This window comes from Ambystoma mexicanum, chromosome 1p (assembly GCF_040938575.1).
Source record: "Ambystoma mexicanum isolate Mex_15411 chromosome 1p, UKY_AmexF1_1, whole genome shotgun sequence".
NCBI lineage: Eukaryota > Metazoa > Chordata > Amphibia > Caudata > Ambystomatidae > Ambystoma > Ambystoma mexicanum.
Genome location: NC_090921.1, coordinates 1,484,569,055 through 1,484,713,233, shown reverse-complemented (window position 1 = coordinate 1,484,713,233; position 144,179 = coordinate 1,484,569,055).

The following is a 144,179-nucleotide window of genomic DNA, read 5'->3' as shown; positions in this document are numbered from 1 at the left end:
TGTCGATTTGTAATGTCGCACATATCTGCAGAATTACAGCAGCGACAAAATGTGGACCATTATCCGACCAGATGACTCTTGGTAGCCCAAACCTGGGATAATAGTCTTTTAACATAGTTTTTGCAGTAGTCATGGCTGTAGAGTCTTTAACAGGGAAAGCCTCAACCCATTTGCTGAAAGCACAGATGACAACTAACACATATTTCAAGTTATTACACTGTTCCATTTTGATAAAATCAAAGTGAATGACCTCAAAGGGGACAGAAGGTGGACCAAAACTTCCCCTGGGAGTTGATGTGCCCTTTCCCACATTGTGCTGTAAACAGATCATACAGTGCTGAACATATCACTCAGCTATTTTAGAAATCTTGTCATTTGCCCAAACTTTCTCCAAAATTTTTGTAAGCTTCCAGGCACATATGTGGGTAGGGCCATGAGCCATGACAACTATCATCATTATGTACGCGTCAGCAAGTATCCATTTACCTTCAACTATGTCCACCCAACACCCATCATCATCGAGTTTCCCCAAGCCGTCAGCCCATCTCTTGGATTCTTCTAGTGTGGCATCGGTTTGGATGTCCTTTACAGAGTCAACACCCTCATCCATTACATAGGCATTTATGGTCTCCCTTGAAATGTGCATATCTGCAGAGAGGTTGGTGGCAGTCTGTTTAGCTATCTGATCAGCGAAAGCATTCCCTTTTCCTATATCATCTACAATCTTTTGATGTGCTGCACATTTCACGTGGGAAGTGCAAGCGCTGAGAGAAGTTGTACTATTAGGGAGCCATGCTGGATCTTTGTACTATGCGAAGTTAAGAACCCTCTTTCTGACCAAAGTCTACCAAAGTTGTGGACCACCGCAAAGGCATACTGACTGTCAGTGTATATATTCACAGTAAGCCCTTCGGAAAGTTCACAAGCTCGGATCAATGCTATAATCTCTGCGGCCTACGCGGGGTTATGCGTGAATCTCCGTGCTTAATGTGGTGATTGCATAAGCAGCTGTGGATGTACCATCCGGAAGTTTGAAGCAGGAGCCATCGCAAAACAGCTCCCCTTGTGGATTATTCAAAGGAGTGTCTTTTAGGTCAATTCTACCCTTTATCTCTTGTTCGGTAGTGTACAGGCAATCATGTGACTCTTTGTCACTGCAAGCAGTACCTTGCGGGAAAGGTAAGAGTTCGGCTGGAATAAGAACACAACACCTCTTAATTTGTATGTGAGGAGCAAACAAGATCAATTCATATCTTGTCAACCATGCGGAATTGAGGTGTTGCGTTTGAGTTCTGTTCAATAGAACAACTACGGAGTGAGGCACCATCAGGTTTAGAGGATGGCCTAGGCCCATTCCCTCACTCTGGTTTACAGACGCAGCAGCAGCAGCGACAGCTCGCAAACATCTTGGCAAAGCGCATGCTACAGGATAAAGGGCGGAAGAAAAATAACCGCATGGCCTATTCTTCCCTCCATGTTCCTGCATTAATACAGCCAAAGCACATCCGTCACATTCATGCACAAACAACACAAAGGCCTTTTCATAGTTTGGTGTGCCCAATACCAGTGCGAGCACAATGCAGTCTTGAGCAGATCAAATGCTTGCTGGTGCTCCATGTTCCACGGCAATGGCGAAGAAATGCCATTCTTCGTTAAAGCCAACATCGACTCAATCACTAGTGAGAACACGGGAATCCACTCCCTACAGTAAGAAGCCATACCTATCAAGGCTCTAACTTCCCTCTGTGTATTTGGGACAGATATGCCAGAAATGAGTTTTATTCCTTCAGGTGTCAATCTTCTTCCCTCCTTTGAGAGGAGATAGCCTAGATAGGTGACCTCCTGACAACAATATTGAAACTTTTTAAGCAAAGCTTTGTTACCATGTTTTGCCAGGTGTATAAGTAATAACACAGTGCCCTCCTTACAAACGCTCTCTGAGTCGGCAGCCAAAAGCAAATCATCAACATACTGAAGCAGTGTACAAGTAGAGGGCAATTCAAGGGTATCAAGCTGTTCTTTCAAAGCCCTACTATAGATGCTAGGACTTTCCGTGTAACCTTGTGGTGCACAGGTAAAGGTAAACGAGCATCCCCCTAAGGTGAACGCGAACAAGTATCTACTGACCTTGTGTATAGGAATACTAAAGAAAGCATTCTTCAGATCCACAACACTAAAGTGAGTAGCTGAAGCCAGGATCATAGTCAATATTGTCGTTACATCAGACACAAATGGGAATTGTGGAGCGACGATCTTATTGATGGCACGTAAATCAATTATGAAACGAAATGGAATTGCATTATCGCCTTTTTGTACACGGGCAAAATTGGACAAGTGCACAAACTACCTGCAATTTCCTCAATCACCCCTTGATGCACAAAATCAGAGACGATGCATTTCAAAGCTTGCTCACTCTCAAATGAAATCTTATATTGTGGAATACGTGGCAGCTTTACTCTATGTTTCAAGACTATTTTAACAGGTTCGATCTGCAAAACACCGACATCATTGTTGTCAATTGCCCATAAACTCTCTGGTACATCACTGAATTCTGGCGGCAAAGGTCTAGTCAAGAATTGAGAGACAGAAAGTTGCTGTGGTGAAATCGTCAAACGCACATCATAAGAACAATGAATTACCGCATTTAATTCCTTCAACAGATTCAACCCCAGCAAATTCTCTCCACAATTTGAAGTCAAAAGGAATGAACAGTGGTCCGTAAAGGGACCCACAGAAATAGGTACCGGCGAAGAAACTGGGCAAACAACTGGTGTGCCAGAAAACCCTACAGAAACATTTTTTTGCCCTGACAGTGAAATGTTTGTAACCCGAGAATGATCAATGGATTACTTCTGTGCCCCTGTATCTATCAAGAATAGATGTTTCCTATTTCCCACTACCATTTCAACGTAGGGACCTTTCTGATTAATGGGAATAGGCGTTGGTTCCAAACCCTGCTTCGCGCAATCCTAACGAAAAAAAATACCATCAAAAGGAAGTTCTTCAGAGAGGTAAGCCGCAGAAGGATGGTCGAATATGTTTCTAGTATCCACACTTGGTACCTGATTATCCTGCGAAAAAGGTTGCTTTGGATCCTGTGCAAACTGACCTCTACCAGGACCCCCTACACCTGGGCGACCTCTGGATCATCTACCCATGTTTCCAAATGTGTTATTTGACCTTTATCGAAGGATCGGGCATTGTGCACACCAATGACCCTCTTGCCGACCATAGCACACTGGTTAATGCTCACAGGACCCAAGGGTACATTTCCTTGTGAAACGTATTGACCTCTAATCATGCGAACTACCCCCTCTAAGGCCTTTAACAATTTGTTGCAATAATACTTTAGTCTTCAAATCACCTTTTCTCTTTTCGACTCTTTCCTTTTCATTATTGACACGATTCTCAAAGTACTGAGCCATGTGCAGTACTTCTGATTGAGACTTCGCTTGCCAAGCACTCTCAGAAAACATAACATGCGACTGGATATCAGGCAACAATCTACACACAAATTTCTATATGAATAATCTTTTCCCAGACTCTGTGCCCAAGTCTTGTCCACTGAAATCCGAGAATAACTGTTCGAACCGATTAAAGAACTCGGTGGCACCTTCAGACTTCCCTTGGACACAGGCCGTAAGTTTGTCCCAAATAATTCTCTTTTCGGGAATTATGGTTTTCAATTTCGCAATGATTCTATCAGGTAAAGTTAGTATCACCTGAGGCGGTCTCTCGCCAGCTGGCCTTTCTCCATCGAGTCTAATTATGTTAGCCCATGTATATCCCAACCCTGGTACATCGTCTATAGTCCTAACCTGTTTCCACAAATCTACGGGCAGGAGTACAGGAAATAACAAGTCAATGGGCCTCATTCCGAGTACGGCGCTAACCAATGGCGCTATTAACGCCTTGGTTGACGCCGTACCCGGACCGGCAGCGCCTTGGTGGATGGCGGAATTACCGCCCCATTCCAAGGTTGGCGGGGCGGTAATTCCCCAATCCCCATTTACCCTTCCCCATTCCCATTCTTGCCCCATAGGGCATAATGGGAGTGGGGAAGGCGTCAATTACGCCACCGTAAATTACGGTGGCGTAATTTACATCAAGGTCCCTTAGCGCCATGGTTTTTAACACCTGCTAAAAGCAGGTGTTAAAACCACCATGGCGCAAAGGGAACTCGGAGTATGGCGGTAAGGGATTACCGCCACCGCTCTCATTAGCGGTGGCCGCTATCCCTTACCGCCATGCTCGGAATGAGGCCCAATATCACTTAAGGTGAATACTGAGGATTGCAAGACAAACTCCATTTCTTTATAGAATCCTGTCGGATTTTTCCTAATGTCGGGAATCGATTGTCTAAAAGTGTTCACTTCCTGTCTTGAGAACGGGACGTGAACAAACTGCGACACATAATGTGCAGGAATTTCCACAGCAGCTGTACCTGCTGCATCAGTAGCAGGGATCTCAACCTTTGGGACAAGTGTCGGAGGAACCTCTTTCATAGGCAACTGAGAAATAGGCAACTCCGAATGCTTACTAAGCAAGAGAGCCAAATCAAGCGCTAAAGCAGTAGAAGAAGTGTCAAGTGAAAAAGCTCTCCTATAAATACTCAATAACTCTGCGGGACAACAAATCTTCCTTCTTACACATTCATCCTGCAGGTACTCTAACTTTACCTGTATCACTTTCCTCTGCATTTCTGGCGTATACTGACTATACGTGTCATGTACTTTAACTGGAGTTATCAACATGTCTGAGACCCATCTAATCGCGTCTTTCGTGCAAATTCGTGTTTCCTCAGATATCGATTTACGACAAGGAAGGAACCGTTTCTGTACATACATACTATCCTCATCTTCATCCTCATTCTGTAACCTTTCCAACTCCTTTCTATACTCAAATATCCTCTCAACATGCTGTTGTACTTTCTCCACAGTGTCTCTAGAAAGCGCTAAGGTGTTCAGATCCCTCAACTCTTGTGGGAGATCTGTATTGTTTAGTCTGTCCCACATTACGCATAAGTGAATCCCTAATTCCTCAATAAAAACATTTTTCTCAGGAAAATTGTCCATATTAGAAAGTGTGGCAAAAACTTTAGCTCGATCATCCCTTTCTATACAATGCTTAGCCCATGCAATCAAGTCACGTTTCTTCTCTGGAGGTACAGTATGGCGAGTGACTACCCTTGATCCCGCTCCCTGATCGACTACAAGTGGTGCAAGACCACTTGGAAGAGGAAGAGCGGGCAAGTTCAGCAGAGGTACTATTACTTTTGCAACAGGAAGAGGCGGAGGAGCAGGTGGAGGAGCAGCAACAAAAGGAGGAACGACGACTGGAGGAAGAGGAACAACAGGAGGAGCAGGAACAGCAGGCGGAGCAGGAATAACAGAGGGAAAGCAGCAGGAAGAGGAACATACAGAGGTGGCGCAGTGGCACCAGGCCTTCGTACATTTAACAATTTATCAATAAATTTGTCGGAAACATGAAAGTCTTTAGAAGGATAGATTTTCTGAATGCCAAGTGAGAAAGCCCTATCCATATTCCTAGCTGACTCAGACTGTTTATCTTGGTCATATAACAACGCTTTTTCAGCATTCGTCTTATGACGGCGCGCGTGTTTTTCTCTACTCTTAAGCTGTGACAAGCTTCTTTCTTCCAATTCTGTAAAACATTGAATGCTGCAGGTCTAGCCTTTTTCTTTAATAGAATTGGCTCTAAATACTCAATACGAGGGATTTCAAAACTACTATTGATTGGCCACTGAAGTGCGGAAGCATGTCTGGTTTGTCTGTGCCAAATATCATTAAACACTATACTACCAATGCCATGCTTACAGTACATAGTACAAGCCAGCGACCCCTCCTGTGGTGCCGGACGGCTAAATTCCAAACATTGCCTATCACTGCGGAATAACGCCCTGAAGCAGGTAGACAATTTCCCAGGCATATCAAAATATTGGTGTTACCTGGTCAATAATTGTATTTGCAGATACAATGCGCCAAAACAAATTATCAGGATACTTAAGAATCAGGTCATGACTCACCTGATCAATCCTAAGGAGGTCCGATCGTATTTCAAAATACTTTTCTAACTAATTTTACCTCGTGTTTGGTATTTTGGCAAATCTGCCGGCCTCGATAAGTGGACCCTCGTCAAGATGCCGACTCGGACCACGTGATCATCGTCCAGGGATCGGGCCGTGCAGCGCTGTTGAGGTGTCGCGTTTCTTTCGAAAAGGGGTGCACCGTCCGATCCCGGTCCGATAGTGTGCGTCAACCTTCAACGAGCTGGCATCAATCTTGAGGGTTCCTATTCGGGCGCCATCTGTGAAAACAAAAAGAAGATATCGAGGCTGAGTACCCCAAAAGGAAATACACCAAAAGAGGGTTACAAAGGAAAATACAAAGATCTTTATTTTAAACTGAACAGTTTCAAAGGACAAAACAACAGATAGCTATCGGCCCTCAGTACAACACAGCGAACTCCAGCTTGGTTTGGTGTGCTCAGTGAGTGGGACTGTACATTAGAATAGTCGCACCTTTTATACTATCGAAAACATGATGTTCAACACACCTACAAGTTAATACATCACGGATCTAGGGTTCGTGCCGAGTTCATACATCGATGCATTTAGGGTTTACCTGTAATACATGCACTAACAAATCAAAATGGCAACAGTATGTCTTAGGATTTCTCGTTAAGCCTTCTCAAACAGTCTTGTACAATGCAGTCAAACAAGTGTTCACATCTCGGTATTTAGATACATTGGGCCTCATTACGACCCTGGCGGAGTGGGTTTACGCCAGCGGTATTCGCGGCGGACCCGTCCGCCCTACTACGAGTTCCCGTAGCGCCATGGAGCGTTTTCCGCCTGGTTTTTCCGGGCGGAGAAATCCATGGCGCTACGGGACCTTGTTGTTAATTACACCACCGTATTTTACGGTGGCGTAATTAACGCCTTCCCCACTCCCATTATACCCTATGGGGCAAAAATGGGAATGGGGAAGGGTAAAATGGGGAATGGGGATTTACCGCCCCGCCAAGGTCGGAATGGGGCGGAAAATCCGCCAACCCCCATGGCGCTATCGGCAGCTTTCCGCCGTGCTCCATGGTGCATTTGGCGCCATGATTTCCGCCAGGGTCGTAATGAGGCCCATTGTGTTTAACATATGCTCGCGGATTAGCTTAGTTGGCGCAGGTAATCTTCTATACACAGGTCAACGAAGGACAAGATCTCAGTTCATGACCCCAACATGTGGCCTGCAGGCAAGTTACATATTAGTTTGTACACAGAGGTCAAGACGGCCATGTTACATTCGGAATGACACTGTCCACCATCTTAGAACACAGGGTGACTTTAGAGGGAGAATCTAAAATGGCGGATAGACCTAAAATGGCGGCTTACACGGATCTAAGGTCAAGAACTTGCAACACGGATTTCTTCGTAAGCGGTCTGTTAACAGCTTGGCGTAGGCCAATATACATATATTCATACAATATAGGAGGCACAATATGATTTTCCGTTCGACAATGTGACCATGCCAGTGGGGTTTCGTGTCACGGGTCGTGACAGCACTCCCCCCCCATGGCCTCTCTTAAGGTGATTCTCCTGCCGGGTCCAGGTTTGTCGGGAAAGTTTCGATGAAATGTTCTAATCAAACGCGGTGCATGAATGTTCTCACTAGGTTCTCAAGATCTGTCTTGAGGGCCGTAACCCTTCCAATCAACTAGATAGTATAGTTTGGATCTGGTATATTTGGAATCTAGGATTTCTTTCGCTTCGAATTCAGGTTCTCCGTCGATCATTATGGGTTCAGGTGGTGGCTTAACTCGTGTACCGGGTTGTACTGATTTTAGCAGTGAGACGTGAAATACCGGGTGAATTTGCATGTTGGCTGGTAATGCTAGTTTAACAGCTGCTAGGTTGATGATGGCTTGAACAGAATAAGGTCCCAAATAGCGAGGGCGAAAAGTCTGGGTTCCTTTTAGCGGTATGTATTTTGTGGCTAACCAAACTCTGTCTCCTACCTGATAGTCAGGTGCCTTTTTCCGATGTTGGTCAGCGAACCTTTTTTGCTTGTTCTTAGCATGGATTAACTGTTCTGTTGCCTTTTTAAAGGCCCAAGTGATGTTTGCATGAAGAGTTTTTACAGCCGGCATTCCTAGACTGGGAGGGCTTTCTAGTTCGGAAGTACGTGGATGTCTGCCGTAGAGGGTGTAGAAAGGTGTTTGACCAGTACTGGAATGCAATGAATTGTTGTAGGCATATTCGGCTATCCATAATAGATCTCTCCAGGTTCCTTCGAATTGGTGCAGCATGCACCGTAGGTATTGTTCGAGAGTCTGGTTGGTCCTCTCTGTTTGACCATCCGTTTCGGGGTGATGGCTGGTGGATAGCGGGATGTCGTTTTAAGCCATAGCACAACACTTTTTTCAGAAGTTAGATACGAATTGGCTGCCTCGATCAGAGGCCAGGACTGAAGGGAATCCATGCAGTTTGATGACGTTCTCCAAAAACACCTTTGCTAGATGGGATGCATCCGGGAGGCCTTTGAAAGGCATAAAGTGTGCCGTTTTAGAAAATAACTCCACTACTACTAAAATGGTGTTGAACCCCTGGCTGAGAGGCAAATCGGTAATAAAGTCGAGAGAAAGTGTGTGCCATGGTGCCGGAGCAATCTCTAATGGTTGTGAGAGGCCAGCTGGTTTTTGTTTCAATTACTTGTTTTGTGCACATACCACACATGACTGAACGTATTGGATGACGTCTTGACGCCATGTGGCCCACCAATAATTGTATTTCACTTTGGCTAGGGTTTTGGCAATCCCGGGATGACCTTCCATCAAAGAATCGTTATAGTCCGAAATGATTTGTTGTTTAGCTCCGTTTTAGGCACGTGCATGCGTTCATCAAACTATAGCAGCTGATTTTTAACGGTGTATTGTATTCCTCTGGTAAGCCATTCCAATAATTCGCTTGGGGTTGTTTCACGTTGGATCACGTTTCTAAGCTCAGTTTGTGTTAAAGCTGTGGTGAGGCCTAAAAGCTTGTACTCAGGTATAATGGCTACTGGATCTGGGTTGCATATTCTTTTTCATCGATGCCCATGCAAGATAGTGCATCAGCTTTCCCGTTTCTTATGCCTGGTCGATAAGTGAATACGTAGTCATACTCGGCGAAGAAAAGGGCCCATTGTAATTGGCGCGAGGATTGTGCTTTGCTGTTTTTAAATATTGTAGGTTCCGATGATCTGTGGTTACAGTGACTGTATGCCTGGCCCCTAAAAGGTAATGTCGCCATGCCTTGAAGGCGGATTTTATAGCAAGCAGTGCCTTATCAGTGATGGCATAATTGAGTTCAGGGGGTGTGAATTTTCGCGACCAGAAGGCCACGGGGTGCAAATGGACAGTTTCAGGGTCTTTCTGAGAAATAACCGCCCCCATAGCCATGCTGGAAGCATCCGTTTCCACGATATAAGGAACATCCGGACGAGGATGTTGTAAAACCGGGGCTGAGGTGAACCTTTCCTTAAATTCTTGGAAGGCCTTTTCGGTGTCTTCTGCCACATGAATTTTTTATTGTTTTTTCGTAGAAGTAACGTGATCGGATGCGCAATCTGAGAAAAGTCTGGAACGAACCGACGGTAGAAATTTGCAAAGCCCAGCATGCTGTGGAACCCTTTTAACGAGGTTGGAGAGGGCCATTTAAGAATGGCATCCACCTTGTGTACATCCATTCGAATGCCCTTCGGAGTAAGAACGAAGCCAAGAAATTCTACTTCGGTTACGTGGAAAAAACATTTTTCAAGTTTTGCATATAATCGATGTTGGCGCAGTTTGGCAAGGACAGCGCGGACATGCTTGACATGGTCTTGTTTCGAGGTTGAACACACTAGGATGTCGTCTATGTAGACCAGGGCGCAAACATCGATCAATTCCCTTAGGACGTCGTTCATAAAGTATTAGAACGCCGCCGGGGCATTACAAAGCCCGAACGTCATTACCTGGGACTCAAACAACCCATATTTGGTATGAAAGGCCGTTTTCCATTCATCTCCTTTTTTAACTCGGACTAGGTGATACGCTCCTCTGAGGTCTAACTTAGTATAAATATGGGCATCTTTGACTTGATCCAGCATCTCCGGAATAAGTGGCAGGGGATAACGTTTTTTTACGGTGATCAGGTTCAAGGCGCGATAGTCAATACAGGTTCTCAAGACCCTTCCTTCTTTGGGACGAAGAATAGGGGACTGGCTGCCGGTGATTTAGATGGGAGAATGAACCCATTTGCCAAGTACTGGTCCAGATAGGATTTTAGATGCTGGTTTTCTGGTTCTGTGAGCGCATAGATTCTGCCACAAGGGATCTGTGCACCAGGTATGAGGTCAATCTGACAGTCATAGGACCTATGCGGCGGTAGTGTATTAGCTTGTTCCTTCTGGAACACATCCTGGAAATCTTGATATTCTTCAGGGAGAGTACTATTTGCGGCAAGTGTAGATATACCGATTATAGGACTCGTAGGAACCTTGAAACTGGATTTGTTTTCTTGAGAATAACAGGTGGAAGCGCAATCACGAGGAAAAGTCAATTGTCTTGCACGCCAATCTATTCGAGGGTTATGAGCAACTAACCATGGCATCCCTAGTATTAGCTGAAACTGAGATGCCTTGATGAGATCAAAGGAAATTGATTCCCGGTGTCCATCCTGGCACAGCACGTTTATTCCTGCTGTACATTGGGTTACTGGTCCGGAAGCAATTTCAGTCCCATCCACCGTGGTTACCTTTTCTGTGTTCGTCTTAAAACATAAGGGAAGCCCCATCTGTGCAGCCAGATCTAGATCAATATAATTCCCAATTGCTCCGCTGTCTATGTAAGCTTCAACGGTATGCATCCTTGATGGTTGTTGGTGATTTATTAGGATCACTGGTATTGCAAAATGTGAGGTCAGTGGCTCATTCTTCTCACTCGACAAACTGACCTCTACCTTTGTCGAGCTAGGTAGTTTTCCAACTCCTTACTCTCACCCTTTTCTGTAGCTCCCACAATTCGCTTGGGGTGTTTTATCGGACAGTCTTTTAGGAAGTGCCCTGATTGTCCGCAGTACAAACATAACTGCTGTTTCCTTCTCTTGTCTCTTTCAGCTTTTGTTAACGGTGGTCGTATGCCTCCGATTTGCATTGGATCTGTGGTATTCTCTGACCTGCGAGTAGTAGCGTCCTTGGTTCGTAGATACACAGCTCGTGTGTCCGATCTGGACTGATCTGCTTTCCGATCTTGTAGTCGTTGATCTAGTTGCACCACCAGGTTTATACATTCACTACAGTCTCTAGGTGGATCAACCACCTGAGCCAAGACATCCTTCAACTCCACTCGAAGGCCTCGGTGAAACAATGTGGTTCTCTTGTCTTCGGGCCACCTGGTTTCAGCCACTAACCTATTAAAGGTTGCTATGTATGCTAGTAAGTCCTGATTCCCCTGCCGGAGTGATAAGATTTTGTTGTCTACAGCTTGTTCATGGGTGTGTCGAGCAAAGAGCTTTTCCATTTCCCTATGGAAGTCCCCAAAGTCACGTAGTAATGGATCATCATAGCTTACAAGCGGCACTGACCAGTCTGCTGCACTACCACTCAGATATGACAAAATAAATGCTACTCATGCCTGATCGTTAGGGAATGCATCTGGTCTGCAGAGGAAGTGAAGACGACATTGATTCATAAATGCAGCATACTTCCTTGGGTCACCTGAAAACATTTCTGGCACTGCTAACGGTATTGCTCCAGGTAAAGTAATTTGTACTGGAGCGGCAGACGACGTGGTTGCCTGTGCCGGTGGATTAGTCCCGGGTAATGGAGCTTGTCCGGCCTGTGATTGCAGTAATTGCCTGCTGATTTCTTCAGTGCGATCCTTGGTAACGACAAGATCCCTTCGCAGGGTATTAGTCTCTTGCCTAGCCGAAAGCACTTTGGCGCATAATTGTCCTAATAACTGAGCCAGTTGGTCCATTTATGAAGTCTCCATGGCGCCCAGGTGGATAATGTTATGAAGCTTCACCTGGTATCCACGGGGACGCCCCTATGCCCTGGTTGCCGGATTCACCCCTGGACCCTTCCCGATTCCGGATGATACCTTCTATGGCGGTCGGGCCTGAAAACACAGGAGGACTGGATTTAGGAACAGAGTTAATTTCCTCCCACCAGCCCCCCCCTGGACACGATCGGATGGCCCACTCCTCACCTTGTTGTGACGTCTGGCGTGCTCTCTGTCCTGCCTTCTGTACAGGGACGCGTAGTTTTCTGCAGGTTGAAGCTACCCAGTTAACTTCACTGGTGCTAACCCATTCAAGTGTCTTTAAGGAGGTAAATCTGGTTACAGCAGTCTTAAAATGTCCTTGCTTCCTTTCTTGCTATTAATGTTTTTTCTTTATTTATTCCCCCTTAGGTGCACGGAGATTCGGTGGATGCGCTGCTTGGATCAGGCTCCTGCCAGGATGATGGACGCAGGAGCGTATGACGGGTGGTAGGTTAAGCGCGAAGTGCGGCGCGGTAATGTCTTTTCTTGCTAACCTGTATTCCTTATTCTTTTTCAGGTCGTGATGGTCTTTCTGGGCTTGTGAAGATTTCCGGAGCGGAACCGACCAAGAAATGCCCAGCCAGGTGAGGATTTCGTGATTACTGCCGTAAATACCAGGAGTAACCTGTTTTAACGTTGTCCTTCTTTCTCTCTCTCTCCAGGTGCTTTGTTCCGGTGTGTCCGTGATGTCCTGAAGATGCTGCCGACTGGATGGAAGACCGCGAGCAGCAGGACTCAACGGATGGAAAGTTGCAGGTAAGCAGAGACTACTAATGATGTTCTTTTGTCTCCTCTGCAGGTCCGCTGTTCAAGGATAGCCGGGTGCTGGTCTCTGGACACGATGAGCGTCATGCTGCTGGCTGCAGAATAACGCGAAGCACGTTCTGTAACTTGGGTGTGGTTTATATGGCCCTCTGTAAAGTAGTCCAGGTAAAGTAGTCTGGGCTACCACACCCGAAAACACTGCACCGCACAGTCTGGTTCTTAGGAACTAGATTGTGTGGGTGCCTCCATGTTGGCTGCAGGCCTTCACAGAAAAAGTAGTCCCTCAAGAAAATGGCCCTCATTACGAGGTTGGAGGCAGCCATGGAGCTATTAGCTCCATGGCTGCCTCCAAAACCCTTCTGACTCCGCCCTGGTGAATGGAGCAATTACCGGTCCATTCCGAGGTCAGAGGGACCGGTAATTCCCCATTCACCAGGGCCATTCTCCATTACCATTTGAGCCCCCATAGGGCTCAATGGGAATGGGGAAGGCACTAATAACGGTACCGCAAATTGCGGTACCGTTATTAGCTCAAGAGTCCCTCTGCGGGTCCCGTCCTTAACGCCTGCAAAAACCAGGCGTTAAGGGAGGACCCGTAAAGGGAACTCATAGTAGGGAGGTAAGGGATTACCGGCACTGGTGCCCTTACCGGTGCCTGTAATCCCTTACCTCCCACCTCGTAATGAGGCCCAATGTCCCATCCTGAACATGAGCCTGGCGCCAAAGGCGCAAGGACTGACTCCAGGAGAGTCCATGATGATAATGCAAGGACCTTGGGGGCCCAAGTGAACCCTGAGCCCTAACCCTTCCTGGCATGTGACTATGCCAGTGGGGTTTCGGGTCACGGGTCGTGACAGCCACTTAGTGTACAGCCAACAAGGGAATCTTCAATACATATGTTCCAATAAAATAAACATCACAGTGTTTCAAAAAACTTCCTTCTAGAGAGAAATTCAACAGAATGTATTGGCGTTGTATAGAACCAAACATTGTAGAACAACACACTTAAAGCAAAATAAACCCTAATGGGATACAGAAAATGTATACTCCTAATAGCATAGGCTTTCATACAAATCCAGAGGCGATGTCTGACTCCATTGACCCTGATGCAGGGGTGGGGAGCCAAGCTGGATGGTCTCCAGCTGGTAGCCCTGCGTCCCGCATCACCTTTATCTATATTTATCCCTCATTTGGGGATTGCTATGCCATATAATAGTGTTGTGTTGCATCGAGAAAGGCATCATGCCTCTCCCTCGCATACATCTAATATCTGGTCGGCCCCTCAAGGGACTATATACTTACCTGCAACTTTTTTGTTCCATGTATAGACTAAGACAGCACTAGATTGCTATATTTTCCAGAATTTAAGTGGAGGAAATGTCCCACACAAACATGGTGGACACTGAGACTATCATGCGATTGCACATGTGACTGGGTGTCATAACAATGGCTTATAAACAACCGACCTGGCCGTGCGCCTTACAGACGGCCAGCACAGTGACTGAAGTGGGCACAGGAGAGACAAGGACAGAGTGTGTTAGGAACTACAGTGGACACTCCTCTTGGTAAGAACTGTCAATATCCTCAGGGAACGAGGAGCTGTTCTCACGAACCTAGTTATATCCGCCTGTTGTACAGTTAGAATGTGGCTTATGAAACACCACCATTTGTGAGGACTCTAGATGCCCGTAAGGTGGGTTCAGTGAGGACGGTCCGTATGGAAGTCCCCCCGGAGTAACAATCCACAAAATTAGGAAGTAATGGGGCACAGTAGCCTTCAGTTATGGTCATTTTCCCTTGCCAGGGAGGGATGTCCCGCCCGCGTACATGTAATCTCTCATGGTGGCTCTCTGCTTTGTTTTCACAGAACGATAAAGAGCTGCAACTTTCAACTATCTAGCCAGCCGGTTGGCCTTCCCCATTGTCGGTTTATACCACTGGACGCAGGGTAAGCAGGTACCATGTTGAAATGGAGTTAGATACCTAGCTGGGGGCACAACATGTTCTAATTTTTGTCTGTCTGAGTTTGTTTTTACCATATGTGTTTCGCATTCTAATGAGTATCGTCACATGCATATGCAAGTTAGTGTAATTATGTATGTGTATAAAGATTATAAATCATATGTTGCTGATTACATGTGCAGAGTTAGTTTTCTGGTTGCATTATGGGTGCACAGATGAATATAATGATTTCCAAAAGGAATCTGTAATGATCCTAAAAAGTAAATGATATGAACATTGAGCTTCGAGCTCTGAAGATGGATTTATGAATCGGAAACGTGTTCGCAAATTTTGCATTTAAAACCGAAGCTTTATGGTTTATTGTATTGTAAATCTATCATTTGACTTGGAGTGTGTCAACCAGAATATCAAATGGGTTGTTGGTTCTTAAAGAATGCCACAGTACAAAAAATGTCACATGAAATATGTTTAAAGTAAAGAAGTACTGGTTGACATCTCCTCTGGATTTGTATGAAAGTCTATGCTATTAGGAGTATACATTTTCTGTATCCGATTAGGGTTTTTTTTGCTCTAAGGGTGATGTTCTACAATTTTTGGTTCTGGACAGCACTAATAAATTGTGTTGAATTTCTCTCTAGAAAGTAGTTTTTTGAAACAGTGGGCCTCATTACAAGTATGGAGGTAGCTATGCTGCTTTTAGCGGCATAGCTACCCCCATACCGGGTACCGGGTCCGGGTTCCTTGAATGGGGAAATACCGGGCCATTCCGACCTTGGAGGGCTCGGTATTTCTTCATTCAAGGCACCGGGACCCGGTACATCCTCATTCCCATTTGAGCCCCCATAGGGCTCAATGGGATTGGGGAGGATGCTAAGAACGGGCCCGTTAATGACGGGCCCGTTGTTAGCATCCTGCTCTGCTCGCGGGACCCGCTAGCAGACCTTGTAATGAGGCGGTATGTGGTTAACGGTGCCGGCAGCTCAACCGGTGCCATTAACCCCCTAACGCCTGGGTCGTAATGACGCCCAGTGTGTTGTTTATTTGATTTGAACGTATGTATTGAAGAATTACTGGTTGGTTGTACAATTGGTGACATCACCAACGGGGAGTAACAACATTGCATGTAAGACCTTGGGTCCACCAGGAGTGCAACAGGGTTACCTGTTGGCAACAACACGCTGGGTGTATTTTACATATTAGACTGAGTCTCCACAGCCCTGGAGACTACACCCTGCTGCACCAAAAGTTATTTTATCCACTTGAAGACATATTACGCAGTACCCTACCTGCTGAATGTATGTACATTTATTACACTTGTAGTACCACTCTCATTGCAATTTTCTAGGGTATGCATCATGTCAGATAGGTATGTTGGTATTTTTTTAACCTCAGGAGCCAGTATGGTATTGATATACTTCAAGAACGGCTCTGTGACTCAACCTATGGCACTGAGGATAGGTCTCCCTTCTGGTATTGTTTCAAAGTTCTTATGGACCTTTGGAAGAAAATATATTCTAGGCATCCTTGGATGATTAGGTTGTAGGTACTATTGTTCTTCATCTGTGATGAGCCCACGTTTGTGCCATTTTGTAAGTATCTCCTTTGCTTGTTTTACAATGCTGCAATGCTTACGATGCTGCACACAAACAGCACTGCCACTCCCACATTCATCATAATGGGATCTCACCTGACCTGCATCTATGCCAATTACCTTCTCATGTGATCACTTTTCACATGCCTAAGTGGGCTTTTTCATTATAAGGGTATTGCTAAACCCACTATTACATTTCAGCGTACGCAGCAAGCACTGCATGAACAATTTTGGGACAATTGCCCACCCGACTGCTGTGCACACCAGCTTTCTCCCATCCATCAAACACAACGTTATTGGATCCCTCCCACGTGCCCCACGGCTTTTACCTTTCAACTGTGTACATAGGCATATTCCCATGCCCTTGGGCTACTCCAACCCCAATGTATTCACCACACACATGAGCAGCCAACACAGCGTTAAATTACAGCAAGACCTCACCATCTCCCACATGCCGAACTGGCTTCCTCAAATTCTGATACACTCAGCATGACAAGGGCTTGCCGTTTCTACTTTCGTTTTGGGCTAATGTTGGAACGGCCAATTAGGGCACGCATCTCACCAGGGACCGTTAACCAATCCAAGAGATGCTATTATATCAATACACACCTCTGAGCAAATAGGATCTAACGATCGCTGTGAGCCGAGTGTGTACACCTAGTCTCTGCCCGGCACTTCAAGTAAGCAAGCCCGCTAGCTCGCTAGCAACTCACAAACTTTATTATGAGACTCCGCACCACGGGGACCCCAAAGTTAGGACTCCGACCCTCACTTTCTGGTCCATATCGTGGACAACCATTCCTTCACATGTGAACAGCCCTCACCCTTACCCATGTCCCCCAAACGGGTCCCTAACTCTCCTCTCATGCTTCCTTGGTATCAGCACCACAACACACCCTTGCGTGAGCCCGCACCACACCCCCATGGTGTTCCTACGTGCTCACCTGTAAGAGACTTTGCAGTCGTTATGTACCTTGTAGCCACCCTCCCAACTTTGCTCCTGACATGCTGGCAATAATCCACGCAGGATGAATTATCTCCACACCGGATTATTCACTGAAACCCTCCCGCCCCCTTAGATACTTTCTTTAATTAATTTGTATCATGCAGCAATGGACCTGGAGGCATGATGCCACTGACAAAACAAAGAAAACAGAACAAAAACACAATGGGTCGTAAGCCAGGGGGGGAGTCTCAGAGGAGTAAGAAGGCTAAGGTTAAGTAAATAGCCAGGTTTTTAGGTTTTTTTTGAGCGGCTCAAGTTTAGGTTCGAGCCTAAGGTCCAACGGGAGGCCGTTCCATGCAGATGGTGCTGCCACTGAAAAAGCTCCCTTTTCAGTCTTCTTAGATCTGCTTCTGGGGAATGACTAATAGTTTGGAATTATTGGATCTAAGAGTTCTGGTAGGGGCCTTGATCACTATCAATTCCCTCAGGTAACAGGGCAAAATGTCCTGTAAACACTTGAAGGTGATCATAAGGAGGCGAAAACGAATTCTCGCCTCCACTGGCAGCCAGTGCAGGGCTCTTCTTGCTATGGAGACGTGATCACGTCTCGAGAGGCCCATTACCACCCTCACAGCCCGTTCTGGATCACCTGAAAGTGGATGGTGTCGGCTTTGCTGATAGTGAAGAGGCTAAAGCAGTAGTCCATTTTTGCACCTACAATGGCTCTAGCTAAAATTTCTGCATTGCCCTGCACAATGAGGGGACGCAGATGGGCGAAGAGTCTCAGGTAATAGGCTGCTCCTGAGACCACACTGCCCACATGAGCCTTCAATGGGAGGGTGCTGATCAAGAGTGACCCCTAGGGATTTAACTTGCTTGAGCGTGGTGATATTCACGCCGCCAAGTTCAAAGCCCCCGTTGGCTGGGCCCAGCTTAGATAAGGTACTCAGTGACCACACAATCATAAGCTTGGTCTTAGACCTATTGAGTGCCAGGTCATTTGACGCCATCCAGTTATCAATACATGTGTAGGCTTTGTTCAACCAGGCTTCGTCTTGAGCGTGGGAGCCTGACAGCGGGATGATGCACTAGGTATCGTCGGCAAAGTTTGTGAACCATATCCCTTCCCGCTCCAGCATAGCAAAGAAGGGGGCAGTGAAAATGTTGTAGAAGCAGGGGGAGAGGGTGGCCCCTTGGGATACCCCATATTGGATAGGCATTTCAGCCGCCTCTGCTGTCTCAGAGCAGACACTGCTCACCCTGTTGTGAAGAAACAAAGTGACCCAGTGGGAAGCTCCTGCGGAAAAATGTGCCACTTCTTCGAGCCTGGAGACCAACAAGGTGTGGTCTACCAGGTCCAAAGCGGCAGAAAGATCCAGGAGCATGAGCATGGAGGCGAGACCTTTGTCAGTGCATGCAAGGAGCCTGGATTCTAGCTCCAACGGTGCTGTTTCGGTGCTGTGGCCAGCTCTAAATCCCGACTGTTGACAATTTAAGATGGGGGAATTGTTGAGGTGAAGGGCTACTTGTTTATATGCAACCCTATCCAGAATCTTCAGCAGGAAGGCATTGTTGATAATCGGCCTGTAATTCAGAGGGTCTCCCCTCTGAATATCATGTTTTTAATAAGGGGGTCAACCAAGACTGTTTCAAATCGTCAGGCACAATGCCCTGCCTAAGTGAAGCATTAACAAATATGTGTATTGCCACAAGGAGTGCGGGATTCCAGGTTTTGATAATGACAGCGGAATACAGGTCCCTCTTGCAGCTGGTGGTCTTAAAATGAGTCACTACCTCTGCCAACTCCTACAAGGAGGTCGGAGAAAAATAGAATTCGGAAACCGTGGAGCATCTTTTGAATCCGTCCGTGATCAACTTGGTGGCCTCATTTAAGGCCGCAACTTTTTTGCTGAGTATGTTGGACTTAATATCCTGCAATTCCCTGGCCATAGCATCCTGGATGCTCTGACAGCAGGCTGTGTCTTTCACCACTAGACCTTAGTCTAAGGCTGAGGTAGCCTCTTGCTCTTTTAGGATTTTGAAGAGTTCCTTAGTCCCCGACTTGGCATTAACGACGATCCTGTCATTAAGAAAATGTTTCTTTGCTTCCAATAAGGCGGATTCATAGGCTCTAACGGCCCCTTTGTATGCAATGAGAAGGCTGGGGATAGAATTGCCTTTCCAGCTATAGCACTGCTTAAGTATGGTAGATTTGACCTTTCGAAGGGCAGCCGAAAACCATGGTTTACTTTTTAGCAATGGTTTCCTTTTTCATATTTTCTCAGATGCCAGACGGTTAGTGATGTCTGCAAAGTTGGTGGTAAGAGCTTTAGACATTTTCATCACCGAACACGATGTTGAGAAGTTAATGTCAGTACTTAGCAATGGGCTGATTTTTGCCAGTGTAATAGGCCTAGGATTTTTGCCCCTGGAGATAGGCAGATCTTTGCTTCAGTTTTTGACAGGAAAGACTGATTCTATTGAAAGGTTTATAAAATGGTGGTCGGACCATGGGCAGGGGGTAACCAGGAGATCCTTGATTGACACGTTGGTGGCCGAGACCCAGTCCAAGGTGTGCCCGAGACAATGGGCCTCATTATAAGTTTGGAGGTAGCCATGGAGCTATTAGCTCCATGGTTGCCTCCAAACTGGGCTCCTTTACCGGGTTCCTGCAATGGGGACTTACCGGGTCATTCCGACATAGGAGGACCCGGTAAGTCCTCCTTGCAGGAACCATTCCCCATTCCCCTTTGAGCCCCCATAGGGCTCAATGGGAATGGGGATGGAGGTAACAACGGGCACGTTATAAGTGTCCCGTTGTTACCTCCCTCTTCCCCTCGCGGGACCCGGAAAAGACGTCTGGTTTTACCAGACGTCTGATCCGGGTTCTGCGAAGGGAACCTCGTAATACGCGCTCCCGGAATGAAGGGGGCCAGTCCCGTACCGGCCCCCTTCATTCCGGGAGCGCAAGGGTCGTAATGAGGCCCAATGTGTCATATGGTGATTTATTTGGTCCAGGCCGAGGTTGGCCAGGGCTGTCTCTCAAAATCTAGTGCCCTAGGACCGTCCTGGTGGTCTAACCAAAAATTTAAATCGCACATAACAATAAAACTCGAGCAAGGTTTTAAACAAAAAAACAATGTGATTTGATTGTGCTGTAATAAAGTCTTCAGTAAGAGAGGGGGGGCCTATATATCACCAAAAGGTTAAGCGTGGCCTCGGCGTTGAGTCCAATTTTGACCTGAATGGACTCGATGCCTTCCATAATTGTCCCGACTTTTTCCCAGACTGTGAGATGGGATTTGAAGATCAACGCCACTCCTCCACCTCTGCCCTCTATCCTGTCCGCCCACAGCATCCCAACAACACTTCCATGCACCAACTAGCAGGGTCCCCCTCGGCAATCCACTCATGCCAAACACACCGGAGCACATGCCCCCTGTAAACATGTCCACTGCATGTGCCGTGCCTCTGCCAGACAACTTGATTGCATGCGCTGCAGCTGACACTGCATCTTACACCCCACTGGGGTACTAACTACCCAAACCAGAACTACATGCCTGGGATCACTTCCTCCTAGCCCCCCTCCTATCCCCCCTACCCCCGCACCACCATCATACTGTGCCATCCACCACCACTCCAGCTACGTTCACTAGAACACCACTACCGTTCTGGCATTCATACAAATGTAGACACCTCCAGACCTTGGCTTCCTGGCACAAACTGGCCTACCATCCCCAAGACACACAACCAACTGCAAGTGAACAGGGGGCAGACCCATGAGATCTTCCCCACCAATTCCTTTTCTTCTTTAATTTACAGAAGCTATCCAGCTATTTATCCTAGAACCACCCAGTCCCATACTCTTCCGGTAAAAACCCTAATCCGCCCTAACCTATTCATTATTGCCCACCTTCATCTAACTCCTTCCTTTTCGCCTCTCATCCTTGGTGCAACTTCCTTCCTTGTCAATCATACTGCCTTACTATACTAAATGTGTAAAATTGAACATGTGTACTTGTGTCACCTCACAACCACCACACACCACCTTAATGTCAACTATGTGTATACTTATTAAATGTGAAATGTATACAACTATTAGGACACCTACTTGGGCTAGGAGGCAGGGGGACCTTTGTGGCGAGCCCGAGCCTGGCGGCTGTACCCCCAGTTTTCGGGTCTGGAGGAGATGCACCTTCCTAAGTTTCCCGTCTCACGGGGTGTCATCCCGTTCTGTGCGGGCTGGTGCACATGCGCCGATGGTGTGGGTTATTGGGGAGCGAGCTTGCGTCTCAAGTCTCGTCCCAGTGGCAGCTCAGCCTCCGTGGTTGCGCCGGCCCAGATTGCGTGTCAGGCCTCGTTTCCATGCTGAGTCCTTATTTAAGCAACCTGGTCTGGAAACTCGCTGTGTCTCAATGCGGTTCAGTTCCTGGCCTTCCGCTTCGCTCCTAGTCTTGAATTGTTCTTTCCAGCTTCCCTTGCTCCTTTTTACTGCCCTTGATTCTTTCTGGGATCTGGTTGTTCTAGTCCTTGTTCCTCTATCTACCGCCCTTCTCCTTGGTCTCTGCCTTCCTGGTCCTTGGTTCCCGGTCCCTGCCCTGGGGTTAGGCTCCTGTCCCGACCCTTCCTGGTTGCTTCCTCCTGCCCTTCCCCCCTTGCCAGCCCCTCCTGTTTGCTTAGTCTGGCTAATAGCTTTCTTTACCAGAGTTCCTCTTCTCTCAGTTTGGCCTCGCTGCCTCCTGCCTTGCTTGGTTGGCGTTGCTTTTGGACCTCTACACTTCCATTGCAGCAACTTTGGAACACTACGTATTCTGCCCAGCATACCCAGCAGCATTGGACCACTACGCACTCTATTCTGCAAATCTACAGCAACAGACCTTCCCTGCCAGTGCTTGCACTGTTCTGGCGTCACGTTAACAACAGGGAAGAGCTGGTCTCCTTTCAACTCTGTGTTATCAGGGCGGACCTGGGGCCGGTTATTTGCGCTGCCTTCCATCTTCCAGCCTACGACTCAAACGATCTGGCTACTCCAGTACGCAAGTCTCCTTCAAACTCAGGTACGCAGCGTCCAAGGGAGGCACAAATTTAACAACATAATGACTATCATATGTCTAAACCATACACTGGCAACTCATGGCAATTCACCTCACCACTACCACGCACATTTGCACTTACACCTTATCACACCCTTGATAAAGATCCCTGGTTGAAACACGTATTGGTCTTTTTTTCATCATGCAATTGTGCAAATACCTGCTTGCAAGACCGAGGCAACCTATTGCCCATTAAAAACCAATAAAAAGCAAAACACCATCAAAGCCTAAGTCTTTCTAGCAGTGATTCCGTTATCATACACTCAGGCATCACTACAACAGGTGACAAGTTAGATCTAGAGCCGTTATCACCAGTGATCCAACCACAGCTACTTTTTCTTTACAAACCTCAGGGCTTCAGGAGCTCTATCTTGCAGGAACCCCAGAACGGCTGCAGGAAGTACCTTACGCACACGACTTTCTAAACAGATCAGCTCAGGGATTTGATTTTTCCTGCAAGGTCCCACCTTCCCCGGACTCTATCGATTGTAGGTTACCCAAAAAAACAGTAAACCTTTCCAAACAGTCAATATTCACACGCAAACTGGATATACAAGCAATCTGCTCAAGTGGGTCCTTCCGAATCACCACTTGTCTCAGGTCTGTCCAGCGAGGGTCTCCTGCGGTCGCTTCTGTGCTCCGGCCAGGATCTCGCACAAGTCCAATCTCTATTGGAGGCATCAGGAGCAGTTCCTACAGAGTTCTGCAGTTCCTCATTCAGAATGCAAAGGACCCTTGACATTGCTTAAAGTGAAATAAATTGATGCTGTACTCCATCAAATTTAAACATAATTCTGAATGAGTAACTCATCAGTATTGAATCTCCTTACCCATTAACCATTGCATCAGTAGCCTTATCTTGGAAATTTCTCAATAGCACCCTGCGCTAGATCCTGAAAGATAGTGAGCGTGCTGCTTATGAATTCATTCGGACGCTGAGACCTGTTTTCTAGAAAATCAGTTTATTAATCTTAAAGAAATGCACCCGTATGAGGACGTTGGGAGCAGATTTTGATTTTGCTTGAAATTAGAGTAGACTCTATGGGCCTCATTACAAGCTGTGCGGAATGCGTTTAATGGCGGCGGTAATGGTGCTGGTGCCGTTAAACGCATTCCGCACTATTACGAGGTCCCCTCGCGGGACCCGCTCTGGATGTCTGGTTTATCCAGACATCCAGAGCGGGTTCCGCGAGGGGACCAGGGAGCTAACAACGGGCCCTCTTCTAATGGGCCCATTGTTAGCTCCCTCCCCATTCCCATTGAGCCCTATGGGGGCTTGAATGGGAATGGGGAAAGACCGGGTCTGGGTTCCCTGAATGGGGAAATACCGGGCCCTCCATACTCGGAATGGTCCGGTATTTCCCCATTCAGGGAACCCGGACACGGTTTTGGAGGCAGCCATGGCACCAATAGCGCCATGGCTACCTCCAAAGTCGTAATGAGGCCCTGGGCCTCATTACGACTTTGGAGGTAGCCATGCCCTTAATAAGGGCATGGCTGCCTCCAAAATCGTGTCCGAGTCCGGGTTCCCTGAATGGGGAAATACCGGGCCATTCCGAGTATGGAGGGCCCGGTATTTCCTCCTTCAGAGAACCCGGGACCGGTCCTTCCCCATTCCCATTCGAGCCCTCATAGGGCTCAATGGGAATGGGGACGGAGCTAACAACAGGCCCATTACGAACGGTCCCGTTGTTAGCTCCCTGATCCCCTCGCGGGACCCGCTATGGACGTCTGGAAAAACCAGACGTCCAGAGCGGGTCCCGCGAGGGGACCTCGTAACTGTGCGGAATGGGTTTAACGGCGCCGGCACCATTACCAGCGCTGTTAAACCCATTCCGCACAAGTTATAATGAGGCCCATTGCCTGTCCCCCGGCTGCTCGTCAATGCTATTTCAACCCTATCACTCAATCCGCTAGCTGCGCTCCATTTCCTGAGGCCATCCACGGAGGAGGGGATCACTATCCCCCCCACTAGCAGCTTTTGTTGAACGTTTGCGACCCTCGTCTCTGTGCGCTCCAGGCATTGGCTCACCTTCTCTGCAGTCCTGGGCTGAAGCGCCTAAGCTCCAAATCTCTGTGCTGGGACTCTGACGTGCCCAGCAGCACACACCCCTGGTGCCACACCATGCGCCGGGACTGGGCTCCAAGCCCTGATCATGAAGGACGTGTCAGCCTTGCTGCCATCTTGCACCAACTGAAAGTTGCACCCCGTGAGGCATGCCAGCCCATTCGCCAAAGCAACACTATCCCTGGCCCAAACGCTGAGAAACGCCACCCGGGATCTCTCCAGGCTGCACCAAAATGATACCAGTCATTTCAGGTCGTACAGCTCGTCTTAAGTTCCAACAAGGGCACATACTATTAAGCAGGGGTGCGTCGCGTTTGAGTCTCATGACTCCATTAGCCTCCTGTGGAGGGGGCAGGTAGCATGGGGAGCCCAGCAGAAACTCAGATAGCGGAAGCACTCTGTTGGCCTTAACCTCTCCTCTGGCTACAATAACTCGATCCTTCCAGTGTGAGTGTCTTTGTTATGTTATGACTGTTTTTGATGCACCCTTTCACACTGGACCTCCTGGCGACAATTTGTGTGCACTGAAGGAAGGTTGCAAGCTCCACAGAGTTAAAAAAAAAGCTTGGTGGGACATGGTCTTACATGGTTGATGTGGAGACACCCTGGTCCAATTGTTAATACAAACCAGCCATGTCATGAATGGAGCACTCTCGATGAAGCTGACAACAATATCACATCCAAATACTGTGGCTGTACAATTCTGTGATCCCAGTGGCCACTATGCCATAACCATGCTGACTTGAGTAAAAAATGATTACTTTTTTAATCAGATGTGCAGATGATTGAAAAACCACCTCTGCCTGTTGGAACTTATGTTCCAACAGCTGTAAGGAATGCAGGTGAGCTATGAATCTGCCCTACTGCAATTGAATGGTCGTTGCTGTGGATGTCAGGAGGCGTGACACCAGAGGCACATGAGTGTGCTATGATTATGGCATGGAGCAGAATGAAATGTGAACCTGGTTCGCAGGCACCCCTTTCAGAAACAGAATTGCAAGCATAATTGTTCTCTGAAATCTAAATTGCTAAGGCATTTGCACCCTGACAGATGGCATTCAGTCACAGTAACCCCCCGCCCCCGTTTGGCCCCAGACACCTCCCTGTGAACGCCTCACTGCTATGCCCCCTCATACATGCACACACCAACACCTACATGCTCCTGGCTCAACTATCCACCAGCAGCTGACTCCTCCAACCTTGCTAGCCTTCCCCATAGATGTTGCATCCACATCCTCTGTCTCCCCCGACCGCCAAATCCCCAGTCCATCGCCCAATTCCATGCTCCTGTGGTCACTGTCTATGGTCAATTCCCTGCCTGACCAGCATGCCTCCTTTCATGGCTCACATTGCTGGGCACAAACCAGGACCATGGACCATGCCACAGCAACGGTGCACAGGTTCACAGGCAAGGAGCTGAAGGTCCTGGTGCAGGGCCTTGTGAAGAAAGCTCATGAATCATGGAACCTGAGTGAATGAAGCTCTTGCAATGCCAGCGCAGTGTAAACGCTGCTGATACAACAACTCGCAGAGTGGCCCAAATCCAGAAACACCATGTTCGGAAGCCGGTCGCCAAAAACTGCGCAGTGTGCCTAACAACGGGAGTAGCAGGGGCTGACCTTCGCTGATGTCAGCGTCCTTGAGGGAGTTGGAGGAGTTGAGACTGGGGCTGCAGATGATTCCACTTCATGTATCAGGCATAGTCATGATAAAACTCTTGGGTAAAGTACATGAGTGACTAAGACCTTCAAATACTCCAGAAAATGGGCAAGGGCTCCCAAGGCAACTCCCACCTCACTGTGACTATCCATATTGACATTTGACAGTAACAACATATGCTCCCTTAAGCAGCTGCCAATGTGCACATGCCTTTATCCACATACTACTACATCCATGTACTCATGGGACGATGATGACAGGATGAGATGAAACAGGTGCATGTGCACACCTCACCACACTCATTAACCCAATACTTGTCAGTCTGACGCATTGAACATTAGTTGTCACATAATATGACAACAGTGGTAAGCAGCAAAGCAAGCACACAACAGTTGCATAAACACTCCGTTACAACCTCCCAAGTGACATGGGATAACCACTGAGCTGCACCCCCTGTAGACATATGCACGTGCGCATATATACATGTACACATGGTCCCAGCTATTCCTATGTGCTCGGAGGGTGAGCAGACACATAATGAAAGGGGTGTCAGCAGGGCCAATATACAGGTAGCATGTGTTGCACCACCAATATCAGCAGTGGCATGGGTGTCTGTTACCTCAGTGCTCAGTGTGTGTCCTGCTGCATCAGTCGCAGGTCAGGAGGTCAAGGTGTGAGTGACCTTGAACGGAAACACGAAGGTTACCCAAGACTCAAAATGCTGGATCATCATGCACACGAAGGGGACACAAGCATCAGATGCTCTCTGGAAGTCACGTGCATACGTGCGTTCAGGTCATGGGCCTGTCGTTGAGGATGGTGAAGAAGGCAATTTCTATTTTGTCAAATGACCCACATACATTGAACCCAGTACAAAACAAAAATGCCCAGGAGATGCACAACACTAGCTTAAGCCATTGACTACCCAAAGCCCATTGAGTACACATGCTACTTCAGTCAACGGATGAATAAATAAGGGCCCCTGTGACATTTAAATTGATGACATGCACAGTGCCATTGTCACACTACCCACAACTAATGCAATATGCTGTGCACGCACTGCAGGGTGTGATGTATATGTGAAATGACTGGCTGGACATATAACGAATACATGCCCCCACTTACCTTCACGCATTTCACATTTCTCTTCAGGGCTGAGGTGTCTGCTGCATGCACCACCTTGTTTGACTTGTCCTCTCAGGACCTGTGTAGACACACCCACAGTCCCCACGTATCACTATGACCTGAACCAACATAACTGTCCCCACTTATCACTATGACCTGAACCAACATAACTGTCTGGTTGATGATACAGGGTCGGGGTGTGGGGTGGGCAGGGTGAAGGTCAAGGTACTCATGTAGAAATGTTGAAGGCTTCAATTTAGCTATGGTGAAGGATGCAAGGTTGCTGCCTATTAGTTGTGTTTTAGCTGTGCAACCTTTGTTCTAATTATTGTGCGCTATAGCTGTAGCATAGCTGTCCAGGGGCTCTCCAAGGGCCGTAGTGAGGGCTGTAACTAGGCTGTCAAACACACACATTGTTTTTTATTCGAAGCCTATATTAAATCTAAAGGAACGTGATTCACACTCTAATCACATCCTTCATATGTAAAGGAGCCACAGCCTGGTGACAGCTTCAAACACATCCAATACCCAACCTACATCTACAGCTTTATGACAACTTCATTGACAGCCTCTATCACAGCTTACTGACAGCTTCTCACACAGCCAATGTTACATCTGCCCTACAACTTTAGGTCCACTTTATTGACAGCCTCTATCGCAGCCTAGTGATAGCTTACTCCACACCCGTACAGGCCGATTCATGGAATTAATGTGCGCTGAAATATTTGGCGCAAGCGTGCGAAAGCGTGCGAATCGCAGCGCAAGTGCGAAAATCGCAGCGAAACCCGCGCACAGCGATTCATGGAAGTCTGTGTGCGTGTAAATCCCAGGATGTGCGCCAAAATTCTGCGTGGCGCACCCTGGCGCACACGTCTCCAAACAGTGTGCGCTATGCGCACAGCGAAATCGCACATAGCACGGCGCACACAACAAAAGTAGGCGGAACAGGGGGCGTGACACACGGAATGGGGAACAATGCATGAAAATGTGGGCATCACAGGGGAAGTACAGGAGGCAAATGTGCAGAACGCCCACACGCACGTTCAAAACACGTATTCATGGAATCGAACAGGGCTAATGCGTGCGCCAAAAAGGATGCGCTAATCCGGAAACGCAGCATAAAAGTGCGCGCAAACAACAAACAAGCTCAGACGCCAGGATGAATATACCGTTCCTAGCAGCAGTGGTCGTGGGATACTGCAGGAGGAGGAGGAGGATAGTCAGGCCCAGAATTTTTACGCCCAGAACCAGCCTTTTTGGGGTGCCTGATGACCAGGTGTATGGGAGGTACATGTTTCCACTTCACATAATACTTGACCTGGTCAGTGAGTGGGAGGATGACCTTACATCACCCACCCTGTGCTCCCAAGCACTCAGCCCCCTGGAAAAGGTCCTCAATGTACTGCACTTCTTGGCCACTGGATCATTTCAGCAGACAACTGCTATAGTGGGGGGAGTGTCACAGGCCACGCAGTCACGCTGCCTACACCAGGTGTTGGCCATCATGACTGCACGCCCATCAGTCCGCAGGCACATATACCTGCCCAGAACACCTGCAGAAAGGCAGGCTGCCGTCCAGGATTTTTACTGGGTGGCACAATTCCCCAAAGTGCTAGGTGCCATTGATTGCACCCATGTGGCTCTACGTCCCCCCAGGGCATCTGAGCACATCTACAGAAACCGCAAGCACTGGCATTCCATCAACGTCCAGGTAGTATGTGATGCCAAGGGAATCATCACCTCAGTATATGCCAACTATCCAGGGTCCACCCACGACAGTTTCATTTACAGAATGTCACCCCTAAACCGGGACCTAGAAGCTGGGTGGCATGGCGATACATGGCTGCTTGGTGAGTATAAATGCCTCTGCACATGCATGCATGTCACATACTGAGTAATGTCACAACCCCACTAATGATACCGATCATCACCTCTCCAGGGGACAGTTCCTACCCTCTGAGCACCCACATGATGATGCCAATTTGGAACCCCACCACCACGCCACCCGAGGTAAGGTACAACACAGCCCATATTGCAACCCGGGGCGTAGTGGAGCACACATTCGGAGTGCTCAAGTCACGCTTTCGCTCCCTTGACCGTTCTGGTGGGCAGCTACTATACGCTCCCCCAGTAGTGTGCAGGATCATAGTGGCAGCATGTGCGCTGCACAACGTTGCAACACGCCGGGGCCTGCCGGTGGACATGGTGGTGCCCCCACATCCCCAACCACATGCACGCCTGCTGCGCATGGGAGGGGAAAGGGCATGTGGTGAAGCAGCCCGTACGAAGCTGGTGGCTAATTACTTCACCTAAAATCACACCCCTGTGGAGTGCACACAGCCGTGGCACATACCAGCTGACAATCAATGATGATGACATAAGAGACAGTCAACTGTCACTACCATACCAGCCTGAGATTGGTCACCTGGAAGTGCTACATTGTGTGCATCCCTACCTACCTAAAGACAACCAATGATATGTGATAAAAAGACACACATATTCATGCTGCATGAATGACTACCCCCTTGCAAAATACAACATGAAACTAGTGCCATGTCACCCAACCCCTCCCCATCTCAGCTACCCAACACACCATGGCATGTCATGCAATGTGAAAGCAACCAAATGAATGCACAACACATGACACAAGTGTCACAAAGTGCACTGTCCGAAATGGAAACAGGCCACAGACAATATGCTCCCAGTAATCAATAAGAAACAGCACACATGAACAAATACTTACCAGCAACACAATACAGAATCACAGGATGAAACAGTGGCAAAATATGACAGTACAAAATCAAAGTAGTGCAAGTCTTACAACCTGAATACGCCAGCACATCGAACCCCTTCCAACTGTACAGAGTTACTGCCACGCAAATGTCTCAGTGTACTGCATACAACATGAACTCCATCTGCAAAGTAGACGGCCTTGTGAAGACATGAGGATGGAACCTGCAAATTAGGAGGAAGACATGGATGCACAAGCACATATCAATACACCATGCACTGTACAAAACAACAACAATATCCACTAGGAATGTCTACACAGTATTGACTACAGACTGTCCACACAGCTCATGGGAGCCCAACGTCACTGTGTAATTCACTGTCACTTGGTTACACCCTTTGCAAGCCATGGAAACGGGAAGCAGGAGGGGTGTGTGTCTCACGAACCCAAGCATCTAACCCAAACTCAGGACAAGCCTGCATGTGTCCAGCCGGAATACAGTGGATGCCCACAGGAGCCACACAAGGCAACACACTGTTAAAAAAAATAATAATAAAAAAATAAATGGCCATGTGGAGGGCAGGGGGGTGGGGGAGGCCACCCAGGAGGTTCGAGGACAGGGTGCACACCAACGCCCACCTGCGTGGATGTTGCGAAAAAAAAAATACCTCCTTGGGCTCATGGCCTGCACGGCTATGCCATTGTGGGAGAACTGATGTCGCTCTCCTCACCCTCTGCCGCTGCATCAGGAGGTGGTGGCACTATGGGAGGCAGCCCACGCAAAGCCCTGGTATGGTCCTCCATGGCAGCAAGCATGCAGGTCTGGAAGGTCTCGTTCTGGAGGATTAATGTGCGGAGATCCCCATGCCGCACCTCACGGGTTGCCTGCATTTCTGCACGCATGGCCTCGCGTGATGCCCGGATCTCCTCACGTGTTGCCTGCATCTCAGCTGAGAGCGAACGTGTGAGCTGCTCCAGCTGCTGTTCTGCCCTAAAATTAGTGGAAGCCTCAAGGTCAACCAGAGTCTGCCTGAGGGTATGTAGTTCTTCCCTCAGGGCTTCCCTGTGGACCTGGGACTCTATTGATATCAATTGGCGCAGAGTCTCCAGTTCCACCCGTCGGTCCCTGTTGGACGCCAACATGTCTTCCCTGTGTGATTGGCAAATGGAGTCTGTTGCCTGCTGTTGTTGCTCCATCTGCCTTTCAGGGGGCAGAATGGAAGTGGCCACCCTATCCATTGCCTGAGCCATCATTTCTACTGATGCTGCCTGTTGGGTTGCAATACTGTGCATGGAGTTTTCCCATACAGTATTGCCTGGTGGCGCACGGCCACTGCGTCGACGGGCACCACACCTGTTTGGGGCAAGATGATCTGCACATTGCTGTGCTGGCACTGCCTGAGGCTGCAGGACTGCATTCCCCCTCTGATCTGCTGGCCCAGGAACAGGATCAGATGCTGTGGAGTGTGACCCTGCATCCGTAACCACCAAAGGCGGGCCTACCAACACTGACATCCCCATAGAGGGTTCTACCCCTGGTCCAGGTGGGTTGGACAGAACAGAATCCCTGCCAGAAGCACTTACCTGCGGCTGCACATAAGTCTCATCATCCGACTCAGCACCTGAATAGAGGTCTGGGTTTTCACCCACCACCACACCACGTCCCCCACTGGTGCCCGGTCGTGCCTGAGATTCTTCCTGGATCTGCACCATCTCCTCAACCTCAACAGCACCAAGTGCATCATCATCTGCAAAAAGATGAAAGACAACAAATGGAAACAGGCATGAGCACCATAGCACACACATAGGCCGTGACAAGCCAGAGATCTAGTACATGAATTACACATTTCCCACATGACTATAACCCTGCCATGTATGCACTGTCAAAGAGTTTGAAGTGGAGTCAAAAAGGCAGACACTGGGGAGAGCAATATGGATATGCAACACATTTGCAGCATGTTGGGTAGCACTGGCATCACACATCAGGCTGTGAGTGGCATGTCCAATACACATACATGACACATACCACTGCACAGATGTCATGTAGCATAGCCACGGTAAATTACAAAACTACAGCAATTTGTCAGTGAATGAGTAATGTCACACATCCATGTCACATCGACATGATGCGAAGATTGATGCTGAATAGTGTTGCAAAATATGCATGTGCCACACACTGAAACACATCCAGTGTCCAATAACACAGTCATTGTGGGCCGATCAATGTTTGGTCCCTTTGACATCACAGGAAACACCTGTGATCTTCCACATGCAAACAGGCCCTTATGAAAATGTTCTGCAGGCCAAGACTCCATCGGCCTGAATGGTCTAATCATTAACATAACCATGTGAAAATAGTGCCCCAGTGTGGGCTGTGAACAACGACCGAAACATAGCACATATGTCGCAATAGTGCAGAAAAATGTCTAGCAAAAAGGGGAGAGTGGAAACAATCAGCCTGAATGAACACTTAAAAAATGTGAACTATGTAGTTGCAAGATGACAGTTCAAGGTAAAGTGCACTAATGTGTGCCTAATTGGCAACTGTGGGCAGAAGGGATACAGTCATACCCAAATCCAAGGCACGTGAATGTATGGGAGGAAGCAAATGGGTGACCCATAACACTCAGGAGTACAGACCCTCACCTGGCACTGAATCAGAACCCGTCACCCAAACAACATACGCGTGGATTACACACACACGCATGGCCACTCACCGGACAATGATTCGTAATCAGGTAGATCTCCCACACCTTGGATCTGTTCCTCTGTGACGAAGGTCCCAGCAACAGACTCATGTTCAGTGAGTTTGTTGTCCTCTTGTGGAGACCCACTGCCAGTCACCAGAGTAGCGGCATGATTTGAGGCCAGCTTGTTCTTTGCTCTGCATTTCAGGTCATTCCACTGCTTGTAGCAATCATCAGCTGTGCGCCTCACAAATCCAAGGGCACTTATGCGGTCCGCGATGGTCTGCCAGTGTGCCCTACGTTGACCAGGTGTGGTCTTGCACCCTGCAGTCACCAACATTTCGCGGCTATGTGCCGACACATAGGTCAAAAGTGCATCAAGTTCCTTGACGTGCCGGAGTGTGTAGCCGTGTCTGGGGTCTCAGCCTGTTGTGCCAGAGCACCCTTCTTCCTCTTCTTTAAAGGTGGAGCGGAGCCAGAGTGGCTTACACCGCTCTGGTCAGTAGGGGCCGAAGCACCGGTGGACTGGGTAGTAGGAGTGTGGGAATGCACAATGACCATAGGTCTTGGTGCAGGCATTGGTTGCAGGGTAATGTTGGCAGGGGGAACGTCAGTTTGATGGACCTGGACCGACACTGTCCTGGCTGGGAGAGTCAGAGCTGGGGCGGATGGAGCTGCATCTGCCCCTGCAGCCTCCCCACCCTGCATACTTGGGGCAGCAGATGACATAGCTGCCCCAGATCCACGTGGCTTGGTGACAACAACTTCACCGCCACACGTGGCCTAGACTTGCTGACCTGGAAGTCAGCCTGGGAGTCATCCTGTGCCAGGTCAGGTGCCACAATGGGCTGGTCCAACAGGGGCTGAACTGGGATGGTGTCAGCCACGTTTCCCTCAACCATGGGGGTGGGAGGGCAGGGGTGTCCGTGATTGGTCCTCCACACATTGGGGTATAGGGGCACCCTGCAAATCCCGGCCACGTCCCCTACAGTGCCCACCACGCCAACCTCTTGAAGGTCAGCCACCTTTGCCTCCCTTACCGCTTGGTCGCCTCCCAACCATGGCACTGATGTTGTGCTTATGGGAGTTGCAGTAAACTATTGTCCTGGGCAATTGGGGGTCAAAGGGATAGGGTACTAGATGGCATTCATACCCTAGTGCTCTAACAAGGCTGTCTGTGACCCATGGGGGAAGATGACGGGTCACGCAATGCACAGGCAGCCCAAAATCAAAAAATAACATGCACGCAACCCCTCGTAGACCACGTGCGTGAAATAATGAACCCACACTACGCTGTGGTACCCAGAAACACAAAAATAAGCATACGCGTAATACACGCAGCCTACAATGACCTCTGAAGGGGTACGCGACACACGGGGCAAGCACAGTTGTTAAATACGTGCGCAACTCACCGTCTGCCTGGAAAAATAACGTGAAAAATATGCGCGTGTGCGCGTTGGCAACAGCCCCGCCAAAAGAAGAATTGTACACTGTCTGAGGAGACAGGACAAAAGAAGAAGTGAACGCTGTTTGAGGAAATAGGCCCAACAAAAAATCAGAAAAGAGCTGTCAGAGGTAACAGGGAGTACAATCTAGAAACGGTGTGAAGTAATCGTGTGTGAACCGACAAGAAGTACAGATTTAACCCACTCGCTCTCCACGAAAAGCATGTACAAGGAAATGGCATCCTACATGTAGCTTTTAAACTGGCCCACACGTACACGTCACATACGCGTGTATGTGGCCCTTTCCTCCAATTACACGTGATGACACTCGGACGTGCAGTTTTTCCACGTGTGCTCTGTCATCACGTGCTAAGAGGGAAACGCCTGCACGTGTAATGTAACTTACCCGCTTACGCGCTAAGGCCCTTTCCTCCAAGTACACGAGCTGACACTCAGACATGCTTTTTTTGCACATGTACGATGAACATGCACTCGTGTTGAGGGAAACGCCCTTGCGCGTCATACGCGCTAAGGCCCTTTCCTCCAATGGCACAGTGATGTGCAGTTTTCTCACATGCTGAATCAGTATGCACCCGTGTTGTGGGAAACGCCCGTGCGCGTAATGTCACTTACGCGCTTACGCGCTAAGGGACTTTGGTCCAATGAAAACGCGTATGTATGCTGACGCGCTTACGCGCTAAGGGCCTTTCCTCCAATTACACGCTGACGTGCAATTTTTTCACGTGCCAAATCATTCCGTATCAAGCTGGCCACGCGAAAACAAACGGAAGACCACGCTCGTGCCCAAAAGGCTGATTTACTGCCCCCCAGAGCCCTGAGAACGCTCCCACCTGCCATCTGCTGCTGCCTGACTGCCTGCTGCCCACGTGCCCAGATATTTGCTGCCTGCACGTCAGCCAAGGGTGCAGTTGCTTTGACCACCCCTGCTGGAACCGAAGACTCCCAACTGGGATTCCATCGCTCCACAGCCCAGCCCCAGGACCCAGTTGCCCACCCACTCCTGCCTCTGGGGTTGCCATGTCGGGCACAACACCATCTGGCACCACTTGCAACCCCCAGCCAGAGAGGCAGAGGGCCACCAGCTTCAGTGCCAGGGAAGTTTGTGTCCTGGTGGAGCAAGTCATGGGGCAGTATGATGCCCTCTTTGGAAGTTTGCGCGCCGACTATGAAGGATGGACCAGGATCTGGATGGACATCGTGATTGCCATCAACGGGGAGGGGGTGGCAGTCCGCGACTTACATCATGTCAAGAAGCGCTGGGAGGACTTCAGGTCCAGGACCCTCCACAAGGCCTGGCGCCTCTCGAAGGCAGTGGATGCCAAGGGGCGCCGGGGCCAGCTGTCGGACCACCAAATGAGGGTCCTGGAATGCATATGCCCAGCGCTCTACATCCAGATCCTTGAGAGGCAGACCCGTCTGAAGTCGAGCGGTAAGTGTACATGCATGGTGATTGGACGCTGTGCGTGTCGTGGTGTGCCAGTAGTGTGCAGGTTGCACATGTGTTTTTGTCGGGCCATGTAGGGATGTGTATGAACATGGGCGTGAGGCTGCCACATGTGAGTCCTCTCAGGTGTGAGACACATTGATGGTGTATGTGCTGGTAAGCATGCTGGGCAAATGCAGGTGTGGGAGTACACATGTTTGAATTTCTATGTATGTACATTGGCATGGTTGTGGCATGGATGGTGGTTCATAATGCATGTATCTGCACTGTGTACATGTGCATGTGTGTGTATTTGACTAGTATGCAACTGTGATGCAACATGGATGCACGTGGCACTGATATGTAGAAGGCTGAATGTCAGATGTGACATATATGGCAATCTCATCACTGCGACAGTTGGAGGAGATGTAGACATGCATGTAAGTGTGGTGGCGTGTGTGCATGTCTTCTAGTGCACTCCTAGTGTTTCATGTGATGTCAGGCTCACCTTTGGCTGTACATGCTGTTGTATGTGTATGGATGGTGCTGCCTGGTGCAATATTGCTGTGGAAATGCTCATGTGTGTGAGTAAAAATGACATGTGTGTCGTGGAGTGTGATGCAGTGTCTGAAGTTTGACAATGCCACTCATGTACAACTGTCATGTGTGTATCAGTCCAATGTACAGTGCCCTGATGCCTGTGTTCTATCTCTCCCTGACTGCAGCGTCGACTGATGAAGAGGGCGGAGATGGTGCTGTGGAGCACAGCGGCAGGGATCACACCACCAGCCGGAGACGCAAGGCCCGGCTCCCCTCCCAGATTGTCATCTCGTCGGGGAGTGAGGAGTCTGGTGCCGCGTCCCAGACCGCAGCTGCCGAGGGTAGGTCCAAGAGGCGGAGGTTGGAGGTGGACTCCTCGGCAGCAGAAGGGGCAGCTGAGACCCCACAGGGTCCGACGGAGGAAGATGGCATGGAGTCATCCATGTTGGTGGGGGGTTTGGTGGAGGAGGAGGCCATGGAAGGGACACACACGGGGTCTGGAGGTGGGGATTCCACTGGTGCTAGTGGTGCAGTGCAGGACCAGGGACAGGAAGCAGCACAGGCCGCCGCGGAGGTGCCTGTGTGCAATCCTGTCCCTGATCCTGTCACTGCATCATCTGGCACCAGCAGGGATGCCTACGTCCAGACCCGTTTTCAGGGAGGGGATGAGCGCACAACAACTGGCCTTCCTCTCCTTGCGGACGTGGCTATCCGGGACTGTGTTGAACCTGTCCTGGCCGGGATAGCGTTGCGTCAACGGGGCATGTGAGTTGACGTGCGGTCTTTTCGCAAAGAGACTGCACGTCATCTCAGGTGCCTCTTTGACCGCTTTGACCTGCTGGGACGGGTCACCAGTGCTGGATTCTGCTGTGTGCTGGGCCTTCTTGTGACCCCCTCCTCACCTGAACCCCCTACGTGCCAGTCGTCCTCCATGCCATCTTCCCACCCATATTTCACCTGAGTACCCTGTGGAGCTGCCTCTGACCCTGCGGCCAGGCTGGTGAAGGACACATCCCTGCCACAGTCGGGAATCAGACGTCCAGCAGGGGAGGCCACCTCAACAACTGCACCCCAGCCGGAGGAGGATATGCAGGCAGCAAGAGCCAGGGCACAGCAGCAGCAGCAACAAGGTGGGAGCCATGATGGCTCGGGGCCTTCAACATCGGAGGGGCAGGCATTGGCCAGAGGGCAGGGAGGACCCAGGACTGGAAGTGTCTTCCGTGTGGCAGCGGTTAGGCCATGCTATAGATGCGGAGCGGCAGCGGGCAGAAGAGGCATGGCTCACAATGGTCAGGGCGGAGAATTCCATGCGTAGGGCTCTGAGGCGGGCCGAGTGCCTCGAGGCAATTCGCAGGGAGTTGGAGGAGAACATGTCGTCATCCCTGCGAACCCTCGGGGCCATGGAATAGGACCACCTCCAGGACATTGAGCAGGAGTTCGATGATGCCCTGGCCCGGGACATCCAAAAGTGAGCCGTCGGACTAGCTTGCTGCCTTTGTAAATAGTTTTTAGAGTTAGGTTTCCTTTTCCTTTTCCTTTTATTTGTGGTCAATGGACAATGCCACACACAATTGTATATAGTTTTATTTTTAGGTAGTTTCTTAGGTAGGTTTCATTTGTTTGGTTGGGCTCATGGGCCCTTTACATCATTGGACAATGGATTAATTTCTTTTTGGTAATTTTGCACATGGATTAATGGATTTTTATTTTGGACAATGGATTGTATATACTTAGATCATGGATTAATTTGGATTTTTTTTTTCATTATGGACATGGAATAATGTTTTTTTTTCAGGACAATGTATTGTAAATAGTTGGACTATGGATTGATTTCTCTTTTTTATTTTTCATTATGAACATGAAACAATGGATATCTTTTTTTACCTTTCCTTTGGATTTGCGTTGGTGGAGGGAGAGTTTGGACTGTTTTTCTTTCAAATTTTTTTGGATTGGTTATCATTTTCATTCACTCTTTTTTTCACAAGCTTTTCATTTCATGTTTGATATTTTGGTATGCTTTCATTTCATTTATTTATTTATGTACATAATACATTTTCATATTTTAGTTCCATGTGTGGGATTCGCTCATTGGGTTGATGCATGTGAAAATGTGGGTTTTCACAAGCAATGCCAACCAGAGTATGTGTGTGATGGACATGTGTTGATGTACATAGTTGAGTTTTGGTTTGTGTCTTGAGATAGGCATGTCAGTGTGGGGTGGATTGGGAAATCATTGCGTCTCAAGAATGGGGTGGGGTGATGTGGTTTTTTGGTGTAGAAGTGGCCCATGATTGTGCATCTTTATTTCGTGTAGGGGGGATATGAGTGGGACATGAGTGGAGGCCTGCTGGAAGGTGCCCCTGACTGCTGGGGGGTGGGGGTGCTGGGGGACATGAGTGGGGGCCTGCTGGCAGGTGCTCCTGACTGCTGGGGTGGGGGTGCAAGGGGACATGAGTGGGCGCCTGCTGGCAGGTGCCCCTGACTGCTGGCGGGTGGGGGTGCAAGGGGACATGAGTGGGACATGAGTGGGGGCCTGCTGGAAGGTGCCCCTGACTGCTGGGGGGTGGGGGTGCAAGGGGACATGAGTGGGGGCCTGCTGGAAGGTGCCCCTGACTGCTGGGGGGTGGGGGTGCTGGGGGACATGAGTGGGGGCCTGCTGGCAGGTGCCCCTGACTGCTGGGGGGTGGGGGTGCAAGGGGGCATGAGTGGGACTTGAGTGGGGGCCTGCTGCCAGGTGCCCCTGACTGCTGGCGGGTAGGGGTGCAAGGGGACATGAGTGGGGGCCTGCTGGAAGGTGCCCCTGACTGGTGGGGGTGTAAGGGGAAATGAGTGGGACATGACTGGAGGCCTGCTGCCAGGTGCCCCTGACTGCTGGGGGGTGGGGGTGCAAGGGGACATGAGTGGGGGCCTGCTGCAAGGTGCCCCTGACTTCTGGGGGGTGGGGGTGCAAGGGGACATGAGTGGGGGCCTGCTGGAAGGTGCCCCTGACTGGTGGGGGGTGGGGTTGCCGGGGGACATGAGTGGGGGCCTGCTGGCAGGTGCCCCTGACTGCTGGAGGGTGGGGGTGCAAGGGGACATGAGTGGGGGCCTGCTGGCAGGTGCCCCTGACTGCTGGGGGGTGGGGGTGCAAAGAGACATGAGTGGGGGCCTTCTGGAAGGTTCCCCTGACTGCTGGGGGGTGGGGGTGCAAGGGGACATGAGTGGGGGCCTGCTGGAAGGTGCCCCTGACTGCTGGGGGGTGGGGGTGCAAGGGGACATGAGTGGGGGCCTGCTGGCAGGTGCCCCTGACTGCTGTGGGGTGGGGGTGCAAGGGGACATGAGTGGGGGCCTGCTGGAAGGTGCCCCTGACTGCTGGAGGGTGGGGGTGCAAGGGGACATGAGTGGGACATGAGTGGGGGCCTACTGCCAGGTGCCCCTGACTGCTGGGGGTGGGGGTGCAAGGGGACATGAGTGGGGGCCTGCTGGCAGGTGCCCCTGACTGGTGGGGGGTGGGGGTGCTGGGGGACATGGCAATTCACGTGTAGGACTCCCCGCGCACCCTCGATATTCACGTACCCCGCTCTGACAGCAAAATCGCATGTGAAACTTCCCGCGCACCCCAGGAATACACATACCCCACTCGCACAGGGCCAATCGCGTGCGAAACTTCCCGCGCACCCCAGGAATACCCATACCCTACTCGCACAGGCCCTTTCGCTTGTGAAACTTCCCACGAACCCCAGTAATACACGTACCCCACACGCACAGGCCCTTTCACGTGTGAAACTTCCCGCGCACCCCAGGAATACACGTACCCCACTCGCACAGGGCCAATCGCGAGTGAAACTTCCCGCGCACCCCAGGAATACACGTACCCCACTCGCACAGGGCCAATCGCGTGTGAAACTTCACGCGCACCTCAGGAATACACGTACCCCACTCGCGCAGGCCCTTTCGTGTGTGAAACTTCCCGCAAACCCCAGTAATACACTTACCCCACTCGCACAGGCCCTTTCGCGTGTGAAACTTCCCGCGAATCCCAGTAACACACGTACCCCACTCGCACAGGGCCTATCACGTGTAAAACTTCCCACGAACCCCAGGAATACACGTACCCTACTCGCACAGGCCCTTTCGCGTGTGAAACTTCCCACGAACCACAGTAATACACGTACCCCACACGCACAGGCCCTTTCACGTGTGAAACTTCCAGCGCACCCCAGGAATACACATACGCCACTCGCACAGGGCCAATCGCGTGTGAAACTTCCCCAACTCCCCAGGAATACACGTACCCCACTCGCACAGGGCCAATCGCGTGTGAAACTTCCTGTGCACCCCAGGAATACACGTACCCCACTCGCACAGGCCCTTTCGCGTGTGAAACTTCCCGCGCACCCCAGAAATACACATATCCCACTCGCACAAGGCCAATCGAGTGTGAAACTTCCCGCGCACCCCAGGAATACACGTACCCCACTCGCACAGGGCCAATCGTGTGTGATACTTCCCGCGCACCACAGGAATACACGTACCCCACTCGCACATGGCCAATCGCGTGTGAAACTTTCTGCGCACCCCAGGAATACACGTACTCCACTCGCACAGGGCCAATCACGTGTGAATCTTCCCGTGCACCCCAGGAATACACGTACCCCACTTTGTAAAACTTCCTGCGAACCCCAGTAATACACGTTCCCCGCTTGCCGTGTGCTGTGTGGCGGCACTGTATACTGGTCCAGGGTTATTGCAGCCCTTTGTGCTGGATTGGGGTTTTTGATGACTTTCCTTGCGCGAGGGGCGTTCTTGGGGGCGTAACTGGCGTGGCTGCAAGGTCGCTGCGCCACTGTGCGCCATGTTCAGTTTTGGTAGCTAAAATCCATGCATACGCTGTGCGCGGAAATGGATTTTAGCGCACGCGGCTGGCGCAGAGATTCGCACGCGCACACTGTGCACCAGCCGCGTGCGCCACTTGTGTGCTGAATTCTATGAATTACCCCCATAGTCTTTAAAGGAGAAATCTATTAAGCTGTCTTCCATATTGTTGTAGTATGAACCAGTGACTCAGAAGGCAGTCATCAAATGCTGAGAATCTAAACAGATGAGAAAATGTTTACTCATTTACCAACTAGCACCAGGCATACTTAGCACTATCAATCAGCTTGCTCAAATAGCAGGCAGGTTCCAGCCATAATGGCCCATGGTCCAAGAGAGCTGAAGGCGGATTCCACATGCAGCCCCTGCTCTCTCTGAAAACTGCCCCTCACAGCCTCAATTCAACTCACCCACTGCGCCCCCACGCACCTGTCGGCACAACACTTACCATTTCCCTTCATGACCCACCGCCATCCACCTGCCCTTGGACTGACATGTAAAGAGTGAATCGGCTATTTTCAACCATTCTTCCCCTGGTATCCAACGAACTGAGTTTGCCTACATTTGCTTTCTTTTCTTGAAAGAATGATTTGCTAGTAAGCATCCTTTCATGAAAGAAAAACATTTGAAAAAGCTCAGTTAGCAACCTGGTTGTGATGCCCATCTGAAAATCGTGTTAAAGGATCATGTGGGGGGTGGAGGGGTCGAGGCGGGACTATCCCTGATCAGGTTGTACAAAGTTCAAGCCATCCAATCAAAAAGCTGCCATTTTGGGCGTGGTGTTTTATGTGGTTCTCTTGTTTCTGGCTCATTGTGTGGTATTTCATTATATCAATATTTAAAGACTTGGTGTAAAAACAGGCATTTAACTAATCTAAATAAAATTAAAATGACATTTCAGAGTTTCAGATAACAATGAGCAGCCACCGGGCAATTGCTGAGCTCTGAGGTTCCTTATAAACTATGGACAAAAAGGTGGGCCCTAGATTGTGAACACTCCTGCGCTAAACTCTAAGTTCTTGTTCCTTGGTAGTTATATATGCTAGGTCACAGGTTAGTGGAGGTCAAGCCCACACCTCTAAGATAAAATTGGAAAGGGAAACCTGGCTACCTTGCAATAGTATATTTGGAAAGGAAAAATGTCTACGCTGTACGCCGTTGATATGGTGTAACTTTATTGCAGTGAAGACTCTAAGGGCCTCACTACAAGTCAGGAATGGGTTAACGGGGTCCGTTATTCCCATTCGGCCTGATTGCGAGGTCCCCTCGCGGGACCCGTTAAGGACGCCTGGTAAAACCAGGCATCATTACTGGGTCCTGCAAGGGGACCCCGTAGCTAACCACGGGCCGGTCGTAATCGGCCCGTTGTTAGCTCCCTCTCCCATTCCCATTGAGCCCTATGGGGGCTCGAATGGGAATGGGGAAGGTCCGGGCCCGGGTTCCCTGAAGGAGGAATTACCCATTCAGGAAACCCAGACCCGGTTTTGGTGGCAGCCATGCCGCCAGTAGCGGCATGGCTACCGCCAAAGCCGTAATGAGGCCCTTAGTCTTATTGGTCGTCAGCCGACATGTTTTTCAACCTCTGGGGTCTTTATCAAGGCTATGGGCCTCATTACGCGGTAGGCGGTAGCCATGCCGCTATTAGCACCATGGCTACCTTCTTACCGCATTCCGGGTCCGTGTTCCCGGAATAGGGACTTACCGGGTCATTCCATAGGGCTCAATGGGAATGGGGATGGAGCTAATAACGGGCCCATTATTAGCAGGCCCGTTATTAGCTCGGAAGTCCCTCAAAGGGTCCCTTCCATAACGCCTGGTAAAACCAGGCATTAGGGAAGGGACCCGCTAAGGGAGCTCGTAGTAGGGCGGTAAGGGATTACCAGCACCGGTGCCCTTACCGGTGCTGGTAATCCCTTACCGCCTACCGCGTAATGAGGCCCTATGTTTTGATACGGTAATGTAGTTCTGTGTCCCCAGAGGGAGTCTCCTTTTAGGGAACTCCTGGTGTTATACGTTCCCAGTTTTGGGTCCTGTTGGGACTGTGAATATATTGCTGTTTTGTTGTGCAGCAGTTGCTGTTCTCGAGTTGTCTCGGAGGGGGCCATTAGTGTAGTCATGGTAGCCAGACTTCTCCTTATAAGCTATGGACCACAATGTGCACTGGATTGGCCCAGGTTAATTTAATGCAGCCTGTACTGAAGACCACCAATTTCCAACATGTGGTGAAAGTGCTGGAGTAGGGTATGGTATTCAACCATGTCATGGGTAGTGGAAATCCTGAAAAGGATAAGTGTGTGTGGTTAATTAGCATCCCAGGCCAAACTGAGGTTCTCGTTCATGCTTGCCACTATTTATTTCTGTCTCCCTTAATAGTGAAATTCAGATTGACAGTCATCAAATAGCCGACTCTTCTTACTGTCTTTTTGTGCTCAGCTCTTTCAGGATGTTACCTCCATTCAGTAGATTGACAATTCGTCAATAGGTAGAAAGAAATATAGCATCCCATTTGGCTTTCTTTAGGTATGTTTAATGGCCACTTGCTTAAGGATTACCGATTGCAGATAGAGAGGCATTGCAGTCATCAGTGAAAGGCTGGGCTAGAGATCTGATGTGTGCTTTGATACCAGCCGGACATGGGCATCTTTCTGCTGAAGAATCCTTCAAGCAAGTGACTGTTTTCAGGTTGCCTACTTGAAGACTTCTGGTTGGAACACATTCAATGTGACAGAAGGCATTCAGGAATCACTGAAGTGGTGCCTGTAATTGGTGCGCTTCTTGATCTTGGCAATCCGAGAAATAAAGAAGTCTGCAAGTCAAGCTGTTGGTTTTTGAGTGGATTCTGGTTTAGCGTTCTTCACAATCTGTATAGTTTATCCATTTTGATAACAGGAAGGGCACCTCGAATTTAACTCATGCCATGAATACATTTGAGGGGAATAGTATTAAGCTGTCCCTCTTGAATACAAGGTCACTGAATAAACATGCTTCAGATATTCATGATCACATACTGGACAATAACCTTGATTTGCTTTGTTTCACTGAAACATGGCTTACAGATTACAACAGGCTGACAACTGATGTATCCGTTCCTTATGGATACAAATTCTTTTCTCAGAATAGGTCTGAGGGGTATGGTGGAGGAGTTGCAGTTATAGCTAAGAAGACACTACATATTTTTGAAACACCTTGCACCTGCAGTGGCTGTGAGAGTCTGTATCTCAAGTTTACTCCCAACATAACACCTGCATAAACTGCATCCCTGAGTATCGCCCCCCAGAAGACACATCAAGCTTTAACAATGAGATTGTTTACATTTTGAGGCAATGTTCCTCTATGGTTCTGTTGGGCAACTTAAACAGATGGTGAGGGGACATCACAGACCAAGAAGCATTACTATTAGAATCTAATTTAAACAACATTGAATTTATGGTTCTGTAAGAGGATTCAATTCAGCACTACAGCCAAGTCAACGCCTAGTCTAGAATACTGAATGAAAACCCTTATTGATATATCTTTATGTCCAGTTCATGCGTTCTGGATGACTACCCCTATATAACACCCCTCTCTTGGAATCCTCCTGACCCCACTGAGCCAAGAAGTAGTTCTGTTTTGCAAGTTAAAAGGTTTATTTGATAATTTAAACAATAGATATATATATATCACACTTTATAATAAATTAATAATTGAATATCACACTTAATCTGAGATGATAAAGATTAACAACGGAGAATCTGGCACTAGCACACTTCTTGATAATCACTAAGGCGTTGACATGAAATGGATAAGATAGCAACAATACTTTTATGGTTTCAAATGGATGCAATGTGGAATGAAATGCAGTAAAGAAAATAACTTGATAGGATTTCAGCAAAAGACAATGGGCCTCATTACACGGACGGCAGTAAGGGTTAACGGTCACCGTTAATGGCAACGGTGACCGTTAACCCTTACCGCCGTTCTACGAGGTCCCTTTGCGGGTTGGAGGATTTAACGCCTGCTTCTTGCAGGCGTTAAAATCCAACCCGCTAAGGGACCTCGGAGCTAATTACGGCACCGCAAAATTGCGGTGGCGTAATTAGCGCCTTCCCCATTTCCATAGAGCCCTAAGGGGCAGAAATGGGAATGGGGAAGGGCAATGGCGGAAAGGGGATTTATCGCCCCTCCAACCTTGGAATGGGGCAGTAAATCCCCTTTCCGCCAAGGCGGTGCCGGTATTTTACCGGCATGAGCCATGGCGCTAATACCGCCATGGCTCACCGCCTTCCGTGTAATGAGGCCCAATGTAATCACTTTCTTGGACAATTCACCCCCCCCCCTTTTATGCAATGCAAGGAAATGGAAGGAAGGCACACAGTTCTCAGAAATGCAATCAAATGTGATTCAGTTCACCCCAGCAAGCTTAGACTACAGATCAGAGTTTTAAACACAGGCCTAAAATGCTTTTATATGTGCTGGCAATGAAGTGAAAAATATGCTAAAATGCTTTTTATTCCCTCTAGAGGTTCAGGGTGAGTGGTATCAAGTTAATATTAGTCCAGGCTCACTTTAGCAAGGATCTAGGAGTAACTAGCAGGTTAAACAAATTTTTTCTTTAACGGAAGGCAAGCAGCAGCAGATTTTTACACGTGGAGAAACTTGCAAATCGCGGTAAATTCGCGAGTGCGTTTTCCACGATCACGGCAAAACTATAGGGGGTAGGAATGCACTTAAAGGTTCGTAGGAAAGCCACGATTCTAAGCTTTCTGAGGAAAGTTACTGCAAGTCTCTAGCACAAACGGTCACGGAGATATGAGCGATTAAATAAAGGTCGTTTTTCAGATTTGAAATTTTAAAGTTCAAAAAGACAAGTGCAGCTTGCAACTAGAAAATGACAAGTGACAGCTTTACAAATGACAGGTGACAGTTAGGAGACAGTTCTACTTAGATTAAAATAGGATTGAATTATATTATTGTAACTAAGAGATTGGTTCTGCACAGTCTACTATGTACTCACAATATATTTAGAAATATGCCTCGCCACGGATCTGGTCAGGTTTTGGACTGGACTCCGGTCTGGTCTGGGTCTCTTATCAGTGATCTAGGTCAGCTCTGCTCTGCTGGTCTGGTCTGGGTTTCTGGTTCTGGATATTGATAGATTTGAAGTCTGGATCTTTCTGCACAGCTTTCTCTAGAGATTGATGGAGGTAAAGTATGGATTTTCCAGCAGAGCGTCCCGCAGCAAATGGATTTGAAGGTCCCTATCTGTCCTGTCTGTCTGCTTTTATGTGTTTTGAAAATGGGTGTGTGTGCAGCATCACTAGGCTCTACCCCTCTCCACTTATCATTGGCCAAGCTTTCATTTCTCACTTGATTGGGGAACTGAAGTGTGTGTCAGAGTGATGTCATTTTACAGCCTGCAGAAAGTCCACTCCTCCTGTCAACTTGCACACAAATCTAGATTTGAACAAAATACATATTTGCACAAGTATGCAGTGGTTTAAAATGACATACACACATGAGGCATTACTGATGATAGCCCCTGTTCTGACTCTGGCGTTTCTAGGAGCTTGCATCCAGAAATGGCAACCTTTTGCGCGTTTTAGGCTGGTTCCCACTATCGGATTTTCTTCCAACTTCATACAAATGTACACAGCCTGTCCATACTTATACCAATGAATTTTCATTTGTCTAGCTGAAACACAGTGTCTGTAATATTAATAATTAGCGGGGTTTTGCCCCAGAACATCACACAAACTGGAGTTTGGGCTTGAATTGAAGGTACATTTTTTAAATTAAGACTCTCAACGTTATACATTTCTGTCATTTGATTACAAAGAGTTATCAGTGTTTTTGTAAAATATATATTTTTCTTTCAATTCAGTTCTCAGAGTGTTGGAGTCCGCCTCCAAGACTTGGGTGGGTCAGTCACATGTGTCCTCTGGCAGGCAGGCCTTTGTTGACAGTAAACAGTCAAAATCAACATATTCCTTTCAGAGGAAAGGGGCCACTGTGTGGTCTCTGGGAAGCTGAGATCAGGAGGCCAGGGAGCCACTTTGCATTTAATTAACAGAACCCTGTGATTTCCTGGCTTCTTGTGTTGAGTTCTGAAGTGTCAAGAGTTCTCAGGACAGGCAACCCCTTTGAACTTTTAATTAAATAAGCCCCCTTTCTTTGCACTAGACAGTTTTGCAAGACAGCTCTCCTGTCAGAGTTTAGACCGCTAGCGCCCCCCTCAGGATTTTGTGGTTACTGCATCCATCCTTGGGATTTTTTTTAGATTGATTCATTTCAGCAAGTGATATTACATGGAGTATATTGTCCATGTTCAGGACATGGCATTGGTGTGTTTCTGCAGTAAAGTAATTCTGTGCCCATGATTTTGCCATATTTGACATTCAAGAAAAATGAATTCCCAACAGTTATGGGTTTGCTTTTGGCAATCAGCATTGCCCCTCTGAGCTCACAATATAGGCAAAATGGGATTTTCCTGTGCATTTTCTGGGGAGCTCTGGCCATTATGATGTTTTCCATGTCAGTACTGCACAGTTTTGAGGTAGGGCTCGGATGCATGGGTAAATACATCCCACAAGCCCCCCTCTTGTGATGGCCATTCTGTTTCACTGATGGGACTCCCAAGACCTGGGATGTAGTTCTCATCTTCTTCCGGTAGATGGCCAGTTCAGCATCTCTTCCTTCATCCGGTGGATCGATCGGTCATCCACCCCGGTCCTGATGGGAATATTGGGCGGTACCCCGGGCCCATTGGATCTTCGTTCCCGGTCCCTGGGTCATCCTCCTTGGTCATTCTCCATGGTTTCATCTCTCCTAGGATGATTAAGCAAAAGCGGCAATACCTACTCATAGACGTCATTCCACCACTGTTGAGATAGTGGGGCAGCATATGCATTTCATCATAACGAAACATTACATTCTTATTTTGAAAAAAAAAACAGTATAACTAAGAGACAGTTTCATGCAAATCACAATATTTTAGAGACTAGATGTGGTATGTTTTATGATTGGAACTGAATTAGTCTGAGACAGTACCCGCTAGGATTCCAGAGGATTCCTCCAGTTGTTGCAGAGCGTGCCTGGGATGGCAACATTTCAACTGGTTTATGTGGACCCACTTGTCTTCCCCCGCTGCCAAAGGACCTTTGGGGATGTGGATTTTGTAGGCCACAGGGGAGATCTTGTCGATGATCTCAAAGGGTCCCTTCCATGTAGGCAAAAATTTGCGCTGCTTGGCCTGGTTCCTTTGGAAGTTGTATAGATAGACCCGGTCCCCCACCTGATATTCCTTCCTGGAAGTTTTCAGGTCATAGTGGGTCTTAATGCTATCAGCTGATCTTTCTAGATTCCACTGAGCATAAGCAAAAGCATGTTGAAGGTGTTTCCTTAAATTCTCCACATACTCATGAGTTGTGGAGGCATTTATTAGTGTCTGCTCTTGGGTCCTGTAGAGCAAATGCTGAGGAAGTACCATCTTGCGCCCAGTCATCAACTCAAATGGTGACATTTTGGTTGCAGATGAAGGGGTAGATCTGATGGCCATTAGGACCAGAGGTAATCGGATATCCCAACGTGGCCCAGAATCTGCCACAAACTTCTTTAATATGCTCACAATGGTTCGGTTATATCTCTCTACTGCCCCAGAAGAAGCTGGCCTGTAAGCAATATGCAACTTCCTTTTGATCCCCAGTATCTCCCACATCTTTGTCATTACTTCACTGGTGAAGTCGCTACCCCTGTCTGACTCAATCCTTTGAGGTAGACCAAAACGGGAAAAGATGTGGTTAATCATCAGGGCAGCTGCGGTTTCTGCCTTGCAATTTGGGGCTGGGAGACATTCCACCCACTTGGTAAACAAGCATGTCACGGTCAACATGTACTTATTCCCCCTAGACGAGCGAATCACAGGGCCTACAAAGTCGATTTGTAAATCTGACCATGGCAGTGTCATCCCCCTCTTTTGGAGAGGCGCACGGTGCGTGAGGGATGATGGCTGAAATTGTGCACACACAAGACACCCCTTCAAATATTGGTCGAGGTCCTGCCCCATGTGTGGCCAGTATGCAACCTCTCTTAAGATTTCCAGTGTTGTGTGAAACCCCCTATGACCGGCGGTGGCCGCATCATGGGCGTGACTTAACATCAGGCTTCGGAATGAGGTAGGAACCACCCACTGGTCATGGCCAGCTTTGGATTTCCTTACCAACAAACCGTCTTGGATTCGGAACATTTTTGGACATTTCATCAACACTCTTAGGTCCTCTTTCCCAATGTAATCGGTATCCGTCAGGGGAAAGTTCTCAGGGTCCTCAAGGTGTTGGTAAAACTTACCAATAATTGGATCCCCCTTCTGAGCTGTAATCAAATCAGCATCAGGGGTCTCTTTACTCCATTGTGCAATGGAAAGGTCGTTGTGAGCATTTGTCTGGGACCTAGTGATAGCAGTGACCTGGATTTCCCCCAACAGGGACTCAATCTCAATTAGATCCCCTTGGATGGCCCCAGTTTTGGCCAGCTGATCAGCTAAGTCATTTCCAGTTTTGTCTGGTCCCTCTACTTTGGAATGACCCTTGATCTTTTTCCAATGGATGGTCATCTCATTCAAGGTGACCAGATCATCAATGTTTTGGATCAACTTCCCATGTTTCAAGGGTTTGTTATTAGCACATAACATGCCTCTGGTTTTCCAATTAACCAGGTGCTCCACGAACCCGTTCCGTACATAATCCGAATCTGTGATTATGACCAGTTCGTGGAGTTGATGCTGGACAGCAGTGAGGATGGCCTGATGCACAGCCATCAATTCTGCCACCTGACTACTTCGGGGACCAATTTTGTATCCAGCGGAGGGTTCTGGGAACTCCTTCACCCATGCATTCCCTACGCCAGCCACCAGTTCTTTCTCCCCGTTGTTGTCAACATGGTAAGAGCATCCATCCACATAGACAGTGGGCATTCCCTCACACTTGTCCTCTTCAAAGACTTTGTGTGGGGAATTAAGGTATGCCTCCATGTTGTCCTTTATTTTTAGACTTTCGTCCTCGAGACAGTTTTCTCTGGCACAATCATGCAAGTCAGCCAGACCTTGCGCGAGGGGACTCTTCTTGTTTTGGCCATATCTGACCTCCACAGGAAAGCCTTGCATTGACAGAATCCAGGAAGTAATTCGGGAATTACTCACATTTCCGGCCCGGATTCTGTCACTTTGGAGATATTGCAGAGGCTGGTGTGGAGTCTCCACTATGATGTGTTCCCCCTGGATAAACGGGCAGTAATTCTTCAATGCCTACACCGTTGCCAGGAGTGCCTTCTCACAATCGTTGAATTTTTCCTCCACAGAGGATAAAGTTTTGCTCGCATAGGAGATTACTTTATTGACCTTGTCATGCTTTTGGTATAATACGGCCGTCAAGCACATATTAGAGAACCCTGTCCCCAGGAAGAACTCCTTGTTTCTGACAGGGTAAGCTAGGCAAGGCGCTTGTGAGAGGCTTCTTTTGAGTTGTTTTACCGCCTCGGCTTGTTCTAGACCCCATTCCCACTTGGCCCCCCCCTTCAGGAGATGAATCAGGGGTCTGGTGATCTCTGCGTAGCCCTCAATGAACTTTCTGCTGTAATTAGTCAGTCCAAGGAGGCTCCTTAGTTCCTGCAGAGTTGTGGGGTCTTTCAGTTTCTGAAGTGCTTCCACTTTCTTTTCCTGGGGACAGAGACCCTGAGGAGTAATCTCATGCCCCAAGAAATTAACACGGGTTCGACACCGCTGTGCTTTCTGAAAGGAAAGTTTTGCTCCGGCGGCCCTCAACTGGGTCAGAACATAACGGATCTCCGCTATGTGTTCCTTCACAGATGAACTTTTGATGAGGACATCATCTACATAAGCCAGGTTACCCCTCGCACCCAGGTCGGGCATGGCCTTATGTAGGAAAATATTGAACTCATTACCGGAGTTAAGGTATCCGAAGGGAGTCCGGGTCCATGTGTACTGCTGGCCCCCAAAGGTAAAAGCCAGCTTGTATTGGTCCTCCCTACTGACAGGCACAGTCCAGTATCCATTGGTCAGGTCTATTGCAGTGAATACCTGTGACCCCTGGATCTGGGCCAGCCCTTGGTCAATGTAGGGCAGAGGCCATCGGGAAGTATGGGCCCATTTGTTGAGCTCCCTGAGGTCGGCGCAGAGTCTCCACTGGCCGTTTGGCTTCAATATTCCCAGCACCGGATTATTGAAGGTGCTGTGGACTGGACGGATTATTCCCCGGGACTCAAGGTTCTTAATTATTTCAGTAAGGGACTCCATTGATGCGAGAGGCAAGCGATATTGCTTCACAAACACAGGAGTCATGCCAGGGTCCGTGGGGATTGTTGTTGTGTGGATGTCAGTGCGACCACAGTCATATGAGTCTACCGCAAAGAGATCTTGGAAATCCAAGAAAACTTGTTTCAACTTTTGCTTTTGTTCCAGAGTCACACAGGCATCAGCTAGGTTGACTCTCTCTTCCACCATCTGCCTGAAGCCTGGAAAGACTTCTGGTTTGGCTATCTCCGCGGCCTCCTCCAGCTGGGTGGAGAAGTCCCTGGTCAGAGTGCTGATTTGGACCGGAGGCTTCAGGTGGGAAAGGCAGCCCTCATGGACCTGGAAAATCACCTCATCCCTCCTGAAGTCACAAGTCACATCTTCCTTACCATAAGAGCAAGAAGTGTACACCAGGAAGTTCCCCCCATGCCGGGTAAAAATCCTGTCTGGTGTTGTATTGTCATCACTGTCACTGTCAAAGCAGTCCTTGGGGATTGGCCCTAACAGTTCATTACCTAAATCTATGGAAAAATGTCGGTCATCAACCGCCATTCCAATAATGGTGCCTGCGGCTAGAGTAATACTCTTTAAGTCACTGTTATCCACCTCTATTGGAATGGTGTCATGTTCTATGTTGACTAATGGTGTTGGGTTTACCCCCAACCCTTGCTGTTGGAGAGAAGCGTTTAGATGTATGTAAGCATCGGGGTTTTGCAAATATTGTCCTCTTTTAACTTTCACTTCCAGGGAGAATTGTCGGGTCCTTTCTGGGATGGTGACTTCCTCTTTGATCTGAATTTCAACTGCATAAGGTAGCAATTGAGCTGACCTAAATGCTTTTTCTGGATCATCAAAGCCCATGGGATTATCCGCTAATCGGGACCAAGCTTTGAAGTTTATTAGGTCCAAACTAATGGCAAAGCGATTGAGAATGTCACTGCCTAAGTAAAAGGCGGCAGGGACGTCTCGCACGACCCAACAATTATGGACTATGCTCTTGTTGCCAATGGAGATTTTGAGCATACACCTGCTTGGCAGGAGATGTTTGGAATTAGGCGCTTCCAGGTCCATTTCCCATTTGTCTATCAGTTTGAATGTGGGAATGGCTGGATCTTTTGGGAGTTGGCGGAACATGGCTTCGCTGATGAAGCTCTTACCGTTGTTCACACACACTCGAGCGAGAACAGAGTCCTTCCCATCATTTAATTGGACAGGGATGAACAACTGCTCTCCAATTTGCTGAATATCAGCCAGGCTCTGAGCTGATTTCACATCTTTCTGGACTATAGGAGTGGGAGTTTCTGATTGTGGATTAGTATAGAATTTCAGGGTGTTTCCTTCCAGCGTGGAGTACCACTTTAGACTGGAAGGAAGGTTGATTTTCAGAAATAGAGAGGACCCCCCATCACCAGTCTGTTGTCCTACTGCTATTACTGTCACGTCTGGAATCTGGTTGTTCTGGAAGTGGAATTCTACTTGGTCAGATTTTTGTTCAACCATGTGGCATGTGCCGTTTAAACTAACATGGTTGACACTCTGTTTTAATTTTATGGGTCGGCTAGTCTGGGTCCAGAGGACCTTGTTTACACAATCTATTAGGGGTGACAACCTTCTCAGGAGGTCATTCCCTAGTAAACAAGAGGTGCCCTCTGGAGTCACTACTATGACCGGGTGTTTCAACTTGTGTCGCCCGATCTTAATGTCCAAGTCTGCAGTCCCCTCAACGGGAATTTCCTTCCCGTCAAAGTTCTGGAGTTGTCCAGGAAGTGAGGTGAGAGGAATTTGGTAATTCTCTCCCCTTCCTGCATTCAGTTCATCAAAGGCCCTTCTGGACAGAAGGGTAGCTTGAGATCCCGTGTCCACCAGCGCTGAAATTGTACCCTGCCCCTGTACTTGTACCGGGGCATAGTATCTTCCCTCCTTCTCCTCAAGGGGGCACAGATAATGCACATTTTTGGACAACTGGTGGGCTAACTTTCTGGTTTTGGACATCGCTAGCGAAGAGATTTGGGCAGAATTCTGTGGAGAGCCTTGGGAATCTGAAAGAAAAAGTTGGCAACCGGAGATCAGAGCCATTGTGGGTTCCCCTGGCTCCGGTTCCGGGCCGCCCCCCCCTTTTTGGAGGCAGTCACCAGGATGGGTTTGAACCAGGGGATTTTCTTGCTGTTGGTTCTGGGATGAGATGGTGGGCGGCGGTAGCTCAGTCTCCACATCTCCCCAGTCTGGATTTGCATCCCTAGGGACCCATTTTTCTTTGGGAGGAGTTCCCCCCTCTCTGAAGGAGAAGATCCTTTTCCCAGGATCCTCTGAGGATCCCTCTCCCTCAAATTGGAAGATCTATACCTCCTCCTCAAACTGAGTCTGTTTGGGTCTTTTGTTTCTCCTACCCCCCCTCTGCTCCTTAGGAGGCAGACTTTCAGGGGCAAGAGATTTTGTTTCCGGTTCCTGGGTTTCCAGGGGCTGTTTACAAGTGAGGAAGGAAGCTTCCTCCAAGGCTTTACACCCCCCTTCCCTTTGTGCCTCCTCCCTGGGAACCGGTGAGTTATCGGGGTGCTGCCCACGTCATTGTTCTGGAGCACCAGGTCCAGAGTTGGGTGCGTTCTGCGCCGGCATGCCGATCTGAGGGTTCTGCTGAGCCCTCAGTATGTGACCCAGATCCCGCGCCATGTTTTGAACCTGGCGCTCTAACTGGGAAACCCGCTCAGGCTGATACGGGGCCCTGTTTTCTCCCCTGGGCTGATCCCGGGAAGGGTAGCTATCCCTCCTCTGGTAATACCCCGGGTTGGGAAGATTTGGGTACCCCTCCACCCTTGGCCTCCCCTCTCCCGGATTCAGTGGTCTGGGCTCAGGGAATTGGGGAAAGAAGGATGGATGGTTTTGGGGCTGAAAGTTGGGTGGATACCTGGGGAAAAAGTTCTGCCCAGGATTTGGAGAATTTCTGCCCTCCTGTGGGAAGTTAGGAGGGAAGTTCCCTGGGTTAGGTGCTTGGCTGGATCCCCCCCCTTGGGCTGGAGGAGTCCACACATAACCCAGGATGGGTCGATTTCCCTTGTAACGGGGACTTACATAATCAGGAGAGCGAGGGACCCCATTTGTCGGGCTGCCTCCTTGGCTCCCTGTCTGTGACTGGCCCGAGGACCTTCTGGGCCTAGCATTATTAGGTGCAGGTAGGTTTTTAGGCCCCCCATCTCCAAATCTAAAACGGGGGTGACCTTTACCTCTGCCGCCTTGGCAGCAGCAGGGGTGCTGTTGGCTTTGGAATTTTTCTGGGCATTACTTTTGCTATCTACCGGTTTCTGCACCTCATAGATCCGGGTAGCCTGTTCAATGACCCAGTCTAAAGATCTTTTCTCGTGAAAATCCCTCCCGAGCTGGGTCATTATATATTTGGGCAAGGCATGGAAAAAAGTATTAACAAATTCTCTGCTGTCTGTGCGCACCCTTCTGGTGGTCTGCGCAAAGGCACGTTTCAGTTCTTGCACAAACTCTTGTGGGGCCTGATCCTCCCCACACTGCAAATTGTAGGCTGCCTTGTGAGCCTCTTGAGGATTTCTATGAGGAGAAAAATGTTTCAAGATGGCCGCCTTATAGGTGGACCATCTTAAATGATTTTGGTCCTCCAGCCCTGCAAAGAAACTGGAGTATTCCGGGGAGAAGGTCCACTTTACATATTGAATACACCTTTGGCTGTCCTTCAAATGGAAAGTCTCCATCATTTGCTCAAACAACTCCAAGTGCTCCCAAACAGAATACTTGGCGTTCTTATGATAAGGCGTGATGACACTCCTGATTGCCTTAATCTGTTTCAATGGGTCCTTAAGCAAGGCCCTTTTTGCCTTACTGGCCCTTTTGGTTCGGGTAACCCTGGTCCATTCATCTTCTGACTCAGAGGCACTGCTCCCAGAGGTTCCCGTCAGATCTTCCAGGTTTTCCCGGATTCTGCGAGCCTGGGAATGGCTGGCAGAATGTGGGGACCTGGTCTCCTGTGTCCTGTACCGCTCAGAGGAGTCTTCAGATCCCTCCTTGCTGCCAGGATTTGATGGGTACCCCCCCCACTGACCTAACTGGGCAGAGGTTTTCAGGATGCCCTTAATGGGCCTACTCTCCTGGGGTTCCCCATCAAATTGCACTGTGCTTGGGTGCCCATACCCGGATGCCCGCCCCTCCATTCCTGGGTGGTACTGGCCTATGAGCCCCATGCTTCTTGCTGGATAGTAATCTGCCATCCCTGTGGCCCTGTGCTCATGTGCGCCAGGGGACATGGGAGTGGCAGAGTCCAGGGACTGAGAGAAATAAAGGCCTCTGGTACTAGGGCTCCTGGGGTTATGCTCAGGAGTTTCTCTTTCCCAGCGAACCTCATCTCTATCCGCCCCTGCTCCCTGTTGCAATGCAAGAGCCTGCGCCTTCAGTTTCTCAGTTAAGGCCTTACTAGACTCTATCAGTCTCTCCTGCATCGCTACCTGCTGTTGGAGCCTATCATTGTGCTGGCAGAGAGCCTCATTCTCTCTCTGCTTTTCCTGATTGGTCCTGGAGCACTGGGCCAGTCTTTGCTGCAGGAGGGTTACCTCCTGAGCTGTGTCCCTATTGGCCTGCTCCTGTCTTGCCAGAGCATCCTCCACCTTCCTGGTGTGCTCTAACAAGTTCTGGTGTTCTTTTTGGAGGTCACCCAGTCCCTGGAGGGCCAGGTGATTTTCTTCCATTTTCCTTTTTAAGTGGCAGACTTCCTGGCCTAAGGTATCCCTTTCCTAACTAAGAGCCTGCATCTGTGCCACCAGGTCGTCCCTTTGCCTTTGGAAGGCACCAGCTTTCTGGCGCTCCTGATCAAACTCTGCCTGGGTTTCCAGGGCTTTCAGGATCAGTTTATTGCTCTCTGCCTTCTCCCTATCTAGGTGGCTTTGCAGGGTGACTACCTGCTCAGCACATGCCCTATTGAAGTCTAACTGTTGCTCCAGCTTTTTCTGGCTCTGCAGTAGGGAGTCCAAACCTTCTTGGTACTCCTTCTGCAAGGCGAGAAATATGGTATCCTGGTCAGCCTTTTCCTGTTGCAGGATGTCCATATCCCTCTTTATTTTAATGATGTGCTGTCTATTCTCATTTTCTGACTCCTGGCTCCCCTGCAGCCTCTGCTCAGAAGAGACCAGGTCAGATTGGACCTTCTCTAACGCCATCTGTCGCTTATTTGCCAGATCTTGGCTTTCAGTACATTTATCCTGCATGTCTCCCATATATAGGTACAGGTATGCCGCTATCCTAACCATCTTGTCTTGTTCATCCTTAGCTTTAGGAGCCATGTATAGTTCACTCAGGGCCACATGTAAGGGACCCTGATCTCTATATATATCTGACCCTGTTTCCGTGACCTGTTGCGTGATGGCCTGCAACCAGACCATCTGGTCCTGGTGAGTCCACTCACCTCTCACAAATAACTTATGTAAGAAGTGCTCTCTGGCTATTTTCATGTCTACTAAGGTCGTCATTCTAGAGATTAGTTCCTTCCTGACTTACAGAAGTTTGTATTTTATTTTTGCAAAACAGACCTTTTTCTTAGAGCGTTCCTTTGAGGAGTGCTTTACAGCGTAACACAGCGTGGTGATGCGACCAGATATGTGTATCTGGTCAGCTGGCACGCTGTATTAATCTGCACAAATGGTAGATCTAACCCAAACGTCCGGCACGAGCCCCCAATTTGTAAGAGGATTCAATTCAGCACTACAGCCAAGTCAACGCCTAGTCTAGAATACTGAATGAAAACCCTTATTGATATATCTTTATGTCCAGTTCATGCGTTCTGGATGACTACCCCTATATAACACCCCTCTCTTGGAATCCTCCTGACCCCACTGAGCCAAGAAGTAGTTCTGTTTTGCAAGTTAAAAGGTTTATTTGATAATTTAAACAATAGATATATATATCACACTTTATAATAAATTAATAATTGAATATCACACTTAATCTGAGATGATAAAGATTAACAACGGAGAATCTGGCACTAGCACACTTCTTGATAATCACTAAGGAGTTGACATGAAATGGATAAGATAGCAACAATACTTTTATGGTTTCAAATGGATGCAATGTGGAATGAAATGCAGTAAAGAAAATAACTTGATAGGATTTCAGCAAAAGACAATGTAATCACTTTCTTGGACAATTCACCCCCCCCTTTTATGCAATGCAAGGAAATGGAAGGAAGGCACACAGTTCTCAGAAATGCAATCAAATGTGATTCAGTTCACCCCAGCAAGCTTAGACTACAGATCAGAGTTTTAAACACAGGCCCAAAATGTTTTTATATGTGCTGGCAATGAAGTGAAAAATATGCTAAAATGCTTTTAATTCCCTCTAGAGGTTCAGGGTGAGTGGTATCAAGTTAATATTAGTCCAGGCTCACTTTAGCAAGGATCTAGGAGTAACTAGCAGGTTAAACAAATTTTTTCTTTAACGGAAGGCAAGCAGCAGCAGATTTTTACACGTGGAGAAACTTGCAAATCGCGGTAAATTCGCGAGTGCGTTTTCCACGATTACGGCGAAACTATAGGGGGTAGGAATGCAGTTCTAGGTTCATAGGAAAGCCACGATTCTAAGCTTTCTGAGGAAAGTTACTGCAAGTCTCTAGCACAAACGGTCACGGAGATATGAGTGATTAAATAAAGGTCGTTTTTCAGATTTGAAATTTTAAAGTTCAAAAAGACAAGTGCAGCTTGCAACTAGAAAATGACAAGTGACAGCTTTACATATGACAGTTGACAGTTAGGAGACAGTTCTACTTAGATTAAAATAGGATTGAATTATATTATTGTAACTAAGAGATTGGTTCTGCACAGTCTACTATGTACTCACAATATATTTAGAAATATGCCTCGCCACGGATCTGGTCAGGTTTTGGACTGGACTCCGGTCTGGTCTGGGTCTCTTCACAGTGATCTAGGTCAGCTCTGCTCTGCTGGTCTGGTCTAGGTTTCTGGTTCTGGATATTGATAGATTTGAAGTCTGGATCTTTCTGCACAGCTTTCTCTAGAGATTGATGGAGGTAAAGTATGGATTTTCCAGAAGAGCGTCCCGCAGCAAATGGATTTGAAGGTCCCTATCTGTCCTGTCTGTCTGCTTTTATGTGTTTTGAAAATGGGTGTGTGTGCAGCATCACTAGGCTCTACCCCTCTCCACTTATCATTGGCCAAGCTTTCATTTCTCACTTGATTGGGGAACTGAAGTGTGTGTCAGAGTGATGTCATTTTACAGCCTGCAGAAAGTCCACTCCTCCTGTCAACTTGCACACAAATCTAGATTTGAACAAAATACATATTTGCACAAGTATGCAGTGGTTTAAAATGACATACACACATGAGGCATTACTGATGATAGCCCCTGTTCTGACTCTGGCGTTTCTAGGAGCTTGCATCCAGAAATGGCAACCTTTTGCGCGTTTTAGGCTGGTTCCCACTATCGGATTTTCTTCCAACTTCATACAAATGTACACAGCCTGTCCATACTTATACCAATGAATTTTCATTTGTCTAGCTGAAACACAGTGTCTGTAATATTAATAATTAGCGGGGTTTTGCCCCAGAACATCACACAAACTGGAGTTTGGGCTTGAATTGAAGGTACATTTTTTTAAATTAAGACTCTCAAAGTTATACATTTCTGTCATTTGATTACAAAGAGTTATCAGTGTTTTTGTAAAATATATATTTTTCTTTCAATTCAGTTCTCAGAGTGTTGCAGTCCGCCTCCAAGACTTGGGTGGGTCAGTCACATGTGTCCTCTGGCAGGCAGGCCTTTGTTGACATTAAACAGTCAAAATCAACATATTCCTTTCAGAGGAAAGGGGCCATTGTGTGGTCTCTGGGAAGCTGAGATCAGGAGGCCAGGGAGCCACTTTGCATTTAATTAACAGAACCCTGTGATTTCCTGGCTTCTTGTGTTGAGTTCTGAAGTGTCAAGAGTTCTCAGGACAGGCAACCCCTTTGAACTTTTAATTAAATAAGCCCCCTTTCTTTGCACTAGACAGTTTTGCAAGACAGCTCTCCTGTCAGAGTTTAGACCGCTAGCGCCACCCTCAGGATTTTGTGGTTACTGCATCCATCCTTGGGATTTTTTTTAGATTGATTCATTTCAGCAAGTGATATTACATGGAGTATATTGTCCATGTTCAGGACATGGCATTGGTGTGTTTCTGCAGTAAAGTAATTCTGTGCCCATGATTTTGCCATATTTGACATTCAAGAAAAATGAATTCCCAACAGTTATGGGTTTGCTTTTGGCAATCAGCATTGCCCCTCTGAGCTCACAATATAGGCAAAATGGGATTTTCCTGTGCATTTTCTGGGGAGCTCTGGCCATTATGATGTTTTCCATGTCAGTACTGCACAGTTTTGAGGTAGGGCTCGGATGCATGGGTAAATACATCCCACAGTTCACAACAACGAAGCAACCAATATCAAAGGGAATGTATCGGACTGGGTTGCATCTCGCAATCTTAATATCACCAATGCCAACACTAGACCATGTATCTGGTCAGATCACTCGTGCATAGAATTTTGCATCTCGCTTCCTACCAAACTAGAAAAAAAAAATACCACTAGAAAGATTTTCAAAAGGAACTTTACGAAAATCAATGCATGTAATCTTTCGAGTTGTATAAAAGAAGTTATGGAGTCTACTACGAACTCAGATACACATAGGGCCTCATTATGAGGCAGGCCGTAGCCATGGTGCTACTAGCACCATGGCTACCCCCTTACCGCATTCTGGGTCCTGGTTGGCGAAAAATAGGGACTTACCGGGTCATTCCAACCTTGGAGGACCCGGTAACTCCCCATTCCGAGAACCATTCCCCATTCCCATTCGAGCCCCCATAGGGCTCAATGAGAATGGGGATGGAGCTAATAACGGGCCCGCTAATAGTGGGCCCGTTATTAGCTCCCTGGTCCCTTAGCGGTTCCCGCTAAGGGTGCCTGCTAAAACCAGGCGCCCATAGCGGGACCCGCTAAGGGACCTCGGAATAGGGCAGTAAGGGTTTACCGGCACCGGTCTCCTTACCGGTGCCCGTTAACCCTTACCGCCCACCTCGTAATGAGGCCCATAATATACTTGTTACCTCATATAAAAAGATTTTGACCAATGTGATGGACCAAGTAGCTCCTATTAAGTGGAAAGCTGTTAGAGAGAGTACTCGTAAAAACATTTGGTTTAATTCAGATCTGAGAATTCTCAAAAAAAAGAAGCAACAGGCCAAAAAAGTGTGGCGAAATTCTTAATTAGAAGTTAATAAAAAAACTTGGAAAGGTCTTGCAAAGGCGTATAAATCCGCTATCTATGAAGCAAAAAAAGACTACTTTAACACTCAGATAAAGAATGCAACAAACAACTCTAAAAAGCTATTTGACATCTTAAGATCATTGGAGAAGCCCAAGTACACCCTTATCTTTCATCCAACTCTGACTGCACAAACACTGAATAGCTTTCTCAGAGAAAATGTCCAACGCACGAGATACAATTAAGAGAGATCTAACTGTTAACCGAACCTTGAGTATCAGCTTGTTATTTTTTAATGGCATGGATCACGAAGCAATATACTATTTTAACCATTCAGAATTTACGACCATTTTACAGCACTTAATGTGCTTTATAGGAATTACAATTAAACCTGCTGAACATCTTGAATAGATTTAAATCAGGGATACTGATTTTGCTCAGCCTGTCAGCAGCGTTTGACCTCTTGGACCATGAGCGCCTCCTTACTGTGCTGGAGACAGTGGGCCTCATTACACGGACGGCGGTGGGCCAAGGTGCTATTAGCACCTTGGTCCATGCCGGTAAAATACCGGCACCGCCTTGGAGGAAAGGGGAATTACACCCTATTTCAAGGTTGGTGGGGCGGTAATTCCCCCTTCCCCCATTGCCCTTCCCCATTCCCATTTTTGCCCCATAGGGCATAGTGGGAATGGGGAAGGTGCTAATTACGGCACCGCAAATTGCGGTACCGTAATTAGCTCCCTGGTCCCTTTGCGGGTTGGTTTTTAACGCCTGCAAAAAGCAGGCGTTAAAGTCTCCAACCAGCAAAGGGACCTCGTAGTAAGGCGGTAAGGGTTAACGGTCACCGGTACCATTAACGGTGACTGTTAACCCTTACTGCCGTCCGTGTAATGAGGCCCAGTGTGTACCTGTTCAGGCAATGCTATAGAATGGGGTCGATCATTTCTGCGTGACAGGAGATTTGCAATGCATTAGGGCAATGCTTCATCTGCCTCGGCCATGATACTATATGGGGTTCTACAAGGTGCATGTGTGTCACCGGCATTGTTTAATATATATAATAAACCACTCTGTGACATTCGTGTCAATATGGGTGTGCAATTTACCGACTACGCCAACACACAATTACTGTTTGAGTTGGACAGGAGATAAAAGACAGATACCGAAAGGCTTCATCTTTTTACCGAACTATCAAGCAGTGGATGTCGTCCAATAGGATGTGCCTCAACAGCAGTAAAACAGAGCTTATAATATTTGGGTCTCCCCAAGCCAGGAAGAAACTTCCATCTGATTACTTAAAGTTCACAATTGAGAATTGTGCCATTCCCGTGCTGGAAAGAGTTAAAACACTGGGTGTCTATCCTCACTGGGGGCAGACACACATGTTATTACATATTTTAAAATTCCCATTATCATTTACAGCTCTTGAGGCAGATCAAACCGTTCATTTCGGAACAAAACTGCATTGGTCTTGCACGGGCCACAGTTCTTCCAATAATTGATAATTGTAGCGCTCTTCTAGGCGCAGCAAATAAAAGCTGCATTCACAAACTTTAGGTTATCCAAAATGATGGTATCGACATTGACAAAAACGTCCCCCTTCGGAAATCATATATATCTGCCACAAGAAAGGAACTACACTGGCTTCCAGTGGTAGCTCAGGTGCAGTTTAACATTCTTACCTTAACACACACATGCATGTAGGGCAATGCCCCTGATTATCTTAAAGACAGACTGACTCTGTACAAGCCGAATAGAGTTCTCAGGTCCACTGGCTCCTGGCTGCTTTCATATCCTAAAACAAAATGGACCAATGGTAATGGCAGATCGTTTTCATTTCTGGCATCCAAGGCCTGGAATTCCTCACCATAAAACTTAGACAGGAAAGTGATCTATTTTCATTTCAGAAACATTGAAAACACTACTGTGTGAATAGAACCCCACCTATTTACTTCTCTTGATGTCCTGTGCTGGCCGTTCTGTCTTGTGTCTTGGTGTGCGCCCTGATGCCTGTAGGCTTTTGGCACATTAGAAATAAAGTAATAAAGTGTAATCCTGAAAATGTGTCTGGTCTTATTTGGGGCATCTAAGAAGGGCTAGTAAAAACAAAAATCTATTGTGGATTGCTTCTTACTCGATATCCTCCAGAAATATGGGAAAATACAGTTAAACAATGAAAAAGAGAGATTTTGCTTAAACAAAGACACTACTAAATTTTAACAGGGACATAATGTCACTAAAAAAGCAAAACATGATAAACACTGGAAATGCCACTGGTTGGGTTATTACAAACACTCAGTCTCAATTAAATATTGTCTGAATATAAACATAGTCGATCACACTGCAAATCACACATTCATTTGTTAGTGACCCCTTTTTCAAAATGTTCTCTCACAAGTAATCCTCTTCTCCAATCTTTCTATTGCTGCTCTAGTCTGTTTAGTCCAACAATTTCTGTACATTATCTCCTCTTAATTTTCATCCTTTACCTTAATGGCTTTCCCTCTATCAGTTTGCACTTTCTCAATCCCTATTCCCTTGTGTCCTTATGACACTAACTTCTTTTCTGTGGTACATTTCACCCTTCTCTACAGATTCATTACTTCAGTCTTACACTACATTCTTACTCTTTTCCCCTCCACTCCATCATTCATTTTTTCTTTAATCCCTGCTCTTCTCCGTGCTTACCACAGCTACCAAATGTGTGCCCGAACCACCTTCTTAGCTTGGCGAGAGAGTGCCTTGTACCCAGAGCTTACAGTCGAAACTCAAGACGGCATCGGTTCCAAGGAAAAGGTCCAATACAAGCTATTCAGTTCACTGGGCGGTCCAGGAACGCTTCTGAAAAGGCTTGTTTGCAGGTTAAGCAGGAGGTGCAGAGAATAGTTAGTCCCACCACTACAATGGGTCAAAGCGCCCCTGCAGGCCTTCTATGATCGATCAGAAACAGGGGCTCCGACGGGACAACAGTGGGGTCAGGCTGCCAAACCTTTCAGCGAGTCACCAGTGGTTCCACAGATCTGCTTCTTCAGTTCAGGATACTTGGGTCCTTTACTAAGTTCTGTGTGAACTGAAAAGATGAACCTGGAATGGGTGTAAGGGGCCTTCTCTAATCCAAAATCTCCTTTGCGCCAAAACGAAGAGAAACCAATAAGAGATCTGCTCACATTCAGCCATCCCAGATGTGGACCAATCACAGACCACGGTGGTACCAGTGATCCCAGCACACCAGACATCCTGGCACCCAGGATGTGCATTGGAACTGGACAGCTCCAGCCCACATCCTGGGCGCACACACACAAGGCATGCAGAACCCGTGACAGCTTCGCTTTGCGCGTGGGTCTGCATGACCAAATAAGGAATTTCCCAGGTCTGCTCGACCTGGGGAAACAAATGGACAAAATGGTCAAAGGACAGAACAAAGGACCTCATGGCATGACCATTTTAGGCACAGGCACTGTCCTGGACGAAACGCAGTAAACGTGGTTTGAACCATGGAAAAGAATCAAAAATGCTTTAACAGTAACTGCTGCCACCAGCTCTGTCCTGGACTCACTTGTACATTCACCAGAAATCCTTCAAGGGTGTCAAGAGCTTTAACAATGAAAAAGGGACCCCAGTGCACTGTACTGGAAGATACATTGTGCACCGATAAAATGTTACTATAAAATAGCCACAAAGTGAAAGACTAAGGGAAACAAAGACTCCCAGTACAGACAGTCTAAAGGGCATGTCAGTTTCCCCATAACAAAATGAGCAAAGCCCAGCGCAATACTGCAGAAGGCTGGGCTCCACTTGCAAATTCAGGCTAGGATGGTCAGACAACAGCAAAAAGTTGAGACGGGGGTTCACAACTGGAGGGAAAATTATCCATAAATGGAAATCTTTCCTGACAACAAGTCAAAAAAAATATCTAGATTTATGTTCTGACACGATTGACAAAGTGCCTACAGACTTTATCTTGGAGTGCATTCACTTGGCACTCACAGAAAATGTCTTCCTTTTTGAAGATCAACTCTTCAGACAGATACAAGGTACAAGTATGGGTGCTATGTTCACGGCTGGCATTGTTGTGGACAACTTTGAGGTTACCTTCTTGTATTTTGAGCTTAATTGATTCCATGTGTCATGTACGTACAGAACTGAAGGTGTGAAGATACGAGGCTATGGGTAGATCTGGTATGGCTCGACCAGTGTTCTGGCATAACAACTCTGGGAACCCTCAAATTTTAGGGTCTCCTCTACAGAGGTTGACCTTTCTCATGAAATGCTGTTCTGCCTGTAATGATTGGACAGACAAAACTGGGGTTCACACGAAAGAGCAGATACCACCAGGTATATGCCAGGCTGTGGAAAGAAATAACAGATGGTATTAGCCTATGTCCTAAATGATGGTATACTGTATGTGATACTAGAAGGACTACCCAGAAATACACCTGGTCGTTGTTTGGGAAAAAGAGTGAAAGGACATCTGGTGGGATCACCCGGCATCTGTGTCTGGAGAATGAAGGCAGATGTGAAGGACTGAGCGAGAGACCAGGAACACTATTAGGTGTACTGGAAATCAACCTACCCTGGTTGCACTATGAGGAGCCCAGAAGAGTGGGAATGAAAGAAGGCCTAGTAGCGGAAAGGAAGGGGTGTTAGTGTGAGTTAATATGGACCTGCCCCGGGAGGAACGAGGACGCAGTCACGACTACAGGAGATACTCTTTTTGTGAATGCTGCACAGCATTCGTGGAAGTCCAAATTTTAATCTCCTGTTAATCTCACTCAACCAATCCAACACTGTTCAATGCCACGTTGTAAGAGCGTGAAGTGACCAAGTTCCAAGAATAATGCAATGTAAAGGTAATCCAATCTGAATCCATATAGTCGAAGCATAGGTCAGACGACAGGTGAGCATAATAAACAAGGCATGGCATAGGGTCACCCAGATGGCAGTCTGTTAAGACAGAAATGGGCCATAGATTTACAGGCAAAGATGCGGTATTGTGTGGTAGGAATCCAAAGAGAAAGTCGAAAACGAAGGCCAGGATCAAGAAGCAACAAAGTCAAACAGGAAACTGAAAGTCACAGAGTAACTGCAGAAGTAATAACTTCAATTAGAAGTGGCAGCGTTTGACGTCTGTCCTCTTTTAAGGAGCGTGGCAGTACACGATGACGTACTGCCGTGTTTCTTTTTTCCTGGACAATGGGAATGTAGGTGGTGTGGACGCAGCCTGGCTAGACACTCCTGGAACTGACTGAGCCACCATGGTAACTGCCAGGAACGCGGAAGACAGCTTGAAGGGCCAAGCTGCCTGCCTAGCGATGGGCACACCTTGCAGTGAAGTGTGACACCGTGAACTTGTTATTGGTTGGTACCGGTACATCAACAATGTTGTGATGATCTGGAGAGGTACTATGCAACAGTCAGCTTTAAAACATGACTCAATGACTGCGATCCAAAACTCAAATTTACGATGACCTGTGACCAGCACTCAGTTGTTTTTCTTGATTTGAACCTGAAGAAAAATGTAGATGGAACGATTGACACCTCTTTATATCGAAATCCTACTGACAAAAATGCATTGTTGCACTTCAGTGGCTTTCACCTTTAAGTTTAAAAGAGAACCTACCGTTTGGACAATTCCTTAGAATTAAAAGGAACTGCTCAAGCAATGAGGATTTCACAAGACACTGTGACTACATAGAATAAAGGCTAAAACTTTGTGGGTATCCCCACACGGTAAATAAAGTTGCAAGGAAAATAGCAAAGAACACAACCAGAGAGATTTGCCTTACTAAACAAAATCGGCCCACAGATGATGTTATCACCTGTGCCACCACCTATAGCCCTATTAGTAATGCTGTTAGAAAGGTGATTCCGAAAAGCTGGCATTTCATTCAGACTCCCCAGGAGACCACACGTTTTGCCTTCAAAAGTTCTAAGAAACTGAGTCCAACTTTAGTACACGCATATGACTATAAACACCAGAAGGAACAAAAGAGTGATGGCATCCATCTTTGGGCATTTGAAATGTGGCAACTATATTGTGTGTGCTCTTACAAAAATCATGAAAAATATAGGCATTTATGATCTTAAATGGAAGGTTAGAGAGCTCACTAATTGACCACACGGGCATCAAATGTCCATGTGATCTCACCTATATTGGCAAAACGAAACGTGAGATCCATCAGAGGATTTGTGAATATAGATCCTTTATTAAGAACCAGGGCCCTGAAAAAACCTTGCTGGAGCACTGTGTTGCTAAAAAACGCACATTTAACAACATCTTGTGGTTTGTCATTCGGACTGTGAAAGCACATTTGTGTGAAGGACACAGAGATGTGTCTCTTCGAAAAGGTGAACAGAAGTGGATACAACGCTTAACCACCTTCAAACATGGCTTGAACACTAGCACTGAATGGGACCTATTTATTACTTGAATCTAATGGTAGCAGGGGCATTGACGCGCTCTATCCTCTTCTGTCCCAAGTATGATTTAGATTTGGAGTGTATCTATCAAGTATTGGGTGTGGCACTTGGATCATTTTAATTGTGATATGATGCACTGCCCCATTTTCTCGTGTTTAAACCTCAGCCATGAATTTTCACTTCAACACATTACAAGATGTTTTCCATCTAACGCATCTTTTCGAATGAAGTGCAACGTTCTATTCACTTGAGGTCACATGTTAACTAACACATGTTAACTATTAGTCTTCCTTTGCAGCTGGGGAGCAGGTGTAAGTGGATCTAGGTCACCTGGCCTAAACACCACCTACCTTCTTAGTCCTGCCTCTTCCTTCATGCTTTTAACTCTTAGATCAAGGGCGTCTCTCGCCCGGGCATCCAAAGCGAAGGGCAGTCAAAGAAAAGGGCAATTCCTGTTTCGACCTGTTCGGACCAGGAGGATCCAGGGTCCGATCCCCTGCTAAGACAGCAGGTAAGCATGCACCAACATGTGTTTTCACCTTCTGTCCCCACAGGCCATCCCCACCCTCTCTGGTCCCCCCGTGTTGTTCCCATGTCCCCCCCTCCCCATCCCGCACACAGGACTCTGTCCTGAAACAGTCTGGTTTCACCATCACCGTCTTGTGGCCAATGCTGGGTTTTACTTTTATGGACGTCATTGATTCACGGTGCATCACCCTTTCTCAACTCTCATGCTGGACTTCCTTTGCATCTTGTACTCATGGTGGCCCTGAATCATGCTGTTCCCATCTTCATCTTTTATCCTGGCTTGCAACATTATGTATTACTACTGACTTCTGCAATTGTATTCACTGTCCCCTCGTTAACGGCGCCGTAAAAGGTTGCAGCACCGTTAACCCCTTAACGCCTAACTACGAGGTCCCTTTGCAGCTCCCGACCTTAATGGCTGGTCTGTAACAGCCGTTAAGGTAGGGACCCGCAAAGGGACCTTGAAGGTAATTACAGTACCGCAATTTGCGGTACCGTAATTACCGCCTTCCCCATTCCCATTGAGCCCTATGGGGCAAAAATGGGGAAGGGCCAATGGTAAATGGGGAATTACCCCCCGCCAACCATGGAATGGGGTGGTAATTCCCCATTTCACCATGGCGGATTCAATAAGTTAACGCCAGGGTCGTAATGAGGCCCTATGTCTTAGCTCCTGCACTGAAATGTCATCAGGCTGAGTACGATAGTTAATTTCACATCCTTACTGTATACGGTTCGTGAAAAGCACATAGTCACTCAAGATAATGGTTGCAACATTGGTGGTACCAAGAGATCATGTTTTTGAAAAGGATATTGAGATTCCGTTTTATCGACAGGTTCGGCCATGGCAAGGGGTTGCGTTGAGTTGTGCATTTGGTATTGGTAAAACAGACCTCAAACTCAATATGAGCACTAAAACAGAATGTATCAATGTTTGCTTCTTGATAACGCCATAAGGACATTGCCTGATTGTGATACGTTCTGCAATCTGGTATGGCAGAGGTCATTGATGAAGAGACGACAAATGAAAATGCGTATTGATGTAACACCATTTGCTGTATAGGCACATTATAAATACCTAATACAAAAATGTATTAAAAAAATAATGTTAAGGGGTAGTTTTGAGAATAATTTGCGGTGTAAAAAAAGTTCTTTGTCCTGATGAAGGCTGTTGGGTACAACTGAGGAGGACGCTGAGGGATGGGTGTATCTATGGATATGGGTCAAAACACGTTGTGTAAACAAGCTTTTACTAAGAACAACATCCTTTGTGTGCGGGATATTTGGTTAGCAAAACCCTGCAGGGAGAACTCTCCTAGATCACTCTTTTTCAATGCTCATATATTATGTTAGTCAACTAAGACGTTAATTAAGAAGCTCTGTTGCTATTATTTCAAAATGGTTTTGTGCACAGCAAAAGTAACAATCGCAGAATGATGCAATGTTCCCTTTTGCTCAAGTGAAGGAAAGGAACGTTTTTATTTAGAATGTGTTGTATCGTATAATCAGCACTTTATTACTAACCCCATTGCACTATTTGCACTGTTTGCACTTTTCAAGCATTGTTTTCACGTTGCTCTGTTAATATGGACTTATGTTTACAATGATTAATTCATGATGATGATTTTTAATTTGTATTACTAAAAGATTTATATTGTTTTAGCTGTTGGTACATATGTGTGGGTAAGAGAGTATGCATTGATACATGCTACCTGCATCGTTTCTACACAATAGTCTACCACTAGTGTGTATCTAGTCTTTTCGGGCCGGTACATGAAGGCACCCCCAGTTCTGTGCAGGCACCTGAATTGAGGTTCCTCAGTAAACCAAATGCCCTGTCAATGGTGTTGGATGTGAGGGAATGCTCAATGTTATAGCACTACTGCCTAGAGTTTGCTGGATTCCCCCATGAATCAAACGTCAAGGGCAAATGGGATATCCAGCATCACATGATGGATATAAGAACACATAGTGATGGTTTTGCTTTTAATTCACAGTGTGATTCTCCAAACACCCTTGTTGTCACAGTGGGCCTCATCATGACTTGGGTGGTAACGGTAACGCTATTAGCCCTACCGCCGAACTCCCCGGCGCTAATAGCGCCGGATCACGAGTTCGGCGGTAATGTAAGTCCCCATTCTACACTGAGCCCATTCGGGAATGCCCCATTCCCCATTGGGCTCAATGGGGAATCTTTGCGCTAATACCGCTGGCGGATTTCCCGCCGGCGGTAATAACGCGAATTTTCGGCGGATTTCCCACCAGCTCAGAGCTGGGGCGAAATCCGCCGAAGCCCTGATTCGGCGGACCCTTAAATCCGGCAGTAATAGCACTACGGCCGGATTTAAGGGTTACTGCCGAAGTCGTGATGAGGCCCAGTATCGTTTTTTGTATTATTTTACTGTAAAAATTCAGTTCAATACGTGTATCAAACTTTTGTTACATGGAGGTATCCCACTCATAGTTCTCCACTCATAGTTAAATGATGATGCACAACTCCCTTATGCTTATCATTGATATTTTTTTCAATTTTGTAGACATTGCCTGATTCTTGTGTTACTGATTTAAATTTAGTCTGTAGTCAGGATCGCATCGAGGAAGTTTATTATACTGCATGTTAGCATGATGTTTTTCCCAGCTGAGACGGTTTCCCTCCATTCTTCGGCGTCATAGCATATAGGTTTGAAAATACTGAGGTGTAACTCTCGTGTGATACTAAACTGAGAACATGTTGTTATGAGATGCTTTAGCGACTCAACTTCGCCTGTATTACAGAACCTGCATTTGTCAGAGACTGTTTCTTTTGATCGCCGCAGCGATAGCATTTCTCTGTTATTCAATGCGTTCAGTCTAAATCTCAGAAATTGATTCCTGTGATATCGTGAAGGACACATTGTTAGGTACTTAGGTTGAGAGTGTAGTTTCAACATGCTCAGAGAACCAGGGAGGGTGGATTTAAGAGTTGCTCGATGGTCGTAGGTGTAAATCCAGTCCCACGTTTCAAGTTTTTTTTTTGTTGCAGGCTGGGGTCGATCAAGCAGCCTGTAGTCACAGTATCACCTAACATTTCTTGTTGTGACTGTGTCATGCACCCTGAAAGTTCCCCTCCTCCACACCACTGTGTCCCCTACAGGTGTGACCCTTTTATGAATCCAGGTGAAGAGGAAGGACGTGCATGTGAAGGACAAATGAGCATGCACTTATTTGCCCCTATATAAAGTGTTGCATAAACAGTGCTCGAAAGTGATAATATATGCTGCCGCCATAAGTGCCTTTGGCCGCTCAGCCCTGGGTGCATCGTGGGACACATGCCAGTTAACAGCTGTGTCGCTTTACTGGGTCCTGAGAGGTGTTGATATATGTGATCACTGTATTGGGAATAGATACTTCTTTCTGGCAGACGTCTTCTTTTGGCAGTGGTAGCATATATTTTGTTGCCTTTTCCATTCGGCAAGACTCTCAAAATGTGTACTCTCCTGTGTGTGGTCATATGTTTACAGTTGTGTTGCCACAGGGGCACATTGGTAAGAGGTGGCATGTTGTTCTTTGAGAAAGTGACAGCACTTATACTCTCTGTGGCATAGGTATGAGTGTATATCCAATCCCAAGGCTAGGGCACTCATGTCGTTTCACACTGCTGTGCTTGTATTCCACAGGGATACAGGCCCCCGCATCAGTGTTGAATGGGGTGGTGAGCCAACAGAGTGTGATTAATGGCCACTCGACTAAGAATGGGGATTAAAGGCAGAACCCCATTCTGATCATGTCAGATGGACGCAGGCAGCAGGGAGTGGACATTACACAGATTAGTCATTTGTCCAGCGGGCCTGCAGTATCAAATATTTTAGGGCTGGTCTCTTGATGGTTTAGGGCTGTCTATTGCATGCGATCGCTGTCTTCTCTCTCACCATTGACTACCTCAACAGATACAAAATCATACAAATCACACATTAGCATAAGTAACGGACCTTTGAGACTTTCTGCAACATCTCCCTTCTAAATTCATCAATGTAAACAGATGGCTGGTCGTTAGTAAGCTACATGTGCCCAGCTCAAGCGCACGACCAGCAAAGATAGCTCAATGTGTAAGGTCCTTGCTGCCGCGATCTGTGCTCGCTCTGCAGATTTTGTGATTGATAAAATGTGTACCATTAAAGTGGCTTTATATTAACAGAAATGCTCTGAAGCAGTGGTGTGTTTGGAGTGGGGCATTCTAAATATTTTTGGATTGGTAGAGGCCCCTTGTTGCCCAGGCTGCGGGTGCCTCCCAGTCGACCATTGGACACTTGAATGCGTTTCCCTACCTGCTCTGTGTGTCATGAAGTATTTATGGCAACCTATGTGTTAAGTAAGCACTGCTCCCAAAGAAGAGGAAATCCCCTTGTTGTAAGTCCTATGTGTTGTAAGTCCTATCTCCAATCCAGGCCTCCCTATCGCTGACACCTACAACAGTGCCTCCTCCAAGGAAACTCTCACCGACATCTGCTTTGTCATGCCTTCACCTGACCTATGGACCCTTCATATGGTCTCTGTGCTCGCCCCTTTCTCCTCTTCTCCCATTAATGGTGGCACCCGTTGGGATGTCCTCTTGGCCTCCTTCCACTCCTCCAAGGTCATCATTAATGTTTACTCTAACGGGACCATCTTCGTCCAAGGCCGTCAGGCCAACCTTCACCTCTTATATAGACGCTTCCCACACCTCATCAACTTCCTTTCTTTTCCTGCTGTCCCCCCTCCCCTTTCCTCGGCTACCTTGCCTTCTTCCTCCCTCTCTGCCCGCTCTCAGGCTCCTTCTACACCTCCATAGGGCGTACCCCTGATCTGTACCCCTCCCCGGAAGTCCTTCAAGGATGGCAACCTTCTCCACATTGCCACTCTCAACTCTCGTTCTGCTGTCCTCTGATATCTGCCGCCTTCTCGAAGAACTTGACCTCGATGTCCTCGGTCTCACTGAGACATGGTTCATGACCAGCTCTTTCACTAGCTTTGACATGCTTCTACCTGACGGCTACAAGATCCTCTCTGTGCCCAGCCCAACCGCTCTGGTGGGGGTGTTGCCCTTGTCTTCCCTGAGTGGATTCCTGCCTCTGTCACTCCTATGCAGACCTACTCTTCTTTTGAATGCCTTGTCGGCCGTCTCTCTCTCGCTCCTAGCCATTCCCTTACTGGGCTACTATCTATCGACCACTCAACTCCTCCTTCTTGGAGACTTCAACATCCACTTGGATGCCTCCTGTCCCCCCTCTGGACACTTTCGTGACTTCTGCAACTCTCTTTCACTAACCATTCTCCCCTCCAGGCTGACTCATCACCCTTAAACGCAAGTGCAGGGTGACTGAGAGGAAATGGCTTGCTTCATGTTCATCCTCTGACAAACTGGCCTGCCGCCTGCTGCAACGGCAATACCGGCTCTCCGCTCTCACCAAGAAGAGAGCCCATATCCAAGCCCGGATCTCTGTGGCATCTAACAACTTGGCTGAACTCTTTAAAATCTGCAAGGAACTGGCCAATCCTGCTGCAGTCTCTACCTCTCCTGTCCCTTCCCAGGCCCTCTGCACAGCACTGGCTTCTCACTTTATTTCCAAAACTCAGGACATCCTGTCCTTACTCTCCTCCTATCAACTCCCTCCCTCTATCCCCTGCTCTTCCTCTGGGCCTTCTGCTGCCACCCCCCCCCTCCCTCCCTCTCTTCCTTTCCCCTTTTTTCTGCAGACGAGGTTTCTCGACAAGTCCGATCTATGAAAGTCTTGTCAAAACAGGTTCACCCCTGTTCCTCCAAAACTATCAAGGACCACATCGGCTCCGTGGCTCCTGCCCTGGCTGATTTCTGCGATCACTCCTTCGCCACTGGAGTCTTCCCATCCCCCTGAAGCACTCCCTTGTGCACCCTCTTCTTAAGAAACCCTCTGCTGACCCCTCCTGCCCGGCTAACTATCACCCAATCTCCATCACTCCCTTCCTGTGCAAGCTCTTGGAGATACTGGCCATCTCCCATCTTAATCTCCACACCGAATCTGTTGGTTGCCTTCATGACCATCAGTCTGGCTTCAGGGCTGCCAGAAGCATGGAAACAGCTCTCCTGAACATCTGTGAAGACCTTCTCTCCAACCTTGATTCCAACACCCCGTGAGTCCTTATCTTGCTTGATTTCTCTTTTGCCTTTGACACTGTCAACCACGCCATCCTGCTCAACTGTCTCTGTGATAACCTGGGTATCACTGGACAGGCTCTGGCGTGACTGACTTCTTTCCTCTACGACCGACCCTTCTGGCTGAGAGCCCTAGGACATCCTTGCCCGTGCAGCTGACTAAGGGCCGAGTCAAAGAATGTCTCACAGGACGCCGCCATCGCCTGTTACCCTGAACGCCCTGGGCGCCTAAGCTAAGCCAAAACCCAACATCCTGCCTGCTGCAATCATTAGGTAAAAGTAGGGTGACCAGACGCCTGGGTTTTCCCGGGACAGTCCGGGGAAATCACCTGACATCTGGGGCTCCCCGGAGTTTTTTTCTTTTATAAACCCCGTCCGCGGTTTTGGTCATGGTCCCTTTTTTTGCCGGGACCCCATTTTGAAATCCCGAAATCGGGTCCCGGCGCAAATATTTTTACGTGAATGAGGGCGTGACATGCTTTCATGCCCCCATTTCCTCCCCCTTCCCGGTGCTCTCCTCCAATGTGAGGAGTGTGCATGTTAGCACACCCCCTCTGCACCCCCCCACAACAGGCCAGCGACATAGAAGTAGGACTAAAGTTGTATGTGTTTTTACCTTAGTCCTACTTCTATTTCGGTAGCCCGTCCAGGTTTCTTTTTTTAAAAATCTGGTCACCCTAGGTAAAAGGTGGCTATTTGGGTGCACAGCTAGTGTTCTATTTCTGAAATTTGGTTATTTGACGTAGTCGGAAGCAGCTGCGCTCTAGGGGGCAGTAACGGTTTGACAATGTTTCGCCAACTTCAACACGCTGCAGGGTGTGTTCCTCGAGTGAGCCAGTGTGAGCCGGTGTGAGCACTGAGCCCTGAGAGTTGAAGCACAGAGCCGAATCGGACAGGGAGCCGGCAAACAGCTTTCCCAAGAGCCCTCCACTGGGAGCACCACTGGGAGTTTCACTGCTCACCACGAGCACTGGTGCCCAAGCCAAAGTAGTAAGGAAAGGGGGGTCATGCAAAGTGGGCTTCAACGCAGTGCATGCTAGCTGTTCACACGTCGCTCCCTAACCACTAACCCTGTTAGTGACTCCAATCTAGCAATCCAACTAAGTCAGTGCCTAGTCTGGAATGCCTAATGGAAGCCCTTATTTATATATTTTTATAACAAGTTCATAACTATGGATGATAAACCCTTATATAACGCCCCTCTCTTTGAATCCCCGGAACTCACTGAGCCAAGAAGTAGGTTTGTTTTGCAAATTAAAAGGTTTATTGAAAAATTAAACAAGATATATATCACACTTTTATGAATAAATTAATATTTGATAGCACACTTATGAATATGACAGTGATCAACAATGGATAATATTACACTAGCACACTTCTTTAATTACTTAAGAGTTGGTATAGAAAGGATAAGGTAGCTGAGAATACTTTTATGGTTTCACGGAATGCAATGATGGAAAAGAATGCAGCACAGAAATAAACTGATATGGTTTCAACAAGAGATAATATGATCACTTTTTCTTTTGACAATTCACTCCTCCCCCTATGCAATATAAGAAGATGGAAGGTGAGCACACAGTTTTCAGGAATACAATCAAATTGCAATACAAATTCCAGTTCCCCCCTAGCAAGCTTAGAGCAACCGGTATGCTTTTAAACAGGCAAAAATACTTTTAAATACTTTTAAATGTGATTTGCAATGAAGTGGAAAATATGCTAAAAATAATTTTAATTCCCTATAGGAGATTCAGGGTAGGTGACAGCTACTTTGAATTAGTTCAGGTCAACACTAGCAATTATTCCAGAATGATTATCAGATTGAAACGAATTTCAGCAGTTGCAAGCAAAAGACAGCTATTTTTGACAGGTGGAGAAATTGAGCAAATTGCAATTCGCTGCACTTTTTCCGAGTGCGTTGATCCCGATTACGGAAAACTATAAAGAATAGAAAGGCTTGTTGGAAAGCTTAGGTTCTTAGCTTTAAAATGAAAGTTAAATCTCGCTTCTAGGACGTGCGGTTCAAAAGATACGGACGATTTAGTGGAGGTAGATTTTCAGAAATGAAGTAACAATTCAGAATGACAAATGACACTTTCACAGCTTTGAAGCCACAGAATGGACACACGATTTCTATGCAGTTCTAAATAGGTGGAAATGGTTTGAATTAGATTATTTTAAACTAAGAGATTGGTTCTGCACAGTTCTGGCTGGATACTCACACTATAAATTTAAAATAGGCCATCAAGATCTGGTCAACAGGTTTAGACTGGTCTTCTGGCGGGTGGTTCTGAAGTCACAGCTATCTGGGTCAGCTCTGCTCTGCTGGTCTGAATCTCTGGTTCTGGCAAAAGTTCTTGGCACTGCACAGCGGTCTGGTCTGGTCTGCGGTTCTGGATACAGCTCTGCTTTCTAGGTCTGGTTAAGGCACTGCGGTCTGGTCTGGGTCTCTGGTTCCGGCAAAAGTTCTTGGCAAAGAAGCAGAAACAGCACAGCCTGGCTGTTTTATTCTGATAGGCCCCTTGGAAGTCTGGGGTAAAATCAGTTTGCAGTAGGCCCTCTGCTTCAAAGTTCTGGAATCTGGAGTCGTCCGTCAAAGTGCTTCGCAAGAAATCAGTTTGAAGTGGGGAGTGAATGTCCCTACCTGGGTCTCAGTGGCTCTTTTTATGTCTTTTGAAAGTGGGTGGGAAGGCTAACTTTCTATACCCAACCCTCTAAAGACCCTGATAGGTTAGAAGATTTTCTGTCCTTTAACTGGATAATTGAGTTGTGAGTCAGAGTGATGCTACCCTTTTACAATCTATTGAAGAAACGCCCCTTTGCTTTTACTTAGAACCCAATTTTTCATAATCAACATGTTTCCCAGATACACAAGTGGTTCATAATACATGTACACATCAGAGATGAATTTAAGACAGTTCTCTGTTCAAGCCCCATGTTCCTGCGAGCTTGGGTTCAGAAACGACAACATTTTGCACTTTTAGTGGGTTTTGCCATGGTCGGTTCGGCATCAGATTTTACACAGACCTGCAACCCCTCCCTGAGCACATTACAGTAAGTTTTCAATTCTCTAGTGTGAGCACAGTGTATTAATAAATCACAGGGTTCGGTCTCAGAACATCGTACAGAGTCCTAACACCTCTTAAAATGTGCAGAGAAAAATCACAGGAATAATGATATTATTTATATACTTTTGACAATTTCGTACTATGAATTATCCATCTTTTTAAAATTATGCTCTGGCCCAGATGGGCATGTTTAGGTCCCAAAGCACATGGGGGAAGTCCTTGTTCGTCCCCGCCTCCAAGATCAGCTGGCTCCCAGAGGCAGTGCCCCTCCCAGTTCCTTCCAAGAGGAAGCCATTTACGACCCCCTGATTTAGCAATTGCTTTGAGCCAAGGGAAGTTCATTGTTCTGTTTCCCTGCAGTCCCAGGTGCCCCTCCCCTGATTCAATCAGAGAGGTGTGGTCTCCTTTTGGTGGGGGCAGCAGAAGGTTTCCCATGGACAGAGGCCTCTTGAACTTTTAATTAAATCAGACTGCCTTCTGGTATAGGGCCTGGGAACAGTAGGTGTGAAGAATTCTCATTGACCAGCAAGGCTTTGAAGTCCCAGCTGACTCAGGTTCCTTTTCAGCTCTTGATATACAGGTCCCCTGTCAGAGTTTAGATCGCTAGCTTCAGTCAGTGTCAAGCACCGGTACTGCACCCATTTTTATGGCAGCTGTCTTGAATGAATGCATTTTTTTAAAAAGGGATTTTACTTGATAGCATATGATCCTTGCTAACATTGTATTGATGTGAATTCTACAGTAGAGTAGTGTAGAACACCCCACCAGAAGTTGGATTTTTTTGTTTGGTGGTTTTGTGTCCATGACTTTAGCAATTTCTGACATCAATTAAAACGGATTTTGAACAGCACCATATTCCTTTGCACCTGTTGTGCTCTGTGTGCAGACAAAGGATAGGGTCTGGCAATGGTCTCCTGTATTAACATTGACAGAGGCAAAAATGGATGGCAACCTATTTTTCATGTTTTCCCTGTGCATTTTCTGGTGATTTCTGGCCATCATGATGTTTTCAATGCTAGTAATGCACAGTTCTGTTGTAGGGCTTGGATGCGTGGGTAAAAACATCCCATAAGCCCCTCCTCTTGCGATGGCCATTCTGATCTTTCATCGATGGAACTCGCAAGATCTGGGATGTTCGCCTCATCTTCTTCTGATTCCGCCGATGGCAAAGTCCAGCATCTTTTCCTCCATCAGGTTGCATTGATCAGTTCTCCTTGCCGGCCCTGATGGGAGAATTGGGGGGTACCCCGAGCCCCTCGGATCTTTGCTCCCGGTCCCTGGGTTGTCCTCCTTGGTCAGTCTCCATGGTTTATCTCTCCTAGGATGACAAAGCAAAGCGGCAGAAACATATTCATAGACATTTCCCCACCACTATTAATGGTGGGGTGAACATATACATTTTATACATCAGGAGACATTTGCATTCTTATCATAATATTTTAGAGAGTATATGTGGGATATTTTAGGGTTGGAAATGTATTACTCTGGAGTGGCCCCCTCTGGGATTACAGAGGACTCCTCCAGTTGCTGCAGAGTGTGCCTGGGATGGCAACACTTTAGCTGATTTATATGGACCCACTTGTCTTCCCCTTCCGCCAAACTGCCTTTGGGGATGCAGATCTTGTAGGCGACTGGTGAGATCTTGTCTACAATTTCAAAAGGTCCCTTCCATGTAGGCAGAAATGTCCGCTGTTTGGCCTGGTTCCTTTGGAAATTGTATAGATAGACCCGTCTCCCACATTGTATTCTTTCCTAGTAGTCTTCAAATCATAATGAGTCTTCATGCTATCGGCTGATCTTTCTAGGTTTCGCTGAGCATAGGCAAAAGCATGTTGAAGGTGTTTCCTTAAATTTTCAACATACTCATGAGTTGTGGAGGCATTGATCAATGTTTGCTCTTGGGTCCTGTAGAGCAAATGCTGGGGAAGCACCATCCTGAGTCCAGTCATCAGCTCAAACAGTGACATTTTAGTTGCAGATGAAGGGGTAGATCTGATGGCCATTAGGACCAGAGGTAATCGGATATCCCAACTTGGTCCAGAATCTGCCACAAACTTTTTTAATATGCTCACAATGGATCGGTTGTAATGTTCTACTGCCCCAGAAGAAGCTGGTTGGTAAGCAATGTGTAGCTTCCTTTTAACCCCCATTATATCCCACATCTTTGTCATTACTTCGCTAGTGAAATGGCTACCTCTGTCTGACTCAATCCTTTGGGGTAGACCAAAACGCGAAAAGATGTGGTTGATCATCAGGGCAGCTGCTGTTTCTGCCTTGCAGTTTGGGGCCGGGAGACATTCCACCCATTTAGTAAATAAGCATGTCACCGTAAACATGTACTTATTTCTCCTAGATGAGCGAATCACGGGGCCTATGAAGTCGACTTGCAAATCTGACCATGGCAGTGTCATCCCCCTCTTTTGGAGAGGCACACAGTGTGTGAGGGATGTGGCTGACATTGTGCACACACAAGACACCCCTTCAAGTATTGGTCGAGGTCCTGCCCCATGTGTGGCCAGTATGCAACCTCTCTTAAGATTTCAAGTGTGGTATGAAACCCCCTATGACCGGCGGTGGCCGCATCATGGGCGTGACTTGAAATCAGGCTTTGGAATGAGGTAGGAACCACCCACTGATCATGGCCAGCTTGGGATTTCCTTACCAACAAACTGTCTTGGATTAGAACATTTTTGGACATTTCATCAACACCCTAAGGTCCTCTTTCCCAATGTAATCGGTATCCGTCAGGGGAAAGTTCTCAGGTTCCTCAATGTGTTGGTAAAACTTACCAATTATTGGATCCCCTTTTTGAGCCTTAATCAAATCAGCATCTGGGGTCTCCTTATCCCATTGTGCAGTTGGAAGATCATTGTGAGCATTTGTCTGGGACCTAGTGATAGCAGTGACCTGGATTTCCCCCAACGGGGACTCAATCTCTATTAGATTCCTTTGGATGGCCCTGGTTTTGGCCAGCTAATCAGCTAAGTCATTTCCAGTTTTGTCTGGTCCCTCTACTTTGGAATGACCCTTGATCTTCTTCCAGTAGATGGTCATCCCATTCACGGTGACCAGACCATCCATGTTTTGAATTAACTTCCCATGTTTCAGGGGTTTGTTATTGGCACATAACATGCCTCTGGTTTTCCAATTCACCAGGTGCTCCACGAACCCGTTCCGTACATAATCCAAGTCTGTGATTATGACCAGTTCACGGAGTTGATGTTGGACAGCAGTGGGGATGGCCTGATACACAGCCATCAACTCTGCCACCTGACTACTTCGGGGACCAATCTTGTATCCAGCGGAGGGTTCTGGGGACTCATTCACCCATGCATTTCCTATGCCGCCACCAGTTCCTTCTCCCCGTTGTTGTCAACATGGTAAGAGCATCCATCCACATAGACAGTGGGCATTCCCTCACACTTGTCTTCTTCAAAGACTTTGTGTGGGGAATTAAGGTATGCCTCCATGTTGTCCTTGATTTTTAGACTTTCGTCCTCGAGACAGTTTTCTCTGGCACAATCATGCAAGTCAGCCAGACCTTGCGCGAGAAGACTCTTCTTGTTTTGGCCATATATGACCTCCACAGGAAAGCCTTGCATTGACAGAATCCAGGAAGTAATTCGGGAATTATTCAAAATTCCGGCCCGGATTCTGTCACTTTGGAGATATTGCAGAGGCTGGTGTGGAGTCTCCACTATGATGTGTTCCCCCTAGATAAACGGGCAGTAATTCTTCAATGCCCACACCGTTGCCAGGAGTGCCTTCTCACAATCGTTGAATTTTTCCTCCACAGAGGATAAAGTTTTGCTCGCATAGGAGATTACTTTATTGACCTTGGCATGCTTTTGATATAATACTGCAGTCAAGCATGTATTAGAGAACCCTGTCTCCAAGAAAAACTCCTTGTTTCTGACAGGGTAAGATAGGCAGAGCGCTTATGAGAGGCTTCTTTTGAGCTGTCTTACTGCCTTGGATTGTTCTGGACCCCATTCCCACTTGACCCTCCCCTTCAAGAGATGAATCAGGGGTCTAGTGATCTCTGCGTAGCCCTCAATGAACTTTCGCTGTAATTAGTCAGTCCAAGGAGGCTCCTTAGTTCCCGCAGAGTTGTGGGGTCTTTCAGTTTCTGGAGTGCTTCCACTTTCTTTTCCTGGGGGGGGACAGAGACCCTGAGGAGTTATCTCATGCCCCAAGAAATTAACACGGGTTCTACACCACTGTGCTTTCTGAAAGGAAAGTTTTGCTCCGGTGGCCCTCAATTGTGTCAGAACATAATGGATCTCCTCTATGTGTTCCTCCACAGATGAACTTTTGATGAGGACATCATCTACATAAGCCAGGTTACCCCTTGCACCCAGGTCGGGCATGGCCTTGTGTAGGAAAATGTTGAATTCATTGCCGGAGTTGAGGTATCCGAAAGGAGTCCGGGTCCATGTGTACTGCTGGCCCCCAAAGGTAAAAGCCAGCCTGTGTTGGTCCTCCCTACTGACAGGCAGAGTCCAGTATCCATTGGTCAGGTCTATTGCAGTGAATACCTGTGACCCATGGATCTGGGCCAGCCCTTGGTCAATGTAGGGAAGAGGCCATCGGGAAGTATGGACTCGTTTGTTGAGCCCCCTAAGGTCGGCGCAGAGTCTCCACTGGCCGTTTGGCTTCAATATTCCCAGCACCGGATTATTGAAGGTGCTGTGTACTGGACGGATTATTCCCCGGGACTCAAGGTTCTTAATTATTTCAGTAAGGGACTCCATGGATGCGAGAGGCAAGCGATATTGCTTCACAAACACAGGAGTCATGCCAGGGTCCGTGGGAATTGTTGTTGTGTGGATGTCGGTGCGACCACAGTCATATGAGTCTACCGCAAAGAGATCTTGGAAATCCAAGAAAACTTGTTTCATCTTTTGCTTCTGTTCCAGAGTCACACAGACATCAGCTAGGTTGACTCTCTCTTCCATCATCTGCCTGAAGCATGGAAAGACTTCTGGTTTTGCTATCCCAGCGGCCTCCTCCAACTGGGTGGAGAAGTCCCTGGTCAGGGTGCTGATTTGGACTGAGGCTTCAGGTGGGAAAGGCAGCCCTCATGGACGTAGAAGATCACCTCATCCCTTCTGAAGTCACAAGTCACATCTTCCTTACCATAAGGGCAGGAAGGGTACACCAGGAAGTTCCCCCCATGCCGGGTAAAGATCCTGTCTGGTGTTGTATTCTCATCACTGTCACTGTCAAAACAGTCCTTGGGGATTGGTCCTAACAGTTCATTTCCTAAATCAATGGAAAAATGTCAGTCATCAACCGCCATTCCAATAATGGTGCCAGCGGCTAGAGTAAAACTCTTTAAGTCGCTGTTATCCACCTCTATTGGAATGGTGTCATGTTCTATGTTGACTAATGGTGTTGGGTTTACCCCCAACCCTTGCTGTTGGAGAGAAGCATTTAGATGAATATAAGCATCAGGGTTTTTCAATTTTTGTCCTCTTTTAACTTTCACTTCCAGGGAGAATTGTCGGGTCCTTTCAGGGATGATGACTTCCTCTTTAATCTGAATTTCAACTGCATAAGGTAGCAATTGAGCTGACCTAAATGCTTTTTCTAGATCATCAAAGCCCATGGGATTATCCGCTAATTGGGACCAAGCTTTGAAGTTTATTAGGTCCAAACTAATGGCAAAGTGATTGAGAATATCACTGCCAAAGTAAAAGGCGGCAGTGACGTCTCGCACAACCCAACAATTATGGACTATGCTCTTGTTGCCAATGGAGATTTTGAGCATACACCTGCTTGGCAGGAGATGTTTGGAATTGGGTGCTTCCAGGTCCATTTCCCATTTGTCTATCAGTTTTAATGTGGGAATGGCTGGATCTTTTGGGAGTTGGCGGAACATGGCTTCGCTGATGAAGCTCTTACCGTTGTTCACACACACTCGAGCGAGAACAGAGTCCTTCCCATCATTTAACTGAACAGGGACGAATAACTGATCTCCAATTTGCTGAATATCAGCCAGGCTCTGAGCTGATTTCACATCTTTCTGGACTATAGGAGTGGGAATGTCTGATTGTGGATTGGTAAAGAATTTCAGCGTGTTTCCTTCCAGTGTGGAATACCACCTTAAACTGGAAGGAAGGTTGATTTTCAGAAATAGAGAGGACCCCCCACCACCAGTCTGTTGTCCTACTGCTATTACTGTCACGTCTGGAATTTGGTTGTTCTGGAAGTGAAATTCTACTTGGTCTGATTTCTGTTCAACCATGTGGCAGGTGCCGTTTAAACTAACATGGTTGACACTCTGTTTTAATTTTATTGGTCGGCTAGTCTGGGTCCAGAGGACCTTGTTTACGCAATCTATTAGAGGTGACAACCTTCTCAGGAGGTCATTCCCTAGTAAACAAGGGGTGCCTGCTGGAGTCACTACTATGACCGGGTGTTTCACCTTGTGTCGCCCAATTTTAATGTCCAACTCTGCAGTCCCCTCGACGGGAATTTCATTCCCGTCAAAGAACTGAAGTTGTCCAGGAAGAGAGGTGAGGGGAATTTGGTACTTCTCCCCCCTTCCTGCATTTAGTTCATCAAAGGCCCTTTTGGACAGAAGGGTAGCTTGGGATCCAGTGTCCACCAGTGCCAAAATTGTACTTTGCCCCTGTACTTGTACCGGGGCAAAATATCTTCCCTCCTTCTCCTCAAGGGGACACAGATAATGCACATTTTTGGACAACAGGTGGGCTAACTTTCTGGTTTTGGACATGGCGAGAGAAGAGATTTGGGCAGAATTCTGTGGAGAGTCATGGGAATCTGCAAGAAAAATTTGGCAACTGGAAATCAGAGCCGTTGTGGGTTCCCCTGGTTCCGGTTCTGGGCCGCCCCCCCTTTTTGGAGGCAGGCACCAGGATAGGTTTGAACCAGGGGATTTTGATGCTGTTGGTTCTGGGATGAGATGATGGGCGGCGCTAGCTCAGTCCCTACATCTACCCAGTCTGGATTTGGATCCCTTGGGACCCATTTTTCTTTGGGAGGAGTTCCCCCATCTCTGAAGGAGAAGATCCTTTTCCCAGGATCCTCTGAGGATCCCTCTCCCTCAAATTGGAATATCTGTACCTCCTCCACAAAATGGGTCTGTTTGGGTCCTTTGTTTCTCCTACCTCCTCTCTGCTCCTTGGGTGGCAGACTTTCAGGGGTAGCAGATTTTTTTTCCGGTTCCTGGGGTTCCAGGGGCTGTTTACAAGTGGGGAAGGAAGCTTCCTCCAAGGCTTTACACCCCCTTCCCCTTGTGCCTCATCACTGGGAACCGGTGTGTTATCGGGGTGCTCCCCCCGTCATTGTTCTGGGGCACCAGGCCCAGAGTTTGGGGCATTCTGCACCAGCATGCTCCTCTGAGGGTTCTGTTGAGCCCTCAGCATGTGACCCAGATCCCGTGCCATATTTTGGACCTGGCGCTCTAACTGTGAAACCCGCTCAGGCTGATACGGGGTTCGGTTTTCGCCCCTGGGCTGATCCCGGGAAGGGTAGCTATCCCTTCTCTGGTAGTACCCCGGGTTGGGAAGATTTGGGTACCCCTCCACCCTTGGCCTCTCCTCTCCCGGATTAAATGGTCTGGGCTCAGGGAATTGGGGAAAGAAGGATGGATGATTTTGGGGTTGGAAATTGGGTGGATACCTGGGAAAAAGTTCTGCCCAGGGTTTGGTGAATTTCTGCCCTCCTGTGGGAAGTTATGAGGGAAGTTCTCTGGGTTAGGCACTTGGCTGGATCCCCCCCTTGGGCTGAGGAGTCCACACATAACCCAGGATGGGTCGGTTTCCCTTGTAACGGGGACTTACATAATCAGGGGAGTGAGGGATCCCATTTGTGGGACTACCTCCTTGACTCCCTGTTTGTGACTGGCCCGAGGGCCTTCTGGGCTTAGAATTATTCGGTGCAGGCAGGTTTTTAGGCCCCCCCCACATCTCCAAATCTAAAATGGGGGCAACCTTTACCTCTGCCACCTTAGCAGCAGGGGTGCTGGTTGATTTGGGGCTTTTCTGGGTGTTATTTTTATTTTCTATGGGCTTCTGCACCTCATAGACCTGGGTAGCCTGTTCAATGACCCAATGACCCAGTCTAGTGACCTTTTCTCGTGAAAATCTCTCACTAGCTGGGTCATTATGTATTTCGTAAGGCATGGAAAAACGTATTTACAAACTCTTTACTGTCCTTGCGCACCCTTTTGGTAGTCTGCGCAAAGGCACGCTTCAATTACTGCACAAATTCTTGTGGGGCCAGATCCTCCCCACATTGCAAATTGTAGGCTGCCTTGCAAGCCTCTTGGGGATTTCTGTGCACCGAAAAATGTTTCAAGATGGCTGCCCTATATGTGGACCATCTTGAATCGTTTTGGTCCTCCAACCCCGCAAAGAAACTGGAGTATTCTGGGGAGAATGTCCATTTTACATACTGAATGCAGCTACTGCTGTCTTTCAAATGGAAAGTCACCATCATTTGCTCGTAAAGCTCCAAGTGTTCCCAAACAGAATACTTGACGTTCTTGTGATAAGGGGTGATGACACTCCTTATTGCCTTTATCTGTTTTAAGGGGTCCTTAAGCAAGTCCCTTTTTGCCTTATTGGCCTTTTTGGTTCGGGTAACCCTGGTCCATTCATCCTCTGACTCAGAAGCACTGCTCCCAGAGGTGCCCGTCTGATCTTCCAGGTTTTCCCAGATTCTGCGAGCCTGGGAATGGCTGGCGGAATGTGGGGACCTGGTCTCCTGTGTCCTGTGACGTTCAGAGGATTCTACAGATTCCTCCTTGCTGCCAGGATTTGATGAGTACCCCCTCCACTGTCCTAAATGGGCAGAGGTTTTTAGGATGCCCTTAGTGGGCCTACTCTCCTGGGGTTCCCCACTAAATTGCACTGTTCTTGGGTGCCCATACCCATATGCCCGCCCATCCATTCCTGGGTGGTACTGGCCTATGAGCCCCATACTTTTGGCTGGATATTAATCTGCCATCCCTGTGGCCCTGTGCTCATGTGCGCCAGGGGACATGGGGGTGGCAGAGTCCAGGGACTGGGAGAAATGAAGGCCTCTGGTACTAGGGCTCCTGAGGTTATGCTCAGGTGTTTCCCTTTCCCAGCGAACCTCATCTCTATCAGCCCCTGCTCCCTGTTGCCATGCAAGAGCCTGTGCTTTCAGTTCCTCAATCAAGGCCTTACTAGACTCTATCAGTCTCTCCTGCATGGCTACCTGTTGCTGGAGCCTATCATTGTGCTGGCAGAGAGCCTCATTCTCTCTCTGTGCTTCCTGGTTAGTCTTGGAGTACTGGGCCAGTCTTTGCTACAGGAGGGTTACCTCCTGAGTCCCATCCCTACTGGCCTGCTCCTTTCTTGCCAGAGCATCTTCCACCCTCCAGGTGTGCTGCAACAAGTTTTGATGCTCTTTTTGGAGGTCACCCAGTCTCTGGAGGGCCAGGTGATTTTCTTCCATTTTTCTTTTTAAGTGGCAGACTTCCTGGCCTAAGGTGTCCCTTTCCTGACTAAGAACCTGCCTCTGTGCCGCCAGGTCGTCCCTCTGCCTTTGAAGGGCACCAGCTTTCTGGTGCTCTTCCTCAAATTCTGTCTGGGTATCCAGGTCTTTCAGAATCAGTTTGTTGCTCTCTGCCTTCTCCCTATCTAGGTGGCTTTGCAGGGTGACTACCTGCCCTGCGCATGCCCTATTGAAGTCCAGTTGTTGCTCCAGCTTTTTCTGGCTCTGCAGTAGGGAGTCCAAACCTTCTTGGTACTCCTTCTGCAAGGCCAGAAATCTGGTATCCTGGTCTGTCTTTTCCTGTTGCAGTATCCCCATATCCTCTTTTATTTTAATGAGATACTGTCTACTCTCATTTTCTGACTCCTGGCTCCTGTGCAGCCTCTGCTCAGAAGAGACCAGGTCAGATTGGGCCTTCTCTAATGCCATCTGTTGTCTCTTTGCCAGATCTTGGCCTTCAGCACATTTGTCCCGTATGGCTCCCATATACAAATATAGATATGCCGCTACCCTGGCAATCTTGTTGTGCTCATCCTTGGCCTAAGGGGCCATATATAGTTCACTCAGGGCCACATGTAAGGGACCCTGATCTCTCCATTTATCTGACCCAGTAACAGTGACCTGTTGCTTGATTGCCTGCAACCACACATTTTGGTCCTGTTCCGTCGATTCGCCTCTCACAAATAGCCTATGTAAGTGCTCTCTGGCTATTTTGATATCTACCAAGGTCGTCATTCTGGAAATTGATTTCCTTCCTGATTTACAGAAGTTAGTATTTTATTTTGCAAAACAGACCATCTCCTTAGAGCGTCCTTCTTTTGAGGGGTGCTTTTACAGTGTAACACAGCGTGGTGATCCAACAGGATTTATGTATCCTGTCAGTTAGCACACTGTATTAAGCTGCACAAGTGGTAGATCCAATCCAGATGTCCCGGAAGAGCCCCCACTCTGTTAGTGACTCCAATCTAGCAATCCAACTAAATCAGTGCCTAGTCTGGAATGCCCAATGGAAGCCCTTATTTATATATTTTTATGACAAGTTCCTTAATCTGGATGATAAACCCTTATATAATGCCCCTCTCTTTGAATCCCCCTGACCTCACTGAGGCAAGAAGTAGGTTTGTTTTGCAAATTAAAAGGTTTATTGAAAAATTAGACAAGATATATATATCACACTTTTATGAATAAATTAATATTTGATAGCACACTTATGAATATGACAGTGATCAACAATGGATAATATTACACTCGCACACTTCTTTAATTACTTAGGAGTTGGTATAGAAAAGATAAGGTAGCTGAGAATACTTTTATGGTTTCACGGAATGCAATGATGGAAAAGAATGCAGCATAGAAATAAACTGATATGGTTTCAACAAGAGATAATATGATCACTTTCTCTTTTGACAATTCACTCCCCCCTATGCAATATAAGGAGATGGAAGGTGAGCACACAGTTTTCAGGGATACATTCAAATTGCAATACAAATTCCAGTTCCCCCCTAGCAAGCTTAGAGCAGCCGGTATGCTTTTAAACAGGCAAAAATACTTTTAAATGTGATTTGCATTGAAGTGAAAAATATGCTAAAAATAATTTTAATTCCCTATAGGAGATTCAGGGTAGGTGACAGCTACTTTGAATTAGTTCTGGTCAACACTAGCAATTATTCCGGAATGATTATCAGATTGAAATGAATTTCAGCAGTTGCAGGCAAAAGATAGCTATTTTTGACAGGTGGAGAAATTGAGTCAAATTGCAATTCGCGGCACTTTTTCCGAGTGCGTTGATCGCGATTACAGAAAACCTATAAGGAATAGAAAGTATTTGGGCTTGTTGGAAAGCTTAGGTTCTTAGCTTTAGAATGAAAGTTAAATCTCGCTTCTAGGATGTGCGGTTCAAAAGATACGGATGATTTAGTGGAGGTAGATTTTCAGAAATGAAGTAACGATTCCGAATGACAAATGACACTTTCACAGCTTTGAAGCCACAGAATGGACACAGGATTTCTATGCAGTTCTAAATAGGTGGAAATGGCTTGAATTAGATTATTTTAAAGTAAGAGATTGGTTCTGCACAGTTCTGGCTGGATACTCACACTATACATTTGAAATAGGCTGTCAAGATCTGGTCAACAGGTTTAGACTGTACTTCTGGCGGGTGGTTCCGAAGTCACAGCTATCTGGGTCAGCTCTGCTCTGCTGGGCTGAATCTCTGGTTCTGGCAAAAGCTCTTAGCACTGCATAGCGGTCTGGTCTGCGGTTCTGGATACAGCTCTGCTTTCTGGGTCTGGTTCTGGCACTGCGGTCTGGGTCTCTGGTTCCGGCAAAAGTTCTTGGCAAAGAGGCAGAAACAGCACAGCCCGGCTGTTTTTTTCTGATATGCCCCTTGGAAGTCTGGGGTAAAATCAGTTTGCAGTAGGCCCTCTGCTTCAAAGTTCTGGAATCTGGAGTCATCCGTCAAAGTGCTTCGCAAGAAATCAGTTTGAAGTGGGAAGTGAATGTCCCTACCTGGGTCTCAGTGGCTCTTTTTATGTCTTTTGAAAGTGGGTGGGAAGGCTACCTTTCTATGCCCAACCCTCTAAGGATCCTGATAGGTTAGAAGATTTTCTGTCCTTTAACTGGATAACTGAGTTGTGAGTCAGAGTGATGCTACCCTTTTACAATCTATTGAAGAAACGCCCCTTTGCTTTTACTTAGAACCCAATTTTTCATAATCAACATGTTTCCTAGATACACAAGTGGTTCATAATACATGTACACATCAGAGATGAATTTAAGACAGTTCTCTGTTCAAGCCCCATGTTCCTGTGAGCTTCGGTTCAGAAACGACAACATTTTGCGCTTTTAGTGGGTTTTGCCATGGTCGGTTCGGCATCAAATTTTACACAGACCTGCAACCCCTCCCTGAGCACATTACAATAAGTTTTAAATTCTCTAGTGTGAGCACAGTGTCTGTAGTATTAATAAATCGCGGGGTTCGGTCTCAGAACATCGTACAGAGTCCTAACACCTCTTAAAATGTGCCCATAAATATCACGGGAATAATGATATTATTTATATACTTTTGACAATTTCGTACTATGAATTATCCATCTTTTTAAAATTATGCTCTGGCCCAGATGGGCGTGTTTAGGTCCCAAAGCACATGGGGGAATTCCTTGTTCGTCCCCGCCTCCAAGCTCAGCTGGCTCCCAGAGGCAGTGCCCCTCCCAGTTCCTTCCAAGGGGAAGCCATTTACGACCCCCTGATTTAGCAATTGCTTTGAGCCAAGGGAAGTTCATTGTTCTGTTTCCCTACAGTCCCAGGTGCCCCTCCCTTGATTCAATCTCCTTTTGGTGGGGGCAGCAGAAGGTTTCCCATCGACAGAGGCTTCTTGATCTTTTAAATAATTCAGAGTGCCTTCTGGTATAGGGCCTGGGAACAGTAGGTGTGAAGAATTCTCATTGACCAGCTGGCTCAGGTTCCTTTTCAGCTCCTGAAATACAGGTCTCCTGTCAGAGTTTAGATCGCTAGCGCCGGTCAGTGTCAAGCACCGGTACTGCACCCACTTTTTTGGCAGCTGTCTTGAATTAATGCATTTAAAAAAAAGGGATTTTACTTGATAGCATATGATCCTTGCTAACATTGTATTGATGTGAATTCTGCAGGAGAGTAGTGTAGAACACCCCACCAGAAGTTGGATTATTTTGATTGGTGGTTTTGTGCCCATGATTTTAGCAATTTCTGACATCAATTAAAACGGATTTTGAACAGCACCATATTCCTTTGCACTGGTTTTGCTCTGTGTGCAGCCAAAGGATAGGGTATAGCAATGGTCTCCTGTATTAATATTGACATAGGCAAAAATGGATGGCAACCTATTTTTCATGTTTTCCCTGTGCATTTTCTGGTGATTTCTGGCCATCATGATGTAATGCACAGTTCTGTTGTAGGGCTTGGATGCGTGGGTAAAAACATCCCACAACCCCTATCCCCCCACAGCCAGTGTCAAGCAGTGAGTGCATGCCACACCCTGCAGGACGCTGCCCACAGTGGAGGAAATTTGGTTAGAGGTTTGTGCCTGGGGGTGCGTGCTGTGTTCGTGAGAGGGGATGAAAGCTGCTGAAAAGCTAGCTAGTGAAAAGCTAGTGACCCACACTCATACTGGCATATTTGTACCTAGCCCCTGAAGACTGAAAGTGAAGGCTGAAAGTGTTGCTGAACACATTGTTGCAGTTCTGCAGTTTCGAGCTGCACAAGGGTCGCTCTGCTATCAGTATATAATCCCCTTGAAGCCTTTGATACCTTATTTTCCTTGGATTCTGGTTTTTATAAAAATCTGTCACTTGGAAGACACCATGCCTAAATCAAACTTGCATACATATGGTCTGCGCAGTACAGCACAGCGAAAGGGCAAACGCCTTAGAAATCAAGTTCTGGGCAAGGGTGGGATGGGAGGTACCCGTGCCCCCCCAAAAAACAAAAAGGACAGCTTTGGAACAACGCAACCAAAGATTACAATTTTTATGGGACCTGCTCGCACTGAGCCTGGGAAAGGTTCTGTGGCAAATTTGTCTCCCCTACTAAAGAGAAGGGCTGTGTGCAGGAACTCATAAGTACTGTGATTGACCTCTTGACCAGATTTTCCAATATAGACAATAACGGATTTCTGTTGAATCATTGCTTAAATCTTTGATGCAATTCGTTGTGTCCCACAAAATCGGATCACAATAATGTGATTGGTTCCCTCCTATCTAACACTCCAGACCTGAAGATTTTCTTTCTACAAATGACTTTTCCTCAAGTGATAACGAGATGGAGGCTAAGGTGGCCTACTTCCACTCTGATCACAGGGGGAAATCTACCCCAGTTAAGGAAGGTTCTTTGGCAGAAATTAGCAAATTGAATAATTTAGCATCTAAAATCATCGAGGCCTTGTTTCAATTATGTTCTAGTTTCAATTATGCACGAGTAAAGCTGAAGACCAACTGGCCTTAAAGATGTTGATGGCAAAAGGCTTCAAGGCAACTCAGGTGTTGTGTACTGCGAGTAAGGAAGGTCATATTAGGCACCAGAAGCCTTCTAAAAATAAGCTTGAGGGAAAGCCATTAAAGTAACGTCACACAATTTATGATTCAGCTACTACTATATCTGAAGTTATCACCATCGCCACAGGAACGGCAGTAACATCTATCCCCCTGCATATAAACACAGTGTCAAATAGAGGGCTGCCCAAACCTGTGTACCTTACCGAGGCTTCTGCAGGTTTTGTCACAGTTTCAGCTGATACTGAGGAACAAGCGCTATCAGCCTTCGATGTCGAGCAGTCAATGCTGAACTCCCCACTGTCTCAGGGGCACTTTAAACAGCTTGAAACCAGGACAAGCCACAACAAAAATAGACTGCCTCTTATAAGAAAAACAATGTAGTAAACAGAGTGTTCAAGACAAGGAGACCCTAAAATTAACACTTTTGGTGATTACTCTGTGTGACCCACGGGTCGGCACATCACTAAGAGTCTAAAGCATGCAGTTATAGGGACTCTTCTGGCTTGGTGTGGTGACCATCCCCGAGTGGGTGTCATATTAACTGGGAATTTTTATCGGACTTGTCAGAACCAATGACAGACGGTGCTAGGGGTGGACGAGGTATGGCTACCCATATAAGGGGCTTGGCCTGGCAAGCGTCACTCCTAGAATTAGATTTAAAGATGCTCATTGGTAGTTCAGGGGCGGCCCAACGTGAAATACAACAGTTGCATCCATTTTATTTTTGCTAATTCTGCAATTTCTAATCACCCAGCCTGTGAGTAATTTTTTAACCTAGCTTCCAGACATACACTTAGGCGAAGCTCATTCAACACAATGCTGGATTACTAACCCATTGGGGTGTTTTTCTGATATTTTCGTAATATAGGTTACTGTGGGTGATCCTAAACCGCCGCCTACAGTACACTGTGCACAAACTTGATGCTATTGAAGTAAGTGCACCCTGTGGTTAATTTTTATCTTATATTGATACTACTGTTATTGAGCGTATGATTTCTTAGACAAGCTTTTTTGTTTCCTTATACCTTTTGTAGAAACAGGAAACAGGAAATCAGTCCTGATGAAAACTAGGATCAATGGGGAGGGTTTCTCCCCTTTACTCAGAGCTCAAGACAAGAATCGAATGGAAGACAATCGCTTGAACTCAGACTAGAAATTAGTGATATTTCTGTTAGTCTGCCTTTCCTTTTGCATTATATTTACAAATGTGATACCATGGTTGACAGCAACTTGATAGGGTTGTTTTGTTTGATGTGAAATTTGTGACATTTGTGATCAAGAAGGTTATCTATTTAGGAACCCGACTGAACAGGAAAAGAAGTGTGTTATATGCTTTACCTTCCATACTCTCTCCCTGTCCTTTACACATGACCATATTTTTTTGCACTACTCTTTTCTTTATTAATTGTGTAATATATGTATTCATGTTTTTTTCATTTGTTTTTTATCTTGTATGTGTCATAGCCAGCAGCATCGGGCTGCATTGAATTATTAAAAATGATATACATTCATCATGTTTTTTTTCTTGATAGTTACCCTCTTTCCCCACCTTTTCTTGTATTGATATGTATTTTGCCCAGGAAATGAGGGTATATGGGCTTGCTTACCTTGGGTGTTAGTGATACAATCTATATGTGGCAAATTTTGCCTCCGCCTTTGAAGCTGCCCATAACCATCCACCGACCTTTGGGGGTAAGAAGATAAACTGTATCACCTACGCGGAGGATACTGTTGTAATTTATTGCACACTAATGGACCTCCTGTTAGGAAAGAATTCCTTTATGTGTAATTTTCCCTCTATTTATGGACCTGCCATACATTTTACTTTTGTTTGGCTGTCCCATCCTGAACTTTTACAAGTGGAGCCCAGCCTTCAGCTGTACTCCACTGGGCTTTTTCTCACTTGTTATTGGGAAACTGACATGTCCGTCAGACTGTCGGTACTGGGAAACTATGTTTCCTTTGGTCTTTGACTATGTTGCTGATTCTTGGGAACTTTTTAACAGTGCACAATGTACCCTCCAGTACTGTGCGCTCTAGTCCTTTTTGTTTTATGGCCCTAGAGATCCTCAAAGGATTTTTGGGTGATTGTACGAGTGTGCCTGGAATGAACTGGTGGCAGCAGTTACTTTTTATAAACGTTTTACTTATTTTTATGAATCACATTGCGGTTAGCGTGTTTGGTTCAAGCCTGTGGCAAGGTCTGAAAATGGCTGGGCCACAAAGTCTTTTGTTCTGTCCGATGACTATTTTTTGCCTTGCCTTCACTCAGGTCGAGTAACCAGAGGTTTTCCTTATTTGGGCATGCAGCCTCCCGCAAAAACTGATCTCTTTCGCAGGATTCTGCCTGTCACATGTTTGTGCCCAGGAAACGGGTTGGGACTGTCTACTCCCAATCCACACTACTGGTGCCAGGATGTCTGGAGTTCCTGAATGATTGAGATCACCATGGATCGTGATGGACCATGGCTGGGATGCATGCATGACAGCAGATCTTCGACTGGAAGTTCTCTATTTTGGCATGAAGCTATTCTTGGATAAGAGAATGGGTTCAACATCCATTCCAGGTCAATCACCTGAGTTCTTACCAAACTACAGACGGAGCCAAACCTCCTGCACGAAGAAACAGACTCATGGGCACCCTTCGTCCTCTGCTTTCCTGTGGGACCCCTGCTTTCTTCATCAATCAAGAAGGCCTGCCAAGGCACTTTGCCGCTTTGGAGTTATGGGAACAACTACTCTCAGCACCCCCTGCTCACCCATCAAATGAGCCCCTTCGGAAGAGTTCATGGGCCATTCAGTGAACTGTCCAGCTCTACCTCAGGATATTCTGCAGAACCGCCACCGTCTTGCAAACCCGAGACTTGGAACTTTGCTTGCTTGTTGTCCTGTGCACATTCTCCACCACATTTCGTAGGCCTAGCTCCTCCGGGTCCCGAATTAGGAGAGTGCGTACCTCTGCCCCATCTGTGATTTCCACGTCACTACCTGTTGGCAACAGTCGCTGTAGGTTCCTTGCTGTTCTGCTCTCCTATGCTCTGAAGCCTGCTGCACTGGAATGTTCTTAATACCTTCTTTTGAAGCTGAGAAGAGGTAACTGTCCCGTCACAGACGATCGTTCTATCCCACAGCGGCTGAGAGCCAGAGCGCCGCACAACTGCAGGACTCAAACCTACTAGCTACCTCGTCTAAACTGGCAAAGTTTGGTCTGCCCTGTGCCGAGGGTTGGTGAGTACTTGCATAACCTACCGGTGGACCCCTGGTGCAACCGATAACTTTAACACACGAGTACCCCTTAAAGGTATTTGATCTTGGCTGGGTTAACCTGTGCTCCCTAGCTATTCTCACCTTTTGAAAACTGTTCTGCCACCAAGGGCAGACCCTACACGAATAGTGGAAACCAATTCTTCATCTCCTCAAGTCTCTTCCTGACTTGCTACAGCCCTCCCAAAAATACCCGCTTTTTGTGCTGCTTGCGCGATTGTGCGCTTTTACGCTTAACTGTACCGTTGAGCACAAGGCTCCCCTTTTCTTAAGGCTGGACTCGAAAGTTAGGGAATGACTCAGAAGAATTGCCTAATGCTCCTAATGCGTGTGGGATGTTTTTACTCATGCATCCAAGCCCTACCATAAAACTGTGCATTACTGCCATTGAAAACATCATGATGGCCAGAACTCCCCAGAGAGTGCACAGGGAAAACATGAAGAATAGGCTGCCACACATTTTTGCCTATGTTGTGAGCACAGGAGGGCACTGCCTAAAACCACCATTGGGCTACACACACAGTAGCCTGAAACCATTGGGAATGGCAAGCTGATTGCCAAAAGCAACCCAGAACTGTGGGGAATTAATTTTCTTAATGTCAAAAATGGATGCAATACTGGTGCTCACCACTATCAGAAAGCCGGCGTTTTAAAACCACCAGACTTTTGTGTAAAACTGAACAAATGAACCCAAACCAGGCCAAGGAAAGACTTGCTAAGAGGTGGATACAATGTAAAACTATATTCTGAAATGACTTGAAGGAAGTAATTATTTAATGTATATATAAAAAATAGCTGGGGATGTCAGCAGCTTAAGTGAATTTGGGTTTAAAGCCACTAAAATCGAAATGTTTAGAATAAATGAGTGATCTACTTGTGAGTGTCACATAGGTTGCAATTGTTTAAATGTCATAGTTTTGAACTTAGAATAAGCATTCTAGCTGCATGTGCAAAAATTGTAAGTTGGATTTGAATGTAGAAAACTGGGAACTAAAGTGACATTTAGCTGAATTCTGCCTGACAACTACCCCCGACAGGAGACACCTGCTCAGCCACTCTTCCCAGGCCTAGCAGCATCCTGCTGCCCCTGCCACAAGGAGTTGACACCTCTCTGATTGGAAAAGGGGAGGAGCACCTGGGGACTGCAGGAAGTTGAACAAAGCCCTGTCCTGGACTCAGGCAAATGTTATATTGGGGGGTCGTAAAATGGCTTCCTCTTCGGAGAAACTGGGAGGGGCAGTGCCTGTGAGAGCCAGCTGAGCTTGGGGGAAGTGGAATTCCACCATGTGCTTTGGAAAACCACACCCCTTTGGGGCCAGAGCATGATTTTAAAAAGATGGATAATTCACAGAGTGGACTTGTCAAAATTATATAAATAACATCATCATTTCTGTGATTTTTCTGTGCACATTTTAAGAGGTGTTAGGACCCTGTGGTATGTTCTTGGGGATAGTAGCGGAAAAAAGGAATGTTACTCCAAATGTATGCATGTTAAAAATCTGACACTTTATCATCTGAAACCCATATCCCTGGGGCACATCTGTGTAAAATCTGGAAAGGTTTAGAGGTCGTTATCTGGATGAAAAGGGGAGAATTCTGTCATAAATGGACACAACATCGGACAAAGACAGGGATCGGATGGTTTGGTGCTACAGAAAATATGTTGACTGGACCTATAATATTAGAAAAATGGTACATAGATAAATATGTATTTGGGTCAGAAATAGATTTGTGTGCAATTTGACAAGGGGAGGTTCCTCTGACCATAAAACCTACAGCATCACTCTGACACTCCATTTCTTTCCCCCAATCAAGGGAGAGAGGAAAGCTTGGCCAATGATAAGTGAGAGGAGCAGGCTTAGCTAGGCCCAGGCACACACCCATTTTCAAAACGCATAAAAGGAACATTGAAACCCAGGTAGAGACATTCACTTTCCACTTTCTTGCGGGACGCTTTGCCGGGAGACTTCAGACTTCACATCCAGAGATCCAGACTTCAAATCCATCAATCTCCAGAGATCAGAAATTAACTCCAGAATTTGTAGCAGAGAGGCCTGAATCCACAAGCTGAATCCTCTTCAGCAGGCCTCAAAACCAACCAAACTATTCAACAGCCGGGCAAGCGGTTTGAATTCTTTGCCAAGAACTTTTGCAAGAACCTGTAGCAGTATCCAGAAAGCAGTACTGTATCCGAACCGCTAGCAGAACCGATAACAGAACCAGAGACCCAGAGACCAGATCGCTGTGAAGAACCGCTAGCAGAAGTCCAGCCAATCCTGACCCGATCGGTGACGAAGTCGCATTCCTGTCCAAAATCTAGTGTGAGTACCCAGCTAGCTCTGTGCCAAAACCAATCTCTTAGTTTAAAATAATCGAATCCAAACTATTTTAGCCTATTAGAACTGCCTCCTAGAATCGTGTCATTCTGTCATCCTTAAACCTGAAAACTGTCATCTGTCATTCTGAGCTTTAAAATTTCAAATCCGAAAAACTACCTTTACTAAATCGGCGGTATCTCCGGAACCTTTTGTGCTAGGGGTGAGTTTTAACTGTCATCTTAAAGCTATGATTCTAGGCTTTCCAACGAGCCTGGAACCGCCTTCCTACTTCTTATAATGCCTCCGTGAATGCGCTTGACGCACGCGAATAAATTTGCAACGATTTGACATTTTGCTAAATTTCAGCCACGTGTAAAAATATTTGTCCTTGTTTTCCTTGCTGAAATTCGTGTGCAACCTGACAATCATTCATAGAGCATTGCTAAAGTGATCCTGAATTAATTTAAGTATCTCTCACTCACCCTGAACCCCCTATAGGGAATTAAAAGCCTTTTTAGCATATTTTTCACTTAATTGCAACCACATCAAAGTATCTGTCATGATGCCTGCCCCCGGGAAACCAGACCGGGCCCAGCAGCCCCGGAAGCAGGCATCACGCCATTTGGAGCATGCCCAAAAGCCCCAGTTAGGGGCTGTTTGGGTGCAGTCCTGACGCCTTTGGCGCCAGGCTCATAAGGACAAAGTCAGTCCTGGCGCCATAGGCGCCAGGCTCATTTATGATAATTTACCTAAAGCAGACCATGCTGCTTACTCACCTGATGCAGACCATGGTGCATGAAGACCTAAGCCAAATGAGGATTAGAAGGGACTATTTTAATGCAGGGACTATTTTCTTACCTGGGTGGGGCTGTGGAAGAATACTTACCTGGGACTTCTTCCAAAGCTATTTAAGCCACGCCCGGGCAGCCACACGTGCCTCGCGTTATTCTGCAGTAGCAGCGTAACGCTCACCGTGCCTGCAGCAGTTTCCAGTCTTCAGCCACGCCCGTCTACACTTCCTGAACCCTGCAAGGAAAGCAGAAGGAAAGGATAGAGCAAGAGTTTTATTCATACTCACCTGAATCGTGCATCTTCCCGATTTGGACCTGGAAGAAAGAATCCATTAGACGCTCTTGGCGTGCCTCCTGCAACGCCGCGCTGAAGTCACCTGTTGCCATTTTCAGAATTCCATCACGCGCATCTTCAGTTCGTGGCCGCTCTTCATCACCTATGGACATAATAACAATAAGGTGAGCAACAGAGAGTTATCTAAGACAACAAAGGCAAATATTAAGACTTAATTGAGATCTCCGGGGATACTCACCTAATCTCGGGTCGGCGCGACCTCTTCCGCATCTACGCCGCACCCCGGCCCCTAAGGGGAAACATTCCGCTACAGACTTACCCGGTTGCGGAAAACGCTTCAATCCACGGATCTTCCTCCGAATGGATGCCTGAAAAGGAAAAGACCACAGGTCAGAGCAAGCTTCCTTCTTTATTCCGAAACAGCTTTTATAAACACTTACCTGCGCATCTCTGGTTGCCACGTGAACTCTTTCCAGATCCATAAGGGCAACCTAGGGGAATTGGACAGAGTGAATTCCAGACGTTTTGAACTCTTTAAAACTATTACCTCTACGGAGTCAGCACCGTCTGCAACTCGCCAACTTCCCACACCAGTGAGGCAACTGGTCATCTACGCGCCCCTGCACTTGAAGCAGGAAGGAGAGTTCATCTTTCCAGATTATCAAGTGAGAATATAAAGGAGGCCAAAAGTAATTCTTGGGGAGAAGGTGGGGTTAAGCTTAAACCTCACAGGTTGTTAATTCCCCCTTTCTGCATTACAGAAGAGTATTCATACGAGTCACACAGACCAAGCTGGGTGGCCCGGTCCACTCCGTCTTCTCGGCGCTCTGTGTATCACTGGAAGAAGTAACATCAGGCCGGTCCAGATCAACGCCCCCGTGGACACCAGGTGAGCGTAACATAACACGAAGCCTACCCACAACAAGTCACCTGGGCGTTATGGAGACCTCTGAGACGGATCAATTAGCCCAATTATTAGGGAAGCTAAGGGCTGAAGTGCATGCCGCCCGCCAGGAAACTAATGCCCTTAGGAGGGAGCTGATAGTTTCGAAAGAACGAACGGATGACCTAGCCAGACAGTTATTGCAAAACCAAAGCTGGGCAAACGCCACTGCCTGGCCTCGGGGCAGGTCCAGCTCCTGTGTCATCGAGCAACCCTGTTCAAATACACTTACCAGGGGCTGTTCCATTGGCTCCACCCGAACGTTTTACCGGAGACCCAAAAAGGTTTGCCGTATTCATGAATCAGTGGCGCTTACACTTCTTATGCAGACCTGCAGCCTTCCCGAATGATCAAGCCAAGGTAGCCTTTGTGCTGTCATACCTCAGTGGCAGCACAGCAGACTGGTCCATTCCTCTAGTTAATCAAGATGACCCCATTCTTCGGGATTTCCAGGGATTTCAAACAACCATGGAAAGACGATTTGCTCGACACTCCCAGGGTCATGCCCTGGATAACGAACTCTTATCCCTACGACAGGGGAATCAGGATCTTCTTTCCTACATTGCAACCTTTAATAGATTAATAGTGGAAACTGAATGGCCAGAAGTAAAAAGAATCACATTGTTCCATCGAGGGCTTCGAGGAGAACTCAAAGATGTCTTGGCCCAGATCGTGAACCCACCTCAAGATTGTACCGAATATATAAATTTGGTGGTCCAACTTGATCATAGACTTCAAAATAGGAAGGCCGATAAAGCCAGGTTTGAAAACAGAGTCTTGGTCAGAACTCATACCAGCCCCAAAGGGGCAGAGACTTCAGAACCCATGCAAATCGGAGGGGTGAGAGGACCTTTAACTCAGAAAGAAAGAGATAGAAGGCGACAAATGCAGCTATGCCTATATTGTGGGAATTCCGGTCATTTTTTGCTGAACTGTCCCATAAAACCGCCCAAAAAGGTGGTGGGGGCTGCGGATAAAAACTCTGACTCGGGAAACGATCCCGCCCGACAAGCGTAGAGGTCCGCTTGCCGAGCTCGAAGAAGGACACTCAGACCTCGCATTTCACCATTCCAATGATCCTCGTAGATCCGGAACAGCCATCTCGGATGCACGCACTAAAAGCGTACGTAGATAGCGGAGCCATAGGAAACTACGTGTACAGTGAACTGGCTTCCAGGATGAACCTGCCTCTCACCCAGAAACCCACTCTAGATGTCATTACCACAGTTGATGGAACGGAAATTGCCTCAGGCCCCGTAACCCACTCCACCACAGAAATGACATTGCTGGTGCAGGATGGGCACCGAGAGACTTTGGTGTTTGATTTAATCAAGGCTCCGCAGTTTCAAGTAATAGTGGGGATACCTTGGTTGGAAAAACATAATCCTAGTATCGATTGGCGAGAGAAGAGAATTACCTTCCCAGAGTGTGCGCACACCTGTTACCCAAGAAAATCTCAGAACACGGTCCTGGCTTCAGTAACTCCAGCTACCACACAACTACCTACAGAGTATCTAGAGTTTCAAGACGTCTTCCAAAAAGAACAGGCAAATACCTTGCCCCCACACAGATCATATGACAGTCAAATAGACCTCATACCGGGCGCACAACCTCCCTGCAGCAGGATCTATGCCCTTACGGAGCCCGAAAATCTTCATTTACATCAATGCCTGGACCAATACCTTGCTAACGGTTTTATTCGCCCATCTAAATCCCCAGCATCTTCTGCTTTGTTCTTCGTGCCAAAAAAGGAAGGCGACCTCAGAACGTGCATAGACTATCGCGCACTGAACCAAATAACCATTAAGAATCGGTATCCGTTGCCTTTAATTCCGGAATTACTTGACCAAGTAAAAGAAGCCCGCATATATACTAAACTAGACCTCCGGGGGGCGTATCATTTGGTACGTGTCAAAGAAGGCGACATGTGGAAAACTGCTTTTCGCACGAAGTATGGATTATTTGAGTACCAAGTGATGCCTTTTGGATTATGCAACGCGACTGCAGCCTTCCAGTTCTTCATGAACGATGTCCTCAGAGAACTTATCGATGTTTGTGTCGTCGTTTATATTGATGACATCTTAGTATACTCCTCATCAGAATGTGATCATATCAAGCACGTCCGAGCAGTGTTAGAAAAGCTACGCAGTACAAACTATATGCCAAATTGGAGAAATGCGTTTTCCACACCACTGAAGTGGAATTTCTAGGATTCATTTTAACCCCAGGAGGAATCCGGATGGATACACGAAAAGTGGACGCAATTCTCAAATGGCCTTCGCCAAGCTCTGTCAAAGGGGTACAGAGCATGCTTGGTTTTGCCAACTTCTACCGCAGGTTTATTCCAGACTTTTCGCAGATTGTTCATCCCATCACAGCACTCTTGAGAAAAAACAAACGCTTTATATGGACAGACGAAGCTGAAAGCGCCTTTCAAGAATTAAAGGCCAAATTCACATCTGCACCAATCCTAAGACACCCACGTCCTGAACTCCCGTAAATAGTGGAGACTGATGCATCCAGTTTAGCAATGGGAGCCGTCCTTTCTCAAAAAGATCCCGAAACAAACCAGATTCACCCAGTGGCCTTTTGGTCAAAAAAGTTCTCGGCTCCTGAATTAAACTATGCCATTACAGATAAGGAACTGTTAGCTATCAAGTCCGCCTTCAAAGCTTGGCGACACTATCTACTCGGAGCCAGGTACACCATCACGGTTATCACCGATCATCGAAATTTACAATATCTAAAAACAGCCAAAGCCCAGTCTTCACGTCAACTCCGTTGGGCATTGTTTTTTGCCGAATTTGATTTTGTAATAACTTATAGGCCGGGTTGTAAAAATGGGAAAGCGGACGCCTTATCCCGAATAGGAATGGGAAAGACTGAAGTGACCCTGGAACCTGTACCCATAATCCCTGACCAGAGAATTCTTGGTATAACTTCAGTACAGACACTGGAAGACATTCAAGGGATTGTCCTGCAGCTCTTTGATCCTCAAGCCTTACAATATTGGGCCAAGAAAGGCCCAGATTTCTGCATCACCAATGAACTACCATATTACCGAGGACGTTTTTTTCTGCCACAAAAAGATCTACAAGAACTAGTCATCTCTCATTATCACGATACGGTATTAGAGGGACACCCCGGTATTACAAAGACCGAAGCTAAAATCAAGAAACAATTCTGGTGGCCCACCTGGCGAAAAGATATTAAGTCATTTGTCCTATCTTGTGGCATCTGCGCCCAAAACAAAAGTCAAAAAAGAAAACCAGCTGGGCTATTACAGCCGATGGACATCCCACCGATTCCTTGGCACACCTTGTCATTAGACTTTATCACGGATCTACCCCCGTGTAACGGTTTCAATACTATCCTAGTAATAGTGGACCTTTTTTCTAAAATGGCCCACTTTATTCCCTTAAAAGGGATACCCTCAGCCTCAACCCTGGCCAAGGAATTCCTTGAAAACATTGTTCGTCTACACGGTTTTCCATCTGTGTTAATTTCAGACCGAGGAAGTCAATTAATCTCGCATTTCTGGAAAAAATGCTGCCAACTGGCACAAATAGATGTCAGGCTTTCCACTAGCCACCACCCCCAGACCGACGGCCAAACAGAGAGAACTAATCAGGCTCTCGAACAATATTTACGCTGTATGCTACATCAGTCTGAAGGCAATTGGAAGGACACCCTATGGATCGCTGAATATGCGTACAATAATTCAGTACACTCAGGAATTGGGCACAGTCCCTTTTTTACCATATACGGACATCATCCTCGAACCTCGGATTTGGATTCACCCCAGCATTTAGAGATGCCCGCAGTAGATCATCTTCACACATCATTACTCAAACCTTTAAGGAAGCAACAGAACATTTACGAAAAGCCAAGGAAAAATACAAGAAAAACGCTGATCAGTTTAGAAGAGAAGCACCACACTACCAGATAGGGGACCAAGTGTGGTTATCTCCTAAGCACATTCCTCTCAAAGGAAAACGGACCTTTAATCCCAGGTATTTGGGGCCTTACTCCATCAAGGCCATTATTAACCCGGTGGCTGTCGAGTTGGAACTACCTGCTCATATGCGAATCCATCCCGTCTTCCACGTGTCTCTTTTGAAACCAGTGAAACCGGGAACTAGACTAACCGACCCACCTGAACCTATCCTCATAGACGGAGAACCCGAATACGAAATCAAGAATATTTTGGACTCAAAAAGAGTGAGATCTAAACTCTTTTACCTAATTGACTGGAAAGGTTATGGTCCGCAGGAAAGGTCTTGGGAACCTAGTGACCACGTGCATGCACCTCGTTTGGTGAAGAGGTTCCATCCGGAATTTCCGGACAAACCACTGCCAAGGAGAGGAACGACTATGGGAGGGGCCTTGAGGGGGAGTGCTGTCATGATGCCTGCCCCCGGGAAACCAGACCGGGCCCAGCAGCCCCGGAAGCAGGCATCACGCCATTTGGAGCATGCCCAAAAGCCCCATAAGGACAAAGTCAGTCCTGGCGCCATAGGCACCAGGCTCATTTATGATAACTTACCTAAAGCAGACCATGAAGCTTACTCACCTGATGCAGACCATGCTGCATGAAGACCTAAGCCAAATGAGGCTTAGAAGGGACTATTTTAATGCAGGGACTATTTTATTACCTGGGTGGGGCAGTGGAAGAATACTTACCTGGGACTTCTTCCAAAGCTATTTAAGCCACGCCCGGGCAGCCACACGTGCTTCGCGTTATTCTGCAGTAGCAGCGTAACGCTCACCGTGCCTGCAGCAGTTTCCAGTCTTCAGCCACGCCCGTCTACACTCCGGAGCTCCTGAACCCTGCAAGGAAAGCAGAAGGAAAGGTTAGAGCAAGAGTTTTATTCATACTCAACTGAATCCTGCATCTTCCCGACTTGGACCTGGAAGAAAGAATCCATTAGACGCTCTTGCCGCGCCTCCTGCAACGCCGCGCTGAACTCACCTGTTGCCATTTTCAGCATTCCATCACGCGCATCTTCAGTTCGCGGCCGCTCTTCATCACCTATGGACATAATAACAATAAGGTGAGCAACAGAGAGTTATCTAAGACAACAAAGGCAAATATTAAGACTTACTTGAGATCTCCGGGGATACTCACCTAATCTCGGGTCGGCGCGACCTCTTCTGCATCTCCGCCGCACCCCGGTCCCTAAGGGGAAACATTCCGCTACAGACTTACCCGGTTGCGGAAAACGCTTCAATCCACGGATCTTTCTCCGAATGGATGGCTGAAAAGGAAAAGACCACAGGTTAGAGCAAGCTTCCTTCTTTATTCCGAAACAGCTTTTATAAACACTTACCTGCGCATCTCTGGTTGCCACGTGAACTCTTTCCAGATCCATAAGGGCAACCTAGGGGAATTGGACAGAGTGAATTCCAGACGTTTTGAACTCTTTAAAACTATTACCTCTACGGAGTCAGCACCGTCTGCAACTCGCCAACTGCCCACACCAGTGAGGCAACTGGTCATCTACGCGCCCCTGCACTTGAAGCAGGATGGAGAGTTCATCTTTCCAGATTATCAGGTGAGAATCTAAAGGAGGCCCAAAGTAATTCTTGGGGAGAAGGTGGGGTTAAGCTTAAACCTCACAGGTGGTTAATTCCCCCTTTCTGCATTACAGAAGAGTATTCATACGAGTCACACAGACCAAGCTGGGTGGCCCGGTCCACTCAGTCTTCTCGGCGCTCCGTGTATCACTGGAAGAAGTAACATCAGGCCGGTCCAGATCAACGCCCCCGTGGACAACAGGTGAGCGTAACAGTATCTTGCCTGTGTTTAAAACTCCTACCTGTTTTCCTCTAAGCTTGCTAGGGGGGAACTGAATTATATTTGATTGCATTCCTGAGAACTGTGTGTTTTCCTTCCATCTCTTTACCTTGCATAAAAGGGGGGGGTGAATTGTCAAAGAAAAGTGATTACATTGTCTTTTGTTGAAGTCATATCAAGTTTATCTTCTGTACTGCATTTCATTCATCATTGCATTGTCTTTGAAGCCATAAAAGCATTCTCAGCTACTTTATCCTCTCTATATCACTTCTAAGCCATCAAAAAGAGTGTACCACTGTAACATTATCCATTGTTGATCACTATCACCCTCACAAGTGTGCTATCAAATATTAATTTACTATAAAAGTGTGATAGATATATATTGTTTAATTTTCAAATAAACCTTTTAAATTTGCAAAACAAACCTACTTCTTGGATCAGCGGGGTCGAGGGGATTCTGAGAGAGGGGTGTTGTATAAGGGTTGTCATCCAGAGTTAATGAACTGGACATAAAAATACATCAATAAGGGCTTCCATCAGCATCCCAGACTAGGCATTGACTTAGCTGTAGTGTTGAATTGAAGTTGCTTACAAAGTGGGGGCTCGCAGCCGGGACATTCTGGATTAGAATTACCACTTGTGCAGCTTAATACAGTGTGTCAGCTGACCGGATACACATATCCGGTTAGATCACCACACTGTTTTACACTGTGAAAGCACCCCTCAAAGGAACGCTATAAGGAAACGGTCTTTTTTGTAAAATAAAATACAAACTTCTGTAAGTCAGGAAGGAACTCAAATTCCAGAATGACGACACTGGTAGACATCAAAATAGCCAGAGAGCACTTCTTACATAAGCTTTTTGTGAGAGGTGAATGGACTGAGCAGGACCAGGATGCGTGGTTGCAGGCAATCACACGGCAGGTCACTGCAACTGGGTTAGATATCTGGAGAGATCAGGGTCCCTTACATGTGGCCCTGAGTGAACTATACATGGCTCCTAAAGCTAAAGATGAACACGACAAGATGGTTAGGATAGCGGCATATTTGTATCTATATATGGGAGCCATGCAGGACAAATGTGCTGAAGGCCAAGATCTGGCAAATAGGCAAAAGATCGCGTTAGAGAAGGCCCAATCTGACGTGGTCTCTTCTGAGCAGAGGATGCACAGAAGCCAGGAGTCAGAAAATGAGAGCAGATAGTATCTCATTAAAATCAAAGAGGACATGTGTATCCTGCAACAGGAAAAGTCTGACCAGGATACCAGATTTCTGGCCTTGCAGAAGGAGTACCAAGAAGGTTTGGACTCCCTACTGCAGAGCCAGAAAAAGCTGGAGCAACAATTAGATTTCAATAGGGCATGTGCTGAGCAGGTAGTCACCCTGCAAAGCCACCTAGATAGGGAAAAGGCAGAGAGCAATAAACTGATCCTGAAAGACCTGGATACCCAGGCAGAGTTGATCAGGAGTGCAAGAAAGCTGGTGCACTTTGCAGGCAAAGAAACGACCTGGCGGCACAGATGCAGACTCTTAGTCAGGAAAGGGACACCTTAGGCCAGGAAGTCTGCCATTTAAAAAGAAAAACTGAAGAAAATCACTTGGCCCTCCAGAGGCTGGGGGACCTCCAAAAAGAGCATCAGAACCTGTTAGAGCACACCAGGAGAGTGGAAGAGGCTCTGGCAAGAAAGGAGCAGGCCAGTAGGGATGGGACTCAGGAGGTAACCCTCCTGCAGCAGAGACTGGCCCAGTACTCCAGGACCAATCAGGAGGCACAGAGAGAAAATGAGGCTCTCTGTCAGCACAATGATAGGCTCCAGCAACAGGTAGCCATGCAGGAGAGACTGATAGAGTCTACTAAGGCCTTAACTGAGGAACTGAAAGCACAGGCTCTTGCATTGCAACGGGGAGCAGGGGCTGATATAGATGAGGTTCGCTGGGAAAGGGAAACGCCTGAGCATAACCTCAGGAGCCCTAGTACCAGAGGCCTTCATCTCTCCCAGTCCCTGGACTCTGCCACCCCCATGTCCCCTGGCGCACATGAGCACAGGGCCATAGGGATGGCAGATTACTATCCAGCCAAAAGGATGGGGCTCATAGGCCAGTACCACCCAGGAATGGATGGCGGGCATCCGGGTATGGGCACCTAAGTACAGTGCAATTTAGTGGGGAACCCCAGGAGAGTAGGCCCACTAAGGGCATTCTGAAAACCTCTGCCCAGTTAGGTCAGTGGGGGGGTACCCATTAAATCCTGGTAGCAAGGAGGGATCTGAAGACTCCTCTGAGCGTCACAGGACACAGGAGACCAGGTCCCCACATTCTGCCAGCTATTCCCAGGCTCGCAGAATCCGGGAAAACCTGGAAGATCAGACAGGCACCTCTGGGAGCAGTGCTTCTGAATCAGAGGATGAATGGACCAGGGTTACCCGAACCAAAAAGGCCAATAAGGTGAAAAGGGCCTTGCTTAAGGACCCCTTAAAACAGATTAAGGCAATCAGGAGTGTTATCACGCCTTATCATAAGAACGCCAAGTATTCTGTTTGGGAACACTTGGAGCTCTATGAGCAAATGATGGAGACTTTCCATTTGAAGGATAGCAGTAGCTGCATCCAGTACGTCAAATGGACATTCTCCCCTGAATACTCCAGTTTCTTTGCGGGGCTGGAGGACCAAAACCATTCAAGATGGTCCACATATAGGGTGGCCATCTTGAAGCATTTTTCTGTACATAGAAATCCCCAAGAGGCTCGCAAGGCAGCCAACAATTTGCAATGTGGGGAGGATCAGGCCCCACAAGAATTCGTGCAAGAATTGAAGGGTGCCTTTGCGCAGACCACCAGAAGGGTGCGCACGGACAGCAGAGAATTCATCAACACATTTTTCCATGCTCTTCCCAAGTACATAATGACCCAGCTCGTTAAAGATTTTCACGAAGAAAGATCTTTAGACTGGGTCATTGAGCAAGCCACCCGGATCTATGAGGTGCAGAAGCCCATAGAAAATAAAATTAATGCACAGAAAAAACCCAAAACCAACAGCACCCCTGCTGCTGCCAAGGTGGCAGAGGTAAAGGTTGCCCCCGTTTTCGATTTGGAGATGGGGGGGCTTAGAAAGGTGCCTGCACCAAATAATTCGCAGCCCAGAAGGCCCTCGGGCCAGTCACAGACAGGGAGTCGAGGAGGTAGTCCCACAAATGGGGTCCCCCGCTCCCCTGACTATGTAAGTCCCCGCTACAAGGGAAACCGACCAATCCTGGGTTATGTGTGGACTCCTCCAGCCCAAGGGGGGGATCCAGCCAAGCACCTGACCCCGTGAACTTCCCTCCTAACTTCCCACGGGAGGGCAGAAATTCCCTAAACACTGGGCAGAACTTTTTTCCCAGGTATCCACAAGAATTCCAGCCCCAAAACCATCCATCCTTCTTTCCCCAATTCCCTGAGCCCAGACAACCTAATCCGGGAGAGGGGAGGCCAAGGGTGGAGGGGTACCCAAATCTTCCCAACCCGGGGTATTACCAGAGAAGGGATAGCTACCCTGCCCGGGATCAGCCCAGGGGAGAAAACAGAACCCCGTATCAACCTGAGCGGGTTTCCCAACTTGAGCGCCAGGTCCAAAATATGGCACGGGATCTGGGTCACATACTGAGGGCTCAACAGAACCCTCAGATGAGCATGCCACCGCAGAATGCCCCAAACTCTGGACCTGGTGCTCCAGAACAATGACGGGGGCAGCACCCCGATAACCCACCGGTTACCAGGGAGAAGGCACAAGGGGAAGAGGGGTGTAAAGCCTCGGAGGAAGCTTCCTTCCCAACTTGTAAACAGCCCCTGGAAAACCAGGAACCGGAAACAAAATCTCCTGCCCCTGAAAGCCTGCCTCCCAAGGAGCAGAGGGGGGGTAGGAGAAACAAAGGACCCAAACAGACCCACTTTGTGGAGGAGGTACAGGTCTTCCAATTTGAGGGAGAATGATCCTCAGAAGAACCTGGGAAAAGGATCTTCTCCTTCAGAGATGGGGGAAAACTCTTCCCAAGGAAAAATGGGTCCCAAGAGATTCCAATCCAGACTGGGTGGATGTGGGGATTGAGCTGTCGCCGCCCGTCATCCTATCCCAGAACCAACAATACCAAAAACCCCTGGTTCAAACCCATCCTGGTGACTGCCTCCAAAAAGGCAGGGACGGCCCAGAACCGGAAACAGGGGAACCTAAAACCGGATCAACAGACTAGGTAGATGTGGGGATTGAGCTGTCGCCACCCATCATTCTATCCCAGAACCAACAATACCAAAATCCCATGGGTCAAACCCATCCTGATGACTGCCTCCAAAAAGGGGGGGGGGGGCAGCCCAGAACCCGAAACCATTATCAGTTGCCAACTTTTTCTTTCAGATTCCCCAGGCTCTCCACAGAATTCTGCCCAAATCTCTTCTCTCGCCATGTCCAAAACCAGAAAGTTAGCCCACCGTTGTCCAAAAATGTGCATTATCTGTGCCCCCTTGAGGAGGAGGGAAGATATTATGCCCCGGTACAAGTACAGGGGCAAGGTACAATTTTGGCACTGGTGGACACTGGATCTCAAGCTACCCTTCTGTCCAAAAGGGCCTTTGATTAACTAAATGCAGGAAAGGGGGAGAAGTACCAAATTCCCCTCACCTCTCTTCCTGGACAACTTCAGAACTTTGACGGGAATGAAATTCCCATCGAGGGGACTGCAGAGTTGGACATTAAAATTGGGCGACACAAGGTGAAACACCCGGTCATAGTAGTGACTCCAGAGGGCACCCCTTGCTTACTAGGGAATGACCTCCTGAGAAGGTTGTCACCTCTAATAGATTGCGTAAACAAGGTCCTCTGGACCCAGACTAGCCGACCAGTAAAATTAAAACAGAGTGTCAACCATGTTAGTTTAAACGGCACCTGTCGCATGGTTGAACAAAAATCAGACCACTTCCAGAACAACCAAATTCCAGACGTGACAGTAATAGCAGTAGGACAACAGACTGGTGATGGGGGTCCTCTCTATTTCTGAAAATCAACCTTCCTTCCAGTTTAACGTGGTATTCCACACTGGAAGGAAACACTCTGAAACTCTTTACCAATCCACAATCAGACACTCCCACTCCTATAGTCCAGAAAGTTGTGAAATCAGCTCAGAGCCTGGCTGATATTCAGCAAATTGGAGATCAGTTGTTCGTCCCTGTTCAGTTAAATGATGGGAAGGACTCTGTTCTCGCTCGAGTGTGTGTGAACAACGGTAAGAGCTTCATCAGCGAAGCCATGTTCCGCCAACTCCCAAAATATCCAGCCATTCCCATATTCAAACTGATAGACAAATGGGAAATGGACATGGAAGCACCCAATTCCAAACATCTCCTGCCAAGCAGGTGTATGCTCAAAATCTCCATTGGCAACAAGAGCATAGTCCATAATTGTTGGGTCGTGCGAGACGTCACTGCCGCCTTTTCTTAGGCTGTGACATTCTCAATCGCTTTGCCATTAATTTGGACCTAATAAACTTCAAAGCTTGGTCCCGATTAGCGGATAATCCCATGGGCTTTGATGATCCAGAAAAAGCATTTAGGTCAGCTCAAATGCTACCGTATGCAGTTGACATTTAGCTTAAATAGGAAGTCACCATCCCAGAAAGGACCCGACAATTCTCCCTGGAAGTGAAAGTTAAAAGAGGACAAAAATTGAAAAACCCTGATGCTTATATTCATCTAAATGCTTCTTTCCAACAGCAAGGGTTAGGGGTAAACCCAACACCATTAGTCAACATAGAAAATGACACCATTCCAATAGAGGTGGATAACAGCGACTTAAAGAGTATAACTCTAGCCGAAGGCACCATTATTGGAATGGCAGTTGATGACCGACATTTCTCCATTGATTTAGGAAATGAACTGTTAGGACCAATCCCCAAGGACTGTTTTGACAGTGACAGTGAGGACAATACAACACCAGACAGGATTTTCACCCGGCATGGGGGGAACTTCCTGATGTACACTTCTTTCCCTTATGGTAAGGAAGATGTGACTTGTGACTTCAGGAGGGATGAGGTGATTTTCCAGGTCCATGAGGGCTGCCTTTCCCACCTGAAGCCTCCAGTCCAAATCAGCACTCTGACCAGGGATTTCTCCACCCAGCTAGAGAAGGGCGCTGAGATAGCCAAACCCGAAGTCTTTCCAGGCTTCAGGCAGATGGTGGAAGAGAGAGTCAACCTAGCTGATGCCTGTGTGACTCTGGAACAGAAGCAAAAGTTGAAACAGGTTTTCTTGGATTTCCAAGATCTCTTTGCGGTAGACTCATATGACTGTGGTCGCACCGACATCCACACAACAACAATTCCCACGGACCCTGGCATGACTCCAGTGTTTGTGAAGCAATATCGCTTGCCTCTCGCATCCATGGAGTCCCTTACTGAAATAATTAAGAACCTTGAGTCCCGAGGAATAATCCGACCAGTCCACAGCACTTTCAATAATCCGGTGCTGGGAATATTGAAGCCAAACGGCCAGTGGAGACTCTGCGCCGACCTTAGGGAGCTCAACAAATGGGTCCATACTTCCCGATGGCCTCTGCCCTACATTGACCAAGGGCTGGCCCAGATTCAGGGGTCACAGGAATTCACAGCAATAGACCTGACCAATGGATACTGGACCATGCCTGTCAGTAGGGAGGACCAATACAAACTGGCTGTTACCTTTGGGGGCCAGCAGTACACATGGACCCGGACTCCCTTCAGATACCTCAAATCCGGCAATTAATTCAACATTTTCCTACATAAGGCCATGCCCGACCTGGGTGCGAGGGGTAACCTGGCTTATGTAGATGATGTCCTCATCAAAAGTTCATCTGTGGAGGAACACATATCGGAGATCTGTTATGTTCTGACGCAGTTGAGGGCCGCCGGAGCAAAACTTTCCTTTCAGAAAGCACAGTGGTGTAGAACCCGTGTTAATTTCTTGGGGCATGAGATTACTCCTCAGGGTCTCTGTCCCCAAGAAAAGAAAGTGGAAGCATTCCAGAAACGGAAAGATCCCACAACTCTGCGGGAACTATGGAGCCTCCTTGGACTGACTAATTACAGCAGAAAGTTCATTGAAGGCTACGCAGAGTTCACTAGACCCCTGATTCATCTCTTGAGGGGGGGGTCAAGTGGGAATGGGGTCCAGAACAATCTGAGGCAATAAGACAACTCAAGCGAAGCCTCTCGCAAGCGCCTTGCCTAGCTTACCCTGTCAGAAACAAGGAGTTCTTCCTGGAGAGAGGGTTCTCTAATACGTGCTTGACGGCAGTATTATACCAAAAGCATGACAAGGTCAATAAAGTAATCTCCTATGCGAGCAAAACTTTATCCTCTGTGGAGGAAAAATTCAACGATTGTGAGAAGGCACTCCTGGCAACGGTGTGGGCATTGAAGAATTACCACCCGTTTATTGAGGGGGAACACATCATAGTGGAGACTCCACACCAGCGTCTGCAATATCTCCAAAGTGACAGAATCTGGGCTGGAAATGTGAGTAATTCCCGAATTACTTCCTGGATTCTGTCAATGCAAGGCTTTCCTGTGGCGGTCAGATATGGCCAAAACAAGAAGAGTCCCCTCGCGCAAGGTCTGGCTGACTTGCATGGTTGTGCCAGAGAAAACTGTCTCGAGGACGAAAGTCTAAAAATCAAGGACAACATGGAGGCATACCTTAATTCCGCACACAAAGTCTTTGAAGAAGACAAGTGTGAGGGAATGCCCACTGTCTATGTGGATGGATGCTCTTACCATGTTGACAACAACGGGGAGAAAGAACTGGTGACGGGCGTAGGGAATGCATGGGTGAAGGAGTTTCCAGAACCCTCCGCTGGATACAAAATTAGTCCCCGAAGTAGTCAGGTGGCAGAGTTGATGGCTGTGCATCAGGCCATCCTCACTGCTGTCCAACATCAACTCCACAAACTGGTCATAATCACAGATTCGGATTATGTACGGAACGGGTTCGTGGAGCACCTGGTTAATTGGAAAACCAGAGGCATGTTATGTGCTAATAACAAACCCTTGAAACATGGCAAGTTAATTCAAAACATTGATGATCTGGTCACCTCGAATGGGATGACCATCTACTGGAAAAAGAACAAGGGTCATTCCAAAGTAGAGGGACCAGACAAAACTGGAAATGACTTAGCTGATCAGCTGGCCAAAACCGGGGCCATCCAAGGGGATCTAATAGAGATTGAGTCCCTATTGGGGGAAATCCAGGTCACTGCTATCACTAGGTCCCAGACAAATGCTCACAATGATCTTTCAACTGCACAATGGAGTAAGGAGACCCCTGATGCTGATTTAATTACAGCTCAAAAGGGGGATCCAATAATTGGTAAATTTTACCAACACATTGAGGATCCTGAGAACTTTCCCCTGACGGATACCGATTACATTGGGAAAGAGGACCTAAGAGTGTTGATGAAATGTCCAAAAAGGTTCCGAATCCAAGGTTTGTTGGTAAGGAAATCCCAAGCTGGCCATGATCAGTGGGTGGTTCCTACCTCATTCCGAAGCCTGATGTTAAGTCACGCCCATGATGCGGCCACCGCCGGTCATAGGGGGTTTCACACAACACTTGAAATCTTAAGAGAGGTTGCATACTGGCCACACATGGGGCAGGACCTCGACCAATACTTGAAGGGGTGTCTTGTGTGTGCACAATTTCAGCCAACATCCCTCACACACCGGGCGCCTCTCCAAAAGAGGGGGATGACACTGCCATGGTCAGATTTGCAAATAGACTTCGTAGGCCCTGTAATCCGCTCGTCTAGAGGAAACAAGTACATGTTGACCGTCACATGCTTGTTTACCAAGTGTGTGGAATGTCTCCCGGCCCCAAACTGCAAGGCAGAAACAGCAGCTGCCCTGATGATTAACCACATCTTTTCCCATTTTGGTCTACCTCAAAGGATTGAGTCAGACAGAGGTAGCCATTTCACCAGCGAGGTAATGACAAAGATGTGGGAGATACTGGGGGTCAAAAGGAAGCTACATACTGCTTACTGGCCTGCTTCTTCTGGAGCAGTAGAGAGATACAACCGAACCATTGTGAGCATATTAAAAAAAGTTTGTGGCAGATTCAGGGCCAAGTTGGGATATCCGATTACCTCTGGTCCTAATGGCCATCAGATCTACCCCTTCATCTGCAACTAAAATATCACCATTTGAGTTGATGACCGGAGACAAGATGGTGCTTCCCCAGCATTTGCTCTACAGGACCCAAGAGCAGAAACTGATAAATGCCTCCACAACTCATGAGTATGTGGAGAATTTAAGGAAACACCTTCAGCATGCTTTTGCCTATGCTCAGCGGAATCTAGAAAGATCAGCTGATAGCATGAAAACCCACTACGACCTGAAGACCACCAGGAAGGAATATACTGTGGGAGACCGGGTCTATCTATACAATTTCCAAAGAAACCAGGCCAAACAGTGAAAGTTTTTGCCTACGTGGAAGGGACCGTTTGAAATTATAGACAAAATCTCTCCTGTAGTTTACAAGATCCGCATCCCCAAAGGCAGTTCGGCAGAGGGGGAAGACAAGTGGGTCGATATAAATCAGCTAGAGTGTTGCCATCCTAGGCACACTCTGCAACAACTGGAGGAGCCCTCTGCAATACCAGAGGGGGAATCTCCAGATTAATTCAGTTCCCATCCTAAAATATCCCACATATAGTCTCTAAAATATTATGATTTGAAAAAAAAATGTTTCATGTTATATCTTGTTTTTTAAAACAAGACTGAAAAATGTAACCGGATGTATAAAATGTATGTGTTCGCCACACCATTAATAGTGGTGGAGAAATGTCTATGAATAGGTATTGCAGCTTGTGCTTTATCATCTTAGGAGAGATGAAACCATGGAGACTGACCACGGAAGGCGACCTGGGGACTGGGAGCGAAGATCCGAGGGGCCCAGGGTACCGCCCAATCCTCCCATCAGGACCAGCAAGGAGAACTGATTGATTGACTGGAGGGAGGAAAAGATGCTGAACTGTGCCATCTACGGAATTGGAAGAAGATGAGGCGAACATCCCAGATCTTGCGAGTTCCATCAGTGAAAGGTCAGAATGGCCATCGCAAGAGGGGGGGCTTGTGGGATGTTTTTACCCATGCATCCAAGCCCTACCATAAAACTGTGTATTACTGGCATTGAAAACATCATGATGGCCAGAACTCCCCAGAGAGTGCACAGGGAAAACATGAAGAATAGGCTGCCACCCATTTTTTCCTATGTTGTGAGCACAGGAGGGCACTGCCTAAAACCACCATTGGGCTACACACACAGTAGCCTGAAACCATTGGGAATGGCAATGCTGATTGCCAAAAGCAACCCAGAACTGTGGGGAATTCATTTTCTTAATGTCAAAAAGGGATGCAATACTGGTGCTCACCACTATCAGAAAGCCGGCGTTTTAAGACCTCTAGACTTTTGTGTAAAACTGAACAAATGAACCCAAACCAGGCCAAGGAAAGACTTGCTAAGAGGTGGATACAATGTAAAACTATATCCTGAAATGACTTGAAGGAAGTAATTATTTAATGTATATATAAAAAATAGCTGGGGATGTCAGCAGCTTAAGTGAATTTGGGTTTAAAGCCACTAAAATCAAAATGTTTAGAATAAATGAGTGACCTACTTGTGAGTGTCACATAGGTTGCAATTGTTTAAATGTCATAGTTTTGAACTTAGAATCAGCATTCTAGCTGTATGTGCAAAAATTGTAAGTTGGATTTCAATGTAGAAAACTGGGAACCAAAGTGACATTTAGCTGAATTCTGCCTGACAACTACCCACGACAGGAGAAACCTGCTCAGCCACTCTTCCCAGGCCTAGCTGCATCCTGCTGCCCCTGCCAAAAGGAGATGACACCTCTCTTATTGGAAAAGAGGAGGAGCACCTGTGGACTGCAGGAAGTTGAACAAAGCCCTGTCCTGGACTCAGGCAAATGTTATATTGGGGGGGTCGTAAAATGGCTTCCTCTTGGGAGAAACTGGGAGGGGCAGTGCCTGTGAGAGCCAGCTGAGCTTGGGGGAAGTGGATAAACCAGAAATTCCACCATGTGCTTTGGAAAACCACACCCCTTTGGGGCCAGAGCATGATTTTAAAAAGATGGATAATTCACAGTGCGGACTTGTCAAAATTATATAAATAACATCATCATTTTTGTGATTTTTCTGTGCACATTTTAAGAGGTGTTAGGACCCTGTGGTATGTTCTTGGGGATAGTAGCGGAAAAAAGGGTTGTTACTCCAAATGTATGCATGTTAAAAATCTGACATTTTATCATCTGAAACCCATATCCCTGGTGCACATCTGTGTAAAATCTGGAAAGGTTTAGAGGTCGTTATCTGGATGAAAAGGGGAGAATTCTGTCATAAGTGGACAAGACATCGTACAAAGACAGTGATCGGATGGTTTGGTGCTACAGAAAATATGTTAACTGGACCTATAATATTAGAAAAATGGTACATAGATAAATATGTATTTGGGTTAGAAATAGATTTGTGTGCAATTTGACAAGGGGAGGTTCCTCTGACCATAAAACCTACAGCATCGCTCTGACGCTCCATTTCTTTCCCCCAATCAAGGGAGAGAGGAAAGCTTGGCCAATGATAAGTGAGAGGGGGAGGCTTAGCTAGGCCCAGGCACACACCCATTTTCAAAACACATAAAAGGAACATTGAAAAACAGGTACAGACATTCACTTTCCACTTTCTTGCGTGACGCTTTGCCGGGTGACTTCAGACTTCACATCCAGAGATCCAGACTTCAAATACATCAATCTCCAGAGACCAGAAATTAACTCCAGAATTTGTAGAAGAGAGGCCTGAATCCACAAGCTGAATCCTCTTCAGCAGGCCTCACAGCCAACCAAACTATTCAACAGCCGGGCGAGCGGTTTGAATCCTTTGCCAAGAACTTTTGCAAGAACTTGTAGCAGTATCCAGAAAGCAGTGCTGTATCCGGAACCGCTAGCAGAACCGATAACAGAACCAGAGACCCAGAGACCAGATCGCTGTGAAGAACCGCTAGCAGAAGTCCAGCCAATCCTGACCCGATCGGTGACGAAGTCGCATTCCTGTCCAAAATCTAGTGTGAGTACCCAGCTAGCACTGTGCCAAAACCAATCTCTTAGTTTAAAATAATCTAATCCAAACTATTTTAGTCTATTAGAACTGCCTCTTAGAATCATGTCATTCTGTCATCCTTAAACCTGAAAACTGTCATCTGTCATTCTGAGCTTTAAAATTTCAAATCCGAAAAACTACCTTTACTAAATCGGCCGTATCTCCGGAACCGTTTGTGCTAGGAGTGAGTTTTAACTATCATCTTGTCAAGCTAGAAATTATATTGTGCCTCCTATTGCTATGAATATATGTATATTTGCCTACGCCAAGCTGCTAACAAGCTGCTTATAAACTACATCTGAATAAACTCGCATTGCAAGGTCCTGACCTTATAAACCATGTAAACTGTCATTTCGGGTCAAGCCGCCATTTTAGGTTTTCTTGCTCTATTAAAGTCACCATGTGAGCTAAAATGGTAGCCTATGTTATTCAGAACAGAACTTGATTGTCATGACCTCTGTACAGCTAATGTATAACTTGCCTGCAGGCCACTTGTTAGGGTCATGAGCTGAGACCTTGTCCTTCTGCTGACCTGTGTGCAATGGATTACCTGTATCACCGAAACGGATCTATAATTGAATGAGAACACCTGCTTAACTATATTGTATAAATTAAGTCCCGCATTGTAATGTTAGGCCTAGAGCATACATTATTACCATTTCTTCTTGTTAATGTATAAACCTAAGATGAACTAGATTTGACCTGGCAAGGGACCCTAGAGCAGTAACATATTTATGGAATGGTTAACTGAAGAAAGGCTAGACAACAGGCTGGAGAAATGTATAAAAGCCTGACTGCTTCAATGAATATTTGCACTCACTGAGCACACCGAACCACGCCGGAGTTCGCTGTGTTGTACTGAGGGTCGATAGCTATCTGAATTTTGTTCTGTTCTTTTGTAACTGGATTCAGTATAAAATAAAGTACTTTGTATGTTCCTTTGTAACCTGTGTTTGGTGTGTTTCCTTTTTGGTTACCCTGCCTCATATTATTTCCTTGTTTTCACAGTTGGCGCCCGGAATAGGGACCCTCAAGATCGATGCCGGATTATTGAAGGTTGACGCACGCTATCGGACCCGGATCGGACGGTGTGACATAACGGGCCCGACTGAACGAGACGCGACACCTCAACAGGGCTGCACAATCCGTTCCCTGGACAATAGCCGTGTGGTCTGGGACGGCATCTTGACGAGGGTCAATTTTTTGAGGCGGGCATATTTGCCGAAATCACCATACACAAGGCAAAATTCGTTAGGTAAGTCCTTTGTAAACCGATCGGTCCTCCTTAGGTTTGGTCAGGTGAGTCGTTACCCGACTCTTAATTTAACCCTGACAATTTGAATTTGGCGCATTGTATCTGCAGACACAATTATTGACCAGGTAACACCGAGTATTTGAGAAATGCCTGGGAAATTGTCTAGCTGCTTTAGGGCATTATTCCGCAGCGATAGACAATCTTTGGAATTTAGCCGTCCGGCACCACAGGAGGGGTCACCGGCATGTACTATGTACTGTAAGCATGGCATTGGAAGTGTAGTATTTAATAAAATTTGGCACTGACAAACCAGACATGCCTCCGAACTTCAGCGGCCCGTCAATGGTAGTTTTGAGATCCCTCGTATTGAATATTTAGAGTCAGACTTGTTAAAAAAGAAGGCCAGACCTGCAGCATTTGATGTTTTGCAAAATTGGAAAAGAGAAGCGTTGCAGCAGCTTAAAAGTAGGGAAAAACATGTGCGCCGTCATAAAACAAATGCTGAAAAGACGTTGTTATATGATCAGGACAAACAGTCTGAGTCGGTTAGGAATATGGACAGGGCTTTCTCACTCGGTATTCAGAAAATCTATCCTTCTAAAGATCTTCATGTTTCTGATGAGTTTATCGACAAATTGTTAAATGAACGAAGGCATGGCCATCCTGTGAACCACCTCCGTATGTTCCTCTTCCTCCTGCTGTACCTCTTCCTACTGTTATTCCTGCTCTTCCTGCTCAACCTGTTGTTCCTATTCCTCCGGTTGTTGTTCCTCCACCTGCTCCTCTGCCTCTTCCCATTGCACCAGTAATAGTACCTCCATTGAATTTGCCTGCACCCTCACTCCCAAGTAGTTCTGTACCACTTGTAGTTGATCAGGGTGCGGGGTCGAGGATTGTTACTCGTAATACTGTTCCTACAGAAAAGAAACAGGATTTGTTTGCATGGGCTAAGCATTGTATGGAGAGAGATGATCGAGCTAATGTTCTTGCCACACTTTCTAATATGGATAATTTTCCTGAGACAAATGTTTTCATTGAAGGTTTAGGGATTCATTTATGTGTAATGTGGGGTAAATTAAATAATGCAGACCTCCCACAAGGGTTGAGGGACCTGAATACTTTAGCGTTTTCAAGAGACACTGTGGAGAAGGTACATGAGCATGTTGAGAGGATATTTGAGTATAGAAAGGAGTTGGAAAGGTTACGGAATGAGGATGACGAAGAAGAAAGTATGTATGTACAGAAACGATTTCTTCCGTGTCGTAAATCGACATCTGAGGAGGCGCGAATTTGTACAAAAGATGCGATTAGATGGATTTCAGACATATCGATAACTCCAGTTGAGGTATATGACACATACAGTCAATATACGCTAGAAATGCAGAGGAAAGTGATACAGGTAATGGTAGAGTACCTGCAGGATGAATGTTTAAAGAGAAAGGTTAGTTGTCCCACAGAGTTTTTGAGCATTTATAAGAGAGCTTTTTCACTTGACACTTCTTCAACTGCTTTAGCGCTCGACTTAGCTCTGTTGCTTAGTAAGCGTTCGGAGTTGCCTACATCTCAGTTGCCTATGAGAGAGGTTCCTCCGACATTTGTCCCAAAGGTTGAGATTCCTGCTAATGCTGCAGCAGGTACACCTGCTGTGGACATTCCTGCACATTATGTATCGCAGTTTGTTCACATCCCGTTTTCACGACAGGAAGTGAACACTATTAGACAAACTATTCCTGACATTAGGAAAAATCCGACAGGGTTCTATAAAGAGATAGAGTCCGTTTTGCAGTCCTCAGTGTTTTCCCTAGGCGACATTGATTTGCTATTCCCTGTACTCCTGCCTGTAGATTTGTGGAAACAAGTTAGAACTATAGACGATGTACCAGGGTTGGGAGATACATGGGCTAACATAGTTAGGCTTGATGGGGAAAGGCCAGCTGGTGAGAGACCACCTCAGGTGATACTAATTTTGCCTGACAGAATCATTGCAAAACTGAAAACTATAATCCCCGAAAAGAGAATTATTTGGGACAAGCTTACGGCCTGTGTCCAAGGAAAATCTGAGGGTGCTACCGAGTTCTTTAATCGGTTCGAACAGGTATTCTCGGATTTCAGTGGACAAGACTTAGGCACAGAGTCTGGGAAAAGATTATTTGTGGACAAATTTGTACGTGGATTGCTGCCTGACATCCAATCACAAATTATGTCTTCTGAGAGCGCTTGGCAGGCGAAATCCCAATCAGAAGTACTGCACATGGCTCAGTACTACGAGAACCGTGTCAATAATGAAAAAGATAGAGTCGAGAAGAGAAAAGGTGATTTGAAGACTAAAGTATTGTTACAGCAAATTGTTAGAGGCCCCAGAGGCGGTAGTTCGCAGATTAGAGGTCAGTATGTTCCACAAGGGAATGTGCCCTTGGGTCCTGTGAATATTAACCAGTGTGCCTATTGTCGCCAGGAGGGTCATTGGCGTGCACAATGCCCCGTCCTTCGACAGAGGTCGAATAACACATTTGTAAATATGGGTAGACGATCCAGAGGTCGCCCGGGTGTAGGCCCTGGTAGAGGCCAGTTTTCGCAGGATCCCCAACAACCTTTTTCACAGGATAATCAGACTTCGAGTGTGGATACTAGAAACATATTTGATCATCCTTCTGCTGCATATCTATCTGAAGAGCTTCCTTTTGATGATATTTTGTTTCGTTAGGATTGCCCGAAGCAGGGTTTGGAACCTACACCTATTCCCGTTAATCAGAAAGGTCCCTACGTTAAAATGGTAGTGGGAAATAGGAAACATCAATTTTTGATAGGCACTGGAGCACAGAAGTGCTCCGTTGATCATTCTCGGGTTCCAAACATTCCACTGTCAGGGCAAACCAATGTTTCTGTAAGGTTTTCTGGCACACGAGTTGTTTGTCCGGTTTCTTCACCGGTACCTATTTCTTTGGGTCCCTTTACGGACCACTGTCCATTTCTCTTGACTTCGAATTGTGGAGAGAATTTGCTGGGGTTGAATCTGTTGAAGGAATTAAATGCGGTAATTCATTGTTCTTCTGATGGAGTGCGTTTGACGATTTCACCAGAGCAATGTTCTGTTTTGCAATTCTTGACTAGACCTTTGCCGCCAGAATTCAGTAATGTACCAGAGTGTTTGTGGGCAGTTGATGACCATGATGTCGGTGTTTTGCAGATTGAGCCTGTTAAAATAGTTTTGAAACATGGAATTAAGCTGCCCCGTATTCCACAGTATAAGATCTCAGTTGAAGGCGAGCGAGATTTGAAGAGCATTGTTTCCGATTTTGTGCATCGTGGGGTGATTGAGGAGATTGCAGGAAGTTTGTGCAATAGTCCGATTTTACCCGTGTACAAAAAAGGTGATAATGCAATTCCATTTCGTTTTATAATTGATTTACGTGCCATTAATAAAGTCGTTGCTCCGCAATTTCCAATTGTGCCTGATGTGACGACAATATTAACCATGATTCCAGCTACGGCTACTCACTTCAGTGTTGTGGAACTAAAGAATGCTTTCTTCAGTATTCCTATACATGAGGATAGTAGATACTTGTTCGCGTGCACCTTTGGGGGACGCTCATTCACATTTACTCGTGCACCTCAAGGGTATACTGAGAAGCCCTAGTATTTATAGTAGGGCTTTGAAAGAGCAGCTTGATACCCTTGGATTGCCCCCTACTTGTACGTTGCTTCAATATGTTGATGATTTGCTTTTAGCCGCTGACTCTGAGAGCTCTTGTAAAGAGGACACTGTGTTGTTGCTCATCCATCTAGCTAAGCATGGTCACAAAGCTTCGCTTAAAAAGTTTCAATATTGTTGCCAGGAGGTCACCTATTTAGGCTATCTCCTGTCAAAGGAGGGAAGAAGATTGACACCTGAAAGAATAAAACACATTTCTGGCATGTCTGTCCCAAATACACAAAAGGAAGTTAGAGCCTTGATAGGTATGGCTTCTTACTGTAGGTTATGGATCCCAAACTTCTCACTAGTGATAAAACCGATGTTGGCCTTGACGAAGAAGGGTATTTCTTCGCCATTGCCATGGAATACGGAGCATCAACATTCATTCGAGTTGCTCAAGACTGCATTATGTTCGGCGCCAGTTTTGGGCACACCGAACTATGAGAAGGCCTTTGTGTTGTTTGTGCATGAATGTGATGGATGTGCTTTGGCTGTATTAACGCAGGAACATGGAGGGAAGAATAGGCCATGTGGTTACTACTCTTCCGCCCTTGGTCCTGTTGCATGCGCTTTGCCAAGATGTTTGCGCGCTGTCGTTCCTGCTGCTGCGTCTGTAAAACAGAGTGAGGGAATGGTCCTGGGCCATGATTTAACCCTGATGGTGCCTCACTCTGTAGATATTCTATTGAACAAAACCCAAACGCAACACCTCACTTCCGCATGACTGACAAGATATGAATTAATCTTGTTTGCTCCCCACATTCAAATTAGGAGGTGCTGCGTTCTTAATCCGGCTGAACTCCTACCTTTCCCGCAAAATACTGTTTGCGGTGACGAAGAGTCACATGACTGCCGGTATACTACTGAACAAGATACAAAAGGCAGAGTTGATTTGAGGGACACTCCTTTGGATAACCCACAAACGGAGCTGTTTTGTGATGGCTCCTGCTTCAAACTACTGGATGGTACATCCACAGCTGCTTATGCAGTCACTACATTGAGTACGGTTGTGGAGACCAAGAGAATTACGCATAACTCTGCGCAGGCCGCAGAGGTTATAGCATCGACTCGAGCTTGTGAGCTTTCTGAAGGGCTAACAGTAAACATATATACTGATAGCCAGTATGCCTTTGGGGTGGCTCACAGCTTTGGGAGACTTTGGTCAGAGAGAGTGTTTTTAACTTCGCATGGCACCAAGATCCAACATGGCTCCCTGATAGTACAATTGCTTTCAGCGCTTGCGCTCCCTTGTCAGTTTGCAATCATTAAGTGCGCAGCACATCGCAAGATTATAGATGATGTAGGGAAAGGGAATGCTTTCGCTGATCAAATAGCTAGACAAACTGCCTCTGATCTCTTCACTGAGATGTATGTTTCAAGGGAGACTGTAGATGCCTATGCAATGGATGAGGGTGTCGGGTCTGTACGGGATATCCAAGCCGATGCCACATTAGAAGAATCCAAGAGGTGGGCTGAGGGCTTGGGGAAACTCGATGATGATGGGTGTTGGGTGGACATGTTTGAAGGGAAATGGTTGCTTCCTAATGCCTATATAGTAATGATGGTTACCATGGCACACGGTCCCACACATGTGTGCGCTCAACAGATCACGAGAATGTTAGAGAAAGTCTGGGTAAATGATAAGATTTCAAAAATTGCCCAGCATTATGTCCAAAATTGCATGATTTTCCTACAACACAATGTGGGAAAGGGGACACCAACTCCAAGAGGTAGCTTTGGGCCTCCTTCTGTCCCGTTTAAAGTGATTCACTTTGACTTTATTGAAATGGAGCGATGTAACAATCTAAAATATGTCCTTGTGGTCATTTGCGCCTTTAGTAAGTGGGTCGAGACTTTCCCTGTTAAAGACGCTACAGCCATGACCACTGCGAAGACCATGTTAAAGGAATTCTTCCCACGGTTCAGTTTGCCGAGAGTTATCTGGTCAGATAATGGTCCGCATTTTATCGCTGCTGTAATTCTACAGATATGTACGGCATTGCAAATTGACAAACGATTCCATTCGGCCAGACATGCTCAAAGCACCGGATTAGTGGAAAGACACAATGGTATCATAAAAAACAAGCTCGCTAAGACGTGTGCCGGCACCAAACTAAAATGGCCGGACGCCTTACCGATCGTGCTACTAGCCATGCGTACAACCCCTCAAACTAAGACTGGGCTCTCTCCATTTGAGGTGGTAATGGGGAGACCTGCCAATATCGGGGGGCTTCCGAAGCCTAGGGCATTGAGGAATGTAGAAAATGTATTGCTTTCAGACTACTGTAGCCAGTTGACTAAAAACCTGTATTTCATTTATCACCAGGTCCGAAACGCTTTACCCGCGCGATACAAGGGCCCAGGCCACAGTATACAATCTGGAAGTTGGGTTTTGGTCAAATCCTTTGTCCGATCTTCCTGCCTTGCACCTCGGTGGCGGGGCCCGTTCCAGGTCCTGCTGGTCACCCAAACAGCAGTGCGTGTCGCAGGCCGGAAGCATTGGATCCACGCGACGCATGTCAAGAAACTTCCTCACCCAGTGCCACACGTTACAGAAGAAACAGAACCCCTCGCTAACGCTGCAACCAATGATTCCAAAGCAGTGAGTAGCACTGAGAGTGCGTCGGAGAATCTTTCTGAGCCCGTGAGGCTTGGGGAAGCTGCCATTTTGTCTCCGCACTCTCCGAAAATTTTGCTCCCGGAAATTGCTGTTCCAACTTCACTTGCCTCTGATACGTTGCTTCCAATGGGAAGTGACGACATCTTGTTCTCGGATCAAACAATACCAGGCACAGCAAGATACAACTTCCGGCCACGAAGATAGACATACGGCACGGTTTTGCTGTGCATCTGATAGACATACGGCACGGTTCGGCTGTGCATTCAAGGAAGGAAAGGATCATCAAGGGCTTGCTTTTGCCCAAAAAGTTGAGGAAGGGGATTCTGTTGGCTAGGGGTTGTGGAAGGACTAAGAAGCCGCGCGACTGTAGTGTCGCCAGCAACGAACATGGGGTCGTCGATTGAAAATCTACAATGCCTGCTACCGCCACCGCTGCTGCTCGTATTGGACTTATAAATAAGGGGGTGACCAACTCGGACAATGAACAATGTGCCTGGGCCCCGAAAACGTATTGCTGTGTTTTTATGATAATATTTGGTTTTATAATAGTCACTGTCTTAGGCCTTTGGTATTTTGAAGAAACTTATCCTTTAGAGTCTTTGCCGCCGACTGAAATTGTAGCCACTGTTCCTACAGCTTTTGTACATTTGCATACTCTATCACCTAGGGACTCACAGCATAGACAGAAGTATCACAATAATACCTTGTTGCTTATAATGAATGCAACACATGCCATTTTTTAAGACTAATTGTTGGGTCTGCTCACATTTACCGCAACATGGGGATAAGGGGCTAGGTTGGTATATTCACGCTTTACCTTTGACAACTGCTTGTTATGCTTCAATTAGAGCACTGTTCTTTGGCCGATGGAACAATAGCATCTCGGGGAACTTTGATGGCACTAATTTGAATAGTTTTGAGAAACGTGTTCTGACTCCCCTGGAATGCTCGCTTTTCGCAAATAGGAGTAAGCTCAATATTGCTTCTATTAGGCCTTCTGATAGACTGTCTCGTCCTTTCCAATCTTTGATTTCCTTTAAAATGGCTCCGATAGGCAATAAGGATGCCGTGCCTCCCTCTTATACTGTTAACCATAGCCCTGATTCAGTTTCTTTCTGCATATAGAGGAATGGCACCTGGTCAATGGGAGATTTTAAAGGTTGTGCCAACGTTGCAAATTTGACTGGGGAAGACAGACCTTTGTATGTAGGCGAACCTATCTATTTTGTTTGCGGTAATGTAGCATTTCCATGGTTGCCCAGGGATTGGCAGGGAACTTGTTATCTAGGAATCCTGTTACCTGGGGTGTTTATAGCAAGTACTGTAGAGGTTTCGAAGGCTCGTCCACGGCGGGACGAGAATGGCGACAATCCAGCACAGGTTTTAGGAGATGTAGCGGAATCATTCCTTCCATTCTTTGGGCAGATAGCGAATTCCGAGGATATCAGGAAAATAGCGAGAGTACTGGAGAGAACCATCAACCGGACCACAGATATACTCTATAATATGACTTTAGAGCAGAAAGCGATCAGATTGGTAGCGCTTCAGAACCGGATGGCATTAGATGTCATTCTGGCTGAACGTGGTGGAGTATGTAAACTAGTGGGGTCCGCTTGCTGTGTTTTCGTACCGGATTCCTCCCCAACTATTTTTAAGGCAATACAGAATCTGCACATTCTTAGTTCAGAAGTGCATGTTCCAGAGGGAAATTGGGATCTTAGCGCTTGGTTCTGGGACTTCTTGCGGTCTTGGGGTTGGAAAGTGCTTTCAGTCTTGCTGATTATTTTGGGAATTCTGCTATTTCTTTGTTGTTGTATCCAATGTCTACCAAGTATATGTTCAATGCTAGGGGGATGTTGCGCTCAGGCGATAGGTACAATAGGACATAAAGTGTATGCCCCGGATAAAACCTCTAGGGAGTATGTACTGAAAGAGATCTTAGTAAAAGATCTAATGGCGATAGATATTTCTGACAGCTATTCAGGGTGTATGGACGATGACACATGGGGTTATTTGCAGGGAGATCAGAAGTAGTTTAGCACTTGGCATAGGCCAAAAGGAGGGTTTGTCAAACTAGAAATTATATCATGCCTCCTATTGCTATGAATATATGTATATTGGCCTATGCCAAGCTGCTAACAAGCTGCTTATAAACTACATGTGAATAAACTCGCATTGCAAGGTCCTGACCTTAGAAACCATGTAAACTGTCATTTTGGGTCAAGCCGCCATTTTAGGTTTTCTTGCTCTATAAAGACACCATGTGAGCTAAAATGCTAGCCTATGTTATTCAGAACAGAACTTGATTGTCATGACCTCTGTACAGCTAATGTATAACTTGCCTGCAGGCCACTTGTTAGGGTCATGAGCTGAGACTTGTCCTTCTGCTGTGCTGACCTGTGTGCAATGGATTACCTGTGTCACCGAAACTGATCTATAATTGAATGAGAACACCTGCTTAACTATATTGTATAAATTAAGTCCCGCATTGTAATGTTAGGCCTAGAGCATACATTATTACCATTTCTTCTTGTTAATGTATAAACCTAAGATGAACTAGATTTGACCTGGCAAGGGACCCTAGAGCAGTAACTTATTTATGGAATGGTTAACCTGAAGAAAGGCTGGAAAACAGGCTGGAGAAATGTATAAAAGCCTGACTGTTTCAATGAATATTTGCACTCATTGAGCACACCGAACCACGCCGGAGTTCGCTGTGTTGTACTGAGGGTCGATAGCTATCTGAATTTTGTTCTGTTCTTTTGTAACTGGATTCAGTATAAAATAAAGTACTGTGTATGTTCCTTTGTAACCTGTGTTTGGTGTGTTTCCTTTTTGGTTACCCTGCCTCATATTATTTCCTTGTTTTCACAATCTTAAAGCTAAGATTCTAGGCTTTCCAACGAGACTGCCTACTCCTTATAGTGCCTCCGTAAATGCGCTCGACGCACGCGACTAAATTTGCCGCAATTTGACATTTTGCTAAATTTCAGCCACGTGTAAAAATATTTGTCCTTTTTTTCCTTGCTGAAATTCGTGTGCAACCTGACAAAAAGTGATCCTGAATTAATTTAAGTATCTCTCACTCACCCTGAACCCCCTATAGGCAATTAAAAGCCTTTTTAGCATATTTTTCACTTAATTGCAACCACATCAAAGTATCTTGCCTGTGTTTAAAACTCCTACCTGTTTTCCTCTAAGCTTGCTAGGGGGGAACTGAATTATATTTGATTGCATTCCTGAGAACTGTGTGTTTTCCTTCCATCTCTTTACCTTGCATAAAGGGGAGGGTGGTTGAATTGTCAAAGAAAAGTGATTACATTGTCTTTTGTTGAAGTCATATCAAGTTTATCTTCTGTACTGCATTTCATTCATCATTGCATTGTCTTTGAAGCCATAAAAGCATTCTCAGCTACTTTATCCTCTCTATATCACTTCTAAGCCATCAAAAAGAGTGTACCACTGTAACATTATCCATTGTTGATCACTATCATCCTCACAAGTGTGCTATCAAATATTAATTTACTATAAAAGTGTGATAGATATATATTGTTTAATTTTCAAATAAACCTTTTAAATTTGCAAAACAAACCTACTTCTTGGCTCAGCGGGGTCGGGGGGATTCTGAGAGAGGGGTGTTATATAAGGGTTGTCATCCAGAGTTAATGAACTGGACATAAAAATACATCAATAAGGGCTAACATCAGCATCCCAGACTAGGCATTGACTTAGCTGTAGTGTTGAATTGAAGTTGCTTACATGCGTTAACTCAATCCTCTCTTCACAGGTTGTGGATGTATTTTACTGCTGTGTCACATTAGGAAACGTAATGTATATATGTTACTTAGAATAAGGATTTTGAGTGGTAACTGTTTTTGCATAACTAAAGTTTACTTGTGTCTAATGCTCGGCCGAGAATAAATGTATAGATATTTTTCATATACACTTGAGTATGAGTAATTTATGGTTTGTTACTGTGTGTGCTCATTGTGGGCTTCTGATCACACTCACCCTTCATGAGACTTAGGGCCTCATCATGAGTTGGGCGGTAACGCCAGCGGTATTACTGCTGGCGGTATTAGCACTACCTCCAAACCCCCCGGCGTTATTAGCGCCGGATCACGGGTTTGGCGGTAATGGAATTCCCCATTCCCCACTGAGCCCATTCGGAATGCCCCATTCCCCATTGAGCTCAATGGGGAATTTTTGCGTTCTTACCGCCGGGGGATTTCCCGCCAGCGGTAATAGCGCGAATTTTCAGTGGATTTCCCCCCAGCTCAGAGCTGGAGAGAAATCCACGAAGCCCTGATTTGGCGGACCCTTAAATCTGGCGGTAATAGCACGAACGCTGGATTTAAGGGTTACCGCCAAACTCGTGACGAGGCCCTTAGTCTTGAGCACCTGACAATCTACATAGTTTTTTCTGGCTTGTGCAGAAGGTTCCCCTGTTTCACTAAACTGAGGGTGGTCTCCTAAAATTCTGCCCACCAGGTCAGAGGTTAGAAATCCATCTTGACACCTCCTGCGCTCGCTTGAGGCCTTGGCGGAATAGGCTGATCTAAACGGTGTGCATATACACATAGGAAAGACTAAGATCATGACTATAGGGAAGGGGGCCTATCGGGGGAAGCGGTTCACCTGGTGATTGGGTGGCTCCAGCCTAGAACAAGTTGAGACCTATAAATATCTGGGTATGCACATCTCCCACAAACTAGACACTATGTGCCATGAGAAAGCAATTTCCTCCTTGGCGTGGATAAAATGGTTGACATTGAAAAATGTGATTGACAGACAAGAAGGAAGATCAGTGGAGGCAAAACCTCTACATGTAAGTTATCAGTAGTTTCCAGGATTCTGTATGCTTTGGAAACACTGCCTCTAGGATAAGTGTCCTGCCTCAAGAGACTTGAGGGCAAGCTTTTAAGATCCTTGCTAGGTCTTCCAAACTCCGTCCCAGATGAAGCGCTGCGACTTGAACTGGGGCTGCCCTCCCTGGCTATCCCATACTTTGGCTATTAGCTGTATGTAAATTGTGGGGTACTATATACTTCAGGGATGAGGGAGGAGGAAGACTCTTGGACCTAACTAAATGCCATGGACAATGCTGCAGGCAGAGTTTATGGTTCACCGACATGCAAAATCTGGTCTTGAACCACTGCTAGAACATAGTCATGAAGGGACTGCAGGATTCCCTGGGGAGTTATATGCAACGGTCTTTGATAGGAAATCAAGGGACTATGATCACATTCAGTCCATCGATTATCTTGCAAATAAGTGGACAATACCATCTTTACTCTACTCAGAGAATTAATATAGGTACCCCCTGCGACTATTTGGTCATGGTTTTTCCCCCCAACTGGTCCATTTTATCCTCTCCTTGCGCCTTGAAACATTACCGGTTCACGTAAATACAGGGGCTTGGTCTGACCTCAAAAGAAAAGAGCGCTGATGCCGCATACGTAATGCTGCTGTTGAATCCGCGAGGTATCTGCTTGCCCAATGTGGTTTGCTTCATGCCCTTTACGAGAAGGGTATCACATGAGTGTGGATTATACATCAGATCAGTTTTCGAGTACAATCTATGGGGCCCAATCCCTGGTCATGAGTGCGTTGCACTCCACTTTTGGCAAAATGTGGCAAAAAGACTGGCCACCCTATAAAGGTTAACATTAAAAACACTATTGGCCCTATAGTTCGGGTAAATCTACTGTTTACTTTTAAAATGCTATGAAATTGCTGTTGTTATTAATTATGCCCATGTTTTCTTTGCCTTAAAAGAAGTGTTATTGGCTTAGATTAATTTCTCTTATTTAGGTAACTGTCTCATGTTTTTATGAAAATGAAAATGAAAACATTTCATCATAAAAGTGCTGTCTTTAGTGTAAAGGTCATGTGTGACCATAACACTTGATAAAAAATAAAAAAACATTTTTATTTTTACTGAAATCTTGCGTCCGTTGCAAATTCAGCCACGTTTTGAATCTGCCTGCATTTTGAACGTAACTGAATATCGCCTCTGTATTTAATCTAGTTCGGCTTGAATACTGAATATTGCCACTGCCTCCATTCTAGCAGCATCTCGAATGTAGCCTCTGCCTTGAATCTATCTGCGTCTTGAATCTTGCCAATACCTTTTACCCAACTGCATTTTGAGTGTAGCCACTGTCTTAATTCTAACACTTTTAATATCGCAATCATTTGAATCCAGCAGCCCTCTGAGTATTACCACTGCCTGAATCTAGCTGCCCAGAAAATAGCCACTGTTTGGAATCCAGTTGTGCTTTGAATATAGCCACTGTGTTGAGCCTTACTGCACTTCGGATTTTACGAGTATTTCAAATCTAGCTGCCCCCTCACATATTGCCAAAGTTGGATTATTTACTTTCGCCTAGCAGCTTTTAAGTATAGACACTTATTTGCCCTGAATCCAGCTGCTCATTGAATATTACCACTGTTGGACCCTACCTGGCCCCGAATATTGCCTCGGTTTTTAATCTAGTTTCGCCTTGAATATTGCCACTGTTTTGAATCTAGCTGCACTGTAAATCTCGCCACTGTCTTTAAATTAGCTGTATTTAGCTACTGTTTTTTTAATCTCAGCTGCACATTGAATACTGCCACCAATTTTTATCCAGCTGCCGTGCTAAGTATTGCCACTGCCTTTAGTCTAGGGGGACCAGATTTTTTTTTTTAAATGTGCAGGTCTAGAAAAACAAATAAGACTAAAGTAAATACAAATCAAACTTTAGTCCTACTTCTATGTCGCTGGCCTGTTGCGGGGGGGCGGGTAGGGGGTGGCTCACAGGCACACTCACGCCCCCATTCGCGCAGGAAGAGTTTCAGGATTTCAAAACCGTGTCCTGGCAAAAAACCAGGACCTTAGCCACCCACCCTTAGAAGCCCAGGATGGGGTTTTTAAAATCAAAAAAACTCCCAGGACACCGGGACGTGGGGTGATTTCCCCAGACTGTCCCGGGAAAACCGGGACGTCGGGTCAACCTACTTTGATCTAGCTTCACAAGCCTAAGACTTACATTTGATTGAGTTGATCCGGTTTTTAGATTACCTTTGTATTAGTTTACTTATGTCCTGTTTCTCTTTGTTCTTTTTGTGCTCATTTCTTTTTTATGTGTTATGTTTATTTTGTGTGTTCTGTTTGTTGTAGCGTTCTGAGGCCTTTGGTGTTAGTTGGCTCTATATAACAAATCAAATAAATAAATAATATTGTGTGTTGTCACTGCTTGAATCTAGTTGTGCTTTGAATCTTGTCACCATCTTTAATATAATTGCCTTTGAGTGTGCTGATAGTGCAGCAGGTCTATAAGCACACATCTTCCTTTCAGAGCAGAGGCAGCAGACTATCCACCATGCAAGCAGGTCCAAGGTTAGACGGGCACTGTTGCACACCAGAAACCTGAAGAACTGCTCACCCTGCCCCCTCATCATGATCACCCCTGTTGGAACTCTCCCCTCTCCACCCATCTCTCCAGACCTCTTCCAGATCCAAGAGATCGGGTTCTGCACACCTACTTGTCATCCCTCCCTTCAAATCAACAAGAATAGGGGGTCTTCCTTCTTCGTGCAAGCTCCCACAGTCTGGAATGCAATTCCCCTTAGTTTCTGTAGCTAAGACAATCTCCTTGCATTTCGGAAGGACCTCAAGACCTGCCCCCTTGCACATCCTGATGAATCCCCTCCCACACCACTGGTTATTTTTACCCCTTGTGAGACAGACCGAGACAGCAATGAACCCCTTCATTGAACGTGCTGAGCGACAGAGTGAATAAACTCCAATAGACTACAGTACAGAATCTGCACCACGTTAGTGAAACCAAGAAACAAGCCACGACACATGGGTAAGTATTGCACTCCATGTCGATGGAAGATAGCCACATGCACGTCCACCCACCCGCATGACTCTGCTATCATACACTACGTGAAGACACATTGAACAACACCTCTGCCATTAGAATGCAGCTATGTCCCATGACACAATTCGGTCTAGCTGGACTTGACCACCCCAACCTACCTTTGTATTGGTTAAAATGCACACACGCATGCTAAACTCCTCTTAAAAACCTACTCATACATCAGACTTCGGTTCCCGAGGGTGTTCACCTGCAGCTCTTTGTGACAATACCAATGGGAAAAGGCGCTATCCGAAAGACAAATTATATTACATAACCTTCTAATGGGCTAAGGTTGGAAGGTGGTGTTCTGGAAAGGAAAACAAACAAGAATTGGAAATGCCAACAGTTTGGGTTCTTGTGTAGGCATGGGAAAGGCACTAGCCTAATACATGTACACAAGCCAAAACTGATGGCTTTGTCAATGCATGGTTTTAACAGGACTTCAGTAAAGGACGCTCATGGTGCTTATAAATCGTGTGGCTAAAGGCAGACCTGGTTAAGACATTTTTATTACAGCATCAATTAAATCATGAGTTTGCCGGTGCAAAATTAATGTGCCGGTATTACCATATACCAGCTCGTTTCTTCACCAGCCAATTACAAGATTGCAATGAGAGGTGTCTGAATAATTCACCTAACAAGCAAAAAATAGCTGATGTTAATGGCACTGATATTACCGGTGCTGGTAATACCGACAAATCCCCCCATGGAATGGGAGTTCAGCACCATCCCTAACACTCATAATCTGGCGGTAATACCATTTGTGGGTATACTGACGGAATTACTGCCAGGATACTGGCAAAGTTGTAATGAGGGTAATCAACACGCAGAAGACTGCTTTGAAAAACACAGGCAGTCACTTTGAGTGTAAAGTTTGATGGTAAGGCTTGAATACATCAAGAGTAAGCGCAAAGAGTTCCCATGAGGAGGTGTTTGGGGGAGGGAGGGGCTGGAACTTGGTGAGAATGGCCATAGGGGTTAACATTTTCACGGACTGTCAATTGGTGGGTAAATAACCAAACAAGACCTTTAAGCTTTGTGTCCCTCCTCATATTCCATGTTTCCCTATCTCTACTCTATTGCAATAGTTGTGGCTTATAGGTGGTGCTAAAGCTCCACCTAATAGGCCAAACTAACAATGAAATATGACACCAGGACGAAGACTTCCCGCTCTAACAGCTGGCTCTTCATAGTCCAATGTGGACTTGGTAGCTGACCATCCCCCTTGGCAACACTTGTTCCTTCGAGGGGAGATTCTCGCGAGAACACGCCTTTGTGCAAACACTCCCAGCTGTCAGTAGAAGCGGGAAATGTATTATTTCTCCTGGAGAACAGAAGAGAGAGACTCTTCTGCCAGTTTATGTAATCGCCGGAAGTCTTGCTGCCCGCGAAGGGCCACGCTGCTCAATGGCCGCTGAATTGTCAAAGACATTTGGACGTGTGCGCGTGCTCTCAGAGGGCGAGAGGTCATTAAACCTGGAAGATACGCTGTCATCACTGAATTTGATTGCAACGTCTTTTTACACATTAAACATGGACTGACTTCAGCTGTGCAACTAAATATCCGCTAAATAAATGTGATGGTAAACATGGCAGAGGGTAAGCACTCAAGGCACGAGGCTAAATATTCATTATGTCACCTGGTTGACGCTGATAAGTTGGAGAAGAGCAATTGCACTGAAAATACTTTCAATACACATTTATAAAACGTAATTACTAAACCACTGCTATGTGGTAACGCATATCGATTGGCAAAGGGAATACTTGTAGCTCATCGACTATACTAATATCATCGTTGTATATAGCGCTTCTTGATGGATTTCTCCGAACTGCAAGCAATGCAGTAATAGGTGCTCTTAGTATTCAATTTATAAACCGCAGATCAACGAGGGGCTGAGGCAGGCCCGCTGGGATGGAACCTGCGACTGGGGCTCTCAGACGGATCTACAAAGGGAGCCATCTCACTGCGAACTGTGAATAGGCACTGTGTAGGAGTCAGCGTTATAAGTCCAGGTACCTCATAATGTGCCAACAAATGCTGTTGTCAACAACAGCACTACACTCATTTCTCAAGCTGTGCCTTAAAACGTTCTTATTCACACACCATGTGGCATGCATTGCTATAATGTGTCTTCTATTTCCATCCTAGCCCTAGATACTAACACATGTAAAGGTTGTATTATCCAAATCCTAGGTACCCTCACTCTTCTCAGGTGTTGCAATCAAATCCACCACTGCTCACACTATTAACACCCAGTGCCCAGGTGCTCGCACCATTATCCAGGACATGCCAATTTAGGATAGCAAAGGCCATGTCCGTTGTGTCAGTAACAAAAGTGCCAGCTTACATGATACCCACACAGCATAGATGTGCCAAGTTTAATATGCCTCCCTATGACTACTTAGCTCATTAAGGCCTAATATCAAGCTATAAAGCAGTGTCAAGCCCCCTTACTCCCAGATAGCAAACAAGTACCAGATTCCATTATATCCACTTAACATATTACGGCCTGCTATCCCTATGCCATATTTCATTATGCCCAGTGTACACTGCAGAGCGGAGTTCCATTATGCTTAGCAGAAATATGAGGCCACACAATGTTATGCTCAGCACAATAAGGCCCCACTCCAATATGCTTACTCAGTTGTAACCAGTTAGAACTTCAAGGGCAGATTAATTATGCCCAGTAAACATAATCCATTATCCCCAGTTATCACAGCAGGACCACACTCCACTATGTCAAAATGCCATAGCAAGGCCACACACTCGTTTCCCTAATTAGCACAGCAATGCATACCAGGTTCCCAGGTGGCCAAGCACACCCACAATCCAGTATTCCAAGCTAGCACGGTAAATCCAGATATCTGCAGTCCCACTTCCGGGGTTCTCAGTATCACTGCAAGCCAGATTCCATGGAAACACATATCGAAGTAAGGGCAGTTTCGTGTATAGCAAGTTCATGGCCAGATTACAGTACACTCAGCACCATATGGCCAGATTCCCATGTGCCCAGTGAGCACAGCAATGCCATGGTCCATTTTGCCCACGTACCACTGTAATGCCAGATTCCACCGTGCCCATGTTTCAGAGGTGCAGTATACCACGTTGCTCAGTTAATACAACAAGGCAGGATGCCATGTGTTTCTTTAAGACAGTAAACCAAGATTTCAACACTCCCAGTTACTAGTGCATGGGCAGATATAATGAGCTTGCTTAGAAAGGTAAGGACACTTTCCACTATCTTCAATTAGCAGAGTAAGCTGATATTCCAGTATGCAGAGTATTCAGAGTAAGGACAAAGTGGAGTATGTCCTTTTGGGCACAGCAAGGCCAGATCCTGTAGACTCAGTTGCAAAAGTAAGGCAATATGAGTTCATGGTTCTGTGCTTTAGTGCCCTTTTAGTAATTCTGGTGGGCCCTATACAGTATTTCTGTGACAATACTGATCTGCAAGAAGAATCCATGATCCATCTAGAGGCTGCTCAGGTGGCATCTGACCCAAAAACCGCCATCTTTAAAAGCGTCAACATGTCATTCTTTCCCTGCATCTAAACAAAGAGACAACCTATCCTTTGCTATCCTAACCTCCCTATCCTGTCGTGAAAGCATTGTCATTTCTTTTTCACCTCCCTTCGTTTTGAATTTTACAAGGTGCCCTGCGACCCCCTGGGTAAGGCCAGAGCTGTGCCTAAATAGGCAGAACCATAGCAAGCTACTATCACACAGTGAACAGGAACAGTGTGGCAAGCAGCAGTGCCAACTTTGCTTATACGCACCCAAATAAGTAATAACCTAGGTAGGCACCACTGCTGCACATTTTCTTCACAATTACAGCATGTGCAAATAATACTTTGGCAGGACCAGCAAAGGCTTCCCTCAGAAATAGAACAGGTACAGGAAAAGCACAGGTGGGGCTAGGGTGAAACCTGGGCCAGCTAGTGCAAGCTTCCCTAAATATTCTATGATGTACTGAATGTGTAGGGCCAGAGAGAACATTCTTCACAAACAAATGCAGTATGGTCAAAGGTCACCATAAGTTTCCCTAACAACCAAGTGCACAGAGAGCATGGACATGTGTAGTGCAATATTCTCTCTCAAACAGATACAGCATCAGTAGGACACGTGCAAGCTTCTCTCACAAACAGTTTAGTATGGACAAGAGGACTCTTCTTCATAAAAAAATGTCAAAACAAGCTCCCCTCACAAGCAGGTACAGCAATAGAAAAGAAAGGGTCAGTGCATGTTTCCCTCATAAGTGGGTGCAAGTGCAGTATGCGCAAAACTATGACATATTTCCCTAACAAATGGGCACATGGTTCTAAGCTTTCGCATTCCCGGATCTTTGTCCGCGGTTCGTCTGTGGTGTAATATTATGAGAATAGAGCAAATGTGGAGAAGGAGAAAGCAGAAAAGAAAAGAGTGGATCTCACAACAAGAGTGTAATACAGCAAGAACAACAAAGAACTAGGGGAGGGCCATTTATTGGTTCAAGAGGAAGAGGCGTTGGTCCATTTGTACCATTTTTACCTCCAGGTCCTAATCAGTGTGCATATTGTAAACAGGAGGTCCACTGACAGGCACTGTGTCCAGCTTTGTTGAATAGGGGAAGCGGAATCTATCAAAGAAGGGGAAGAGGACGTCAGGGAGGATAAGTAGGAAGTAGGGATGGATGGGTCCCTATTAACTCCAATGTTTCGATAATCTAAGCAAATCTTTTGTCACTAATCAATAACATATTGAGGATTTCTCTTGGGATTTCTCAGAATAGGACAGCCCTCAAATGAAAATAGAAACAATCCCCACCCCTGTGGATCAGTCGGTACCCTACGTTCACATGAGAGTTGGGAGACAGGAGCATAGCTTTCTAGTAGACACAGGGGCTCAAAAGAGCTCCATAGATCATAATAAGGTTCCAGATATTCCTTCGAGTGGGCATACTTATATTTCTGTAGGGTTTGCTGGAACACCTGTAGCTAGTAAAGTATCGACCGCAGTGCCTGTCCTTTTAGGACCAGCAGCTAGTGAGATACCGTTCTTATTAACTACGCAGTGTGGAGAAAGTTTGTAGGGGTTACATTTGTTTAAACAGTTGTGTGCTACTATTTATTGTACACCAAACAGAGTGCACATTACAGTATGTCAGTCAAAAAATGAATCCGTTTTTAGCAAAACCTTTGCCACCCGAGTTTGATAACATCCCTGATACTTTATGCGCAGTATCAGATAATGACATTGGTCTTATGGATATTTCCCCAGTAAAAATACAAATTCGACAGGGAGCAATTTATCTGGGTATTCCTTAGTACAAGGTATCTCCTGAAGGTTATTCAGCCCTTGAAACAATTGTCTCAGAATTAGTAAGACAAAGTAAGACATAGGATTGTAGAAGAAATAATGGGGAGTGTGTGCAATAGCTCCATTTTACCTTTTTTTTTTTAAAGGAGACACAAGTCTACCATATCGTCTTGGTATTGACTTAAGAGGGATTAATAGGATTGCAGTGCCTCAGTTTCCAACAGTTCTAGATATTACTACCATTCTTACCATGATACCGCCATTTGCAGAATATTTTTCAATAACTGACTTAAAAAATGCATCCTTTAGTATACCATTACATCCAGAAAGCACATTCTTGTTTGCTTTCTCCCTCGGTGGGAGAGCGTATTCTTTCACTAGACTACCACAGGGTTATACAGAAAGCCCACACATATACAGTAGGGCACTTAAGGAGCAGTTGGATTCCTTGAAATTGCCTTAATCTGTTACATTGATTCAATATACTGATGATTTGCGTGTAGCAACTCCCACAGAGGAACTCTGTAAGCATGCAACTATATTGTTATTGTCATATCTAGCCTGCCATAGTCATAAAGCATCTTTGAAGAAATTTCAGTTTTGTAGACAGGAGGTAGCATATCTTGGGTACCTCCTGTCTAAGGAGGGTATGAAACTAGCACCTGATAGAATACAAGCGGTTTTTAAAATGCCACAGCCAAAAACGCAAAAACGCAATAACAAGTTAGAGCACTTATAGGCGGTGTCTCCTATTGTGGACAATGCATACCCAATATTTCGCTTATTGTCGTAGCTTTTATACAACTCACGACTAAACATGTACAGAATCCAGTGCCGTAGACTGTTGAACACCAAGAGGCATTGTTTTGTTGTGCACAGTGCTTTGTTCTGCTCCCGTTTTAGGGACTTTGGTTTATGACAAATAACTTGTTTTGTTTTTGCATGAAATTGATGGATGTGCTTTGGCTGATTTGGCACAGGAACACAGAGGAAGGAATAGTCTGTGCAGTTATTTTACCTCCACATTAGACCCTGTTACATGAGCTTTGCCTAAATGTTTGCACGCAGTAGCAGCTGCAGCTTTGTCTGTAAAACAATGTGACGGTATGGTTTTAGGTCACTCTTTAACCATGATAGTACCTCACTCGGTCAATGTCCTTTTAAATGGGACTCAGACCCAATATATGACTACGGCCCAACTTACCAGATATGAATTGATATTGTTTGCACCACATATCAAAATTAAATGCTGAAAACACTCAACCCCGCTGAACTATTACCCATACCAAATCAGGGTATAGGGGATATTGAGACAGCCAAGCAACCATAATTGTATATTCGCAACTGAGGAAGACACCACGGGCCGAATTGATTTGTGAGATACCCCCCTTCCTCAGGTGGGAGGAGAAATATTTTGTGACGGTTCACGTTTTAAAATGTCTGATGGATCTACAACCGCAGCCTGCGCGATTACTACTTTAAAAACTATAGTAGAAACTGAACGAAAAATCTTTAATTCAGTACAAGCAGCAGAAATCATAGCTTTGACTCGTGCTTGTGAATTATCAGAAAAACCATACTGTAAATATTTTTACTGACAGTCAGTACGCCTTTGGAGCAGCACATAATTTTGGAAAACTATGGTGGAAGGTTTTTTTTAGCCTCAAATGGAACGAAGATACGGCATGGTTCCTTAATATTACCACTGTCGTCATCCCTAATGCTACCAAAGAAACTAGCAACACATCAGAAAATAGTGACTGAAATTCCAAAAGGAAATTATTTTGCTGACTCCATAGCTAAGCAAATAGTGTTAGATTGTCCTTCAGGAATGTATAATGCTGAGAATATTAGAAGGGCTCAGGATTTATGATGTATGGAGGAAACCTCTGTTAGCATTAAAGAGATACAAGCAATGGCCACTGAAGAGGAAATAAGGGTATGGGAAGACAGCATTGCTATACGGGATGAAGAGGGGTGTTGGGTTACAGTGTCTAAATAAAAAGTGGATGCTACTTAATGCTTATGTGCCCCTGGTTGTGCGAATACCCACGGACCCGCCCACATACATGCTAAAGCTATTTGTAAACAATTGGAAACTGTTTGGTGTAATTCATTGATTACAGCTGAGAAGGTGGTTAGGAACTGTGTAATATACCTAAGCCAAAATGTAGCTCAAGGGACTATGGTCTCCGCAGGAAATGTTGATCCTCCTACGTTCCCATTTGCCGTGTTGCATTTTGACGTTATTGGATTAGAAATATGTAATCATTTGAAATATGTGCTAGTAGAAATCGGTGCCCTTATCAAGTGGGTAGAGTCTTTTCCCTTGAAAGATAATACTGTCATCTCCACTGCAAAAGTTATGATGAAAGAGTATTTTCCCAGGTCTGGATTACCAAGGGTACTTTGGTCTGATAATGGCCCACACTTTATTACAGAAGTAATACGAAATGTGTGCAATGGATTGCAGATAAAAAAGAAATTTCACACAGCTAACCATCCTCAAAGAGTGGGGTTAATTGAGCACCCACTTCTTGTTGATAATTGTAAACAATTCACTGAACAATTGTGTTCTATCCACTAGCAGGTGAAGGATAGCTTGCTGGACAAAGATTTGCGAGAAGGACATCGTGTGAAGCCTGGTAACCTGGTGATGGTCAAAAACTTTCAGCGAAGCACTGCACTGGAACCACATTGGTTAGGGTCATACCTGGTGTTATTGGCCACCCAAACTGCATTTCGAGGAGAGGGAAAACAGCATTGAAATCACGCTGCTCATATCAAATTGGTTCCTTTGCCCTCACCCTCAGATGAACATCATCCTCTTTCATCTAAAATAAAGGATTCTTGCACTCCTGTGAGTTTGTCAAAATCTGAGATAAAGGGCCTCATCACGACTTCGGCGGTAATGCGGCAGATTATCCGCCAGACGTAATTAGCGCTAACGCCAAGGTCCCCGGCGGATAATCCGCCAGATCACGAGTTATCGTGCACGCGCCCCAGTCCATGGCGTTAGCGCGAATATCGCAAACCTTTAAATCCGGCACACCGTGCGCTACCTCCATGTCGCGCTCATAGCATGCGCTATGAGCACATGCTTTTAGCACGCAGGAAACGCGTCACCGCAGGTACGGGAAATAAAGTGGTGGCCATCTTGGAAATCACAATCCGTCGGATATCAGAGCCACTGGAAGCCATCCACGTGATCCAAGCCCAAAACATGTCTCAGGAGCGCACTAGGGGCAAGTCCGCCCTGGACAGGGTGAGAAAGCCCAAATTCAGTGACCAGGAGCTAGCAGTACTGGTCGAGGAGGCTGAGAAACACCACGAGGAGCTGCAGCAGCGTAAAACAAGTGGCCAGCGCAGAGCCCAAATATGGCGAAGCATCAGCCAAAGTGTCAGTGCTGTGGGGCGCGTGCCCCAGGATGGGGAGGATTTCTGCAAGCGCCTGAACGACCTGCGCGTGTGAGTCTGTGGCATCCTGTCACAGCACAGGAGTGCAAGCTGGGCCACTGGAGGAGGCCCACCCCCACCCGAACTCACACCTTGGGAGGAGAAAATGACAGCCCTGATAGATGTTGGCACCATCGAGGGCATTGGTGGAGCGGAGGCAGGCACTGGCATTGACCCATTGGCAGGTGAGTCCCATCCCCAAATACATGCAGCTGAAAGTACCACACATGCAGACCCTGAGTGAATGAATGCGAAGACATGTGTCTGAGGTGCTGCATACACCCATAAGTGAGGCCTGCATCCATAGAACGGTAGTGCTGTCTGGACGACCCTGTATGTGCACTGCATGAATGACAGGGGCAGGGGGTAGACTTCCATAGCCATAGGACAGCTACGTAGAGTTAGAGTGTGCATGAATACACCCCCAAAACCCAGAGCGCAGTGCACCCCAACCACGCATGCAATCTTGTCACTCCAACATTCCCATGCAGTGTACCTCCATACACATTCACAACAAGCACCACATGGCGGCTGAATAGAATGCAAGTAGAATGCGTGATTGTTACTGTCTTCAATCACACTTGTTGGCATGACGTGCATCACACAAATATATGTAGCATTGAACTCAAACCACACCCTATGTACCCCACAGGCACACGTCGATCCCAACGAGACGAAGATGATGGGGAGGAGGCCACACCAACACAGCGCCCACGGCAGCGCGCCTCCACCAGCACCCCACAAAGAGGCTGCACCGAAGAGAGACGACCCAGGCCAACACCCACTTCACCCCAACGCAGCCCCACCAGACAGCAGCCCAGTCCAGGCTGGTGCCATGTCACCATGCATCCCCCCGCCCGACAGCACACAAGTCGCAGGCCACCACGTGACACACCAGGGGAGCCCTTCGTCACTGGGGCTGCAATGATGGGCCGCCTCGACATAATTGAGGCCAAACAGGCCAGGGTGGAATCGATGGCCAAGGTGCAGAGCCGGCACACCAAGGCTGTCAGTGCATCAATAAGGCATGGGTGCAAGTACATAGCGGGGGACAATGCGTGTACACGCCGAGTTGTTGAACAATGTACCGCTGCCCTGACAGGCTTCGGCCAACGAGTGAGGGAGTTGACGGAGGCAGTCTCAGCACTTGCTGAACAGACATGGGAGGGAAACAACCTCATGCGACAGCACATGATGGCCACCGCTTCAGTCCCTTCGACATCAACCACACCCACGGAGGGTTCCCTAGAGCCATCTCCTAGGCGCCGGTCTATGTGCCACCTAAGGGCACGCACACCAGAGGGGCTCGGAAAAGGGAAGCGCCCACGACCATCCTAGTGGTGCATGGCATCGATGTTGGTGCCCTGATGAGACACATGTGCCTATCTGCACAGTTGGGGGTAGTTTACTGGGGGAGGGGGGTTAGTGTGCTGGGTGTTTACTGGTGGGAGGGGGGTTAGTGTGCTGGGAGTTCACTGGTGGGAGGGGGGTTAGTTGCTGGGTGTTTACTGGGGGCAGGGAGGTTGGTGTGCTGGGTGTTTACTGGGGGAGGGGGGTTAGTATGCTGGGTGTTCACTGGTGGGAGGGGGGTTAGTGTGCTGGGTGTTCACTGGTGGGAGGTGGGTTAGTGTGCTGGGTGTTCACTGGTGGGAGGGGGGTTTGTTGGATGGTAAATAAATCACGTTAGAAAATTCACAATGCATGGACAGTAGTGATTATTACGGATGCAATTCAATGTTGAAGTGACATATTTCCAATTTACCCATTACCCATTTCTAAAAGAATCCATCAATAAATCCCTGTCTGGCCAACCTCCCCTCCCTCAGCCCAATCCTCTGTGCATGTGCAAACCCTTCTGTCACTTCATCGCCCTCACTCCCATCCTCAGGTGGCTGCACATGAGCATCAGGGGGCAGTATCACATTTCTGCGACAGCAGATGTTGTGCAGCATGGCACATGTCAGTACAATTTTGCCAACTTTTCTGGTGCATATATCAATGCCCCTCCCGTGCGGTCGAGGCACTTGAAGCATGCCTTCAGGCAGTCCAAATGCCCTCTCCACGCAGATCCGTGTACAGGCATGGGCAAGGTTGTATGCCCGCTCCGCCGCCGTATGTGGGTGACACACAGGGGTCATGAGCTACGTGTACTGGGGATATCCAGAATCACCTGCAGGGGACAGAAAGCCGGTATGGGGACAAGGTAAGTCCAGTGGGTGCACAGAGCTCTGTAATCAGTGTCATCTTGCCATTTTTAGCATTTGGCCTATAACATTGTGGAGTGTGTTGTCCTACAGGCACGATTGAATCAATGGGGTACTCTCCACTTGGTACGCCTAGGTTTCTGTATGTAACAGCACTCATTCACTTGTCGCAGGATAAGGGGGCCCTTTCATCTGCTTCTGCATGACAGAAGTGGCTGCCTCATGTGTCATTGCAAATCCATTTGGCTAATGTTGCATTTGCTGGTCGTCCCTATTCTGTACTGCTCTCCATGCCTTTCCCTGGCCATTTGGGGGACAGTGTTTGTGGGATGTACATTGTCATTACTCGGCCTACTTATGTGTGGTGCATTTGTGGATGTGCCAGTTTATGGTTTGGAATTCCATTACTGTAGGGTGGGCAGGGTGGGATTTCTGTACTGTGTCAGTGTTGGGAGCCATGGTGCCACTCACACAGGAGGCTTAATTGTGGTGGGGCTTCCATATGTCACTGTGCTGCCACATGTCTTACATCCTGCATGGGTGTGTTCTGCTGTGTTGGACATGTCCAAGGTTTATCGTGCAAGGTGCTTGAATGTGAATGCTGCAGTAATGCTGCTGCCTATTGGCAATAATGGATTCTGTGACAGGCACCATCTGTTGTGGATTGACATGCTTTATGGTATACATTTGTACTCACCCAGTAGCCATGTGTTTTGGCCTCGATGCCTTTCTATGTACGGCGGCAGGGTACTGTTGCGCAGGACCATGGAGTCGTGGGTGGATCCTGGGTAGCGGGCACAGCAGTGGCTGAAGGTGAGGTCAGGGCCACATGTCATCTTCACGTTGAGGGAATGGTACTGTTTCCGGTTTCTGTAGGCAGCCTCATGTGCCTGGGGTGGTACGAGTGCCACATGTGTGCAGTCCAGGGCTGATATTAAATTCGGGACTTGGGCAATGGCATA